Genomic DNA, 101,279 nt, shown 5'->3' with positions numbered 1-101,279 from the left:
ATGCACTTCTGCCCCTGACACTCCTGAACTTTCAGCATACTGCTAGTGTCTTCCACAGTGAAGAATGATGCAGAACACTTACTTCGTTCATCTGCCACTTCCTTGTCCCACATTACTACCTCTTCAGCATCATTTTCCTGAGTTTTGATATCTCCTCTTGCCTGTCTCTTACACTTTATATCTGAAGAAGCTTTTGGTATCTTCTTTAATATTATTGGCTAGGTTATCTTCGTATTCCATCTTTTCCTCCTTTTGACTTTTCTTTAAGTTGCCTTCTGTTGGTTTCTAAAAGCTTCCCAATCCTCTAACTTCCCGCTTTTTTTTGCTCCATTATACGCCCTCTCTTTGGCTTTTATATTGACTTTGACTTCTCGTCAGCCATGGTTGTGTCATCCTGATTTTGGAATACTTTTCGTCTTTGGAATGTATATATCTTTCACCTTCTGAATTGCTCCCAGAAATGCCAGCCATTGCTGCTCTGCCATAATCCCTGCCAATGTCCTTTTCCAGTCAATTCTGGCCACTTCCTCTCTCATGCCTCTGTAATTCCTTTTACTCCACTGTAATACTGATACATCTGATTTTATCTTCACTGATTTCGGGGTGAATTCAATTATATTATGATCACTGGCCCCAAAGGGTTCCTTTACCTTAAGCTCTCTAATCAATTCCAGTTCATTGAACAACACCCAATCCAGAATAATTGATCCCCTAGTAGGTGCAACCATGAGCTGTCTCATAGACATTCTTGAAATTCCACTCTTGGGATCCAGCACCAACCTGATTTTTCCCAATCTACCTGCATATTGAAATCCCTCATGACTATTGTAACATTGACCTTTTGACATGCATTTTCTATCTCCAGTTGTAATTTGTAGACTACATGTTACTACTGTTTGGGGGTCTGTATGCAACTCCCATTATGGTCCTTTTACTCTTGCAGTTCCTTAGCTCTACCCATAACGATTCAACACCATCCGATCCTATGTCACCTCCTTCTAAGGATTCGATTTCATTTTTTACCAACAGAGCCATGCCACCCCCTCTGCCAACTTGTTTGTCCTTTTGATACAATGTGTATCCTTTGATGTTAAGTTCCAAGCTTTCAACCAAGACTCAGCGATGCCCACATCATATATGCCAATCTGTAACTGTGCTACAACTTCATTTACCTTGCTCTATATACTGTGCACATTTAAATATAACACCTTCAGTCCTGTACGAACCGGTTTTGATTTTTACATAGCAACTCATCCTGTTGATTGCAATTCTGCCCTATCACCAGTCTCTCCTTGCTAGCAGTCTCACTACACACTGAATGTGTTTGTAAACCAACTACATCCTCAGCACTATCACTCCAGTTCCCATTCCCCTGCCAAATTAGTTTAAACTCTCCCAAGCAGCTCTAGCAAACCTGCCCGCAAGGACATTGATCCTCCCACTTGGGGTCAGGTGTAACCCAATCCTTTTGAACAGGTCATATCTTCCCTAGAAGAGATCCCAGTGATCCATAAATCTGAACCCCCGCCCCCTGCACCAATTCCTCAGCTACACACTCTTCTGCCACATCATCCTATTCTTATCCTCACTGGTGTGTGGCATGGTTAGCAATCCAGAGATTACTGCCCTGGAGGTCCTGTTTTCAGCTTTCTACCTCGCTCCCCAAAATCTTTCTTCAAGACCTCTTCATCTTTCCTACCTATGTCATTGGTGCCAATATGCACCAAGACTTCTGGTTGCTCACCCTCCTCCTCTAGAATGCCATGGACCTGACCCAAGTCATCCCTGACCTTGATACCCTGGAGGCAACGTTCCATCTGGGTGTCTCTATCACGCCCAGAGGATCTTGACTGTGCTCCTCTGACTATGGGATCTCTTATCACCTCTGCAGTCCTCTTCATTTCTCTTCTGTTCTGAGCCACAGCATCAGACTAAGTGCCAGAGACCCAGTCGCTGTGCCTCCCGCCACCTCCCCCCCCAGCAGGTTGTCCTCCTCAACAGTATCCAAAGTGATATACTTGTTATTGAAGGGAACAGCCAAGGGGTACTTTACCCTGGCTACCCAGTTCTCTTCCTCCTCCTGAGAGTCACCCAGTTACCTGCCTCTGCAACCTAGGGGTGACTACTTCCCTGAGGCTCACGAAAATGATTCTAGGATTGAATGGCTTGTCATATGAAGAGGGTTTGATGGCTCTGGACCTGTAATCACTAGTATTCAGAAGAATGAGGGTGACCTCATTGAAACCTATTGAATGGTGAAAGGCCTTGATAGAGTGGATGTGGAGAGGATGCTTCCTGTGATGGAAGAGTCTAAGATCAGAGAACAGAGCCTCAGAATAGAAGGGCGTCCTTTTAAAACAGATGAGGAGGAATTTTTTTAGCCAGAGAGTGGTGAATAGATTCTTGATTGATCAGGGCATGAAGGGATACGGGGAGAAAACAGGAGATTGGGGCTGAGAGGGAAATTGGATCAGCCGTGATGAAATGGCAGAGCAGACTTGATAGGCCTAATAGCCTAATCTTATGGAATCTGCATTAGTCTTGAATTACTGCATCATTCAAACTGAGTCTGAATGGCATATGGTGCAACAATAAAAGCTGAAATTCAATTCCCTAGATACAGTAAATACTCTTCAGAATTTCAACCTCAGTCTTCAAGAAAGCTAAAACATTTTTTTTTTCTGAAGCTAAAACACCAACAATACAAACTGATACTTAATTTTTGTGGTTGCTGCTCTGTAAGCAGATGAAACAGCCATTTTTTCAATCTCATTGAGATGAGTATCTTATTAATGACAGTTCTGTGACAGACTGTTAATTCTGTTTTATTGATCTTAGTTTAAGGATGAATGTTGGCCAAGTAGCCTAGAGAAGTCATTGGTCTTTGGAAAGTACTGACTTGGGACTTCAAATATCATTTGACAGGTGGTGATGCTGGGTGGCAGTCCAGGTTACATGCTCCAGTCCTACACCTCACAGATTCAGAGCAGGAACGTTTATAGTGGAGTAATTTATGGATAAATTCAATGTCCTACTGTATTCTCCTCACTAGGAAAACTAGCTCAGCGAAAGGATTAATTGAAGCCTTGCTTATGACCCTTCACGTGAAGATTCCTATCAATGAATTGTCACAAAGACCCTAATAATGAGTCATTCCAATCAGTTTGTGCTTGTGCTCCAGCTATTTCTTTCTCTCAAATGAAAAAATTACAATTAGAGTTTGTATAGGTTTAATCCTGTCTAAAATTTCCATCACTGAAGTTAGTGAATTTCCCATTGATGAACATTGTTTTGTTTTTTTTTGGAAACTGAGCTCCCTTTCCACCAGAAAGTATAATCCATTGCTCAATTGTTACAATCACACAAAAATAAATTATTAAAACATCAAAGTTTAATTATTAGAGATCAGCAATTCAGAGGAATGAATAATCTACACAAAAGCAGATGGGATCAGTATGAAGATGTGATTTAGAAAAGTGTTAATATGAGTGTACGGGGTCTTTCTTTTGTTACATTTAAAATGGCAACTTTGTTATGTTAATCTGGGGAATGCGGCTTTGTTGTGCTTTAACGCTGAAGAGAGTTTGCGCTAACAGTTTGTTTTACTTTAAAATGAGATAACAGGTTCTATTAGCCAATGGGTGGTTGTGTATCGTTTTGTTTTCGGATGCCATGCTGTATGATATGACTGTGGACTGAGTTTTGGCGGGGAGTCGGAGGAGAGACGGGGAGGACCGCAGACGTGTGGAGAGGCTCCGGTCGATCACTCAGGGTGGTCCTGAGCCGTGAGTCGACGGAATTCGGGTGGTCGTCTGACGTTGAATTGAGCTCCAATGGTAGCGCGCGAAGAACTTGGACTTTGATAAGTGTTGGCGCCTTTTTTTTCCATTACTTTCCTCTCTGTATCAAATGCATATTAATGTCATAGAATTAGTAATATCTATAAATGTATTTGTTAAAATTTACTGGGTGTGCTGGCTGATGATTGATGTTTGTGATTGATTTGGGCGGCGACTGACCCTGAGGGGAGTGTTGAAGCGGGTGCTGGGCGGGATTTCCCCTTGACATACACGAGCCAATATAACGGAACGTTACATAAGATTGTAAAACCTTAACTAAAAGGACATTGTTTCACTTAACATGTTGAATCTTAAAACCAACAATCACCATACATGCAGTGATGCTGAATTATTTCTGAATAATGAATCAGAAATGTGATTCTGCTAATGAAGGAAGTGTGTGTGTGTGTGTGTGTGTGTGTGTGTGTGTGAAAAAGCTGCACCATTTAAGTAGGTGCACTTGGTTAACCAACATTCTATCAATGCATTATTAGTTGTCATGAAATGTAGGCTCATTGCATTAACATTTGGTTTTCAATTTCTTGAAAGTTATTGTTATTCCATTTTCTCCCTCTGCTAGGTTGACATCCAGAAAGCAATTTCCTAACACACTGCACTAGATATGGAAATATCCCCTTTATAACTCCCTGGTGACATAGTGGGTTGGTAGAACAACATTAATCATTGTGATGTTTTACACCATGAAAGTCTGTGACAAGTTGGGGCCAGGCTCAAGGAGAAATAGAATGCACTGGAGAGGAAAGAGACCTAGTCTGTCAAATCACAATAACTCATTCTGTGATGAGTTTTCATCAACATATATTATATAGTTTCTTTGAGGCAATCTGTCAGGATTGTGGATGACTTTGCTTTCACTCCAGTTTGGTGGAATCTGAGTTGGCTGCTGAGGTCAATGTTGGAACTACAGATTATTCCATAGATTTGGAAGGGGGGTTTCTAACTTTGTGAGGCACTGCGTGACTTCCATTGTTCCCAAAGCATAGCTTTGAGGTTTTAAATACCATCCATTGTTGGTGGAGACAGTCTTGATGAAGGGTCTCAGCCCAAAACATTGACTGTACAATTTTTCATGATAGATATTGCCCTGGCCTGCTGAGTTCCTGCAGCATTTTGTTTGTTTTGGGGAGGAGTATATCAGGATACTTCATTTCTGGTGTAATTGTGATCATTTTCAAGAAAGGACCAAGATCCAGTTGTGGTAACTTCCGAGATGTCTCGCTGCTGTCTGCAACAGGCATTGGGAAAGGTGAGTGTGAAGTTTAGAGACAGCGGCTGGATAGAATAAGGGTGAACACAAAGATCTACCAGAGCTGGACTCTATTAAGTAAAGGAGGTGAGAAGGGGAACCATGAGGAGAGAGGTTGGAACCGGAACCAGAACCAGATTGGGGAGGAGCCAGAGGATGAACCGTGTGTAGTGTGTGAATGGAACCAGGAAAGCAAGGGGAACCAAGATGGGTGATGGGGAAGGTCTGAATGGTGTTTGTGAGTGAAAAAGATACAAATATGGGAGTACTGGATCGGAAGGTGGCAGGAAAGGGGAAAATAATTTCCTCTGAAAGCAGTGAGCTCCAAGACGATGCTTTGCACTGCAGCAAATAAGTGGATGAGCCTTACATTCAACATCGGCAAGAAATGGTCCTTTAGTTCCAAACTCATAGAATACATTAACTCAGAAACACAGCTAGAAACAGATCCTTCCAACCCGCCTTGTCCCAGTTGGCGGCGATGCCTAGCTACATTAATCCTATTTGCCTGCACAAGGCCTGTGTCCCTCTACACTTTTCCAGTACAAGTACCTCCCTTTTAACACAGTAACACTGTGGTTACCATGACACTATTGCAACTTGGGATGTCAGAGTTCAGAGTCCAATCCTGGCGTCCGCTGTAAGGAATTTGTACATCCTCCCCGTGGAATGCATGGCTTTCTCAGGTGCTCGGGTTTCCTCCCACAGCCCAAAGATGTACAGGTTAGTAAATTAATTGGTCATTGTAAATTGTCCCATGATTAGGCCAGTGTTAAATCATGAGTTGCTGGACACTGCAGCTCAAAGGACTGGAAGAACCTATTCTGTGTTGTATCTGTAAATAAAATAAATAAATAATTGTACCTGCTTCTGCCTCCTCTTCCGTCAGTGTGTTACACATAACCACGATCCTGTGTGAAAAAATTACCTCTTCGATCTCCTTTAAATTTCTCCCGTCATGATAAACTGTGCCTTCTAATTCGAGACTGCACTGCCTTGGGAAAAATACTGTGATTATTTATCCTATCAATATTCCTCGTAAATTTATAAACTTCTACAAGGTCAGTCCTCAGTCTCCTCTGTTCCAATCAGAGTAAAATTAATTACTCCAAGCTCTCAATGTAGCTACAGCTCTCCAATCTAGATATCCTGGTGAATCTCTTCTGCACTGGCCATTGCTATCATATCCTTTCTGTAGTTTGGTGACATAAATTGTACACAATACTCCAACTGTGGTTCAACCCATGTATTGTACAAGTCTAAAATGTCATCCCAACTCCATTCTCAGCACTTTAGACCTTGAAGGCAAGCACACCAAATGTCTTCTTCACTACCCTATCCAACTGTGTCACCGCTTTCAGCAGGGTGCAGATTGTGTCCCAAGGTCCCTCTGTACAATAATGCTCCTAAAGTCTCTTTGATTTCTAGAATTTGATGATGAAATTTACCGTTCCTTCAATGCGCCAGCATAGTTAATTGAGGAAAGTGTTTTTGAAGATTGAAACCTTCGACTGGTAACAACTATTTCTTCCATATTCTTCTGTAATCTACAGTAGGCATCTCAAGGCACTGAGAAAAGACCTTCAACAGTCTCTTCACAAACTTTTGTAAATTCAGTGAAAGATGACAAACCAACATTTTGTCCTCTTCTAAGTCAACATCGGCAGCTCCGAGACTCAATTTACATTCAGTGATACTTGCTAGGCAGGACACATATTTTGCATGCCAACATCAGATTCCAAAAGCAGATACTCTACTCCCAAGGTCTGCCATGGGAAGAGATTATTGGGGAGACAAGGATACAGCCAAGGCCTCTTTAAATATATGCTACTTCCCCACCGACTTCTGTGATGTCTGGCTCATTGCTGCACAATGTGAAGGAGTATTGTGAATATCAGGGCCATACATCAGCACATGACACCCTGTGTAAGTAGCAAAAACAGCACACCACTCATCCACTGGTCCCATCAGGCACCTCCTGCCCCATCTGTGGCTCCCATTTCATAACAGAAAAAAAACGGAGTGGAAATAACTCATGCTTGATCTCAAGAAACTGCCTAACTCATCCATGAAAGTAGAGGGTATCCATGGCCTCCTCCACTGCTGCGATGAGGCCACATTCAGGTTGGAGGAACAACACCTTAGATTCCATCTGGGTAGCCCTCAACCTGATGGCATGAACATGGATTTCTCAAACTTCTGGTAATGCTCCTCCCCTCTTTCCTTCACCATTCCCCATCCCCCTTTCCCTCTCTCACCTTATCTCCTTGTCTGTTCATCATCACCTCCTTCTGGTGCTCCTCCCCCCTTTTCTTTCTTCTATGGCCTTTTCCCTTCTCCTATTATTCCCCAGCCCTGTATCTCTTTCATTAATCAACCGCCCAGCTCTTTACTTCATCCCTCCCCCTCCCGGTTTCACCTATCATCTTGTGTTTCTCTTTCCCCTCCCCCCACCTTTAAAATCTACTCTTTTTTTCTCCAGTCCCGTTGAAAGGTTTCTGCCTGAAATGTTGACTGTACTCCTTTCCATAGATGCTGCCTGGCCTGCTGAGTTCCTCCAGCATTTTGTGTGTTTTGCTTGGATTTCCAGCATCTGCAGGTTTTCTCTTGTTTGTGTTCCTGCCTTGCACATTTTAGATGGTGGAGTGGCTTTGAGATGTCAGAACACATGTTACTGACCATGGGTACCTAGCTTTTCTCCTGTTCTTGGAGCCACAGTATTTATGTAGTTGTCCCAGCTGAGCTTCTGGTCAATGTGAAGCCCTAGGATATTGACAGTGGGGGTAGCTCATCACATCATGTAATTTATATAATTTTTGTTTGTTGAAGAATTGAAATGCCTACAAAAAGTGGTGGATACAACCCAGTCCATCCCTCTCCACCACTGAGCACTCACAAAGAGCACTGCCATGAGAGGACAGCATCCATCATCAAGGACCCCCACCATCCAAGCCACACTCTCCTCTCTAACTTCATTGGGCAGGAGGTACAGGAGCCTTGGGTCCCACAGCAACAGGTTCAGGAAGTTATTAACCTTCTGCAATCAGGCTCCTGAACTAGTATGGATAACTTCACTCACCTCAAAACTGAACGGAACTGATTCCACAGCTTATGGGCTCACTTTCAAGGACTCCAAAACTCATGTTCTCAGTATTTTTTTTGCACACAATTTGTCCTCTTTTGCACATCATTTGTCAGACTTTATTTGTGTATAGTTTTTAATTGATTCTATTGTAATTCTTTTTTTTCTATTGTGAATGTCCGCAAGAGAATGAATATTATGGTATTATATGGTGATATATATATATATTTTTAAAATAAATTTACTTTAAAAATTGGCTTTGATTTCAATAAGATGGATGAACTTTCTGTTGCTCTTTTAGCCTGAGTTTTTAAAAATTAAAAACCATTGCTAACTTAATAAGGGGAAAAAGCATTTAAAACATCTTTAAGTCAGCCCAACTGGAAATCCTATCTGTGTTGCATATGGAAACGATTATTGTTTATTTTTCTGTCACAGCTTCTCAAATGCAGGAGAGTGCCTCTGGTGTCACTTGTGAAAGTCACAGTTGTTAATCTCATTCTCAGAATCATCCCTTCCACAATGGCCCTGATTGAACACACTGGTAGTCCGCAGCTCCCATAGGGAACATCAAACCACCTGCAGTCTGCAATCAATTTTGTCTTGAACTTCCATACATATTTGGTAAAGTGCCAAAGTCTAAGATGAGCTGTGGGTCAAATGCTGCCACATCTGACATTGGAATCACTAGCGAGCAGTGACATACTGCACTGAGAAGCCAGCAAATGCAAACCCCATTTATTTGACTCCAGTTGCTGACTCTTTAATAGAGGGTGTTTGGGTTATTTATTTTTAACATTCTTCAAAATTAGATAGCATTGTCTCATACCCTAATTAACTTGAATGTATCAACTTCTGAAGATGGTTAGATTATTTGCGTCTGGTCTATTTTAACCACCTTTGAATGTATCTACTGGATACATTTAAAATAGTTTAATGTCCTTTGACAATGGGGAGCCCAGTGATCTGACACCTTAACACATATTCCAAGTACTGTAACCATTTGTTTATGAAGATTCTCAAGTGTGGACGATTAACATAGCCAATCTTTCTTAAACGTATGGATGGTTGGAAGCCACAGGTAACTACCATTTGCTTGATCCTGAGATCCAGATGGATACTACAGAACTGACACTTTTGCTAAAAGTAATGTTCCTGTTATCCTAGGCAATCTTTTTCTCTTAAACATCACCAAACCATATTCTTCTCTCTGAAAGCTGCTTGTACAAATTTGTCATGCAAAATGACAACAGTCAAGTTAGATAGATAGATATACAGTACTTTATTGATCCCGAGGGAAATTGGGTTTCGTTACAGCCACACCAAGAATAGAGCATAAATATAGCAATACAAAAACCACAAATAATCAAACAACAATATGCAAACTATGCCAGATGGAAATAAGTCCAGGACCAGCCTATTGGCTTAGGGTGTCTGACCCTGCACGGGAGGAGCTGCAAAGTTCGATGGCCACAGGCAGGAACAACCTCCCGTGATGCCCAGTGTTGAATCTCGGTGGAATATGGCCGAAGTCCAACAGCAAAAAGTTCAATATCCGGTCTACAAACATGTTCCTCGATCGTAATATGACCAGGATTGCACCATCCGTTGTTAACCAGAACAGCAAGCCCCCAATTCCTTTACGCTTACTGCTCTCAGTGCACTCGTAATGATTTACAAATCATTATTTGTAAAGACTTTTGAGAAGCCTCTGAGGAGGGGGTGAGATGTTAAGTTTTCATGCCTGAATGAAATAGTATACAGGAAGAGTTTTCAGGAGTGGATGAACCATTATTCTGAAAAATTTACTTCTGAAGCATTCAGGTACAGCAGGTCACTCTATTTATGATTCCACTTAATGAATTTTGACATATTGATTTCAATCCACCTTGTGCTCACAGTGCGTTCTCACAGGTAGAGACTAGAGAAGGAATTAGAGGTAGAAGCAATGAATGATTCTGTCCCCAACCACTACTCTTCAGTCCACTGCTGTTAACAAGTTCTAAACACAAATCTCATGCAGCACCTTGGCTGCTATGAAGATTGAACATAGGTAGTAAAAACAGGAGAACCTCCTTGTACCCAATCTGCCAGCCTTATCAGAACATGGCTGAACATTACATTAATACCAATTTTCTGCCCTAACTCCATATCCCTAGATTCCAATAATATCTACAAATATGCAGTTCCTTCTATAACAAACAATTGCATAATGAATTGTACAAAATTCAGTTCATTACCTGACATACTGTGAAGGAGAACAGCCCAAACATGAATTTACTACATGGGTTCTGTAGCTCAGCAGAAAATCATAGAAAAACATTTTATCTTCAACAACAGACCACAGGTCAGACTAGATTCAGAAAATTTAATAGGCTATGTATGAATTGCACGAGGGTCTCTGTCCAAAACGTCGACTGCTTATTCCCTTCCACAGGTGCTGCCTGACTTCACTGAGTTCCTCCACGCATTTCTGTGTGCTGCTCAAGATTTGCAACATCTCCAGAGTTTCTTATGTTTAAAATTCAAAATTATACTGTTTTTGAATCTTCCCAATCCTGCACGGAGACTGCAATGTTATTGCAGTAACACCTTGAAAATTTGAGGTACTGTATAGCTGTCAGCAGCAGCATGGTTAGAACAGGTTGCATCTTACAACTAATTGATTCAGAAGCAGGAGATGCTGATTCAGAGTTTGGGGATGATCTTATTTAAGTACTCGCGTTCTTAGGTGATTTGAACACAGTGAATTTTAATATACTCATCATTATCACAAACCTTAAGTCCAATAAAAACTGTCATTTAACTACAAAACCATTAGGGTTGCACTTACAGCCTTGAATTAGTTTATACAACCTTGAATACATGTACAGTATGGAATTATCATTTATAGAAGGTTATGACAGAGACTGTGGGATACATTTAGTGGACGTGGGAATCAATGATCATCTTTCTGACAATTCCCAGCATCACTCTATAAAAATGTGTATAATAAAGGAGAACCTTGAACTAGTAAGAATATTCCCAGTGATAATAAGTATCGGGATAACTTGAACTGATTTGATCAGAATCAGGTCTGATGTCTTACATGATGTGAAATCTGTTGTTTTGTATCAGCCAGTCAGTTCATTACAGAATAAATACGCAGTGCAATAAAAAGGAATGACGAGGTAGTTATTCAAAAATATGATGCGGAGGTGATGAGATTGTTCCTGAAGCATTGACTGTGGGTCTTTGGGCTCCTTTACCTCCTCCCTGATAGCAGTAATGAAGAGGTCATGGCCCAGATGCTGAGTTTCCCTGGCGATGGATGCCACCTACTTAAGGCATTGCCTCTTGATGAGGTCCTCGATGGCAGGGAGGGTTGTGCCTGTGATGGAACTGGATGAGTCTACAGCCCTCTGCAGGTTCTTGGAGGTGCCATTGCAGAATGTGATACAACCAGTCAGAATTGCATCAATGTATTGGGCTCAGGTCAGATTCTCTAAGATGCTGACACCCAGTGTTATGTCTTGTAGCATTAGAAGCTAATTGAAAGAAAAACATGGGAGCCAGAAAATAGGTCTATACTTCGTTTTTAATTTAGTGAGGTGCACACATATGACGCGGTGGCGTAATGATGTATGCCATTCACGTACTCTTACACATCACCTGTAATGAATTATGTAAACAAAAAATGCATAATCAAACAATATTATGCAATATTACTAAAATATTAAATACCTGACACTCAACCATGCTTGGTTAAAACTCCAACAAATATATCCACACAGGTGTGTGTGGGGGGGGGGGGGTTGGAGGGAGAGGAGAAAGTGGGGGAATGGGGAGAACCAGGAACAGCAAGGATACTGCACTGAACCCTTAAGCACCCAGGCCTCTGGTAGAGGACCCAAGAGTGAGGGAAAAATACACATATACACAACAATGGCCGATTCTTTGCTAGCAAAGATCAGGTGGGAAGAAAAGTCCGGAGCAACAGCACAATTATTGGTGACTATAGAGGCCAGTACTGGATCTGCAGACTCTGGAGGTGTGGGGACACGGGAACAGCTGGGATGTGGGCACTTGGGTAGTAGGATCCTTCCTGTCTTCTCTTTATCTTCAGCAGTCATTCTTCTGGATTTCTCAAAATTCCTGGATGTTCCATGGATCAGTGTTCTCCAGCAGGTGCTGTCACAAGCCAGCTGCTGCCACTCATTGACCTCCATATTTGCCCAAGAGAGTTGCTGCTTAAGTTGGACTTTGTACTTCTTGCGCAGGGCACGGTGATCTCTCTTGCCCTGAGAGAGCTCTCCATGGACTACTGCTTTCTGTAACCTGAGTCATCGGTGGAACAGTGTACGCTGTTGTGTATAGACATCCAGGGAGGGGTAGACCCTCTGATAAAGGGGCTTGTCGTGTCCATTCTGAAACTACTCACTCACCTTTGGTCCCCACTGGACACTTAGTTCTCATCTGTAGCTCCAATTAGCTGTTGGTATGTGACAGTGCCACACCCTGGTACACCGCTTCAAAAGGCAGGCTAAACCAGGCGAGGATAGCCAGCAGGCCTCATATCCCAGTGAAATAGGGACTTGCCTGTCCTGGCACTAGGAAGGATATACTGGCTTTGGAGGTGGTGCAGAGGAGGTTCACCAGGTTCATTCCAGAGATGAGGGGGTTAGACTATGAGGAGAGATTGAGTCACCTGGGACTGTACTCGCTTGAATTCAGAAGAATGAGAAGCAATCTTACAGAAACATATAAAATTATGAAAGGGATAGATAAGATAGAGGCAGGAAAGTTGTTTCCACTGGTAGGTGAGACTAGGACTAGGGGACATTGCCTCGAGATTTGGGGGAGTAGATTTAGGATAGAGATGAGGAGGAACTGCTTTTCCCAGAGAGTGGTGATCTTTGGAATTCTCTACCCAGTGAAGCACTGGAGGCTACCTCAGTAAGTATGTTTAAGGCGAGTTTTGGATAGATTTAGTAGAGGAGTTAAAGGTTATGAGAAAAAGGCAGGTAGGTGTAGGTGAGTCCAAGGCCAGATCAGCCATGGACTTACTGAATGGCCGAGCAGGCATCAGGGGCCAGATGCCTGCTCCTGCTCCTATTTCTTATGTTCTTATGTTCTCATAGGTTTAACAAGTTAGGACCTATGACCATTAACAAGTCATAGGTCTTAACTTGTTAAAATAGTGAAATCATTTCATTTTCATTCCTGGTGAACACTGATTGCTCTAAGCACCGTGTAGTATCTAACAAACACACAAGTTCATGCAATTGAAACTAGTTAGAAATTGTTCCGCAAAAGTCTCCCGTCCCAATTAAGCAGCATGGTGTGCCAAATAAACAAAGGGAATTGTGGCAAACTTCTTGATTAGTTTCAGTTTGTTAAGAGTTGTCCCAAATTAATGGCTGCCCTGATTAACTGAAATCCACTGTATACGCCACCAGAGGCAAGGATTTCTTAATTTTATATACAGGAACAATTTTTGTCTAGAAATCCTTGTAATAGCAGTTATCTTGTGATTTTGAAAAAAATATTTGATCTTTGTCAAAGACAGCATTTAGATTAAGAAAGAAGCACTGGATATTGGCAAGTTTCAAAAGCAACATCAAGTGGTTCACACATTTCAAATTACTCATTATATGTACAAATTATTAGTCAGAGTTGACTTGAGCTAGATTTTGTCTACCCTAGATTTCAATTCTTTCAGCCACTGCTGAACTTGACGGTTTTGCTTGCCATTCTATTTTTCCTTCCCTTGCTAATAGTTAAGAAAGCTTGCCGCAGAGACGAACCCTTATACCACGTGATGAATTTGTGCAAACAGATCCATAGGGCTATCCTTAGCACTTTCCATCTGGTCACACATCCTTATGTAGAGAGCAAGAGCAAATCATAAGCCTCCCCTGCTGTCAGGGACACTACATTGGAGTCCACATCCCTTAATTGAGTTAACCATAAGGCAAAGAAAGGGCTTCCATTCTTTACCCTGGGTTATCCAACCCCTAGTCATTCTTTCTTCCCAAGTCATGTATTCATCCTCCCGTGGTTTCGATCTTGGTACCATGGGCTGTTATTGGATGGGCCTCTGCTCATACCTCAGTAGTAGAGGTCAATCCTCAGGTCCAGTATCAGAGTAGGATCCCAACCCTCATTAGTGGCCTTACTGTGACTGGATCCTGATCATTCAACAGTTTCCAAATTTCCTGGTGTGCTCTAATTAGCTTACATACAGGGGAGGTTTGCTGGGTTTTAACCTTCCCAGCGAATCATGGACTGACTTAACCAATTCAGTTAAAGTGACATTTTACTGATTCAGTGTTACCACTTCCCCAGTAAAGGTGGTCACTTGTTACTCTGCTATGAGACATGTTCCATTTTCGAGGCGCACAGCAAAACCCACAAGGATATAAGGATATCCTTACTTCCCTTTTGTTTACAAAACCCTGCCTTGTTTGACAGAGTGACTATCTCACCTGCGATGTCACCACCAGTGCCTTCCATCTCCAAAGACATGGGAGAGCATCATCCAGACAATGTGTTGGTCATAACTCCAAAGTCATCAATGTTGTCAGTCTACCCAGGTACCCTAAATTCAGTTCCACTTGCAGGTACATCCTTTCATTTGCAAAACATTGTGCTGACTATACCAATTTTGTAATGAAATATTTTAAAATTCATACCTTTTTGCCTGATTCAGCAGCAAGTAGAACTTGCAAAGTCACTATATGCAAATTAAAGGTTATATAAAAGCTTCTCATTAACTACTTCAATAAAATATGGAACACTTACCAACCAATCTGATACAATGCATGAGGGAACCAGGTTTCCAGTAGCTTCCTCTTTGCCGTGCGTCAGTCTGTCCCTTAGCACTGGCTAACTCCAACCTAGGGTAAGATTTCCCCCTTGCACAAAAGAGTAGAACCCTTTGAAACCTTTGAAAACCTCTACTCTGAGTACTTTTCCATTCCATCATGGTACTCATCCCCCATGATATAGAAACATAGAAAATAGGTGCAGGAGTAGGCTATTCGGCCCTTCGAGCCTGCACCGCCATTCAGTATGATCATGGCTGATCATCCAACTCAGAACCCTGCACCAGCCTTCCCTCCATACTCCCTGATCCCTTTAGCCACAAGGGACATATTTACTGGCCTCAACTGTTTCCTGTGGCAGAGAATTCCACAGATTTACCACTCTCTGTGTGAAGAAGTTTTTCCTAATCTCGGTCCTAAAAGGCTTCCCCTTTATCCTCAAACTGTGACCCCTCGTTCTGGACATCGGGAACAATCTTCCTGCATCCAGCCTGTCCAATCCTTTTAGGATTTTATACGTTTCAATCAGATCCCCCCTCAATCTTCTAAATTCCAACGAGTATAAGCCTAGTTGATCCAGTCTTTCATCATATGAAAGTCCTGCCATCCCAGGAATCAATCTGGTGAACCTTCTTTGTACTCCCTCTATGGCAAGGATGTCTTTCCTCAGATTAGGGGACCAAAACTGCACACAATACTCCAGGTGTGGTCTCACCAAGGCCTTGTACAACTGCAGTAGCACCTCCCTGCTCCTGTACTCGAATCCTCTTGCTATAAATGCCAGCATACCATTCGCCTTTTTCACCGCCTGCTGTACCTGCATGCCCACTTTCAATGACTGGTGTATAATGACACCCAGGTCTCGTCGCACCTCCCCTTTTCCTAATTGGCCACCATTCAGATAATAATCTGTTTTCCTATTTTTGCCACCAAAGTGGATAACTTCACATTTATCCACATTAAATTGCATCTGCCATGACTTTGCCCACTCACCTAACCTATCCAAGTCACCCTGCATCCTCCTCACAGCTAACACTGCCACCCAGCTTCGTGTCATCTGCAAACTTGGAGATGCTGCATTTAATTCCCTCATCCAAGTCATTAATATATATTGTAAACAACTGGGGTCCCAGCACTGAGCCTTGCGGTACCCCACTAGTCACTGCCTGCCATTCTGAAAAGGTCCCGTTTATTCCCACTCTTTGCTTCCTGTCTGCCAACCAATTCTCTATCCACATCAGTACCTTACCCCCAATACCATGTGCTTTAAGGTTGCACACTAATCTCCCATGTGGGACCTTGTCAAAAGCCTTTTGAAAATCCAAATATACCACACCCACTGGTTCTCCCCTATCCACTCTTCTAGTTACATACTCAAAAAATTCTATGAGATTCGTCAGACATGATTTTCCTTTCACAAATCCATGCTGACTTTGTCCGATGATTTCACCGCTTTCCAAATGTGCTGTTATCACATCTTTGGTAACTGACTCCAGCAGTTTCCCCACCACCGATGTTAGGCTAACCAGTCTATAATTCCCTGGCTTCTCTCTCTCTCCTTTTTTAAAAAGTGGAGTTACATTAGCCACCCTTCAATCCTCAGGAACTAGTCCAGAATCTAAAGAGTTTTGAAAAATTATCACTAATGCATCCACTATTTCTTGGGCTACTTCCTTAAGCACTCTGGGATGCAGACCATCTGGCCCTGGGGATTTATCTGCCTTTAATCCCTTCAATTTACCTAACACCACTTCCCTACTAACATGTATTTCCCTCAGTTCCTCCATCTCACTGGACCCTCTGTCCCCTACTATTTTCGGAAGATTATTTATGTCCTCCCTAGTGAAGACAGAACCAAAGTAATTATTCTATTGGTCTGCCATGTCCTTGCTCCCCATAATCAATTCACCTGTTTCTGTCTGTAGGGGACCTACATTTGTCTTAACCAATCTTTTTCTTTTCACATATCTATAAAAGCTTTTACAGTCAGTTTTTATGTTCCCTGCCAGTTTTCTCTCATAATCTTTTTTCCCCTTCCTAATTAAGCCCTTTGTCCTCCTCTGCTGAACTCTGAATTTCTCCCAGTCCTCAGGTGAGCCACTTTTTCTGGTTAATTTGTATGCTTCTTCTTTGGAATTGATACTATCCCTAATTTCCCTTGTCAGCCACGGGTGCACTACCTTCCTTGATTTATTCCTTTGACCTTGGAAGACAACTTAAAACTAGAGACTGATGTAGAGACAGCAAATTTCCCAGAGCATTATCTAATCTCAAGACTATGTACTCCAGTATGTTCTCAAAACATTAGCATAATCCAAACTCACACAATTTTGTCTTAGAGCCACTATATTGTGTTTCACATTTTTGTACATACCAAAGAATCAAACTTGACTTCTGAAAATGTTAATTCTCTCCTTACACACCCTGTCACCAAACTGCTCATATACTTCAATGAATGACTTCACCATGAGTTTGAGTTACCTGTATGTTATTTTAAAGCCCTACCAAAGTAAATATGTAGTCTATTTAATTTAGTAGCAGGAGGTAATTATATGAGCCTATTGATATTGCAGGATAAAACTCACAATCCATCATTTCCAGCTTAATAAATGTTTTTTTTCTAGCTGGCATTCAAGTTTTTGTTGCTTTTCAAAGCACTTTCCCCAATTAACTGAAATGCAAATCATTGATTCTACTTTTACAACATCTTGAAGCTAGCCAACTATTCAAGAGATGGCTTTATTTCCGAACATTTTTATTGCTTCTCTGCACATAGCGTTCAATTTAGTAGCAAGTGACTTAAGAGCAATCAAATTTAAAGTACATTTATTTAAAACGTGTAGTGATGAGAGCAGGGAAATTAAAATCCCAAGAAAATGTAAATTGATGATGCAGAAGGTACATGCAGTGTTATTTTTCTTAGCTGTGATCATGTACACAATCGCCTTGGCTGTGCTTTTTTCAAAAATAATAAGTTAACTATTTTTTTTAGTAGAGAAATTGGATAACTTTTTAACAGTGGAGCAAATAAAAACATAACAGTACCCAGATTCAAGTGCAAAGCTTTTGATAAGTCATCAGCATATAGACTGAATAACTGCCTCTGGTTCTATAATGAGTATCTGAAATTCAAAATCTTGTGACTGAATGCAGTTCTATCAAACAATTATAACTATGCTCCAATTCATATGTAATCTTCATATAGCACATTTATTGCTGGGCTTTAGACCTCATAGTAATAGATTTATAGAAACATAGAAAACCTACAGCACAATACAAGCCTTTCGGCCCACAAAGCTGTGCCGAACATGTCATTACCGTAGAACTTACCTAGGGTTACCCATAGCCCTCTATTTTTCTAAGCTACATGTACTTATCCAGGAGTCTCTTAAAAGACCTTATTGTATCCGCCTCCACCACCGTCACCGGCAACCCATTCCACGCACTCACCGCTCTCTGCGTAAAAAACTTACTCCTGACATCTCCTCTGTAACCACTTCCAAGCACATTAAAACTATGCCTTCTCGTTCTAGCCATTTCAGCACTGGGAAAAAGCCTCTGACTATCCACACGATCAATGCCTCTCATCACCCTGTGCACCTCTATCAGGTCTCCCCTCATCTTCCGTCGCTCCAAGAAGCCCATTTTCAGAAGGCATGCTCCCCAATCCAGGAAACATCCTTGTAAATCTCTTCTGCACCCTTTCTATGGTTTCTACATCCTTCCTGTAGTGAGGTGACCAGAACTGAGCACAGTACTCCAAATGCGGTCTGACCAGGGTCCTATAGAGCTGCAACATTACCTCTCAGCTCTTAAACTCAATCCCACGATTGATGAAGGCCAATGCACCATATGCCTTCTTAACCAGAGTCAACCTGCACAGTAGATTTGAGTGTTCTATGGACTCAGACCCCAAGATCCCTCTGATCCTCCACACTGCCAAGAGTCTTATCATTAATGCAAATTCTGCCATCATATTTAACCTACCAAAATGAACCACCTCACACTTACCTACAAACCCCATTTCCAGAAAAGTTGGGATATTTTCCAAAATGCAATAAAAATAAAAATCTGTGATATGTTAATTCATGTGGACCTTTATTTAACTGACAAAAGTACAAAGAAAAGATTTTCAATAGTTTTACTAACCAACTTAATTGTACTTTGCAAACATACACAAATTTAGAATTTGATGACTGCAACACACTCAACAAAAGTTGGGACAGAGTTAAAATAAGATTGAAAAGTGCACAGAATATTCAAGTAAAACCGGTTTGGAAGACTGCACATTAAGCAGGCTAATTGGTAGCAGGTGGGGTATCATGACTGGGTATAAAAGTAGCGTCCATCAAAGGCTCGGGAGTACTTTGGAAAACTATTGTCACTCAACACAGTCCATCGCTGCATCCAGAAATACAACTTGAAACTGTATTACGCAAGGAGGAAGCCATACATCAACTCTATGCAGAAACGCCAGCAAATTCTCTGGGCCCAAGCTCATCTCAGATGGACCGAAAGACTGTGGAACCATGTGCTGTGGTCAGATGAGTCCACATTTCAGCTAGTTTTCGGAAAAAAACAGGCGTCGAGTTCTCCGTGCCAAAGATGAAAACGACCACCCAGATTGTTATCAGCGAAAGGTGCAAAAGCCAGCATCTGTGATGGTATGGGGGTGCATCAGTGCCCACGGCATGGGTGAGTTGCATGTATGTGAAGGTACCACTGACTCTGAGGCGTATATTAGGATTTTAGAGAGACATTTGTTACCACCAAGGCGACATCTCTTCCTGAGACGTCCATGCTTATTTCAGCAAGACAATGCCAGACCACATTCTGCACAGGCTACAACAACGTGGCTTTGTAGACACAGAGTGTGTGTGCTTGACTGGCCGGCTGCCAGTCCAGATCTATCTCCTATTGAAAATGTATGGCGCATCATGAAGAGCAGAATCAGACAACGGAGACCATGGACTGTTGAGCAGCTGAAGTCTTATATCAAGCAAAAATGGACAAAATTTCCAATTGCAAATCTACTACAATTAGTATCCTCAGTTCCAAAACGATTAAAAAGTGTTATTAAAAGTAAAGGTGATGTAACACAATGGTAAACATGCCTCTGTCCCAACTTTTGTTGTGTTACAGCCATCAAATTCTAAATTTGTGTATGTTTACAAAATGCAATTAAGTTGGTCAGTAAAACTGTTGAAAATCTTTTCTTTGTACTTTTGTCAGTTAAATAAAGGTTTCCGTGAATTAACATATCACAGATTTTTGTTTTTATTGCATTTTGGAAAATATCCCAACTTTTCTGGAAATGGGATTTGTAGTTTGAACTCCATCTGCCACTTCACAGCCCAGTTTTGCATCCTATCAATGTCCCACTGTAACCTGACAGCCCTCCACACTATCCACAACCCCACCCTTTGTGTTGTCAGCAAATTTACTAACCCATCTCTCCACTTCCTCATCCAGGTCATTTATAAAAATCACGAAGAGTAGGGGGCCCAGAAGAGATCCCTGAGGCACACCACTGGTCACCAACCTCCATGCAGAATATGACCCGTCTACAACCACTCTTTGCCTTCTGAAGGCAAGCCAGTTCTGAATCCAGGAAGAAATGTCCCCTTGGATCCCATGCCTCCTTACTTTCTCAATAAGATTCGCATGTAGTACCTTATCAAATGCCTTACTGAAATCCACATATACATCTACTGCTCTACCTTCATCAATGTGTTTAGTCACATCCTCAAAAAATTCAATCAAGCTTGTAAGGCACAACCTGCCTTTTGACAAATCCATGCTGACTATTCTGTCATATTATGCCTTTCCAAATGTTCATAGATCCTGCCTCTCAAGATCCTCTACATCGACTTACCAACCACTGAAGGTAGACTCATTGGTCTATAATTTCCTGAGCTATCTCTGCACCCTTTCTTGAATAAGGGAACGTCCGCGACCCTTCAATCCCCTGGAACCTCTCCTGACCCCACTGATGATGCAAAGATCATCGCCAGAGGCTCAGCAATCTCCTCCCTCGCCTCCCATAGTAGCCTGGGGGTACATCTCGTCCAGTCACGGTGACTTATCCAACTTGATGTTTTCCAAAAGCTCCAGCACATCCTCTTCCTTAATATATACATGCTCAAAATTTGCAGTCCACTGTAAGTCATTCCTACAATCACCAATCCTTTTCCATAGAGAATACTGAAGCAAAGTATTCATTAAGTACCTCTGCTATCTCCTCTGGTTCCATACACACTTCTCCACCGTCATAATTGATTGGTCCTATTTTCTCATGTCTTATCCTCTTGCTCTTCACAAACTTGTAGAATGCCTTGGGGTCTGCCAAGGCCTTCACTTGTCCCCTTCTGGCTTTCCCAATTTCATTCTTAAACTCCTTCCTTCTAGCCTTATAATCTTCTAGATCTCTATCATTACCTAGTTTTTTGAACCTTTTGTAAGCTCTTCTTTTCTTCTTGACTACATTTACAACAGCTTTTGTACACCATGGTTCCCGTACCCTACCATCCTTTCCCTGTCTCACTGAAACGTACCTCTGCAGAACCCCCCACAAATATCTCCTGAACATTTTCCACATTTCTTCTGTACATTTCCCTGAGAACATCTGTTTCCAAGTTCCTGCCTGATTGCCTCATATTTCCCCTTACTCCAATTAAATGCTTTTCTAACTCGTCTGTTCCTATCCCTCTTTAATGCTATGGTAAAGGAGATAGAATCGTGATCACTATCTCCAAAATGCTCTCCCACTGAGATCTGACACCTGACCAGGTTCATTTCCCAATACCACATCAAGTACAGCCTCTCTTCCTGTAGGCTTATCTACATATTGTGTCAAGAAACCTTCCTGAACACAATAACAAACTCTACCCCATCTCAACCTCTCGCTCTAAAATCTCCCACAACAACCCTGCTAATATCACACCTTTCCAGAATCTGTCTCCCCATCTGCTCCTTGATGTCCCTAATACTATTGGGTGGTCTATAAAAAACACCCAGTAGTTATTGACCCATTCCTGTTCCTAACTTCCACCCACAGAGACTCTGTAGACAATCGTTCTGTAACTCCCTCCTTTTCTGCAGCCGTGACACTATCTCTGATCAACAGTGCCAAGTCCCCATCTCTTTTGCCTCCCTCCCTGTCCTTTCTGAAACATCTAAAGCCTGGGAGTTTAAGTAAACATTCCCGCCCCGAGCCATCCAAATCTCAGTAATGGCCACAACATCATAGCTCCAAGTACTGATCCACGCTCTAAGCTCATCCGCTTTGTTCATAATACTCCTTGCATTAAAATACACATCTCAAACCATCGGTCTGAGTGCGGCCCTTCTCTATCACCTGCCTATCCTTTCTCCCTGTGTCTCCAAGCTTTCTCTATTTGTGAGCCAACCGTCTCTTCCTCCATCACTTCAGTTCAGTTCCCACACCCCAGTAATTCTAGTTTAAACTCTCCCAATAGCAATTGTAAACTCCCCACCAGGATATTGGTCCTCTTGGGATTCAAGTATAACCTGTTCTTTTTGTACAGGTCCCACCTGTCCCAATGATCCAGAAATCCGGATCCCTGCTCTCTGCTCCAATCCCTCAGCTACGCATTTATCCTCCACCTCATTCAATTCCTATACTCAGTGTCTCTTCGCACAGGCAGTAATACTGAGACTACCTTTGTGGTCCTGCCTCTCAACTTCCTTCCTAACTCCTTGTAGTTTGTTTTCAGGACCTCCACCCTTTTCCTACCAATGTCGTTGGTACCAATATGTACCAGAACCTCTGGCTGTTCTCCTTCCCACTTCAGGATATCGTGGACGCAACCAGAAACATCTGGTTGCACCTGGGAAGCAAACTACCATCCGTGTTTCTCTCTTGCGTCCACAGAATCACCCATCTGACCCCATAACTATAGAGTCCGCTATCACTGCTGCCATCCTCTTCACTTCCCTACCCTTCTGATCCACAGGGCCAGACTCTGCCAGAGGTGTGGCCACTGTTGCTTCCCCCACGTAGGCCATCTCCCACAACAGTACTCAAACAGGAGTACTTATTGTTAAGGGGGACAACCACAGGGGTACTCTCTAGTATCTGCCTCTTGCCTTTCCCTGTCCTGTTCCCCACTTATCTATCTCGCCAGGCCCCAGTGTGACTACCTGTCTATAGCTCCTATCTATTACCTCCTCACTCTCCCTGACCAGATGAAGGTCATCAAGCTGCATCTCCAGTTCCCTAATGTGGTCCCTAAGGTGCTGCAGCTCAACGCATCTGGCGCAGATATGGCTGTCCAGGAAGCTGGGAGTCTCCCGGACTTCCCACATCTGACACCGAGCACAGAACACTGGCCTCACACACATACTTCTTGTCTGTAATCTACATAGATAACCTACCTCGCCTCGACGCTGTTATTGCCGAAGCCCCGTTGAGCCAAAGCCTTTCTACTGTCTCCCTCTACTCTGTCACCCACTCTAAAAAGCTGCCTTTTAAATTCTTTTCGCTGTTCTCACTAGCTGATGTTCACACGCTTGCGCAGTTCTGCCCCGATCAAACTGCTGAAGAAATAACCATCTCCTTTTAAACTCTTCTTGCTTTTAAATTCTTCTCACATTTAACACTTTCAATACTGACAGCTTTGGCAGATGGAGAGCAGAGACAAACTAATCTTGCGTAGGAAGTCAACCTGGTAAAGTTCTCCTCAGAAACATCAGATGACTGATGTATACATTGGGAAAGCTGCCCCTCATATGACTCAAGCAACAGATGATACAGTCAAACTTACAGAATCACTCCTCTAGACAATATAGATTCCTCCATCACTATCTTAAGTACATCTTGCTCCACAGGCAGGAAGGAATAGCTCATTATGGACTCTATATCCATGAAGTTGCACAGCATCTGGTCAAACGTGTGCAAGAAAATGTCCACCTGATTTTCATAAATTATGTTCACTTTATGTTGAATACTTCAAAAAGCACTGAAAGTAGCAGGGGCACAGAGTGTACTCTGGGTGAGTGGCTTTACTGACATTGCCAGGAAGGTCTGAGAGCATGACAAATGACTGAACACCACGAGACAGATATACCTGCCTAAATAAGTCTGCAATATGCAGCAAGCGAATCAAAATGAGGGTTAAACCTACTTGATCTTGTCCTCAATAACTTATCTTCAGTTTATATATCTATCTACTGAAGTACTAGTAGAAGAGACCACTATACATACCTTGTGCTGACTTCACATAGAGGATATCTTCATTGAGTTCATCTGCTAAAAGAATACAAAGCTCAGCTCCTTAATAAACAACTAAGCTGAGTCAATAGACACTCGCAAAAATTAAGTTTTAGTTGAATGCAGCTGCATTGATCTTTTGAGCTTAGCTTATTATTAATTCTATCCAGAGCTTGATCTGCAGTAGCTTGAAGACAGTGTTGGTTGTATCTCAATAGCTCAAAAAAATAATGAAAAACATTTTTCATTTAGTAAATGTGTTGCATGCATTTTAAAAATAATTCACAAGTGTATTCAGATCTCATTTATTTTAATATATACAAAGACTGAAACTCTTACATTACACTTAAATACAATATAGTAACTGAAAAATCTATCAGAATCAGTTCCAAATTAGTTAGGTTTAAAGTTTATTAGAAACTACTGGAATTTCTACATTAGTATCATTCAAATTTCTTCTGTATGTAGGCACCAGTTCAAGAACCAAGACTTGAAAGTCTTTCAGGTAATAAGACCTTGCAGAATTGAATCAATACACATCAAATTATTGCACCGTGGAAGCAACTTACATATATGCTGTGAGTTCAAAGGAACAAGCATCTTCTATCGCCATTCCCACACTTGCCTTTTTTTTGGGTAACCAGCTGTGAGTTCTTTCTTTTTGGTGGTCTTTCTCTGTCTTTATAGACTGATAGTATTTCATTGCACTTATGTAATAGTTAAGCACACAGCTGTGCTGAAGATTAGGGGCAGGGTGACTGATTGGAGGAGTTATCGTTCCAACTGAGCTCAGACCACTAATGCTCACTGAACAGGATGCTGCTCCTTGCCCTCCATTTGTTTTGGAAACCAATTGAAAGCCGAGGGATATTTTGCTTTTACAAATGAAAACGCTTGATGTAATAGTATATCCCTCACACTTATTGATACATTTTTTGTGAACATTTTAAAAGGGCTTTCTGATAATAAACTGCCAGACTGAACAGCAAAAGATGTTAGGAGGTTCACGAAATGCTGTGATCATTTCTCTCTGTGTCTGAACTATTCGAAATATTAGACAGGTGTTCACGGTCCATTTCTGATTGGTCAAAACTAACATCACTAGCACGCAGAGATGAATGCACATAGGTCTTACTGTCTTGTGTGGGACACAAGTCCTGGTGGTCAGTTTTAATGAGAACTGCCTCTTGGTTCTCAGTTGCACAAGAATTAATTGTGCTGAGGTCCTCTGTTGTTTGAAGATCATCACTGTGTGAAGGCACAGCTTTACTTTCTTCAGAACTTAAACTAGGTTGAGCATGTTCAACGGTACTAGAAGCATTTGGGACATTTGAACCATCACTGCTTAATGTTTCATTCATATTGTTGGAGCTCCGGGCAGAAGTATTCCTTTCTGGAGCTGCAATGCCTTCTGATATGATAGCTGCTGTTTCTGCCACCCAATTCAGATCACCACTTAATGGGGTCACCTCAAGGCTTGCATTCTGCATACGAACAGGCTGAATGCTATCTGCTAGGCTGGGAGCATCGTTTAACTGGGCTGGACCAGGAGTAGATTCAAGAAGATTGCCTGGATCCGTGGGGTTCTGTTGAACACTTTCTGTTGCAGTGTTGTTGTTGAGGTTATCCTGGAGAGTTGTCTGGTTGGCTTGGCCAGCCTGTTGGTTCTGTAGTAACATCTCTTGAATGCGAATCTGCTGAAGGATGGCAGGCAACTCATAGTGATGGAAAAAGTATATCATTGAATGCTGGAAAAGAAAACAGCATCTAATTAAAGACTTGCAACAATGGAAAAGGCAAGTAACAGTTTATTCAAGCCACCCCTTTGTGCAGATCATAATCACAAAACAATTAAAATGCAAAAAAAAGCATATAAATTTTGTAACTTGATCTATGGTTGACAGCAAGCCTTGCTTGGCTTCAAGGAAAGAATTATATCCTGCAAGCGAGCATCAACTGCTTTATCTGTGGCTTTTTAAACAAAGAGTTGTCACAGCATCATGGTAGTGTAGCGGTTATCGTTATGCTATTACAGCTCAGCACATTCTGGAGTTCAGAGATCAATTCTGCTGCTGTCTGTAAGGAGTTTGTACGTTCTCCCAGTGAGTTTCCTCTGGGTGCTCCGGTTTCCTCCCACAGTCCAAAGATGTACTGGCTGGAAGGTTAAGTGGTCGATGTAAATTATCCTGTGATTAGGCTAGTGTTAAATAGGTGCGTTGCTGCGCAGTATGGCTCGTTGGGCCAAAGGATCTGTTCTGCGCTGTATCTTTAAATAAACAAACAAACAGGACTGAGTGTACTGGCTGGTCTACTATTTCTCTCCTTTAGTAGGTTATTCAGCACTGTTAAAAACTTCATACTGAAACAATTCAGCTGTCATTTCTATTTTAAAACAATGCCTACACATTTTCTGCATTTTGTATTTTACTTTATTTTAAATATTTATCTTTTTAAAAAATTTAAATGTGAGGAAAGGTTCATCAGAGAAATAAACATCCTAAAAACTGCCAGAGCTTAACCCAGTGCAAAAGAATACACAAAATTGACAATCACCTAACTTGAACGCCCCAGATTTCCAATGTCCAACAACAAAATAATCTCTTCAGCTTTTGGTTCTAAAACCAAGCTGCATCAACAAGTATGAAATAGACATTAAATTAGCAGAGGTATTAAGATCTGTACTCACAAAAATGACATCAACGGAATTGTTTTTTTTAATTAATCTAATGGAAATTCCTGGAAACCTCCAGTACAAAAAACATAATTGAACTGTCCTGTACAGAAGGCAATGTCTAGTCTAAACTGACAAATCAGCAGCATGTACATAACATGCCATCATCCTCCAAAGTCTTTCCATTTCCACTGAGCTGTGCAGAACTCACGCACCTGATTCTGTCATAGTCAGAGAATTACCAGCCATGGCTTTTCTTCCTTCATCCACAACATTAGCTCTGGTTAACTCCAAGGTTATATCCTTGGACACAAGATTCAATTCATCAGCTCCCAACAGAACAATCTCATCAATCTTATTCCCAGCTCCTTATTTCCCTAACATTGTATTTCCTCAGATATTTCTTTCAAATCAACTTCTTTGACGAACCCTTCTGTAATCTGCTCGGCATTGCCTTATGTGACTTTACATTAAATTTTACATGATGCTGAAGATTTGAGTTGCATCAGAAAATATTATATCAATGACATTACAAAGACAGCTCAATGGAAAATGAATCAAGTTGCCAAATCAGATGGAGCAATTGTAGGAAATGATTTAGTGATCTGGCATTAAATAGGAGGGCTGAGCGCTGTTCAAAAGTGATCACTTTTCAGTAGGTTAGCAGATTCAGCAGCACTGCTTTCCATATTTACAAGGTCCAGGTTCACCAGTGAAGAATGATATATATGACATTGAACTGTATCCAAACAAGAGTCAATATATTTAGAAAGCTAGGAGCAGGGGAATTTAGAAAAATAAAATACTTGCAAAAATACTTGCTTATACCTGTATAAACAGCCAAGACGTTACCAAAGCCAAACTGCTGTACTGGCCATTGAAACGATAATGATATGCATAAAAGGCAAAGTGGTACAGGTAAAAGAATCTGCAAAACACACAAACATTCATTTTTAAATGATTGAAAGGAATACATTAAATATAATTATTACAATGTAAAATGAGGCCATTTGAACTATAAAGTACACAGAAGCTCAGCTGAACAATTCCATCAGTCTAAACCCACCCTCCACACACTGTGTCCTATTTCCATGTAACATTACAATTTATTCTTTGTCACATGTCAAAACATCGACTGTTTGTTCATTTCCATAGATGCTGCCTGGCCTACTGAGATCCTCCAGCATTTTGTGTGTGTTGCTTTGGATTTCCAGCATCTGCAGAATGTTTCGTGTTTATAATTTCCTCTTTTTGATCCTTCTGCAACTTACCTATACTATGGGTAATTTACTGAAGCCAATTAATTGACCAGCTTGTCTTTGGGATATGGGAGTAAACTGGCTCATCTGGAAATCCACACATTCAGGAATAAACATGCATACCAACAGCACCCAGATCAGGAAAGATCCGGGTTTTTGGAGCAGTGTGTTAGCAGCTCTACTTGCTGAGTCACATCCAACCTTCCTTTGGGGCAAAGATTGGGATAAAACTTGAAAGGACATAAGAAATACCAATGAATTTATTTGAATAAAGAATATATGGAAACCTAGTTTACAGGTTCTGAAATATTGCTTTGTGTAGCAATCTGACAAATCATATTAAAAACTTACAGATTTATTATCTAGGGCCCCAGCATGCAGACGTCACTTTTACTGCATCAGGGTTGCCTGCCAATTTACTCTCTTCAGCTTGGCTATGGATGAGGAGATTAACCAATGTTCTTGATTTCATCACTGTCAGAAACATGTCCCAGCGTTTGCATTTGGGGTGAAGCATGGTTTATTGTCTATCACAATTAAACTAATCATGCTTCTATAAAGGAATAGATATATAGAAATACATGAGTTAAGACTACCATTTGATTTTTAATACCCAAGATCTCTTTAAAGAACCGCCATTTCTCTAGCCCAAGTCTCCAACTGTTTCAATGCAGCTTTTCTGGAACATAAGACTACTAGTTTTTCTTTGAACATTTGGGCTAGGTATATAGGGATACAGTGCGGAATAGGCCCTTCCAGCCTTCTGGGGTGTGTTGCCCAGCAATCTCCTATTTTATTCTAGCCTACTAACCAGTACGCCTTTGGACTGTGGGAGTAAACCGAAGCTCCCAGAGAAAACCCAAGCATTCCACAGGAAAGACATACAGAGGACAACAGAATTGAGTTCTGAACTCCAATGCCCCAAGTTGTTGTAGTTGCACTGGCCACTATGTTACTGTGGCAAAATTAATGACAAACGGGATACACAAAAATACAATCAAAATTTTCCTTATAACATGACGAATCTGTACTCATCATTATGGTTGCATTTCCAAATTTATAAACAACACACACACCTGAGCCAATGTCGTTTGCCCGTGTTAGTGTGACAGCAAATTGCATCATACTGGTCTGCCAGCCAGACAATTAAAATAATATAAAATGCTGTGGTTGTGTCATTGAAGAATTCTGACATGATGGCTTCCATCCCTGGAGGAAGAAAAAAAATCAAACATTTAAAAGGATTTCATAAAAATAAAAACAAAAAATAAACCTGCATAAAATTCCACAATTATAAATTGTTTCAAGCAAAATTAGATAGATACGTCATGTGATATAAAAGTATCTCCCCATAATTGCATTTCCTAATTCAGAATCAGGCCATATACATGAGTTCAGTGGCCACTTTATTAGGTACATCTGCTCGTTAATACAAATATCTAATCAGCCACTCAATGCATAAAAGCATACAGACATGATTAAGAGGTTCAGTTGTTGTTCACACCAAACATCAGAATAGGGAAGAAATGCGATCTAAGTGATTTTGACCATGGAATGATTGTTGGTGCCAGATGAGATGGTTTGAGTATCTCAGAAACTGCTGATCTCCTGGGATTTTCATGCACAACAGTCTCCAGAGTTTACAGAGAAAGGTGCAAGAAACAAAAAACATCCAGTGAGAGGCAGTTCTGTGGGTGAAAACACCTTGTTAATGAGAGAGGTCAGAGGAAAATGGCCAGATTTATTCAAGCTGACAGGAGGGCAACAGTAACAGTGGTGTGAAGTAGAGCATCTTTGAATACACAACAGGTCAAACCTTGAAGTGGATGGGCTACAGCAGCAGAAGACCATGAACATACATGCAGTAGTCACTTAATTAGGTACACTCTTTAAGAAAGGAGGGAGGCAGAAGAAAGGAAATTATAGACTAGTTAGCCTGACTTCAGTGGTTGGGAAAGTGTTGGGAGTCTATTACAAAGGATAAGATTTTGGGGTACTTGGGGGCACGTGATAAAATAGGCCAAAGTCAGCATGGTTTCTTTCAGGGGAAATCGGGGAAATCTTGCCTGACAAATCTTTGACACTTTTTGAGGAATTCACAAGCAGGAAAGGCAAAGGAGAGACAGTGGATGTTGCTTACTTCAGAAGGCCTTTGAAAAAGTGCTACACAAAAGGGTACTTAACAAGATGAGCACCCATGGTATTACAGGAAAGACTTGCTGACTGGCAGGACGCAAAGAGTGGGAATAAAGCAGGCCTTTTCTGGTTGGCTGCCAGTGGCTAGTGGTGTTCCACAAGGGTTGATGTTAGGTCCGCTTCTTTTCACGTTATATGCCAGTAATTTGGATAATGGAATTGATGGCTTTGTCCAAGTTTGTAGGCAAACTAGCAGAGATAGGTGGAGAGACAGCTAGCATTGAGGAAATAAAGAGTCTGCAGAATCACTGAGACAGACTGGGAAAATGGAATACAGTGTAAGGAAGTGTATGGTCATGCACTTTGATAGGAGGACAAAGGTGTAGACCATTTTCTAAGTGGGGGAGGACATTAAAAAAAAAATCAGAGGTGCAAAGAGATTTGGGAGTGCAGTATTTCCTAAAGGTCAACTTGCAGGTTGAGTCTGTGATAAGGAAGGCAAATGCAATGTTAGCATTCATTTCAAAAGTACCAGAGTACAAAAGCAAGAATGTAATGCTGAGATTTTATAAGGCATTGGAGTACTGTGAGCAGTTTTGGGCCCCTTACCTAAGAAAAGATATGCTGGCATTGAAGAGAGTTCAGTGAAGGTTCATGAGAATAATTCTGGGAAAGAGTTAATATATGAGGAGTGGTTGATGGCTCTGGGCCTGTACTCACCAGAATTTAGAAGAATGAGGGAGCAATCTCATTAAAACCTATCAAATCTTGAAAGGTGTAGATAAAGTGGATATGGAGAGGTTGTTTCTTATAGTTGGGGTGTCTAGGAATAAATGGCAAGGCTCAGAATAGAGGGACATCCATTTAGAACAGAGATGAAGAGGAATTTCTTTAGCCAGAGGGTGATGAATCTGTGGAATTCATTGCTACAGATGACTGTGGAGGCCAAGTCATTGGATATATTTAAAGCAGAGGTTCTTGATTAGTCAGGGCATCAAAGGTTGTGAGAAGGCAGGAGGATAGAATTGAGAAGGACAATAAATCAGCTATAATGGAATAGCAGAACAGACTTGATGGGCTGAATGGCCTAATTCTGTTCCAATGTCTTATATTCTTATAGGAGGTACCTAATAAAATGGCCACTGAGTATATTTTTTTCCACTGGAGTTTTTGAATTTTCAGAGACTTGCCAAGACACCAGATGTCTTGTTTTATCTTTTGGTACCCGATGTCGTTTCATTGAAAGTTAATGGTCAATAGGAAACCTACAATAAAGAAAAAAATTACAACACACTTTATTTGAGAAGGAAGAATATTGCCCTAAAGCAAAATCATGTAATGAGATAGTGAATAGAATAGAAAATGCAATGAAGTAAAACAGATCTGCTTGGAAACCATGCGGACAGAGAGCAGGTGATCCAAGCAAATGCCAAGCAAGAAACATCTTCCTGTAAATCTTGTAGAAATCTTTCCATTGTTATTAAAGGCATGCAGAAATCATGTAAAAGAACTGTGCTTCCCACACTCTTTTAGGAAGATTTCCAAAGACTCAAGACACACAGAAAAAAAGAACCTTTCCTTCTTAAATGAGGAACTCCAGTATTTTTTAACAGTGAATCTGATTGCTAGATAGTTCCTCACCAGAAGAGGAAGCACTTTCTCGATTTTGTATGTTTCAACAAGTGTCCTCTCACTTTTCTAAGCTCTAGCATAGGGGTCGCCAACCTATCAATCGCGATCCACCGGTCGATCTTTGAGACTTTCCCAGTAGATCCCGAAAAAAATCAAAAATAAATACACAAATACTGTTGTAATGTGAGCATTATAAAAACAAGTAATACTAATTAGGATCATGGTCATATAGCAACATTTTTGCTACAAAGCTGTTTGTAAAGAGAGATTGTTTCTGGGTTGCGGGGTATTAGTTCTGTTCTGCCCAGCGCGCATGTGTATAGCACCCCCACCATGAACTGCGTTTTCACCGTAGCTTGTGCTGCATCAAAGTGACCAATTAAATTAGATACGCCATTGCTGACTGCGTCACCTCTGATCTGGGCCGACATTTATGTGCCAGGCGGCACCTAATTATTTAGCTTGTTTACTTCGGCCTTTTTTCTTAAAGATATGCTGGGTGCGTTCCGGCCACCGCTGTACCGCTGCATTCTTCGCGGCCTGGAGGTTGGGGACCACAAGAGTACAAACTGTCGCAAACATCAATATACAGCACTCGCTCGTGATAGCCTGATAGCATGGCTGAGGCTCCACGAAAGAAGGCGATAACGTACAAATGGGAAGAGGAATTTCTACTTACCTTAGTGAAAGACAAGTGTGTATGTATGTTGTGCCACCAAACACAAGCACTGACTAAAAGAGGGAATCTGGAGTAGCACCACAACACCAACCACCATAAATTTAAAGACACCTACCTCCTAAAGAGTGCAATTTGTGCCAAGAAAGTTGAGGAGCTGAAATCAGGGTTGAAGGCCCAGCAATTGTTTTTCACAAAACATGCTGCTCAAAATAAGGCTGCTATTGAAGCATCATTTCATGTAAGTCACCTTTTGGCTAAACACAGAAGCCTCTTATAGATGGCGATTTAGTCAAGGAATGGCCATTACCGCAGAGACTGTTTTTAATGACTTTAAAAACAAAAACGACACCACAACCGCAATACATAATATACTGCTTGGCCCTGCAACAGTGACAAGGAGGATAGAGTCACCGTCAGAGGACGTGGATATTTTTCACTACAATTCGATGAATCCCTGGATGTAATGCAAACAGCTCAGCTTGTTGTATTTGTCAGAATGGCTTTCCACGATTTTACAACAAAGGAGGACTTCCTCACTCTTTTGCAATTAAAGGACAGAACGAGAGGTGAGGATATTTACAATGAGCTTAAAAAATATGTCCCTGAAAATGACAACCCCATTCATAAACTGGTGGCAATTACTACTGATGGGGCCCCAGCAATGCACAGTGTGCACGCTGGTTTTATAGCACTAAGTCAGTGCCTACTTCGGGTCAACTTATCTATGTGAAATTGCGTTTTCACAGATGAAAAATTATTAAATCTAAGTACAGGAGCTGTCTTACTGACAGGCATCTCACAGACTGTCTCAGACTGGCTGTCTGTAGTTATGAACCAAATTTCAAGGAACCAGCAATAAGTATTCAGTCCCAGTCATCACACTGAGTGCAACAGTCAATTTTTATTCATTTATTTTTCGTGTTGAAATAAAATTAAATAATGAAACTTAGAATTAAAGGTGTGAAGTATTATAATATTCTTAAAGAAAGATATGCTAGTTACAGTGTTTTCTTGTTTGAATTAATTTGAAAGTATGACAAAAGTATTTTGTGTACAGGTGTCCCCCGCTTTTCGAACATTCGCTTTATGAAACCTCACTGTTACGAAAGACCTACATTAGTACCGTTTTCACTTTCAAAAGGTGTTTTCACTGTTACGATAAAAAAGCAGCGTGCGATAAAAAATCAGTGCACAAAAAAATCAGCACGCGATAAAAGGCAGCACGCATCCTGAGCAGTTGCTCTCCCCCCGGATTCGGTACGGCATTCTAGCCAGCATTGCTTAAACACGAGCCTGTGAGTAGCCGTTTGCAAGATGAGTTCTAAGGTATCAGAAAAGCCTGAAAGAGCTCGTAAGGGTGTTACACTTAGCGTAAAACTAGACATAATTAAGCGTTTTGATCGTGCTGAATGAAGTAAGGACAACATGAGTTTGGCTTGTGGAAGCTGACGAACATGATGTTGAAGAGGTTTTGGCATCCCATGACCAAGAACTGACAGATGAAGAGCTGATGCAATTGGAAGAAAAAAGGATAACAATCGAAACCGAATGAGTAATGATAAAGTACGACTTTAATTTTTAAAGGGTACGTCGGTTTAGGAGATACTTACAGGATGGTTTGAGTCCTTACAAAGAACTGTGTGATAGAAAAATGCGCAGGCTCAGCAGTCAAGCAAGCCTTCCACATCAGCCACAGCAGACGACGAACCTCAACCTTTGACATCGACGCGGGCAGTCATAGGAGAAGATCAGCTGCCTGCTCTAATGGAAACAGACGACGAGATGACACCCCAGTGTCCCACCTCCCCAACACCCAGGCCGCGGACAGATACTGTACCGATTCACGGAGAATGCAACGGTTGCCGGGAGGCACACAGCACATCTTTAAGAAAAAAGCTGAAATAAACATGCTAATTAATTAGGTGCCGCCGCCACATAATTGTCAGCCCAGATCAGAGACGACGCAATCGGAAATTGGCACTGATCTGGGCCGACAATTACATGTCGGGCGGCACCTAATTAATTAGCTTGTTTATTTCGTTTTTTTTCTTAAAGATGTGCTGTGTGTCTCCCGGCTACCGCTGCATTCCTGCATGCTTTGCACCAATGTATCGCTCGGCAGCCTGGAGGGTGGGGACCACTAACCACTCCAGCCTGCGACGACTCAGTCTAACACACTATCATCAGTGTGCTCGGCAAGCTATCTTCCCAATTCCCGTAAGTGATACGACACTGTACATACACTATTTCTACTTTATATTGGCTGTGTATTTTTACGTGTTATTTGGTATGATTTGGCAGCTTCACAGCTTAAAGGTTACTGGAGAGAGTGTTCTTGCCAACAGTGCTTGCGTGAGATTTTCTGCCGACAGCGCTTGCGTGAGATTTTCGCTATGGAGAACAGTTCAGTAATGATTGTGGAAAAGTATTTCTACTTTATATAGGCCATGTATTTATCATATCATTCCTGCTTTTACTATATGTTACTGTTATTTTAGGCTTTATGTGTTATTTGGCATAATTTGGTGGGCTATTTTTGGGTCTGCAAATGCTCACAAAATTTTCCCATATAAATAAATGGTAATTGCTTCTTCGCTTTACAATATTTCGGCTTACGAACCGTTTCATAGGAACGCTCTACCTTCGGATGGCGGGGGAAACCTCTAATTCAAATACAATTAGCCCAAATAAAAGGCCTCAAATTGGCAGTACAATCTGAGCTGTTTTTTCTTTAAACGATTTAGTAGGTCGATCTTGCCTTTCACTAAGGTCGAGGTAGGGGATTTTGGGCTTAAAAAGGTTGGTGACCACTACGCTAGCAGAGACAAGCCTAAATGTCCAAACTTTCCTCATAAATCAACACAAAGTTGCCTGGTAAACCGTATCTAAATTGCTTCAAACAATAAAAATCTAAATAAGGAGACTAACACTGTATATAGCATTCAAAGTGTGGCCTCACAAGTGTTCTACAGAATGGAAGTACAAACTCCCTACCTTGTCTTCAACTCTCTTTATAATAAGTTCAAAGTAAACTTATTATCAAAGTTTCTATACCATATACAAGCTTGAGATTCATTTTCTTGCAGGTATCCAGAGAAACGTAAAGAAATACAACAGATTCCATGAAAATCCATACATAACCAAGTCAAGAGTCCCTGACTGGAAGTCTATAAGCTGTGGAATCAGTCCAGCACTAAGGCAAGTGAAGCCATCCAGCCCAGTCTAGGAGCACGATGATTATACAGCAACAAATGTTCCTAAATCTGGCGGTGCAGGACCCAAGACCTCTGCACCTCCTGCCTGATGGTAGTTGTGAGTAGAGATTGAGAGTAGCGATATTATCAGTCTCTGTGATTGATTAAAGCAACACACACAAAAGTTGCTGGTGAACGCAGCAGGCCAGGCAGCATCTCTAGGAAGAGGTACAGTTGACGTTTTGGGCCGAGACCCTTCGTCAGGACTAACTGAAAGAAGAGCTAGTAAGAGATCAAAAATTGATTAAAGCAACTGATTAAATCAAAGATTGATTAAAGCAATCTTGGTTGGCACGGAATAGTGGTGTTGAATACCTGCTTGTTTTCTGCTCTTGGGCCTGAACACTCTAATCTGACCTAAAGTTCACCCCAGTACTTACTAGGAGAACCAGATCCCCTAGCATCTCAGAGATTCATAACATTTCATCATTTCAAAATTATCCTTTCTTAAATAAATTTTCTGCCAAAATGGAATACCCTGTAGTAGCTAAGGTTTTAAAAACTGGACACATTCTACACCAGACATCTAGTAATTCAGAAACAATGAAACAACTTGAAGGGCTATGTGGCCAGTTAACAATTATAAAACTCTATAAGAGTGATCAGGGATAAACCCACGTGCTCACACACTTATCTTTTTGATACATGTCATATGGTAAATATACAGTGGGCAGTACAGAAGCATAGTGGTTAGTGCAATGCTTTCCGGTCCAGACAATCTGGGTTCAATTCCCGCCACGATCTGTAAAGAGTTTGTATGTTCTTCCGGTGATTCTGTGGGTTTCTTCCTTTTGGTAGGTTAATTGGTCACTGTAAATTGTCCTGTGATTAGGCTTGGATTAAATCAGGGGATTGATGGGCCACACAACCTGAAGGGCTGGGAGGGCCTCTTCCGTGCTGTAGTAAAATAAATAAATAAATTTATTAGGTACAGTGAAAATGCCTTGCTACTGAGAGGGGTCAGAGGAGAATGGTCAGACTGGTTCAAGCAGACAGGAAGGCAACAGTGGTGTGTAGAAGAGTACTTCTGAATGTACAACATGTTGTACCTTGAAATAGGTGGGCTGCAACAGCAGAAGACCACACTGGAGTCCATTCCTGTACCTAATAAAGTGGCCACTGAGTGCACATACCAGCTACATATTTGATATGTCAGTTACAGCATCCTAAATATCTAACATCATTTAAAAGTAAGGTCTTCTTCCTCTTTTAATTGTAAAAACTCAGTAAAAATGGTGACCTTGCAAATTACATTATATATTTTGAGATGTTTAAGTTTTATGAGTGACAAAAAAGTATTTATTTATAAAATACCCCTATGGAGAAAATGCCTCCAAAAATCCATCGCTGTTGAGAGCCCCCTGCACCTTAGAAGGGAAGTATTCAAAACTGATAAAAGGTGGTACTCAACTTTTCCAAAATGGTCATTATTGGCAAAGTCACCATTATTTATCCTTAACTGCCTCTGGGAAGGTGAATGAGCCAATTCCTTGAATTCTTTCTGACTGCCTTTGGGCAAGCATTTCTGGAATTTAGACCCAGTGATGACGAAAGAACAATGATTACTTCTTATTTATGAAGGTATGTTATCTGGAGAGGAAGCTGTAGATGGTATTTTCACGTGCTTGCTGCTCTTTATCCTTCCTGGTGCTGGACGTTGTGGATTTGAGTGTCACTGTCAGAATGGCCTAAGTAACAGATGTACTATTTGTGATGGCAATAGTGGGAGCGGCCGTTTAGGATTATAAATGAATTGCTGATCCAGTAGGCTACGCTGTCTTCGATATACCCCTTATGAAGTCTACTAGAGCTACATTTGATCAGGTGAACAGTGAACATTCCATTATATCCCCAACTTGCACCTTATATACCTGAACTATTAGAAACCGTGAACAACAGGAATTCTGCAGATGCTGGAAATTCAAGCAACACACATCAAAGTTGTTGGTGAATGCAGCAGGCCAGGCAGCATCTCTAGGAAGAGGTACAGTCGACGTTTCAGGCCGAGACCCTTCGTCAGGACTAACTGAAGGAAGAGTTAGTAAGAGATTTGAAAGTGGGAGGGGGAGGGGGAGAGATTTGAAAGTGGGAGGGGAGGGGGAGGGGCTCCATCCCTCCCCCTCCTGTCTTCTCCTATCATTTTGAAAAAGCCTCTGGGCCCAACATATTATTCTCCGTAATTTCCGCCACCTCCAACGGGATCCCACCACTAAGCACATCTTTCCCTCCCCCCCCTCTGCTTTCCGCAGGGATCGCTCCCTACGCGACTCCCTTGTCTATTCGTCCCCCCCCCCATCCCTCCCCACTGATCTCCCTCCGGGCACTTATCCTTGTAAGTGGAACAAGTGCTACACATGTCCTTACACTTCCTCCCTTACCACCATTCAGGGCCCTAGACAGTCCTTCCAGGTGAGACGACACTTCACCTGTGAGTCGGCTGGGGTGATATACTGCGTCCGGTGCTCCCGACGTGGCCTTCTATATATTGGTGAGACCCGACGTAGACTGGGAGACCGCTTTGCTGAACACCTACGCTCTGTCCGCCAGGGAAAGCAGGATCTCCCAGTGGCCACACATTTTAATTCCACAACCCATTCTCATTCTGACATGTCTATCCACAGCCTCCTCTACTGTAAAGATGAAGCCACACTCAGGTTGGAGGAACAACACCTTATATTCCGTCTGGGTAGCCTCCAACCTGATGGCATGAACATCGACTTCTCTAACTTCTGCTAATGCCCCACCTCCCCCTCGTACCCCATCCGTTATTTATTTTTATACACATATTCTTTCTCTCACTCTCCTTTTTCTCCCTCTGTTCCTCTGACTATACCCCTTGCCCATCCTCTGGTTCCCCCCCGCCCTTGTCTTTCTCCCCGGACCTCCTGTCCCATGATCCTCTCATATCCCCTTTGCCAATCACCTGTCCAGCTCTTGGCTCCATCCCTCCCCCTCCTGTCTTCTCCTATCATTTTGGATCTCCCTCTCCCCCTCCCACTTTCAAATCTCTTACTAACTCTTCTTTCAGTTAGTCCTGACGAAGGGTCTCGGCCTGAAACGTCGACTGTACCTCTTCCTAGAGATGCTGCTTGGCCTGCTGCGTTCATCAGCAACTTTGATGTGTGTTATTAGAAACCGTGGTGTAGTTGTTATAAAGTCCCAATTTCTGACCTGTTCTTGTAGGCATATTACTTGCAACAGTTTCAGTTGAGCTCAGATGATACTATCATACACAAAAGTAGGTAGTTACATTCTTGCTGTTGCAGTTCACTAACTCGTACTTGTGTATCACAAGGAGTTTCAAATGGAATGAAACATCAGCAAACGTCTTCACTTCCTACTGCGAGGAGGTTATTATTGATAAAGCAGCTATATATATGGAGACATTGACACCACCTTAAGAAACTCTTGCAATGGTTTCTGGGGGACCTCCAACAACCACAATCATCTTCCATATTATGTGGCAAGATTCCAGCCACTGTAGTGTTTTCTCCTTGATGCCAGCACTATTTATTGCTAGTCAGTCAAATACTACCTACATATAAGTGACAAGGACTAACCTTCTGGTCTAACCCAAGGTTAAAATGAAGTTTGTAGCTCAGGAAACTGCAAAATCCAAACTGAACATTTGCATTTCCTAATAATGCATGAGGCCATTCATGAATCCAGCATGGATTTTTTGAAGGGAATGTTCTATTTGACAAACTTATTGTGTACTTTTGAGGATATAATGAGCGCAGTGGATAAAGGGGAACAGGTGGATGTTGTGCACCTGGACTGCAGCATGCTGTTGTGCAGGGGACTCTGGAGTGCTTGTGCATGAATCACAAAAAAACCTGCAGATACAACAGGTTATAAAAAAGGCAAATGGAATGTCGGCCTTCATTGCTAGAGGGACTGAATTAAGAGTTGGGAGGTTATGCTCCAACTGTACTAGGTACTGGTGAGGCTGCTACTGGAGTACTGCATGCAGTTCTCATCTCCTTGAGGAAAAATATACTGGCTTTGGAGGTGGTGCAGAGGAGATTTATCAGGTCGAATCCAGAGAGGGGTTAGCCTATGAGGAGAGATGGATGGAGTTGCCAAGGCCTATACTTGCTGGACTTCAGAAGCATCAGGAGATCTTAAAGAAACATATTAAACTGTGATCTAATCACAAGCAAGGGGAAATCTGCAGATGCTGGAAATTCAAGCAACACACACAAAATGCTGGAAGGAGTCAGCAAGTCAGGCAGTATCGATGACAAAGAGTACAATCGACGTTTCAGGTCTTGCTGAAGGATCTCAGCCCGAAATATCGACTGTATTCTTTTCCATAGATGGTGCCAGGTCTGCTGAGTTCCTCCAGCATTTTGTGTATATTAAACTGTGAAATGGATAGATAAGACAGAGGCATACCTGGTGAGACTGGAACTAAGAGGCATAGCCTCAAGATTCTGCGGAACAGATTTAGGACGGAGATGAAGAAAAACTGATTTTCCCAGACTGTGATAAATCTGTGCAATTCTCTGCACAGAGAAGTAGTAGAGGCCACTTCATTAAATATATTTAAGGTACAGTTAGGTAGATTTTTGCATAGCAGGAGAATTAAGGACTATGTGGAAAAAGAAACTCAGTGGAACTGAGTCCACGGCCTAATCAGCCACGATCTTATTAAATGGCAGAGCAGATCCTAATCTAGGTGCCCAACCCTGACACTCTTTCTTATGTTCTTATTCAGCTCATTAACTATGCTGGTTTAGAGCATATATTTCCCACTAATTTACCCTGTGTCTTTTTCTTCCTGTATTGTTATCAACTCTTCCAAAATTTGACCATTCACCTACACACTAGAAGCGATTTTTACAATGGCCTATTAACCTATCAATTTGTACAACTTTAGAATACGGGAGATGACCATAGCCTCTAAGAGAAATACACATGAATTAGGGAACTTTTGACTTACAAATTCCACACTGCCAGATTTGGAGATCAGGATTGAAATGAGATCATTGGAGGTGTAAAACTACATGATGCTGTCAACTACAATTTCCATTACTTTGCTTTAGACTCAAAGTATATTGACTGGGCAGTAATTAGTTTCATTGAAATTCCTTGATTTTTTATGGACAGGGTGTAGCCTAGACTATTTTCCACATCCCTGGTTTCTATCAGCGTTTTTACTGAAACAGCTTGACTAGGAGTGCAGCTAGTTTTGGAGTGCACTTAGGCTGTTGTTTATTCCCATCCTGCTGTTTCATGATATAATTTGAAATAAATCAAAGAGGATAAAGACCGATTACTGTGATGGTAAAGATTTCAGGAACAAGATAAGCAATCCATGATGTGCTTTAGGTGTGCCTGGCACCAATTCTGACATGTCATACTACACTTATGGACCTAAGTTTCCTGGTTTAAGTGAGACATTTGTTGAGTCAGGAGGTTACACACTGTGGTAGACTACCATTCTGATGCTGATGGCAAACAATGCTTCACGAATGCAGGCTTCTGAGATACTGGATCACTGTTGTGCTTATCCCATTTGGTATGGCAATGCCACACAATTCCAAAGCAGGGGCCTTTGCTGGGTCTTTGTACAATGTCTATACAATGGTCATGCCTACCGATATTGCCATGAAGAGGTGAAACTGCAACAGGTAAGTTGTTGAGGGCAAAGTCAAGCAGGTTTGGCCCTTGTATCTATTCTTTCACTTCCTGTCAGATTCAGCTTAGAAATATTGTCTTTCAGGATTCAACTAATTCAGTCAGCAGTGATGTTACCAAGCAACAACTCTTGGTGATGAACATCTGGTAATCTTTACTGTACCTTTGTTACTTATTTTAGCTGCTGGAGTATTGTTTCATTTGCTAAAGATCAATTGGTAATGAATAGGAAGAGTCTTACTTGTCAGTGTTGATCTGAAACTGCAAGAACTCACGGGGCTTTGAGTCAATGTCAGACTTTCAGGGCCACTCTTTCCCACTTGCATGCCATTATTCTACTACTTCTAGTGGGTCTGCCCAGCCAGTGGTTTAGGATATAAAATACAACTATCTTCCATAGTAACAGAATTGTAATATGGGCTGCAAAATCTGTGAAAGTCTCAATCACTGAAGTTTAAATGTTTCCTTTGAATAAGATGGAGTCAACTGAAATGTAAACGACGTGGCAGCATAACAAGATGCTACAGTGATTCACCCACTTGCAATAGAATTAGTCAGCCACAAACCCTGAAAGTAAAGGGACTACCTTGCTTTATTTCTGAAGGAATCATCAGGTAAAAGGTGTCAACACCCATATATATATATATAATAATTCCTATAATATTTGATGCACGTAGCATACTAAACAGATCCAAAAATACATGAAGAATGTACAGTAAACACAGAAGTGGTGGACAATCTTATTTAGAGTTATATATCACATTAAACTGAATAGAAACAATTATTGCTCAGTACTTCCTCTTTCTTAATTTATTATCCATATTAATGCTACGTATGTTTTTGAATATAGCCATCCTATCAAGAAAACTTTTTTTTTGATGAGGATGAGACTCAAGTTAATGAAAATTGACACTTTTTACATAATGATTCACTATTTCTAATACAATGCATTTTCGGTAACTTTAATGACACAAGTAGAGTAAGGGGCAGGCTGGCATCCAAATCAGAGCACTACTTTTCAGTCTACTGTGGACATTACAGCAACATGGTGTCAACCTCATTTTCCGATTCTAATTCCCTACGTCATAACCAGGTTACCAACCAAACTATTAACCAGCCTTCCTCTTTTCAATAAGCTGCTATGTATTTTCAGCATATTCCATCTTAAATTTATTTTGTTACCTTTGATACTTCAGACATGTTTCTTTTCCACCAACTGTGTACCAGATAACACTGATAATAGTTTCAGGGAATTGTGAAGGATAAGGTGACCTGTACACAGTCATTCTGTACTGCAGCAACTTTCTAAAGATCATTTAATGAACCATTCTATCTACAGCAAACTCATACCCAGTACCAATCAGGTATATTCCATCAAAAATAAATGGTATACAGCTAATATTAAAAAGTGAGACAGCGTGTTTTTTTTCTTGTGGAGTCATAAGGAGTACCCTTATCAAACATTTTAGCCAATCTTTTCTTTTGGAAAGGAAAATGAATGAAAACTTTCACTTGAGCACCAAGATATTTCCTGCTATCAAACATGCTGGTTTCTATGTTTATATCACTTTCTGAAAAGACAGCAATATCAACTAAAAACACAACTAATGACAAAACATTCTTACCAACTAATGCGAGTATCACTGTAAGTAAGGGAGCTGCAGGAAATGCAATGGTCATGTTCATCTCCAGCATCTGCAACAAATCAACTGTAAGAAAAATTACATTAATTGAAAATATGCCAGGAACATCTTTCAGGTTTTAAATTAATCTTCACTGCTCCCTTTAGATAAATTTTCCCTAATTTATAATGTACATCACTCACTACTTTTGGAACTAGATTACATATTGTGGTTAATATAATTTTGAGGTGTATTTTAAGATTCTGCCTATATTCATTATGCTTTCTTTGCAACTTTAATTATACTTCAAAAATGCTTAGTTCTTTGTTGTATAAATACAAGGCTGCCTTCTGACTCTAAAACTGTTAGGGAAAGGATTTATCATATACACCCATGAAAAACATGTAATAAATTTAGAAATAACATGAACTGGCATATAAAAATGCACATTTATGAACAGAAATAATACCAAATCCCCAAATCCCCCAGACATAAAAAATTAGTAGAAATGTGTCCAGTCACATCTAGTACATATTAGTGCCTTAGCAAAAATGAAAATAATTCAATATTTGGGCTTCATCTCATTTCTAGGAACCCTACTTGATTGATAAATTAACGAGTAATGACAATCATTTTTGATATAAGATTTTAGAGCCAAAATTGTCCGTTGTACCGGTCAACTAGTCCTCTTTTGTACTACTTATTTTGTAACTTGTATAGTCATTTTTATATAACAAATTTCATGATGTACAGTACGTCAGTGATAATAAACCTGACTGATTCAACTGTACAATACCACACAATAATGATTATTGTATTACAAAAGATAGAATTAAGACCAAGAGAACTGTGCGGGCTGTTATTGCACATCCTATCAGTCTGTGGAGGGAGATAATGGACATGCAGTGAATATGCAACTCAAAATATACCCAAAAAATTTAGAATCAACAAATAGAACAAAATTTTCTATAAATATTGTAACAGGAAGGGATAAGAGGAGAAAGAACAACAACATTCTTGAAGGAAGAGTGTAAACAAAAACATTGGAAAATGAACTTGGAATACATCTTTGATTTCAATTCAAGGAAGTCACATATTCAAACTTTTCCCAAACGGCAACACATAAGTGCCTGAAATTGCACTGAAGTTGAAGCAGTAATAGCATTCCTGACAATTCTTCCCCCATTATTTAAATAGGAATATATTTTACATTGGTCACTTACCAATAAAGACAAAGATCTGATGATGAGAGTAACGTAACAGCATAGAAACTGACAATGTCTGAAGAAAAAGAAAGAAAAAGTCAAGCCAGCTCCATAAAGTCGAGCTTAATTGAAAATTTCATTTTTTAATTATTTCTATATCCCTCTTCCAGGTCTGTGGCACCCTGAAATGTTACAATGAAGCTCAAAGCAACCTAAAGGAAGAGGCCTCATACTTCAACTAGTCAGACTACAGCCTGCAGAATCAAATTTGAGATAACTTGTTCCTTCTTTCTGTTTGTACAGTAACTGGCCATATTTGTCTACAACCGTTATTCGTTTTACTTCTTTTCTAAGGACTGGCCTGCTGGATATGCCCCAAAAGATCAGACCATACAATATTAGCAAAGTATTACACAGACAAAAAAGTTTAATCTACTACCCTTTTCTGCCACATTATTTCACCCTATTGGACAAGATTCCCTTTGTTCCACCCATTGCCCTGCTCCATATTCACCGCTACACTGACTAACTCATTTCTATCTTACTTCTAAGGAAGGGACTCAGAAACCTAATGAAAAATTAAGTTTCTTTTCTCAGATACTGCCCAACTAGTAAGTTTTTCCAGCATGTGCAATTTCTTTTTAAAATTTAATTCAACCTCTCCTCGTACTAGTCTTGGCATTCCAGAAATCATTCTGCTAAACTATAATTGCACTTGTTCATAGCCAAATCTGCACATGACAATCCAGGTGTGGTCTCAAAACCCTGTATAGTTTAATAAGACATCCTTGCTCCTGTACTCAAAACTTCTTGCAGTAGTCAGCGATTTGCTGAAGCAGCATGTTGGCTTTCAGTGACACGTACAAGGAACAACGGATCTTTTGCAACTCAATATTTCCTTGTATCTCACCAGTTAAATAATGTGCCGCCATTCCGTTTTCACTACCAAACTGGATTAACGACTTATTTAACCACATTATATTGCATCTACATTTACTTAACCAATTGCTCACATAATCTAAATAAGCCTAGAAGCCTCTTTGTATTCTCTTCAAAATCCACAATTCCACTTGTTTTATGTTGTCAGGAAACTCATGGAATTTGTGGGACAAGGTAAATAATAACACTGTTTTTTCCCAATTTGTGTTTCTTGATGGATCCTCAGATGATGTGGTTTTGTATAACAAAATTTGCGATACGAACTATTTTCTAGGAATACAACTCCCATTCTCTGTAACACAGGAGTCACCTTGTAGTTGTTTCCTGCCACACAGGAAAAAAAAGTTTCCTGTCTATCAAATTTAAATCCATGCAGTGTATTATTCAACAATTTTATTGATTTAGCTCTGCGCCCTACCTGAAACGTTTTCTGACGACCTATATACATCATATCCACCAATTTCCTCTCACCAATTCTACCAATTACATCTTTGAAATTCTCCTGCAGGTGTGTCAAACATGACTTTATTTTCACAAATACTTTTCAGAATATAGATAGTCTTTCTATGGGATAGACAGAGTCTTTTTCTCTCCAGGGAAAAGTGTCAAATATTAGAAAATATAACTTTAAGATGGGGAAGGGGGTTGGTTTAAAGGAGATGTGCAAGGCAAGTATATTTTACAAAGAGGGTAGTAGGTGCCTGGAGTACTGGAGTACACTGTCAAAGGGGTTGTTGGAAGCAAATACAACAGGACATTAAGAGGCATTTAGACAGGCACTTGAACTTGCAGGGAATGGAGAGAATGGATCAATGGATCAATGATACAGCGGCTTCTACGATGTCAAGAAAAGGTGTTTTTTTTTCTCAACAATATTTTTATTGTTTTTTTAAATTAAGAGAGCATAGCATAAAGGAGGTTTGTGCAGTGCATAACAAATGTATCAAATGTACAATTCACATCTATGAAAGAGATGCACCCATAGTACAATCATGCTTTGGTTGCCTCCCTGGCCCGCTCCACCCCCCCAATCCCCAACACCAAGCCATCATTGCATTAGCAAAAAGGGTTAAACAGAACCTTTGTCCTGCATTTGAGCTGCATTGGTACAGAGAAGGTGTATTTTCCTAATACATAGACTGTTGTATGTTTACAAGTCTGAGTCTGTAGAATTTTACCAGGAAATGCTGGAGGTCAGGGATTTACGTGCAGAGGAAAGGAAGAAAGGATGGACCTTTAGTGTGGCTGGGAGTTCTGAAAATATTCAAGAAAGGGTCCCCACACCTTTTGGAACTTTATGTCCGAGTTAAGAATTGAATAATGGATCTTCTCAAGGTATAGACTGGTCACGATGTGCCTGAGCCACTGAGCGTGGGTGGACGGGACAGCATCCCTCCACCTAAGCAAGACTGTACGCTTGGCCAAAAGAGAGGCAAAAGACAGCGTGCGACGTTTGGTCGGACCTAGGTGCGTGTCCCCGTCTCCAGAGATGGTGAAAAGTGCAATCAAAGGGTTAGGTTCCAAATTATAATTAAGTATTTGGGATAGAGTTTGGAACACATCTTTCCAATATTTTTCTAAGCTAGGGCATGTCCAGTACATGTGAATAAGGGAAGCCTCGCCCCTTTTGCATTTGTCACAGCAGGGATTAACCTCTGGGTAAATGCGAGATAATTTAGTTTTAGACATATGGGCCCTATGTATGACCTTGAACTGTAATAGGCAGTGACGGACACATAAAGAGGTTGAGTTAACTAACTTAAGAACTGAATCCCATACATCGTCTGACAGTGAGAAATTTAAATCTTACTCCTAGGCAGTTTTAATTTTGTCAAGGGGAGCTCACCTCAGGTCCGCTAGCTTGTCGCAAATAGTAGATATTAGACCTTTGCGCAATGGATTCATGCAGAGAAACATATCAATGATGTTTGTGTCAGGTGCCTCTGGGAAGTCTGATATCAAAGGGCTGATAAAATGTCTAATTTGCAAATATTTGAAAAACTGAATGTTGAGTAGGTTAAACTTTGCAGGCAGTTGTTCAAATGATGCAAAGCAGTTGTCTATAAAAAGATCTTTAAAGCGCCTGATGCCCTTTCTGTACCAATCTTGAAATGTTGGATCATGTATAGAAGGTTGGAAGAGATGATTATATAGAATAGGACTTGAAAGAGAGAAGCCATAGAGACCACTATGCTTTCTGAACTGAGCCCATACTCTCAGGGTGTGCCTGATAACAGGAATAACAATTGGTTTAGGCGTAAGAAAAGGGAGTGGGGATCCAAGAAGTGCGGAGATGGAGAAATTCCTAATAGGGTTCAGCTCCATTGCCACCCATATTGGGCAGTCAGATTGGTTGTAAAAATGATACCAAAAGATGAGATAGCGTGCGTTAGCTGCCCAGTAATATAAGCAGAAATTGGGCCGAGCCATGCCCCCAACACTTTTAGATTTTTGAAGATGTACTTTATTCAGTTGGAGATGCTTGCCCTTCCACAAGTAGGATGATATGACTGAGTCTAGTGAATTAAAGAAGGCTTTAGGAATGAAAGTTGGTATGGTTCAAAAAAGGTATAAGCATTTAGGAAGGATGTTCATTTTAACAACATTAACTCGGCCCATCACGGACACGGACATGGACAGGGGTGACCACTGTACTAGCCTCTGTTTTGTATGATTTAACAAATTAATGAAATTTACTCCAAAAAGACGCTTATGTTTCCTTGTTACTGTGATGCCAAGGTAAGTAAATTGGTTATTTACTACCTCAAAAGGGAGGTTATGGAACTCTGTCGCCTGTGCTTCTCCATTTATTAGAAAAAGTTCGCTCTTGTGTAAATTAAGTTTGTATCCTGAAAACTGGCTAAATTTGTTAAGGAGTGCGGAGATGGGGGGTAAGGAGGTGATCGGGTTTGATATAAAAAGTAAAAGATCGTCAGCATAAAGGGAGACTTTGTGCTCAACTCCCTCCCTCCAAATTCCTGTCAGATCCGCACAACTGTGGAACGCAATCGCCAATGGCTCTGTGGCCAGATCGAAAAGTAAAGGGCTTAAAGGGCACCCCTGGCGGGTTCCACGTTTGAGGTTGAAAGGTTGGGATTGCTGAGAGTTGGTCAAAACAGAGGCGGTGAGGTGCGAATATAACAGTTTAATCCACGTGATAAAATCTGGTCCAAAATCAAATTTTTCTACAACAGCAAAGAGGTACTTCCATTCCACACGGTCGAACGCTTTCTCTGCATCTAAAGAGATGACACATTCAGGGATCCCAACTGAAAGTGAATATAAAATATTTAATAGAAGGCGTATGTTAAAAAAGGGGAGGCAATTTTTGACAAAACCAGTTTGGTCTTCAGAAATAATTGAGGGTAGGATGTTCTCCGGTCTACGGGCCAGAACTTTAGCTAAGATTTTGACATTGATTTTTAACAGAGAGATTGGCCTGTATGAGGAGCACTCTGTTGGATATTTGCCTCTCTTCACTAGAAGAATGAATCATGCCTCATTAAATGATGCTGGCAGTTTACCTTCTTTAAACGAATCAGATAGAACCAAGGTTAGTTGAGGTAAGAGCAGTGACGCAAGTGATTTAAAGAATTCTACAGGGAACCTAGCGGGTCCTGGAGATTTACCAGTCTGCTGTAACGAGATGGCTGAGGATATTTCCTCTAATGATATTGACTCATTCAGTCTCATTTTGAGATCAGGAGAGAGCGTGGGGATACTTAAGCTGTTTAAAAAATTCTCGACCGAAATATTATCATTTGGGGATTCAGAAGCGTAAAGTCAGGAGCAAAAATTCCTGAATGTGTCGTTAATTTCAGAATGATTCGAGGTGAAGCTTCCGTTCTCCATTCGAATTTTTGTGATGTGTTGTTTGGTTCTGAGGCCCCTTAATTGGTTGGCTAAAAATTTACCAGATTTGTTACCATGGATATAGAACTGGCTCTTGCTCTTCAAAAGTTGGTGTTCAATTGGATGAGTGGAAATAAGATCAAATAAGATCAGTGCGTGGAGGAACACCTGGAGAAACTTCTGAAATGCCCACTTTGCTGCCGCTGCTACTGTGCAATCGAGAATCTCCGGAGTGGAAGGCCCCAAATCCTCGGCTTTGCCTATTGCCTGTGGCCGGGGCCGGGGTCGAAGCACTCGGCAGAGATGGTGCTTGGCGCTTGGTGTCGGAGAGCTGGTTGGAGGCTCGGAGTTTTCGGACAGACTCGGAGCTGGACTGTGGTCGGGTGCTTCCAGGATGCTGCATCGGCAAGTTTGCGGCGCTGGAGGTTCATCATCTGCGAGAGATGATGGGACTTTCGAGAGACTTTGAGACTTTTTACAGTGCTCATGGTCTGTTCTTTATCAAATTACGGTATTGCTTTGCACTGTTGTAACTATATGTTGTAATTATGTGGTTTTTGTCAGTGTTTCAATTGGTTTGTCTTGTGTTTCTGTGATATCATTCTGGAGAAACACTGTATCATTTCTTAATGCATGCATTACTAAATGACAATAAAAGAGGACTGCATGTCCTCATAATCTAAATTTAGTTTGGAGTTCCACTCATTTTTATACAGTTCTAGATTTTTAATTTGAGCATATTGTTGGTCTATTTCTTTAATTTGATTGGCCAGATCTAGTTGTTCTTTATGGGTCTTTCTTTTCATATTCGCAGTGTAGGAAATTATTTAACTCTTGAGGTATGCTTTCAAAGTGTCCCAAACAACCAGGCTTGAGGTTTCAGGGGACATATTGGTATTAAGGAAAAAGATAATCTGGTCCTCCATAAATTTTACAAAATCATTATTTGACAGTAAGGTCAAATTAAAACGCCAATGCTTATTATTTGAGGAAGGCCAGGAAGAATTATAGACAGAACAACCGGAGCATGGTCTGATATCACTATGCTCTGATAAACACAGGAACTGACCGATGGAATCAGCTGATTATCAATTAGAAAGTAGTCAATTCTAGAAAAGGTGTGATGGACGTGTGAGAAGAAAGAATATTCTCTCTTATTTGGGTGGAGAAAGCGCCATACATCAGAGATACCATTGTTGGAGAGGAAGGACTGAATTAATGAGGCAGATTTGCTTAGTACTCTGGGAATAGGAGACATCAATCCAGCACTGGATCTAACCAACAGTTGAAGTCTCCACCTAGTATGAAAGAGTATGAACTCAGATCAGGCAGCGCAGAAAAAAAAAGTTCAAAGAAGTCCACATCATCCGAGTTAGGAGCATATGTGTTAGCCAACACTACCAGTGTATTATATAATTTCCCCAAGACAATGACAAAATGGCCGTTTTTATCTGAGCAACAGGAATTCTGCAGATGCTGGAAATTCAAGCAACACACATCAAAGTTGCTGGTGAACACAGCAGGCCAGGCAGCATCTCTAGGAAGAGGTACAGTCGACGTTTCAGGCCGAGACCCTTCGTCAGGACTAACGTTTCAGGTCTGAAACGTCGACTGTACCTCTTCCTAGAGATGCTGCCTGTCCTGCTGCGTTCACCAGCAACTTTGACATTTTTATCTGATATTGTATTGTGCAGCTGAAAGGGAATGTTTTGATTTATGAGAATTGAGAACCCACCACCCACCCGCCCCCCCGCCGCCCGCTTTAGCCTGAAAAATGGAGTGGAAGTGCTGCCCCGCCCATTGTGACATAAGACGGGAATTATCAGAACTGCGAATGTGTGTTTCTTGTAGAAATGCAATTGCTGTATTTAACTGTCTGAGATGTGAGAACACCTTCCTTTTAACAGGGAGATTCAGCCCCTTGACATTCCAGCTCACAAAGTTTAACCATTATCCTTTAAAAGAGATACAGGTTGATAGGCATAAGCGGTGTCAAAATTTTGGGTATCAGCTCTGAGGCAAAAATGTAAAACAAAGAGAAACAGGGCAGAAATAAATCCTGTATAACAAGGACTTCTAAGGGTTCTTAAAACAGTACTGGCATTGGAGTACCCTCCCCCCATCCCCCCAACTCACAAGACAGCTGCCAGAGAGCATAGCAGCAAGCTCTTAAGAACAAAAATCATCCAACAGTACAACTTCCTATCACTCGTAGCGTCATCTTCAACTCCGTTATTGTTATTTAAAGGAAGCATTAAGGATTCAACACTCCTAAACTGACATTGTGCTTAGTGAGAGATAAAACAATTCCCCCAGTTTATTAACCATGGCTCTGAAAAATTAATCATAAAACAGAAATATAAACTGGTATTTGAAAAAAAATAAACAGACTTTACCCAGTGCTCTTCCCACAAAAGTCTGTAGAGTTCACTAAATTGGAGGTAAAAGGAAATACTCTCTCTCGAGACCAGTCTGAGTGAATATTATTCCACCAATCATGGTAATCACTACCTAACCCGGCCATCTTCCTTTGACCTCTCTCATTAACAAAGCGTTTTTGTCCACAAAACTGCTGTTCACTGGATGACTTCCGTTTCTCGCTCCATTCTCTGTAAACTCTAGAGACTGTTATGTATGAAAATCCCTGGAGATCAGCAGTTTCTGAGATACTCAAACCACCCTGCCTGGCACCAACAATCATTCCATGGTCAAAATAACTTGGACCACATTTGTTCCCCATTTTGATGTTTGGTCTGAACATCAACTGAATCTCTTGACCTTGTATGCATGCAAGGTATGTACTGAGCTGCTGCCACATGATTGACTGATTAGATATTTGCATTAATGAGCAGGCATAAAGGTGCAATAAAATGGCCACTGAGTGTATATAGGTAGGTGTTCCATCATTAATCAATCAACAAATCTTATTCTCCTGTACCTTGTCTCAGCCAGACAGATAAAAATAAATTATCTTGAATATTCAACATCACTTCATATGAAATTTCCAAGCCATTATCCATTTTGTCCCCTCCTATGACAGAGGCAACAAATATTTCATAGTCTGGAGAGACTTGTCATGATTTAGTTCCGTTTTTTTTTAAGGAATTCAAATAGGATGCCATTCATTATCTCTGTATATTTTTCTCCATGGATTGTGTGTTAGAACATGATCTACATCTAGCAGCTAAAGCAAATTTTCATAATTTTGTTTGTCTTGCTGATATGATAGTGAAACGATTAATATTTATTAACATACTTACAAATATGACCATGATGACAAAAGCTGCAAGGTAGGAGGTTCTGGCCATCCACATACTGACAAAACGATAGTGTTCTCCTGATACAACATTGCGCAAAAACCCTAGTTTTAAAAAAAAACATTTGAGACATTTAAGATAAGACTGTCAAAATTAAGCAAAATTTTAACATTTTAATTCTGACCATTTTAAAACTTCTGAAATAGATCAATTACAATCATCTATGTCAGATTACTCATTTGGAAGAGGGCACACAAAAGAAGTCGAGCTGACATTTGATCTTTGTATAACATGGAAAACTCAGCAGAAATAGTCTGTGAGTTCTCAAATTCCTGAAAAACTTAAAAGTCAACCTTACACCATTACGCTTCTGCAACTATTGTGAATAACTGGAGTCAATTATCAAAATTATGCTCTAATGATCACAGCACAAATAAAAATAAAAAGAACTGCAAATGATGGAAATAAGGGATTAAAGCAGAAAATGCTAGAAACACTCAGCAGGACAGATAGCGAGGAAAATGAGACAGTATTAACTTTTCAGATCAATAGCTCTTTATCGGAACTAAAAGAGTAAATTAGCCTTAAGTTGCAGAGAAGGTGCTTTGCAAAGTGGTTAGTAAATCTGTTTGGTTTCTACAGTGCAGAAGATACCACATCATGAGCACTGAAAATAATATACTAGATTGGAAGAAGTGCGAGTAATTTGCTACTTCATCTGGAAGGACTACCTTTTGTCTGCGTAATGGGAAGGGAACGGGTAAAAGGTGAGATACTGCACGCTCTCTAGTTGCATGGAAAGTGATTGGTGAAGATGGAAGAGCTGTCAGTGGAATTGTGATGGGAATGACTATTCCTATAGATTTACAATTTCCATTTGCTTTAATCAATAAAATATCTATGTTTATCTATTAAAGCCTGCAATATCTTTCAAAGGCTGTCTATTCTGTTGACTTTTTTGTATGCTTATCTTATGTAATAATTGAGCACCAAGATGTTAAGAAATATATACAGTTCAACTCTGATCATCCACCACCTAATCTATCAGAAATCCCAGCAGTTTGGTATCCCGCTTCTCATACTTCGCTCAACACCACAGGGCCTAGTGTTCCTGTGCTCCCTTTAAGTTTATCAAATTCACTGTAAAATTAATTATTATACTATGTAACATTTTAAAGGAAATAATTAAAAGCGATTTTGTGTATTAATTGGAATAACATAGTCCAGAAAATCTAGCAGTCTGGTACCAAAGTCTGGAGCACGATAATGAAAAGAATTTTACTATAGCTACATCTGGGATGGCATAATGATTGACTGCTTCATTTTTAAGAGATGATTACTGGATTACTACATGTTCAATAGTCTATTCCTGATCACATACTGGTGAAGGTCTAAATTTTCATCTGCATATCAATTATCTACATCTGCCATGTTTTCTGTGATATGGATAACTATGACCCCTTGAAAGGGAATGAAACACAGGGTGTTTTATTTAGTTTTCCAAACCACAGCAGGGCTGAAACTGCCTTTTGCAAAACAACCTTCAATATTTGAATTACTTGAATTCACCTTTATTTTCTTCATTTTCAGCCAATGCTTTCACACTGGACATCAGTATGTCATCATAACCCAAAAATTCATCCAAAAGAAACCGACTAAAACCGTCTCCAAAACAGAGATCTTTTGTTGGATCTGTAAACAAAACAGAATAATATTAAGTTCTTGTAGTACATAAGATGTGCTAACTGGAGATGTGTTATTAGGACAGCACGAAAGAGATTTCCAACTTTTACAAAAATAAATCCTAGATTATTAACGAAGAAATATTATTGATAAATGGTATGTGCACCCAGAGCAGAGCAAAAAAAACTATTTCAAAGATGTAACTGATGGTTAAATTATACAGTAAATTTTAAATTCATTTAAAAAGTATCCAGGTAATCAAAGCACAGCTTTTAAATAATGAAATGTTGCTATACTTTTCTGTTCATTAATGGAATATTTTATCATTCAAATTTCCACAGTAGGGAGTTGTACAATAAATGAATTTTAACCGCATTTCTAACATTATTCACAGAAAGTCACCAGTTTTACAAAGTTGTTAATTTCACAAACCACCAACTTGCAATGAAAAAGGTAAATGAATATAGATTACAAAGCAAGTGAATTTTAATTATAACCTCAAGGATGCAACTATACTCTCCCTCGCAAGCTATGCTCCAACCTCAACTCAACACCAGAGCACTGTTCCTGGCTATGTGTAGTCCATATCATCTCAGGATTGCTATCCGTGCCATATGCTCCTGAGGCCAGAACGAGGAAGAATATACAATTTAATATGTAGCTAAGGAGTTGGTGTAGGAGGGAGGGCATAAGATTTTTGGATCATTGGGCTCTCTTCCAGGGAAGGTGGGACCTGTACAGAAGGGACAATTTACACTTGAACTGGAAGGGAACAGAAATCCTAAAGAGAAGTTTTGTTAATGCTGCATGGTGGGGTTTAAACTATGGGAACCAGAGTGGCAGAACAGTTAGTGGAGAGGTTATGGAGGCAGATGTTGATAAGACCACAGATGAAGTTAGGAATCAAAAGGTTCAGAATGGTGCGACTAGTTTCCTGAACTGCATATATTTTAATGCAAGTGTCGTAGCAAAAGTGGATGATAGTACTGAAGATGGAGGTTGCTGGTTTATAAAAAGAGGCAATGTGTAGAGAGGGTAAAGAGGAAAGGTTGTCAACAGGATGAGTTGCAACGTGATAGGCGAACAAAATCAAAAAAAGTGAATACAATATGTCATCCCTCCCCCCTCCTGTCTTCTCCTATCATTTTGGATCTCCCACTCCCTCTTTCAAATCTCTTACTAGCTCTTCTTTCAGTTAGTCCTGACGAAGGGTCTCGGCCTGAAACGTCAACTGTACCTCTTCCTAGAGATGCTGCCTGGCCTGCTGCGTTCACCAGCAACTTTGATGTGTGTTGCTTGAATTTCCAGCATCTGCAGAATTCCTCATGTTTGTGTTTTTAAATACAATATGTAAGTAGATTGGGAAAAACAGGTTGGTGCTGGATTCCGTGGGGGGTGGTGGGGGGGGAAGAGGCAGATTTCTAGAATGCCTACGAGATGGCTTTTTAGAGTAGCTCATGGTTGAGCCCACGAGGGGATCAGCTATTCTGGATTGGGAGTTGTGCAACAAACCAGAATTGATTAAAGTGCTTAAAGTAAAGGAACTCTTAGGGGCAAGTGATCATAATATGATCGAATTCACCCTGAAATCTGAGGAGAAGCTGAGTCAGATGTATCAGTATTACTGTGGAGTACAGGGAATTACAGAGGATGAGAGAGGAGTTGGCCAGAGTTGACTGGAAAAGAACACTGGCAATGACGGCAGAGCAGCAATGGCTGGAATTTCTGGAAGCAATTCAGAAGGCACAGAGAAAGGAAGAGCAAGAAGTATTCTAAAGGCTAGATGACACAAGTGTGGCTAACATGAGAAGTCAAAGCCAACATAAAAGTTAAAGAGAGGGCATAAAATAGAGCAAAACTTAGTGGGAAGTTAGGGGACTGGGAAGCTTTTTAAAAACCAACAGAAGGCAACTAGAAAAGTCATTAAGAAACCAAAGATGGAATATGAAAGTAAGCTAGCCAATAGCATTAAAGAGGATACCAATAGTTTCTTCAGATACATAAAGCGCGAATGAGAGGTGAGAGTGGATATCGGACCATTGGAAAACTATGCTGGAGAGGTAGTAATGGGGGATAATGAAATGGCGGATGAACTGAATAAAGTACTTTGCATCAGTCTTCAGTGTGGAAGACACTAGCAGAGTAGTGGAAGTTCCAGGTGACAGGATCATGAAGTGTGTTAAGTTACCATTACTAGAGAGAAGGTTCTTGGGAAATAGAAAGGTCTGAAGGTAGTTAAGTCAGCTGGACAGGATGGTGTACACCCCAGCGTTCGAAAAGAGGTGGCTGAAGAGATCTTGAAGGCACTAGTAATGAACTTTAAACAATCACTAGATTCTGGAATGGTTCCGAAAGACAGGAGAATTGCAAATGTCACTTCACTCTCCAAGAATGGAGAGGGGCAGAAAAATGGAAACTATAGGCCAGTTAGTCTGACCTCAGTGATTGAGAAGATGATGGAGCCGATTACTAAGCATGAGATCTCAGGGCTCCTGGAGGCACATGATAAAATAGGCTGTAGTCAGCATGGTTTCCTCAAGGGAAAATCTTGCCTGACAAATTTGTTGGAATTCTTTGAAGAAATAACAAGCAGGATAGACAAAGGAGAATCGGTTGATGTGTTTGTGCTTGGATTTTCAGAAGGCCTTTGACAATGTGCCACAAATGAGGCTGTTTAACAAGCTGTTATTACATGGTACTACAGGAAAGGATTCTAGCATGGATAAAGCAGTGGCTGATTGGCAGGAGGCAAAGAGTGGGAATAAAGGGAGCCTTTTTGAGCTGGCTGCCAGTGATTAGCGGTGTTCCATAGGGGTCTATGTTGGGACTGATTCTTTTTACGTTATATGTCAATGATTTAGATGATGGAATTGATGAATTTGTTGCAAAATTTGCAGACAATATGAAGACAGGTGGAGGGGGAGGTAGTTTGAAGAAGCAGAGAGGCTACAGAAGGACTTAGATTCTGAGAATGGGTAAAGAAGTGTCAGATAGAATACAGGGTCAGGAAGTGTGTGGTCATGCACTTAGCTAGATGTAACGAAAGGCTAGACTATTTTCTAATCTAAATGGAGAGAAAGTACAAAAAACTGAGGACAAAGGATCTTGGGAGTTGTTGTGCAAGATTCCCTAAAGGCTAATTTGTGGGTTGAATCTATGGTGAGGAAGGTAAATGCAATGTTAGCATTCACTTCAAGTGGACTAGAATATAAAAGCAAGGGTGTAAAGTTGAGATTTTATAAAGCACTGGTGAGCCTCACTTCGAATGTTAAGAGCAGCTTTGGGCCCCTTATCTGAGAAAGGATGCACTGAAACTGGAGAGAGTTCAAAGTAGGTTCACGAAAATGATTCCAGAATTAAATGGCTTGCCATATGAACTGCATTTGATGGCTCTGGGCCTGTATTCACTGGAATTCAGAAGAATGAGAGGTGACCTCATTGAAACCTATCGAATGGAAGAGCAACGTCCTGTGGTTCCAAATTAGTTTCATGCTGTTAGATATAGTTCTTAATTCTCCAAATGCCCATCCAGAACATGCAGGGTCTTTTTAAAAGAACAGAAATATATTGCTTAGTGGTTTCTAACAGACCTCTCCTCTCTTTAATTTATAGGTTGAATTTCTCGCACCTTTTATACAACAGAACTTGTTCTATGATACCAATTACTGTTTCTAGAAATGTGGATGTCCACAACCATTGCGATCAAAACATACTGCAGCTCTGGGAACAGAATTGGAAACATCCTGCACAACCATCATCATAACCTATGGAAGAGTCATTTCACACATATTTTTATGAGGTAGGTTGATGCCTCTTACCCAATGTAACTACCATAACTGGGATGTTTAGGCGCTGCCTGGTGCTCTGAGATAGACGGAGGAATCCATATTCCAATGAGTATTCAACTATGTACTCCTCTTGTGGCCAAACTGTAATATTGAAAAACATTGAACATCAGCCATTTCTCTGAAATGACAAAACACATAATTTATCAAGACTTCTTAAACAGAGAAGTTAAGAACAACACAAAAAACCACAACTAGAAATTGCAGTGTCACTATTTTAAAATAGTAAAAATAGTATAATTTCATAATAAATATAGTTTTTAAAAATTGCATAAAAGATGAAATAGGTCTTTTCCTTTAAATGTAATCTCCAATTTTTTTGGTTTCACTTTATCCTCAAAATCTTCCTCTCATGCTTGCTCACTTTACTCCATTAACCTTTCATTCTTTTATTCCTCTACAACTTTCCCTTTCAAATATATTTGTGCTATTTTGTACACTCCACTTGGAAACACATACATGCATTCCAATGTAAATAATTAGAATATCTGTAGAATGATTCAAGTCTTTGATAAAAGAAAGTGTAGATAAGCTATTTTGATGGACAGAAAGAAACAAGAGGACAAAGTTAAGGCAAGTGGAGAAACAACTGAAATGTGGATACATTTTTGTGCAAAAAGTAATGATGTGGTGTCCATTGCCTGGGAAGGGTAATGGAGGTCATTCAGTAACTTTCAGTAGGAAACCAGACACATACTTGGAGGGGGGATTCTTCTAAAAGTCTGAGGAAAGAATGGGAGTGTAAGCTAATTAGATAGTTCTTTCCATTACTTATTTTGTGTAAAGCAAAATTATTAGGTATAGCAAATACAACCAAACTGTTAAAACTTAAAGAAGGTACCTTTACTTTTTCCTTAATCAACTGTCTAATGTTTTCAGTACTAGATTATGCAGAATAGATTTCATTTCATTGATGCTAGTAATTAGAGAAGCATTCATTACTTCTGGCATTATGCTACACATTGTTTACTTTTTAGTCGAGATTTTGTGTGTTCAATATTCTGAAACTGCAGGTCTTTTCACTACAAGATACTGTGTTGAATCCCAAGCCAAATTTATCATAAACTATTATTAGTGAATATTTTCCTCTGTCAGCATCAACCATCCTCAAATCTGTCCCCACAATTTGTACCAGATGCATGGCATTGTCACGTATTAAAGCAACATAATAAACATATTCTTCTCCCTTCAGTATCACTAGTGCTGATGCCACTACAAATTTGCATATCAGAAAAAAAAAGGCAAAGCCCGCTTCTACTAAATCATTCACTCATAAAAGTGGATCATTTCTTTTTTATTATACCATTGAGAAAGTATTCCATGTTTTCACAGTAAATGACAAGATGTTTATGAGTACTAAATGCAATTACTCATGGAATTTCATCAACTGCTTGAGAAATGACTCCTGCTAATGAGCTTGCTTGTCATGAATTTGGTTAGTATCCTTTCAAATGATAACATTAATGGTGAATGGGTAGAGGTATTTTAATTTCCTTACTGAGTTATTTGTTTAAAGCTCTAGTGCTATTATGCACATCAAAAATGATCATGACTAAAAATGAACTTTCACTCAGTTCCCAACAAACATTCCAACTGAAATCGCAGCTTGGATGCTATTTCTTTTCCATCCATTAATTTATTTTTTCACAAATCCGTTCACAGCCTATTTTCTGACAGATTATACTGTGTGTGTGTGTGTGTGTGGGGGGGGGGGGGAAACAAACTCATTTTCAGTACAGAGGCTCTGAAAGCCTGAAAATTTTTTTTCTGTCTTTGTGTTTTTTTTTTCTGGATCTGGGCTTCACTGGTAAACCTGCATTTATTTTTCATCCCTAATTATCCCCAAGATAGTAGGGTACCTTGAATTGCATGAGCAGGTAAGTGCTATGCATTCTGGGTAAAGGTCGGTCGTCAATATTACTAGGAAGGGAATTCCAGCATTTAGACTTATTGGTGAAGAAAAAGAGGCAACACATTTTCAGGGTGGGTTGCCAATTGGAGGTGATTTCCTAATGCATCTTTTACTCTTGTCATTTTTGGTAGTAGAGGTTACGTTTTTGGGAAATGAATAACTGCAGTGCAATTTGTAGATCGTGCCCACTGTAACCGAGTATGCTAGTTTCACACTGACAAGCAATTAATGAACTTTGAACTAGCATTTTTTTTAAAGCAACATTTTCCATAGCATTTTTTAAATTAATAGTTTGTTCACATAGCAATGTGAGGCAGTTTTCTTCTCAGCTCAAAGAACAATACATTATCAGGGGTTACAATACCAAAGTGAAAGCTTTGCTAACAGTTAGATCTATCTCCGATCTCATGCAGTGGGGGCTCTTTGCAAGAGAAGAATTCAAATGAATCTGAAAGCAGGTTGGAAAGAAAAGGGAAAAAAAAACAGCTATGGTTTGAATCACTAAAATTTTACCTGCTCTTGTCAGCATCTCAAACTCAGAGACTGTTTCCTGGAGAGGCTGCATACCTTTACTAGGTGCCTCTGTGAATGAAAGCCCCTGGCTATCATTTTGTACCACCTGTGTCACGACGTCTGCTTTATTTCCAAGTGAAGGCTTTAAAAACACTTTAGGCTCTATGTCCAGCTCAAACTGCGAAAAGGAGTAGAGAATGCAAAAGAAAGTCACCATAAATTTGCTACAAAAAATAATGGAGACATGCATAAATTACACTGCAGGTTGGTAGCACCTGAAAAAGAAAACTAGGTTAAGAATTTGGAGGGATAAGGGAAAGCGTTGGAAATCATCAATTCTGACCCACAAGAAAACTACTTTGGGGAATACGAGATTATTGTTATTTATTGATGACACTGTTTTCAGGTGTCAGCACCATTCTAGTTTGCAAAACACTGAATGATATTGCATTTATTATGGTTATGTGAGTATATTTGAGATTGTGCAAGTATGTTTTTAATTTAGTCCTCCTATACTGCAGCTGGAATTTATCCAATTATATCCATGCCCAAACCTCAGCCACAACAATCCAAACAATCCACAGAAGCCCTTTTCCTGGAGCTCTGCACTCTTCCTTGAAACATTCCTCCTTAACAAATCTCTGCAGCAAAAACAATTGGTGCTTCAACAACATGCTGTTAAAGAAATAGTGCCAAATTCTTCCCTTACCTTATTCCTTTTGACAACATCAAGCTGTCAACCAGTAGCAATACATAGATCCATCACTCCCAACTCTTCTTCAATACAAGCAAATCTCACTGAACCCTAATGCTTTTGCTGTTTGCCCATGTAAAGAAAGAGTTAAATGTGATTCTTCTTTGGTATATGCTAAAATAAAATGGAAGTCTGTAAAACAAAATGGTGTTAGCTTGGAGTGGGATTGTTTTGGGAAAGTACAAGAGAACCAATCCACAGCAATGTTTTAAAGTCAAGGAAGTACAAGTCTACAGCCATAATAGTGCAGAGTGGTGAAAAACATATTTGTCTGAGATGAAGGTTGTAAGAGATAAGGGGTGTAGCTGGTACCACCAAGGGTATAAAAAGGGGCACTTTCTTTGTGTAAGGGGGAAGAACACGACTGGTGCTAGTGCTAAGACAGGGAAGAGTAAATCGAGACAGAGTTAGAGTCGGGAGAGAGAGAGAGAGAAAACAGGCTGCGTGAAAGATTGCTGGATCGGTGGCTCCCCTCCGACATTGCAGAGATCAGCTTGTTTAGTGGATGTTATTTTGATTTCTATATTGCTACTAGTGTAGACATTTGCTTTTCTTTCTGTATTGCATTTGTGCTAGTTCTAATAAAGTGCTTTCTGATGGTTTATCACTGTGAAGTGTCTCCTTTGCATGCAAATGTATATGCAAACACCCAGAGCTCAATAAGAACACACAAAAAAATTGAAGTAATTTTCCTTACAGTCCATTCACTAACTTTGCATCCATGCTCCTGCATATGTTCCTCCTCATACATAATGATTTTTTATTAGAAGTTTTTTAGAAACTCAGAATGATAAGTTCAAAGATGCTACATTACTTCTACATTCTCATTATGTTAATTTAATTATAACAAAAACTTAAATATTCTGCCAAATACTGCCAGGCCCCTTTTTTGAGTATTTTAATAACCCAAACTTAAACACCTGATTAAATTTGCCAAAAATATACTTTTCCCTATGATTAACCATACATAGTGAAGTTATAGACTGTAGGGAAGGAGATGGGCAGAGTGTCAAATGGAATTTAAACCCAAGGTAATAAACTTCAGAGTTGTAATAGAGAGTACTGTATTAATTAAGGGTAATGATATCACAATCAGTACCTGTTGAGAGTTATTTAATTGGAACCAGTATAGAATAATGGGCTGAATGGCTTCCTCTAGCGCTATAACAATTGCATGACCCTACTAAATAAAATATGCAAATAAAGAGAATCTATAATCAGATTGTGCAGGTGTATCCAATTACGTGGCACTTCTATTTGAAGTATATCTTGCCTGTTACTTGTGTTTAGTCCATTCATGAAAGCTGTTCACCTTGTCTTTGTCCTTTCTTAAAATCCTTGAGGCATACTTTAGGATTGAGGCCTAAATTGTTTAAATTTAAAGCAAAGTACATTGCTCCATGCACCTGATCACTATAAAAAAAAGTGGGGAAAGTTAATATTTCTAAAACAATTAAGACTTTACAACAGAAGTTTACACAATGGAAATGTGGAGGCTGTTTACTGAGGGGATATTTACAGGCTTGGCCCACTGAGGTAGAGAAAGGATGGTAGGGTGATGGAACCATGGTTGATCTGAGATGTGGAACATCTAGTCAAGCGGAAGAAAGAAGCTTACTTAAAGTTAGGAAGCAGACAGGTCTCTAGAATTACAAGGTAGCCAGGAACCAGCTTAAGAATATACGTTGCAAAGCTAGGAGGGGGAATGAGAAGGCTTTGTGAGTATAATTAAGGAAAACCTCAAGACATTCTACACGTATCTGAACAGGAGGTTGACTAGTGTAAGGATAGGGCCTATCAGGATAGAAAAGGAAACATCTGCCCAGAGTGTGAGAAGGTAGAGGTCTTTAATGAATACTTTACTTCAGTCTTCACCAGTGACAAGTACCCTGATGTTTCTGAGGACTGTGTAAAACAATCTGGTATGCTAGAACATGTCAAAGAGAATGTGCTAGAACTTTTGAAAAACATTAGGATAGGCAAATTCTTGGGGCCAGATGAGATATATCCCAGCATACTACAAGAATTGAGGGAAGAGATTGCTGCGCCTCTGGCAGTGATCTTTGCATCTTTACTGGCCACAGAAATAGTATCAGATGATCAGAAGGTAGCAAATGTTATTTCCTTTTCCAACAACAAAGTGAGCACAGAAAACACTGGGAATTATAGACCAGTGAGTCTTACTTCAGTGCTAGGCAAACAATTGGAGAAGTTTCTTAGAGACAGGATTCACGAACATTTGGAGAAGCATAGTCTGATGAAGGAGCTTGACTGAATTCTTTGAGAATGTGACAAAACATATTGATAAAGGTAGAGCAGTGGTTGTGACGCTTACAGTATGGATTTTATGAAGGTGTTTGATAAGGTTCCTCACGGTAGGCTCTTTCAGAAAGTTAGGAGGTATAGGATCCAGGAAAATTTGATTGTATGGATTCATAATTAGCTTCCCCATAGAAGGCAGATGGTGGTTGTAGATGGAGTGTATTCTGCCTGTAGTTCCGTGACCAGTGATGTTCCACAAGGATTTATTCTGGGGCACCTGCTCTTAAAGTGATTTTTATAAATGATTTGAATGAAGAAGTGGAAGGGTGGGTTAGTAAGTTTGCAGATGACACAAAGGTTGGTGGTATTGTGGAGAGTGCAGAAGGTCATCAATGGTTACAAGGGAACATTGATAGGATGCAGAGCTGGGCTAATAAGTGGCAGGTGGAGTTCAATCCGGAAACGTGTGAACAGATTCACTTTGAAAAGTAAAATTGGAAGGCACATTACAGGGTAATGGCAGGATTCTTAGCAGTGTGGAGAAAGAGGGATCTTGGGGTCCACATTCATAGATCCCTCAAAGTTGCCACATAACTTGACAGGGTTGTAAGAAAGACATATAGTGTGCTGGCCTTCATTAGTCAAGGGATTGAGTTCAAAAGCCATGAAGTAGTGTTGCAGCTCGATAAAACCCTGGTTAGGTTACCTTATCTTAGAAAGCCATGGAAGCTTTAGAGAGCATGCCTTATGAGGATGGGTTGAGCGAGCTGGGTTTTTCTCTTTGGAGCATAGGAGGATTAGAGGTGACTTGAAAGAGGTGTACAAAATGATGACAGACATTTTCCAAGCCAGAAATGGCTAAAACAAGGGGGCATAATTTTAAGGTCATTTGAAGGAAAGTAGAGGGGAGTATCAGAGACAAGTTCCTTTTTAAGAGAATAAACAAGAGTACTGGGTACATGCTGCCAGGATTGGTGGTAGAGGCAAATACATAAGGGACATTTAAGACTCTTAGATAGGCACATGGACGATAGAAAAGGGCATGCTTTGTGGAAGGTAAGGGTTAGATTGATCATAAGAGTCGGTTTAAAGTTCAGCACAACGCCATGGGCCAAAGGGCCTGTACTGTTCAGTAATGTTCTAACCTCTGAGCTTGCATATCAGTCTTGGCTGCAAAATTTGAATTAAAGATTAGAGTTTTAACTTTTTAACCAATCAGGGACTGGTGTTTTAACTGAAGCAAAAAATTCACTTTGTATTTGTTAAAACTGCAAACAAAATAGATTCTTCTTGGCATAGACCCTATCTTAGGTCACATGTCATCTTGCTCAGGTATCTAAATTCAGTACACTAAATAGAAAAAGATTTTCTATACACAGATTCAAGCCTTTTATCAAGCTGAAGCTACACCAATATCTGGTTTTGGTTCCTGTCCCAGAACCAATGTTATCCTTTAAAAACAGCTTCATTTCTTCAGTCCTGGGCCGAAGTGGCATAAAACCTCTTGGTTTCTTCCCCTTCCACACTGCCTGCTTTTATGAGTGATTACAGGAAAAAAGAGAATGCTTTGCTCCAGTACTGAATAATTAAGAGTTAACTGAATTTCATGCCATGATTACCAAGTGTTGGAGTGAGAACTGGGAATTGAAAAGTAGCCACATAGGCAACAGTAGAAGACTTTGAATGTACAGGTATAATCATTATGGAAATCAAGGGTTAATGCATTTGTCTAAATATATTTTAACAATCAAAGGAAGAAAGCATCTCCAGCTGAATTTAAAAGAAACAATTCACTGTCAAGTATAGTTTTTAAAAGCTATACGTAGAATGATAGCATACAGTTGTCTTTTTGCATTGAGAACCTATTCTGTTTCTAGTAAAGAATACTTAATAGTCACTGCAGCAAAGATAAAATCCCACATTACATTTGCAAAGCATCCGGACGAACATCTGATGTGCTTTTACTTATAAACTCACAAGACAAAAATCTGGTAAATTGGGATTAACCTGAATAACTCTTTTGCAACCAGCAAGGACATGAAGTGTAAATGTCAATCATTCAAAGTATCAATGTTGACCACTCTCATTTATCCTTTGCCTTTCTAACTTATTCATAACAAGACTCTAAGGATTTAAAAGAAATTTATTTGAAGATAAGGAACAGGATTGAATGTTCCAAAGAACTGAAGAAAATTTTAAAGCTAGACAAAAAGGCAATAAATGCAAATATTAATGGAGTTGAAAGTTAGAAGAATGGAGGAAAGTAAATGTAGCTAAGGTGTCACAAGTACTTCAGTAGGTTTGGATTTTAGCCTTCAACTTATCTGTAAAGTTCTTGTTGAGTTGGAAGTTTCTTAAATGAGTTGCTCATGTAAATAATTGAAATTTCTCATGTGTGACAATTACCACATTGCAAAAACACCAAGTTTTTTTAAGAATGCTTTCAGTATGAACATAAACAAGTAATTTACAGCAATTTTGTGTCTTTGCACTACACTGCTGCTGCAAAACAACACACATTACATAAGACAGTGATAATAAACTTGATTCTAATCTGTAGAAGCATATTCAGAGGTTTGTTTGCAATTAACCACACAAACATGACATGAAAAACCAGAGATTTGGAAACAAACTGAAATGTGATGATCTGGGATAAGATGGAAATTTTTGCGTGCAGCTTTTTGCTAAACTCCTTTAAATCAAATTCATAGAATCATACAGTATAAAAAAAGTCCTACCAGAATTTGACCACCCAAAGTGCATTACTTCACATTTGTTGGGATTAAGTTCCTTCTGCCATTGATCCACTCAACTTTCCAGCTTATCAATACTGTGTATCCTTAAACTTTCTTCACTATCTGTGACTGCACTAATTTTCATATCATCTGCAAACTTACCAATCAGATCATCTATGTTCTCATCCAGGTTATTTTTGTATATATTGCAAACAACAAGGGTTCTGGCACTGTTCCCTGTAGTGCACCCTGTTACACAGTTCCAGTTAGAAAAGCACCCGTACATCACTACTGCCTGCCTTCCATTACCAGGACTAATTGATAAACTCAGATGTACATTAAGTACAGAAGTAGGCTAGAAAATTAAGTAATATATTCCTGAAAATTGTGCTTGCATGTTAAAAACAATACCTCAGAGCTATTTACATCCTCCTTCCTACTCACAACCTCAGTTTGGTCTGTATCATCAGTAAGCTTAGAATTATGATATTTCATTCCCACATTAATGGAGATTATGAATAGTCAGGGCCCTGCAGAACCCCCTATCAACTCAATAAATATCTATTTAATCCCTTTCTTTTTGTTTGATAACCCTTCCAGCTACTCTAATTTTGTTGTCCAAACTCCTGTATGGAACCTTATCAAAACGCCAGTGACAATGCAAATTCAGCTCATCCACTGGTTACCTATTCTACGTCCTCAAAGTAGATTAGTCATGATTTTCCTTTCAAAAATTCAAGCTGGATCTGCTCAAACTTGTTCTGCTGTTATGTCCATTATATGACTTTTATTCTTTTTCCTACTACTGATGTTAGGCTAATAGGTCAGCAGTGTCCCATTTTCTTGCTCTTTAAATGTGCTTAGGATAGTAAAGTTATGTTTGTTAGATGACCAGCCATGATCTTGTCAAATGGTGGAACAGTACCAAGGGGCTGTACAGTCTACTGCTCCTATTTCATTCATTCTAACCTAGCAATTATACCAGCGATTCAAATATTGACAATAACCTGCTGATTCAGCATCAGAATAGATTATCTCATAAACCTTGTCCATTCCTCACCCAATGCTAAAACAAAAATTAAGAATTTTAATGGCATTTCAGTTATAATGAAAAACACTTCTGTGCAACTGTATTGTCCTTCCTTATAAGCTACACTGAACAGCTGAATAGAAGTTTCTGATTAGGTTGTATTTAATAGGCTGCTTTTGGCTAATTTTGTCTCCATCTGCACACTTCAGCAGTTTTAGCATGTTTTCCAGGCAACAGGAAATTTCTGAACTAACACTCCTTTATATAATTAGACATTTATTCAAAGATTGAGATTGAGAATATTGTAATGAGGTGAAGCTCCTCTCTTTCTAGAATCCAGCTGAAACTTTTAAGTAACATTAATGGATGGGTTTCCAAGTTTCTTGTCCATACAGTGTATATAATTAATTCTTGAGATTCAAAGATAAACAAATCCATGCCATCAATTTTCACCAACCTTTAGTGCTGACACAAAAATATGTGCTGCTCTCCAATGAGACTGCTGCATAGAAAGGGACGACAGAGAACCTCCAGTTCCAGAAAATTCAAGCAAAGAAATAACTAATAGATGAACAAATGAATTTTATTTAGAGAAATGGGGCCCAAGTTGCCCATCCTCCTTTATTTTCTTCCATGGTCTACTGTCCGCTACTATCAGATTCCTCCTTCTTTAGCCCTTTACTTCTTCCATCTATCACCTCCCTTCTTACTTCATTCCCCATTCCCCCTCACCTGGTTTAACTTATTACCTGCCAGCTTGTACTCCTTCCCTTCCCCTACTTTCTTATTCTGGCTTCTTCCTCCTTCCTTTTCAGTCCTGAAGGGTCATGAGCTGAAACGCTGACTGCTTATTCCTCTCTATAGATGGTGCCTGATCTGCTGAGATCCTCCAGCAGTTTGTGTATGTTACTCAAGATTTCTAGCATCTGCAGAATCTCTTCTATTTACAATGGCATATATAATTCACAACTCCAGCCCAGCAATCTTTCTTTATACCCTTTACTGTACACTTTTCTCCTCAAATTGGGTAGGAGCATTAGCACAGTCCAGCTATGCTGAAAAGATTTTTTTTTTAAGGCTCTCCCCACTTTTTGACTCAAAAATCTTCCCCAAATTCCTAATTATGTATTTGCTGCATGAGCATTTCAAATAACATTCTAATAATAACAGAACTTTAAATTATATTTTTGTGCAAACCAAATCTACCAAAATATTTTTCTCATATTTTATATTTGGATTGCAATGTTCTGAACAATGATCACACCTGTATAGAGCTGTTGTCAAACATTTCTACGGTCAGTTCTTCTTCATCTTCTGCTGGCTCTTTCACCATGCCAGCAAAATTATCTGATTCGTAGAATTGAAGAAAAATGGGAGCACGGGTAGAATTACGTTGGATTTCCACACGGAGGATTCCATCCCGTGGCCACTTCTCGCGGATGTGCTCCAAGCAATTGATTGGAGAACGTGAAAAGGCAATGTGAATGTAAGCCAAAATAAAAAGTACAAAGAGAGCCTGCAAAGGAAAGAGAAAAAAATGAATAGTTCCTTAAAAATTACATAGTGAAAGGAATTTTGTAGAATATATTAAAATCTTACATCTATCCCACAACGTGAGGGCGTAAAAATCTTTGCGTTACGACTCTGTCGCAATGTAAAGACATGTAAATTTAAATTTATTTTGGGAGTGTGTGTGTGTGTTTGTGTATATATACACACAAATATTCACGTATTTTGCGCGTAATGTATATGTAAAACTAACTTATCCACATTACAATGTAACCACAACTGAGAATATGAAGTTTCCTTTATCCAACTCCAGACCAGTCAATGTGGTTGACTCCTAAATACTTTATGAAAACAATATTCAAGGAAGTCTTATGAAGTTGGCCTTGCAAATGATGCCCAGATCCCAAATATAAGAATAAAACAAAATAATGTCCTTATATTAGATTTCAGAATTGGAATTCCTGCATATTTATTTAGAGATACAGCGTGGAACAGGCCCTTCCAGCCCAACGAACTGCACCACCTCGCAACCCGCCTGTTATCACTAGCCCAATCACAGGACAATTTATAATGACCAATTAACCTACTAACAGTCTTTGGACTGTGGGAGGAAACTGGAGCACTCGAGGAAACCCATGTGTATGAATGTACAAACTTCCTTACAGAGGGTGCCGGAATTGAACTGACCAGAAATGGCTGGCTACGTTGGGAAGACTGACGCATTTGATTGCACAATAGTTGACTGGATATTGTTCACTTTGTGAATTGAGTAGTATTTTGAAGTAAATGAAATAAAAGAAATAAGAATTGAGTGCCAGCTTCGTTGAGTGCATTGGATGGAAAAGCATACAGCTTGCTCTCACCAAACCAGCCGAAATGAGCTTTGCTGATATTTTATTTTTATTTCTATTTCATTGAGATACAGCACAGAGGAAGCCTTATCAGCTCTTCGAACCATGCCACCCAGCAGCCTCCAGTTTAACCCTAGCCCAATCACAGAACAATTTACAATGACATCTTTGACTATGGGAGGACACTGAAGCACCTAAAGGAAACCCATGCAGTTACAGGGAGAATGTACAAACTCCTTAGAAGCCTAATTTCAGATGGAGATGGAAGAAGAGTCCAAAGTATTTCTCACCATGAACACTCACGAGGGCTTATTTCTAAAATAGACTTATCTTTGGAGTAGCTTTTGCACCTGCATGCTGGCAGAAAGCTATGAACCAGGTGCTGCAAGGCTGTCCAGCCACTCAGTGTTACCTGGATGATATCATTGTTACCAGTAAGGACAACAAGGAACATCTCCAAAATCTCAAGATAAATGCTAAAAATATTAGAAGATTATGCACTCAGAACATGATGCAACAAGTGTGAATTATTTAAACCTGCTCTGAACTGAGGCTGTGGACGCAATTTTGTGAACTTCAGTTTTGAATGTTATTTGCTTACTTTTATTTTGTGTATTTTTTTTTACTGCAGGTTGCGCATTTGATTGTCTTTTTTTATAATGGTTCTATTGGGTTTCTTTTATTTTGTAGCTGCCTGTAAGGAGACAAATCTCAAGGTTGTATATAGTATACATACTTTGATAATTAATGTACTTTTAACTTTGAACACTTACTGTGGTCACACCATGGACACATAATGATTACACAAATGCGTGTAAAGAAAGTTCAAGCAGTGGTGGATGCCACAAGCCAAAGGATGAGTCACAGTTGCAATCTTTTTTAGGATTTGTCAATTACTCTTACAGGTTCCTGCCAAGCCTGACTACTGTGTTCCACCCCTTAAACATTATGACAAATCAGGAAGAAATGGCAATGGACAAAACAGTGTGAGGTTTCTTCCCAAATGACAAAGGAAATGGTGACACCAGACACTGTACACACATTATGATCCACAATGTCCAGTAAAGCTTGCCTGTATTGCCTTGCTTGCTGGTACAGGTGCAATCATGGCACATATTATGAGTGATGGAAGTGAATGCCCCATAGTCTTTGCATCACTGCAGAGAAAAATTATGCACATTGACAGGGAGGCCTCAAGTCTGATTTGGGGTATAGAACATTTCAACCAGTACTTGTAAGGGAAAGGGTTTTGCCTCATTACTGATCATCAACCACTAGTGTCCATTTTCAATCCACAAAAGGGTGTTCCACTAACAGAAGCAGCATGAATGCAGTGATGTACTCTATATCTTGGAGGACTCAATTACAAGAGGATAACTAATGATGGAAATGCCGATGGATTGTCCTGTTTACCCTGAGAAACGGAAATTCCTGAAAAATTTATGATAGAAGACATTCCACTAGACATACTCACCCTAATGCAAACCGGAAAGTGTCCCTATTACAGCAAAGATTATCTAAAGGGAAAGCAGGAAAGACAGGAAAAATCCCACACTGTCTCAGGTCTACATGGCCACTCAAAATGGCTGGAATGTGCAGCAAAAACTGCAGTTTCCCTATTTTTACCAGCACCGGGATAACCATGCCCTTGGTGGGGTTGCCTTATGTGGGATTGAGAGTGTTATACCGAGAGCTAAAGTGTTGAGTAGCAACATGCTGGTCATCTAGGCATGGTCAAAATGACAGTGTTGGCTGAAAGCTTTGTCTGGTGGCCTGAGATAGATCAGCAAGATCAAGCAGTTTGTATTACACTGTACGGGATGCCAACACGTCCAGAAGATGCCAAGAGCAATGCCTCCCCATCCCTGGAATGGCCTGCATTGCCCTGGCAGAGTGACCCATCCCCTCGTCAGAAAAGACATTATCCCACAAGTGTAAGAAATTTTCCACAATTAAAACTCAGTCTGAATGGGATAATTTTAAATGTATTGTCCTGTGGATATCTGTATAGTATAATCAGAATCAGATTTAATATCACCGACATATATTGTGAAATTTGTTAACTTTACAGTAGCAGTACAAAAAAAATGATAAATAAATACAGAGGAAAAAAAGAGTCACATTAAGTATATTATATATATATATAAAAAAAATAAAATCATTAAGTTAAAACAAGTAGTGCAAAATAGCAGAAATAAAACAGTAGTGATGTAGTATTCAAGGTTCAATGTCCATTCAGAAGTTGCATGGTGGAGGGGAAGAAGCTGTTTCTGAATTGCTGAGTGTGTGCTTTCAGGCTTCTGTACCTCCTTCCCGATGGGACCAGTGTGAGGAGGGCATGACCGAGGTGGTGGGGATTCTTAATAATGGACGCTGCCTTCCTAAGGCACCGCTCCTTGAAGATATCTTGGATACTACGGAGGCTAGTATTCATGACAGCGCTGACAAATTTTACAAGTTTCTGCAACCTATTTCAGTATTTTAATCTTGTACAGTAGCATTCCCGCCCCCCCCCCCCAAGCAGACGGTGATGCAGCCAGTCAGAATGCTTTCCACGGTACATTTGTAGAAGTTTCAGTGTTTTCGATGCAGCTTCATGCACCTCAACAATTCATCTTCTAAGGTCCTATGAAAGTTGTTTTGATCGAGGTATGGTGTACATAAATAGATCTTTCTTGAGAAAAGCAGGCTCTGTCAGTAATATGACTTAATGTGTCTTTTTTTTAAGTAGGGCAACTCACCTCTACAGCCCACACATCCAATCTCATCTCATTGACTGGAACACCTAATTCCAAATAGTTTTGGTAGAAGGCATTACCCCAAAGGTTCACATTCTTTTTTTGAACTTAGACTGTGATTGTTTAAATGCTGTACTCAGTATCGACGAGAAGTAGTACATTTGTTTGTGTGTTATTAGTTTAGGCTGATTGTGCTTATCTATTATTGTGACAGAGATGAAGACCAGACCACATTTTATGAGCAATTAATGCAAATAATCTAGGAAATTGCAAAGGGTTCACAAACTTGTTCTGGTAACTGCATATACTGTAAGTTGAGAAGAATTCTATATTGAGTTGGAGTTCACAGCTAAGCAGGTAGTTGTGTATCTAATATTTGTATAATATTGTAAATACATTGTTTAAGCATTCTATGTTGTTTACATAATGCTCGGCAGATTATACGTAAAAGTACGTGAATGGCATATGTCATCAGACCACTATGACAGAAGTATGTCTCTTGCTTAAATTAAAACGAAACTAAGGCACATTATTCCTAACTGTGCTTTTTTGCTTTCAATTAATTAGCTGTTTTGGAGTTACAAAACATAACACTATCGTCCTGCATCTGGACCATAATCCTTTCATCCATGTACTGTACCTATCTGAATTTCCTCTTAAACGTTGAAATCAACTCCGCATTCACCTTTTGCACTGGCAGCTCATTCCACACTCTCACCATACTCTGAGTGAAGTTGTTCACATCATGTTCCCCTTAAATGTTTCATCTTTCACCATTACTCATGACCTCTAGTTGTAGTCGCCCCCCCAACCTCAATGGAAAAAGCCTGCTTGCATTTACCCTATCTATCCCCATATACTGTAATTTTGTATACCTCTATCCAATCTCTCCTCAATCTTCTACATTGTAGGGAATAATGTGCTAACCTATTCAACCTTTCCCTATAACTCAGGTTTTAACTGAGGTGATTTCATCTCTTTACAGTGAAAATTCAGGTCATCATGTCACATTAGTGAAAATCTTAGCACATGAAATGACTTTATTCTTTTCATTAATGCAAGAGGCAGTATGATTATAGATCTCAAGTGGTGAAGACAAATTTGCTAACAGTACATCTGTAATTCAATTGCAAATGTATCTTGTGAATGAAGTACATGCTAATAACATGCCATCGTATTATACTATATATCTATATATGACAAGCTATCTGGGGAAATAGAGAAAACATAGATTTTAAAACACAATAGGTCATATTTACTGCTTTGTCGTAATACAAATGTAACCCTCTTACCGGGCTTGTATACAAACTTGGCTCATCAGCTAGCTCTGCTAGCAGCCATGTAACTCAGTGGTAAGGGGCCTTTCATAAACAATACATGTCTGGGGTCTATATGATTTGGGGTTAAACTGAACAGGAATATCATGATGTTCCGATTAAAGAAACCTCGAATTGAGCTAATGCTGCCCATGCAGAATTGTCAGTCGGCCAGAAATAACAGATCATATACCACATAAAATTATAAAGAAAGTACATGTACAAATTTCAGCTTTATCAAACAGTTAATACGAAAAAGAAAATAAAAGGGCATATTATTATCAAATATGATGTCAGAATATAGTATTAATGGTAAGACTCTTGGCAGTGTGGAGGATCAGAGGGATCTTGGGGTCCGAGTCCATAGGACACTCAAAGCAGCTGCGAGGAAATCTGCAGATGCTGGAAATTCAAGCAACACACATCAAAGTTGTTGGAGAATGCAGCAGGCCAGGCAGCATCTCTAGGAAGAGGTAGAGTCGACATTTCGGGCCGAGACCCTTCATCAGGACGCGCAGGTTGACTCTGTGGTTAAGAATGATTATGGTGTATTGGCCTTCATCAATCGTGGAATTGAATTTAGGAGCCAAGAGGTAATGTTGCAGCTATACAGGACCCTGGTCAGACCACACTTGGAGTACTGTGTTCCGTTCTGGTCGCCTCACTACAGGAAGGATGTGGAAGCCACAGAAAGGGTGCAGAGGAGATTTACAAGGATGTTGCCTGGATTGGGGAGCTTGCCTTATGAGAATAGGTTGAGTGAACTCGGCCTTTTCTCCTTGGAGCGACGGAGGATGAGAGGTGACCTGATAGAAGTGTATAAGATGATGAGAGGCATTGATCGTGTGGATAGTCAGAGGCTTTTTCCCAGGGCTGAAATGGTTGCCACAAGAGGACACAGGTTTAAGGTGCTGGGGAGTAGGTACAGAGATGTCGGGGTAAGTTTTTTTACTCAGAGAGTGGTGAGTGTGTGGAATGGGCTACCGGCAATGGTGGTGGAGGCGGATACGGTAGGGTCTTTTAAGAGACTTTTAGATAGGTACATGAAGCTTAGTAAAATAGAGGGCTATAGGTAAGCCTAGGTAATTTCTAAGGTAGGGACATGTTCGGCACAACTCTGTGGGTGAAAGGGCCTGTATTGTGCTGCAAGTCTTCTATGTTTCTATTACAGTTAAACCAATCCAATATGCACAAGACTGTTGAAGCTCATACTGGAGTCGTCTTTCACTCAAGCGCTGGACGCACAGTCTGTGTGAAAGCACACACATCTCAAACTTCCCCTGAAACCCTTGAACAAACTATTCAAAATGTTCAAAGGAACATCTAAACAAGCCTGATGCATTTTGGAAACAAGTCCTGTGGACTGATGAAGTTAAAACAGAACTTTTTGGCCGCAATGAGCAAAGGTATGTTTGGAGAAAAAAGGGTGCAGAATCTCATGAAAAGAACACCTCTCCAACTGTTAAGCACGGGGGTGGATCGATCATGCTTTGGGCTTGTGTTGCAGCCAGTGGCACGGGGAACATTTACTGGTAGAGGGAAGAACGAATTCAATTAAATACCAGCAAATTCTGGAAGGAAACATCACACCGTCTGTAAAAAAGCCGAAGATGAAAAGAGGATGGCTTCTACAACAGGATAATGATCCTAAGCACACCTCAAAATCCACAATGATTACCTCAAGAGGCGCAAGCTGAAGGTTTTGCCAGGCCCTCACAGTTCCCAACCTAAGCATCATCGAGAATCTGTGGATAGACCTCAAAAGAGCAGTGCATGCAAGACCGCCCAAGAATCTCACAGAACTAGAAGCCTTTTACAAGGAAAAATAGGCGAAAATCCCTCAAACAAGAACTGAAAGACTCTTAGCTGGCTACAAAAAGCGTTTACAAGCCGTAATACTTGCCAAAGGGGGTGTTACTATGTACTGCCATGCAGGGTGCCCAAACTTTTGCTTCGGGCCCTTTTCCTTTTTTGTTATTTTGAAACTGTAAAAGAAGGAAATAAAAAAGTTTTCTTGCTTAAAATATTAAAGAGATTTGTCATCTTTAACTTTATGCCTTTTGGAAATTAGTTCATATTTTACTCGCTTAGCTATTCACAGAAACAGAAATTTTGACCGGGGTGCCCAAACGTTTGCATGTCACTGTACATCTTCTTCTCATGAATAACAATCAAAAAATAAACTGTTATCAAAGATTTAGATTTAGAAGAACTGCTCCTTACATTGTGGCTTAATGAGTTGCACACTTATTTAAAATAAATATTCTCCCAAAAATGCAGTGTTTCATGATTCCACCCAGTTGTTACCTCCTCAGTGTGAAAGACTGAATGGGAAGAAACAACTTGTTTAATGATGAAGAATTTAATGGATCACAGATACAGACCCATAATCAGCTTTATTCAGAATCTTGTGGAACTATGGATTTAATTCTCACTCCAAACATAGCAGATACCCTACATAAAAACAAAGTGTTTTGGAGATACTCCTACAGATCAGGATACTTTTCTGTCAGACAGAAACAGAGTTAATGTTTCAGTACTCTGATCAAAGGTCATCAGCTTGAAATATTAACTCACTATCTCTCTCCACACATGCAGGTGTACGTTTATTGTAGTACTGTTTTTCATAATCACTCAAGCATGCAGATACAGAATTCAGTCCCATTTTTAAAATACAAATCTTCATTTATTAAAACACCAAGTAGAAGTTTTAAATCTTCTAATACCACTACACGCCACTCCACTGCTATAGTTCAGGTTTGCAACCAATCCTACTGCACACGACAATAATAGATAACTGTTCATGGCAAGTGAAAATCCAAGTGATATCAAGAAAAAATCAGTCAGACAAATTTCTAAGGCTTCTCCAAGTGTCAAAGCCAATGGATTGTGGAAAATAAAAGCAATGTGTATATAAATTACAAGGAAGACAAAGACAAATGATATGGAGACAGCAGCCAGAGAACAGGAAATGAATTCCAATGAATTGATCCAGTTGATCCGAAACAGGAATGCGTAGGCCATGACAGTCAAAGCTCAAACTGGGCACAGCACCTGATGATGATGATGATATAAGTTACACAGCAATTGTTAAAAAAAACTCAAAATAAAGATTAAAATGCAAACTGAAAAGTGAGAGAATTCAAGGCAAATCAGGACACCGCTTAAGAAACCGAAGTAAATTTAAGAAGTACTTAGATGAGGTGCAGCAAGTAATTGCTCTGACTTCAGCTGCTGCACAGCACAATGTTAGGACTATTTCACTTGGATTCAGAAATTAACGTTTGTAAGTGACACAAATCTACAATGAGTGGCATCAAACATTTAGAGAGAAAAGGGTAAGCTAAAGTTAAAGTGGGTTGCTTACAGATGGAAACTGGGAATAATAAAACTGCAGAGAAATTAAACAATTATTTTGCATACTGCTTCATGGAAAGAATAGAAAATAGTCAGCAAATAATGTAAGGCCAGAGGTCTAGAATGAAGGAGGAGCTAAAAGAAATTAATATTATCCATAAAAATTTAGTTTATTTATTTATCTATCACATGTACGTTGAACCATACAGCAAAATGGGTCATTTGCGTTAACAACCAACACAACCAAAGGATGTGCTGAAGGTACCTCAAAAATGTTGCTACACATTCTGGGGCCAACAGCGCACATCCACAATGTTTAGTAGAACAACACAAGCAATAATAACAACACAACAGCAAAACAAACCCTTACTCATGCATTCACACACAGAGACTAGCCTCCAACCGCCAGACGCGAGCCCGGACTTCTTCGACTTCCGGACATGCTGATCCAGGAGCTTTGACCATCAGGCTTTGGTCATCAAATTTGCTGACAATACTGGTGCTGTCCTAGTTCAATGAACTAATCTCTACCTGAAGGCTGAATAACAGCTCTCAGGAACTTCCACATAGTTTCCGCTGTACCATGACCCCACTATCGTATAATCAATACATTGTCTCCCAGTCACTGACCTCATTTACTCAGGAAATGTTCCCTCCACAACCTCACCTAACTCCACAAAGTTTGGTTCTACCTTCTCTTCAAGATTCACAAGCAGGACTGCCCTTAATAGATACACTGTTTCAGTTTGTTCTTGCCCCACAGAAATTAATGCTTGGCTGCTTTCTTCCTTTATTCAATCTGTTTCATTTACACATGTATCACTTCTGACAGTTTCCTAGTCCCTTTACAACAGATGTCTAATCCTTCTAAACTTTTATCACAAAAGTATGGTCTGAAAGCTCTTCACTTTTTTCTACAGGTTCAACCAATCTCCCCACTGAGACAGTTGCTCTTTTAATTTCTCTCATTTTCTCCAAATTAATGGTGTAGCAATGGCAACTTGCACATTCCTGGGATGCAATGAACAGTCTTCATTTTAATGACTGCATTGGTACCTCTTTTTGTATTTTTTACATTTGCTGTCAAGTTTCACCCTGCTCACACTTTCTCATCTCACCCTTCCCTTTCTTGACCTTTCTAGCACTCCATCTCTTCCTAATCTGTGTGCTATGCTTGTTTGTATTAGTTGAAGCTACAGTATTTTGCAGGTCTTAGGCATCCTAGATTTTTTATATAATTTTTGTTCTCGACATTTGTTTTATGTCTTCTGCATCAAGTCAACTCAATCATTTTCTTATCTCATGATCGACTAAAGGATTTGGCGACCAGGTAGACACCTCACATTTAAGACGTCAAAGGTTCATCACCATGGCTGAAAGCATGGTAGGGAGGGGGGTAGGGGGTACTCCAAGCCAGGCTGAAACACAGAGGAATGAGTGCAATTGCTGGAGAACAAAATTGAGGACCTGAGGGCAAGACTTCTGTATTGGATAGAACTAGCTATTTTATCCTTGATTGAAAGGTAGCTTTCTCCAGGCACACCAGATACAGTGATTAAAACCGAGGCTTCTCAATTTACAGAATGGATCGAACTCCTGATTCAGGAAAGGCAAAAGGAGGAGGTGTGTATTTTATGATATACTCTTGTTGGTGTTCTGACGTGGCGGTTTTGTCAAACTCGTGTTCCCCTGACTTGGAATACCTGATGGTCAAACGCCATCCATTCTATTTACCTGGGGAGTTCGCTTCTGTAATCCTGACCAGTTCACATACCACCAGTGGCTGACTATAATCAAGTGCTCGTGATACTACATAATGCCGTCTCCAAAAAAGCAGTTCATCCTGACTCATTTCAAATTATAGTCGGAGACTTCAACCAAACTGGTTTGAAGAAAACCCTAACAACAGGAATTCTGCAGATGCTGGAAATTCAAGCAACACACATAAAAGTTGCTGGTGAACACAGCAGGCCAGGCAGCATCTCTAGGAAGTGGTGCAGTCGACGTTTCAGGCCGAGACCCTTCGTCAGGACTAACTGAAGGAAGAGTGAGTAAGGGATTTGAAAGTTGGAGGGGGAGGGGGAGATCCAAAATGATAGGAGAAGACAGGAGGGGGAGGGATGGAGCCAAGAGCTGGACAGGTGATAGGCAAAAGGGATACGAGAGGATCATGGGACAGGAGGTCTGGGAAGAAAGACGGGGGGGGGAACCTAGAGGATGGGCAAGGGGTATATTCAGAGGGACAGAGGGAGAAAAAGGAGAGTGAGAGAAAGAATGTGTGTATAAAAATAGGTAACAGATGGGGTACGAGGGGGAGGTGGGGCATTAGCGGAAGTTAGAGAAGTCGATGTTCATGCCATCAGGTTGGAGGCTACCCAGACGGAATATAAGGTGTTGTTCCTCCAACCTGAGTGTGGCTTCATCTTTACAGTAGAGGAGGCTGTGGATAGACATGTCAGAATGGGAATGGGATGTGGAATTAAAATGTGTGGCCACTGGGAGATCCTGCTTTCTCTGGCGAACAGAGCGTAGGTGTTCAGCAAAGCGGTCTCCCAGTCTGCGTCGGGTCACGCCAATATATAAAAGGCCACATCGGGAGCACCGGACGCAGTATATCACCCCAGCTGACTCACAGGTTAAGTGTTCCTTCACCTGGAAGGACTGTTTGGGGCCCTGAATGGTGGTAAGGGAGGAAATGTAAGGGCATGTGTAGCACTTGTTCCGCTTACACGGATTAGTGCCAGGAGGGAGATCAGTGGGGAGGGATGGGGGGGACGAATGGACAAGGGAGTTGCGTAGGGAGTGATCCCTGCGGAATGTGGGGGGGGGGAGGGAAAGATGTGCTTAGTGGTGGGATCCCGTTGGAGGTGGCGGAAGTTACGGAGAATAATATGTTGGACCCAGAGGCTGGTGGGGTGGTAGGTGAGGACCAGGGGAACCCTATTCCTAGTGGGGTGGCGGGAGGATGGAGTGAGAGCAGATGTACGTGAAATGGGGGAGATGCGTTTAAGAGCAGAGTTGATAGTGGAGGAAGGGAAGTCCCTTTCTTTAAAAAAGGAAGACATCTCCCTCGTCCTAGAATGAAAAGCCTCATCCTGAGAGCAGATGCGGTGGAGACGAAGCAATTGCGAGAAGGGCATGGCGTTTTTGCAAGAGACAGGGTGAGAAGAGGAATAGTCCAGATAGCTGTGAGAGTCAGTAGGCTTATAGTAGACATCAGTGGATAAGCTGTCTCCAGAGACAGAGACAGAAAGATCTAGAAAGGGGAGGGAGGTGTCGGAAATGGACCAGGTAAACTCGAGGGCAGGGTGAAAGTTGGAGGCAAAGTTAATAAAGTCAACGAGCTCTGCATGCGTGCAGGAAGCAGCGCCAATGCAGTCATTGATGTAGCGAAGGAAAAGTGGGGGTCAGATACCAGAATAGGCACGGAACATAGGTTGTTCCACAAAGCCAACAAAAAGGCAGGCATAGCTAGGACCCATACGGGTGCCCATAGCTGCACCTTTAGTTTGGAGGAAGTGGGAGGAGCCAAAGGAGAACTTATTAAGAGTAAGGACTAATTCCGCTATTAAGAGTAAAGACTAATTCCGCTAATTGAGTAAGGACTAATTCCGCCAATTAAGAGTAAGGACTAATTCCGCTACTGTAAAGATGAAGCCACACTCAGGTTGGAGGAACACCACCTTATATTCCCTCTGGGTAGCCTCCAACCTGATGGCATGAACATTGACTTCTCTAACTTCCGCTAATGCCCCACCTCCCCCTCGTACCCCATCTGTTACTTATTTTTATACACACATTCTTTCTCTCACTCTCCTTTTTCTCCCTCTGTCCCTCTGAATATACCCCTTGCCCATCCTCTAGGTTCCCCCCCCCCCGTCTTTCTTCCCGGACCTCCTGTCCCATGATCCTCTCGTATCCCTTTTGCCAATCACCTGTCCAGCTCTTGGCTCCATCCCTCCCCCTCCTGTCTTCTCCTATCATTTTTGATCTCCCCCTCCCCCTCCAACTTTCAAATCTCTTACTAACTCTTCCTTCAGTTAGTCCTGACGAAGGGTCTCGGCCTGAAACGTCGACTGCACCTCTTCCTAGAGATGCTGCCTGGCCTGCCGCGTTGAAGAAAATCCTGCCCAATTACCAACAGCATATAACCTATAGCAGATACTAAACCACTGTTATACTAAGAGAAGGAAGGCCTACCGTTCCTTGCCCAGACCACATTTTGGTAAATTGGATCACTTGGCTGTACTTCTCCTAACTGCTTACAGGCAGAGGCTAAGATTAGGCTCCAGGGATTAGAACAACAAAGAGGTGGTCGTGGGCAGCAGAAGAGCTTACGGGATTGCTTTGAGTCAGTGGACCGTGTTACGTACCCCATAACTGGGTTGCCAAACCAGCAGAAATGGATCACTCAGTTGGAGTCTGGAGTACTAGAACTAAGAAAGTTTTGTTAAAGAAACAAGCAACACAGTAATCGAAAGGATAATAAATGTAACAGTTCAGCGATGATAAACACACATGTGCACAGAATTAAGATAACAGCATCAATCAAGCTCTATCGTTGTCTAGGGGTAAATGACCAAATTTCAACGTGACTCAAAGTTCAGTTCGCAGTAATCGTTGCCATGGCGATGGACAACGTGGGGGAAGAGAGAGATAGAACAGGAACAACTGATCATTCAGAACGGCTTCACTCACAGACCGGCGAGATTGCTCACAAGCAGCTTTTGGGCGGGTCCTTGGTGATGTCACCTGAGGTCACCGACTGTGACCCCTCCTCCAGATGCGGTCGATCCTCTGCAGTGAACCCGGCACCCAGGCAAGGGCGGACACACACCGGGTTCCCGCTGATCGTACCTTTCCACCCTGGTCGTTGTCTGGTACTTCTCACCCACTCGTGAGAGGCGCACCGCTTCCAGGGTCTCGTTACCTCGGGTGGCGTGTGTGTCGCCTTAGCGAACCTGTCCCTTTTTATCCCCCTGCTGGGGCATCGCCTGTCCATCACTTCAAACAGTTCAAGGTTCAAAGGGGGGAGCCGCTCCAGACAGCTCTCTCTCTCCCCCGTTCCTTCATTACACATCTCCAGACGCTGCTCCACTGTTCCTTATCTCTCCTTCCCCTGAGGGCAGGTGGCAGACCACTTGTTGATGTCACTGATGCTAACCCAGGCCAGCAAACATCTTAATTTTATGTGTATTCTCGTCACAACTGGGCTGCATTCAAGTATTCATCTATTGATCTGAATGAATACACCACGGTTGTAACAGACTTAATTAAAACAGCTGTTGACAAGTGCGTCCCCAGAAAACCATTCAGAGTCTTCCCCAATCAGAAGCCCTGAATGAACCTATCACCTCCTATAAAGTTAAATCAAGCCACATGTGAGACAGCATGGCTTCACTTCTGGATGAGCTCAATGCCTTCTAAGTTTGCTTTGACCGATAAAACATGGAGGATCCATCACAAACTCCCACATCCCTTGATAATCCTATGGTTTCATTCTCTAGAGCAGATGGGTGAGCTGTCTTTGGGTGGGTGAACCCACGAAAAGCATCTGGCCTCAAGGGGATACCCAGACACGTACTAAAGACTGATCAACTGGCTGGTGTGTTCACTGAGATCTTTAACCTCCTGCTTCAGCAGTGCGAGGTACCCACCTGCTTCAAGCAGGCTTCAATAATACCAGTGCCCTAGAAGAGTGCGGTTGCACTTACATCCACAGTGATGAAGTGTTAGTGATGAAACATATCAACTCCTGCCTGAGAGGCAACTTAGATCTGCTCCACTTTGCCTACCAGAGCAACAGGTCCATGGCAGATGCCATCTCACTGGCTCTTCACTCAACCCTTGAACATCTAGATAGCAAAGGTGCTCTTTATCAACTACAGCTCCACATTCAATACCATCATCCCCTCAAAACTAATCAGTAAGTTCCAAGACATTGGCCTCAATAACTCCTTGCTCAATTGGTTTCTGGATTTCCGCACCTGAAGACCCCAGCCTGTTGGGATTGGCAACAGTATTTCCTCCATGATCTCTATCAGTTTCAGGTGCATCACAAGGCTGTGTGCTCAGCTTCCTTCTCTACTTGCTTTACACTATAACTGTGTGGCTAAGCACAGCTCCATTGACTTATTTAAGTTTACTGATGACACCACTGTCATGGGCCAAATCAAAGCTGGTGATGAATCAGCATACAGGTGGCAGACTGAAAATTTGGCTGAGTGATGCCACTACAACAACCACTTACTCAATGTCAGCAAGTCTAAGGAGAGGATTTTAGACTTCAGGAGAAGGAAACCAGAGGTCCATGAGCCAGACCTCATTGGAGGATCAGAGGCAGAGGGGGTAAGCAAATTTAAATTCCCAGGTGTTACATTTCGGATGACCTGTCCTGGACTCAGCACAAAGTAAAATGAAGAAGAAAGCACAGCAGTGCCTCTAGTTCCTAGGAGATTTGGCATGACATTTCTAACTGACAAATTTCTACAGATGTGCTGCAGGGAGTATATTGACTAGATGCATCACAGCCTGGTATGGAAACACCAATACCCTTGAATGGAAAATACTACAAAAAGTAGTGGATGTGGCCCAGTCCATCATGGGTAAAGCCCTCCCAACCATTGAGCACATCTACATGCAACTCTGTTGTAGGAAAGCAGCATCCATCATCAGGAATTCCCACCACCTAGGACACGCTCTCTTCTCATTACTGCCATCAGGAAAAAGGTACAGGAGCCTTAGGACTCACACTACCAGGTTTAGGAAAAGTTACTATCCCTCAACCATCAGGCTCTTCAACAAAAGGGGATAACTCCACTTGCCCCATCATTAAAATGTTCCGACAACCAACGGACTCACTTCCAAGGACACTTCATCTCACGTTTTCGGTATTTATTGCTTATTTATTTATACTTGCATTTGCACAACTTGATGTCCTCTGCACTCTGGCTGAACGCCCTAGTTGGGCAGACTTTCATTGATTCTGTTATAGTTACTATTAAATAAATTTGTGGAGTATGTCCAGAACAAAATGAATCTCAAGGTTGCATATGCTAACATATATGTACTTTGATAATAACATTTACTTTGTATTTCCTGTCAGTACAAAATAGCAAATTTTATATTTCCAAACATCCATTTTCCAAAAAAACTAAATGTTAGAGAATTTTTTTGTATTTCCTTGATGAGAGAATATACTTTTCAAATAAAATCTTGATTACTTTGTAGGCATTCATCCCAGTGCATGATTAAATAAAGATAACAAATGGGTGCTAATGATCAATGACATAATGAGTTGAATGAAATAAACTGATTAACTGAAACAGAAGCCGGTGTAGAAAGAATCAAACTGGTTGAAGGACAATCAAACTAAAAGGTGTGGCAGGTGTGACAGCTTAATCTTCAAATCATCAATTCTTACATCATGGCAAGAGTGAGCACAGCAATAGGACACAAGGTGGTCATCCTCCATCAGCAAGGTCTCTCCCAAGGAGAAATTTCATGGCAGAAAGGAGTTTCAAGATATGCTATCTTAGGTACATTGTCATGCAGTTTTATAAGAAAATCGACTGGTAGAGGAAGCACAAGGAAATAGGCAAGGTTGAGGACCAGAAACACAGTGGTCAGCCATGGAAACTAAGCGCAGCAGACAAGAGATACGTCAAACTGATGTCCCTTCTAAATTGAAAAAAGTCCAGCACTGCTATTAGCTCTGAACTCACGGGAACTACTGGAACCCAAGTACACCCCTGTACTGTCCAGAGAAATCTTATCAGAAGTAGTCTTCATTGAAGAGTTATCTTCAGTGAAAAGAAGAACAAGGAATTCTGCAACAGATGGTTTGACCTCCACAGAGTCCCAATTTCAATATCATCGAAGCTATCTGGGATTACCTGGAGAGACTAAAGTAAGTGAGGTGGTCAAAGTCTGCAGAACTGTGGTAAGTTCTCTAGGATGCCTTGAACCACCTACCAGCAGATTTTCTTATAAAACTGCATTGGGCGAAACTCAGGAGGATGTTGGTGCCTAACAGCAACTCCTTTGCTTGCATCTTCGGAAACAGCTCTATTTCTATGTTTAATATCTCTTTCTTTCCTTTTTAGGGTTATTTTGAAGAACCTGACCTGGAGCTAAATGCTGACTTCAGTTCTTTGTGGAAATGGGACCAGCTCTTGGGGCCCCATGACTGGCCGCTTTTTGATATGCCAAGCATGTGACCTAGAAGACTTGCGCACCTTTAGGGTGCCAGATTTTCGTGGCTCTGGAGGCAAGCGGACTTGAGGTCAGTGCCACCGCTTGGTGCATTGTGGAAGACGGAGATCAAAAGCAGCGAGCTGGCTGCTGGCTATGTTCCCAGAGACCCGAGTTCTTTGGGCACAGAGCTCAGAAAAAGCTGTGCAACAGACTTTTAACACCATAAATCGACGAGTTGTTTGTTATGTCTCCCCTCTCACTGTGAAACGGGGACACCTCTTTTTCCCTTATTAGGGAGACAGCCTGTGGTATGTCCAATTACTGGATGAACGAGTAGTCTTTGGGGTACTGCAAGTCTGTGTCTTTATTGATGTTATGCTTCATGCTTGAGTGCTTGGTGGAGGATGCTGATGCTTTTTTGCTGGTGGGGGAGAGGGGTGGTTATTGCTTTGCTGCTGCTTATGTGTGAGGGGGGACCTGGGGGGGGCTTTGTGGTTCTAACATTTTACTGTCATTCATTCTTTGGGCACTCCTCTGTTTTTGTGAATGTTTGCCAAGAAAAAAAATTGCAGGATGTATATTGCATACATTTCTCTGACATTAAATGTACCTGTTGACAATGTACCTAAGACAATTAGTGCAGTTGATGAATTGAGCCAAAGGATGGTCGCACGAAATATTTCTTTTTTAATTATTGAGATAGAGCTCAGTACAGGCCCTTCCAGCCCTATAAGCTGCACTACCCTGAAATCCCTGATTTAGCCCTAGCCTAATTAGGAGACAATTTGCAATGACCAATTAACCTTCCAGTTTAAGATGGTCTGGTGAAGACCAGTGACCTACTGGTGACAAATAAAACAAAGAATACAGCTAAATACTTTATTAATAAACTTCTTTTTGCAAAATATACGATAGACAATCAGAACAACGGAGTCAAGTTGCGGGTCAGTGTCAAGGTGAGATCGAGACATACTCAAGCTAAGTCTGGGCAAGTGGAGCGGAGGAGAGGCAAATTCAAGGCCTGTCCACCTACGCTGGGCGTGAGATTTAATCGATCTAAGTGCCAGGCCAATTTGCAAAGGTCAGAGTCCAGGTTTACAGCGAATTGATGTGACAGGGCTCAGGTTGTAGTGTGAGAAAAGACCCGATGTTTGGAAGATTTAAATGCTGGGCCAGATGGATTGATAAGGCAGGGCATCAAAACAAAAGGCGAAGGTTGGGCTGCTGAGCTGAGGCAGTGGCCTGCTCCAGACTTCATGTCTATGGACTCACTTTTCTTCTGAATGCTATTTGCTTATTTTTATTGTTTGTACAATTTTTTTTCTCTCTGCACATTGGGTGTTTGACGTTTTATTTAATGGGTTCTTTCAGGTTTCTTTGTTTTGTGGCTGCCTGCAAAGAAACGAATCTCAAGGTTAGATAATTTATACATACTTTGATGATAAATGTACTTTGAACTTCACCAATATTGATTTACTTCTCATTACAGTACTTTTTTGATATTTATTTAGAAACTTATCATTTCATTATTTTTGAAAGCATCTTCACTTCACAATTTTTTTACATGCACACTTTTGCATAGTACTGTATGCACCATCATACTCTGTTTTTATTGGTTCCAAGAAGAACCTATAGGCCAAAACAGATTCGCTATTCCACTGCATTTGCTATGTACTATAATAGAAATAATATTTTACATAATGACTCTAGATCAGCAAGTTCACCAATTTCAAGAGATCTTCACATTATAATACAACACAGTTTTACATCAGTAAAAATCAATGATATTACTAACATGGGATTCCTACAAGGGTAACACAATGAACTCAGATGGACCAGAGGAGAATGGATATTTCCAGTTTTAGGTACTGCCAATATTTTATTACTACTGTTATACTAAATCAAATCTTAGTCAGGGATGTTAAAAATGGTTTTATTGCAATATGAGCCACAAATGGAGTTTAAAAAATGGGAAGAACTTCCTTTCTGAGCTGCAAACTAGTAAGATAGAAAGTACACACGCAAGTTGATTTGCATCTGCTTCAATAGCCTTGGGGAACTCAGGGATGAATAGCGCATAGCCTATAATTAAACAGGATTTCAGACGATTCAAACTAATATTTTTAGAATGGAAGTTTTCCTCAGGAGCCATGTGCTTGAAGGATCCAACCCTAAATAGGAAACAGTTTCAGGTTAAAGAACAATATGGCTACAATTTCACGGAGAAGGATGGAAGTTGAATCAACTGAAAGAAATAAAGGAAATTACAGCTTTTTTAAAAAACTGAGCTCCCTGTCCAGGTTTGATCCCGTTTTCACTTGCACATTCTTCCTTTAACTATTGAGGTTTTCCCAAGGTGCTTTGATTTCCTCCCACTTCCCAAAGATATACAGCTTTGTGGATTAATTGTATATTGTAAATGTTAGAATCTGGGGTGGGGTTGTTAATGGGAATGTAGGGAGAATGAATTATAGGGAAAATAAGCAGGTAAATGGAATTACTCCATAGATTTAATGAGCCAAAATAGTCTGTTTGTCATTAGCAACAAAGTAACGTATGAAGCTGGTTGCAATATCCAGAAAAGCAGTAGGATATTATTTAACTGCAAGCTCCACAGCATTTGAATTGTGTAAAATGCTAAAGTTTCTTTGGTGGGAGGCTGAGATCAAGTGAGCAGAAATTATTTGAATTCCAGGTCAATAACAAATCAATAAGGTCAATGTGAAATAAAACATTAACCAATATGGATACAAATGTTTCCACACAAATATTTATATTTGTTTCCAGACAAAATGAGTCAATGGATAACTACGAATAGGAAAGAACGGTAGGCCAATGTTTCAGTGTAAGCCTTAAGCTGAACAAAGGAATGTGGTTAAAATTTTTGCTAGCTACAGAGAATTGTGGCAGAAGGACTTCCTTGTTTTATTCTAGAATTTAAAGTATTTTTTAAAATTTTGTAAGTTAGAGTACAAAAAGGGTACTTGTCCTGTTCATCATTTTATGAACAGGTTAAATTTTATTTTTCTTGTAGTGACTTCTAATCTTCCTGGAAGCTCTGAGTCATGCTGAAGGTTTGGAGATTGAAAAATACCATCCATTCCCCCAATGATAACTAGATCACCACTGACAAGTGGCCAGAACGATAAGCCCACATATGCCCTTCAAACTGCAGAATATTCTGCAGGTACTTGATTGTGTGTTGCCTTTCAGCCGTTTACTGAAATCTTAGATGGTTTATAGATAACTGCTGTTTCCCATGGATCTGAATACTAATTAATTGTGGTTTGGTGGTATATTTTAATTTTACTGACTTTTTTTTCTGCTTCTTTATTGATTATTTGCATAATTTTTGTATGACTTCGTGAAATCTAAGTGTTAATGAAATAGCCTTGTGTGATCAATTTAATTCAACACTGCGTATTTCTTACATCTCGTTCCCCGATAATACAATCTGCTGTTGCATGTAAATTAACCAAATACAAAATAACAAAATGCTGGATATTGCAGACTGAGTAAATTAGCGGCAATATCAAATTAATGTGTGTTTTGTTTAGGCATTTCTAGAGAATTTTCTATTAGATAAGCAAGAAAGGGAGGGGAGGGGGAGGGAATGGAAATTGTTAACAGAACTGGCAGTCTCCCAACCCACCCATACAATTTAGTAGGAAGCTACTAAACCCAAGGAACCAAAACCAGATTATTTCACTTAACTCATGATTGTCGGGAATATGGTTTCATCACCATATCAAGTATACTTTTTATTTATGGAATGCTTGAGCAATTTGATTAGCAAGCAATTTTTGCCCTCTGAAATGCAGTCAAAACAACATAATCAAGCACCTCAAAATGATACACATGATGAAAGGTTCACCTACTGATATTTTAGGTGGGGTCCTACCAGACTTTGACTCAATTACAAAATAGGAATGCTGAGAAATCTTTAAAGCTACCTATGGATGTCGATATTGTCATGCAACGGCTATGTGACTTCGAAGGAAGCGTCATGCTGGTTCCCATGTTTTTTGAGTAAAGGTCACCAGAGAGCAACTGCACATGAACTCCTATTCCTCAGGTTAGAAAATTCAGAATGCAAAACCTCTGACCTAACCCACAGTACTTATGCGCAGATCCATAAACTAACCTTGTCACCACCTCACCAGGATGTTGAATTCCACAATGGTAGTGCTGTTGCATGTTACGGAAAAGTACTTGAATCTCTCTTACTGGAATTGGTTACTGGCCGGCACTTCTGTGCTGTAAATATTGCTTGCCATTCATTAAGCCAATCACAACCTTGTTTTATTACAAATTGGGAGAGAATACTTCATCATCTGAGAATTCAAGGACAGAATTGCACATGTACCTCTGGCTTCTAGAAGTCCTACTTCAACTCGTGTCCAGTTGGACACAATGACCTCTTGCCCAGACATCTAAATAGCAATCAGACTCTGGATATTTGCTGCTTGTTTTTTGCTTAGTTATTCTGAAAATAATAATCCTTTTATATAATTAAATATTTTGCTCCAACCTTTGCCTGCAATCTACATAAAGAAAACTAGGTGGTTTCATAAACTTTACTGTGCTTCTAACCATATAAAACATTTACAATGAAAATAATACTGAAATATTTAATAGAAACTTAAGCATTAAGCCATAAAAATAGGCTTAATGGAATGCTTGGAGTGTAAATTTTAAAATATATAGTCAGTGAAATTTAATGCAGAGGAAGCATTTGTTTCCGTCTGCAATACTTGTAATTTGAGGTAGTGCTTAATAATTTCATTCTTTTAACGACTACTGCCAGACACTGAAATGAAAAGCTTAAAGCAGGTTATTATATGAATAATAAACTAAGGCAAAAAAAGGTCACAAATTTGAATTGGAGACATTCCACTTTGGCTATGGTGAGAATGCCTTGAGGGAATACATTTGTAGCAAAGGCTTCACTTTGAATATTTGCCTCAGTCAATGACTAGTGTTCTAAGTTGGATACCCTGCCACATCAAAGAGTACCCATGATCACCAAAACATCATGAGCAAATGGCTTGTTCAGTGCTGAACTGTTCTATCCTAAAACACAAAGAAAGAATCTGGGATAAATGAGTAGCTGGCAGTTTGCAGATATTGATCATGTGCACGATAAGATGACCAGACAGGCTTGGACAGGCACCTAGTGTATAGAATAAAAATACATTGAAATGTTGCTAATCATTTGCTGTTTGTGGAAAAAGAAAGAAAAATCAGAAAAAGGCAAAAGGCTGACAGTCACAGCAACAAACAAATTGCTAGAGGAACTCGGTGGGTCAAGCAGCACCTGTGGAGGGAAATGGACTGTTAACCTTTCAGGTCCAGACCACTCATCTGGCCAAATAATGGTAGTGGAGACAAGCAAGCTCTCCAAAATGGAATTTTATTAGGAAGCATGAGTCTGCAGGGAACTCAATAATTAGTTTGGAGACTGATAAAATTCATTTCAGGCAAATTACATACGAAAAGCTGCTTTTCTGTTGGCTAGGTTACATACATCTCTAATCAAGCTTGAAAAGATATGGAGGAGAGGATGAGGAATCCTGTCATTATCATGCACCAACTCAGGATGTGCTGACTGGTCTGTATAATATGGTAGAATCTGGTAAGTACTACAGTCAAGATTTCTAATCACTGATTATGTCTGCCATGTGCAAATTTGCAAAATCATTAACAAATGGGGGGGGATGCGCAGAGGTAAGAAGCAATGTCATGATGGAAAGTCTGCAACAAAATCTTTTAATGGAGTACAAGAGGAAATACAGAAGATGGGAACCAAAGTAATATTAATAATTACTCAAAAGCAATCAAAGAGATCATAATAATATTTATAAATTGTGCATTAGGATCTTCAACTAACATTTGAAAACAAAGATTTTGCTTCCTGATTACTTTTGGGTATATCTTACAGATTTTGAGCTGCTGATCATGAAAATCACCATGGAATTTTCATATCACGCAACAGTTTAAAAAAAAACTACAGTATATTTATTATTTCAATTCACAATTCAAGTTAGAATAACTGATGCCAAGACCAAAGAAGGTATGTTTGGTAGTCTACAAATCAAACAGGTGAATGACAGACCCTTTGAAGAACTTCTAGTAGGATCGGAGAAAATAGCATGGAAGGCATTCAAGGATGTTGATGGAAATTTTCTTGGTAACTATAGAGCACCAAACTACGTGTAGCTGGTTGACAACATGCTTCAAGTGTACAAAACGTCACTAAAGATGCATTTTCTGCATTCTGGTTTAGACTTCCTCCCTGCAAATCTTGGCACCGTCAGTGACAACCATGGTAAAAGGTTTCACCAGGACATTGCACAATGGTCATGGAGAAACGGTATCAGGGCAACTGGCATCTATCAATGCTGGCTAATTATTGTTGAACACTTAAGCGAGAAGCCTCATTCAGTACAAACATAAAGCATAACAAAACATTTTTAGCTTAGTTGAACTACTGCAAAAGTCAGCTCTGTTATGCAATTAAATGAATTATATTCAATAAAAGTTAATTTCTTGTTTCTCTAGATTCCTGTGTGATACAAATGACCTGAAATTATATTCGTGTTCAGCTTCAAGCACTCTATCATGAACAAAAAAAAATTCTGAGGCAGCAACACTTTCAAGAAAATTTGTTGTCCAGTGTAATGGATATATTTAATAATATAAATCTAGAAAGATAAGTAAGAGATATACAACTAAAACACTGGGTCAAAAAAAAAACCAGGTTAGAGAATGTGGCCCCCAACAAGCATTCTTTATAAGGACCATGGATGTTAATTAAACATACCATAATCATTAATGAGACTAAAAAATTCAAATTATAAACTCTACAAAGAAAGGAGCAGAAATAATTCCAGTAATTTAGGGAAAAAAACTACATTAATAATGTCAAGATTTCATGACAGATAAGTTGGCAGTGGAAAATAACAGGTAGAGTTAAGAAATGGAAAAAGATTAACACCATTTTAGAAGCTGTGTACATGTAGCCTAGGAATAGCTGTGTAATGGTGGAATGTATAAGTACAGATTATTAGCCAAGCATGAAGCAAAAGAAGACAGTTTTAACAAAGAATTTTAATTTTCATGTAAATTAAGATAGCTGATGCCTATAGGATTAGGAATATCTTGAACTTGTTCTCTACAGACTTCTACAATAAATTGCTGGAAGGTCAGGTGATATTAAATTTAGTAATGAATACTAAGACATTTTACAGCTCAGTAGTGTATAAGTAAGCACCTAAAAGTTATTATAGTACAATTAAGTTCAATATAGGGATAAAACAGTAACATGATGCAACAATCCTAGATTTGGGTAAGGCTTACCTTGGTGTGATGAAATAGACAACCTAAAGTAGACTAGGTAAACTTATTAATGGGTAAAACAACAGAAACTCACTGGGTAATTTTGAAGAATATACTGCAATACACCGTTTTTCAGTTTGAGCATGATGTATGAAGTTGAGCAATCCCACTGCCTGCAAAAGTGGCAAAAGCTCAATTTGCAAAATCGGGCAACTAAAATTGTATGAGTAAGCAAATCTACAGCAGCACTGAAAATAACAATCTACCAATGGATTCTGGTAATTGGGAGTGATACAAAAAACAAAAAGGAAGCAAATCGCAAAAGTTGAGAAGAAACTTGCAAGGGATTTAAAAATCAACAAATTTTTACCATTGTACTGTGAAATTGAGCATAGTCAGGAGTCCAGATGACACCACAGTGATTGGATTAATTATAAATAACAATGAAACAGCATAGACAGAAGATGCAGAAACTGTCTGAATGGTGCAAGAAACATAACCTTTCACTCAAAAGAAAGCAAAGAAATTATTATTGATTTCAGGAAATCAAAAAAGTATGAACAAACTCCACTACTCAACAATGAAGCAGTGGAGAGGATCTCCAGCTTTTAGTTCTTGGGAGGGAACATTACAGAGGAGTCTCTTCGACCAACACCTCCTTGACAGTAGGAAAGGCTCAGCAGTCTCTGCACTATCTTAGACTAAAGAGAGAAAATCTGCCCCAAAAGCTGCTGGTAAACCTTTGTCAACGTGTAATTGACAGCATATTGACCTACCGCATAACAGTATGGTACACTATCTAAAAGATCGACCATAAAGCACTTCAGCGAGTGGTAAGGACTGCACAGAATTTCACTGGGGTACAACTACCAGATATGGGAATCATCCACAACTCATGATGCCTACAGCAAGCTCACAACATCGTGATGGACTCATCCCATCCCAGTAATCACCTGTTGAATCTCCTACCATTCGGAAGGAGATACAGAAACATTTCTGCACGGACAGCCAGACCAAATAACAGCTTTTTCCCACAGGGCTGTCATGCAACTAAACAATGTTCCATTTTAGAGTTGTTTGTTTTTTAATTCAGTTGTAGCTTAGATGTCACTCTAAATAACTCAGAACTTATTTTAAATTCAGTCATTGTGTTTTCAGTAACTGAATTGCCAGTATGTTGTTTTATACTGAATAAAGTAGCAGGGCAATCTCATTGTCTTATAGCAATGACAATAAAGCCCTAACTAACATATAAATACAATGGCTGCAAGAGCAGGTCGATCTGGGAAGCTTTTACCATCTAATAATAATGGAATATTTGCCACAATATGGACAAAGGCAGGCTCCAACAATACTCAAGCCATTCAAAACCACCCAAAACAAAACAGCTGATTTGAATAGCACCGCATTCGCTATTCCAAACATATACTTCCACACAGTGGCTGCAGCGTGTACCAACTCAAAACAATGCAATTAGTCACACCGTCCTCCGGTAGTGCCCACAAAACCTGCTACTTCTACCACCAATAGGGACCAGGTCTGCAGGTTACACTGTAAATCACACAACTTCATGATTTGCAAATGTACTGCAACAGTGTGGACACTTACATCCTTGCTTGAATAATAGAGCAAGTTTTGAGCATAATCCTCCAGATAGGGACTAACCAATGCTGAAGCATATTCCCCCTATTTACTGTAGTCTATTTGCCTTACAATAAATTATAACATTCTGTGAGTTTTCCTAATTATTTGCCTTGCCTGCACACATTTTTGCCTTACATCTGTTACCTTCAAATCTGTGAGAACTGAACTAGAATCTGCAGAATTTTGGAAAGAAACAACTAATATCTAATTGCCAGCACCTTCAAAACCATAAGATACAAGCCATCAAATTTTGAGAATTAATGTTATAGGATTAATGTTAATATATTTTGTGTTTCTCATTCATTCTACCACTTCCAGAAAATGGTTTATATCTTCTTCTATGAAGGAAGCAGAATAGCTATTTACTTTCTCTGTCATAGTTATTAAAAAACTATGACATTACAAACAAGAGAAAATCTGCAGATTCTGGAAATCCAAGCAACAGACACAAAATGCTGGAGGAACTCAGCATTTCCCTAAAAGCTTCTTAATTCCCATAATTTCATTATTAGACAATATGGTCCAAAATGGACTACCTGCTGTTTTTTATACACTGAATTAGAAAGCCATCTCAGCTACATTCCACACTATCATTGCTCTGGTCTATATTCAGAGAATAGTCCACATGATTCCCCTTGTTATAAGAAGCACAGATTTTCTGATTCCCACTCTGCATCCCACTACTTGGGAGCCTATAAATAAGGGGGCGAACACAGTGCCAGACATTGTATTCTCTGCTTGATCAAAACTGATCCCACTTCTTAATTTTCTGAACTGAGATCTCTCCACTCCACCACTTTCCATTTTTACACCATGTTTCAAATCAGGGCTGTTACTCCTCTCATTTACTTGTATTTTCTAAAAATTAAGTATTCTGAAATATTTAGATCTTAAGCATGATCACTGCAGCCGAATTTACAGGACTGTACCCATTTACCTCTATTTGTCTTATTAATTTACTTGTTACAAACTCATTTTTTAAAAATAGAACATTTTACAATTTATTTACAGTAAGAGTCCATAAAAACTAATTACACCAATGGCCAGTAAATCCATTTTTTTGTGCTAATGTAAGAATATCCTTCAGGAGGGTGAATACATAGAAAACAACAGGACCAGACAATGTACCTGGCTGAGTACTGAAGACCTGCGCTAATAAACTGGCTGGACTGTTTACGAACATCTTTAACCTCCTGCTTTGGCAATCTAAGGAATCCACCTGCTTCAAATATATCAGCGCCCAAGAAGAACGTGGTAATCTAACTTGGATCTGCTCCAATTCGCCTACCGTCACAAAACGTCAATAGCAGATACCATTCCATTGGCTCTTCACTCAGCTTTGGAAGATCTGGACAGTGAAGATGGATACATCAGGATGCTCTTCACTGAGTACAGCTCATCATTCAACATTATCATCCCCTCAGAACTGACCTATAAGCTACAGGACCAAGGTCCCACACCAGGTTCAGGAACAGTTATTACCTTTCAACCATCAGGCTCCTGAACCAGTGTGAATCAACCACTCTCAACAGCTTCTTCCCTTCTGCCATCAGAGCTTTGAACAGACAGTGAACCAGCCCATGAACACCATCTTTCTATTCTTGCTCTCTTTTTCCACTAATTATTTTTAATATATATTTCTTATTATAATTTAGTTTTTTGTACACTGTACTGCAGCTGCAAAACAACAAATTTCACGATGTTTCAGTGATAGTAAACTTGATTCTTACAACAAAAAGACAACTTCATGATTGAAAATTTCATTCAGACAATGAGAAACTGGAATTGCACAGTATCCACACTAAAAGCAATTAATGGCAGAAAATTGACAGACCTTTGAGTAACAGTGTCGCTCAATAAACTGTACTTGAAAGTTGACTATTTGTTAATGAGTCTAGACATTACTCTGTTAAACGTAACCATATATCAAGAGCCAAGAGACCATCAAACTGAAAAACTATAGATAAACGGAGTGCAGAATGCAACACAATAGAGAGTGGAGGACAGCTATTCACCACTGCAGTAAAGTCTGAAAAGCCAACTTCAAAGGTAGAGACAGAATAAGGCACATTAGATTAGAAACAGTCTCACCTATATTTCAAAGTCTCATTGTTACACAGGTATGACAAGAGGTAAGCTACCTGGGATGTAATCGAGGAACAAGTTATTTTATTCTAAGAGTGACTGCAATGTTAAATATTCCACTGTTGAAATTTAAGTACTTTGGGTTCCTCAGTAGTAACATCACAAGCAACTTTTCTGGCTAAGACAGGCAGGATCTATAGCAATACCAGTAGCTGCCATACCAGTATCACTTATCCCTGCACAATAAAAGATACATTTTCCTTTAAGACCACAAATGGATCATTCCCCTCTTTTCCAAGAATCTGCCCAGACTGGATATGCTTAGTTCTAGCACAAAGCAAAAAAAAGACTGGTACTGCAGCAAAGCATTCCAAATGAAGAACAGGCAGAAGAGTACTTCCTAAATGATAAAAAGTCAGTAGCAGTGGATCTTCAAAGATACTTTGCAATCCACATAGATCAATGAAATGTCACAGGCATAAACAGAAAAATAATCATAGGGTGATGCTAGCTATTACATTTAAAATACTAGATCCAAGCTAATTTATAGCAATGTAAAACACTGGTTAGAGCTAGAATATAGACTGGACTACCTCATCTCTGAGGAGTTAATAATAAGCTTCAAGACCACTTCAATACCTCCTTGTGCAATTGGATCCAAGATTTCCTCACTTGCAGATCCCAGTCAATTCAGATTGACAACAACATCTCCATCAGCACAGGTACACCACACGGCTGTGAGCTTAGCCACCTGCTCTACTTGCTTTACACTCATGATTGTGTGGATAAGCACAGCTCCAATGCCACATTCAGGTTTGTTGATGACACTACTAATGAACCAGAATATAGGAGGGAGATTGAAAATCTGACTGTGTGGTGTCTTAATAACAACCTCTTACTCAATGTTAGCAAGACCAAGGAGCTGATTATAGATTTCAGGAGAGGAAAACCAGAGGTCCATGAGCCAGCCCTCATCAGAGGACCAGAGGTGGAGAGGGTTAGCAACTTTAAATTCCTGGGTTTTATTATTTCGGAGGATCGGTCCTGGGCCTAGCACACAAGTGCAATTACGAAGAAAGTAGTGGCTCTACTTCCTTAGGAGTTTGTGGAGATTCAGCATGGCATCAAAAACTTTGACACACTTCTATCAGTGTGTGGTGCAGAGTATAATGACTGGCTGCATCACCAATGCCCTTGAATGGAAAATCCTACAAAAAGTAGTGGATAAGGCCGAGTCCATCTCACGTAAAGCTCTCCCAACCATTGAGCGCAGCTACATGAAATGCTTTCACAGGAAAGCAGCATCCAGGGAACCCCACCACCCAGGACATGCTCTCTTCTTGTTGCTGCCATCAGGAAGAAAATACAGGAGCCTCAGGATTTAAGAACAGCTACTACCCTTCAACCACCAGGCTCTTGAACCAAAGGGAATAACTTGTCAACTTCACTTGCCCCATTATTGAAATGATCCCACAACGAAAGGACTCACTTTCAAGGATGCTTTATCTCAGGTTCTTGCCATTTATTGCTTATTTATTTATTATTGTTTCTTCTTTTTGTATTTGCACAGTTTGTTGTCTTCTGCACTCTGGTTGAGGCCATAGTTGGGCAGCCTTCCATTGATTATGGTCATTATTTAGTGAGTATACTCACAAGAAAATGAATCTCAGGGTTGTATATGGTGACATATATGTACTTTCATAATAAATTTACTTTGCACTTTGGAGTATAGCCTTATCAAAAGGATATCTACAATTCAGGAGTTAAATTGCAAAGAGTAACTAAAGAAACTAGAGGAGCACTGAGGGTTAAAGAGTGATCCAATTTAAGTAGTCAATTACTAAAAGCTTGATAGAAGTACACACAAATAATGATTTCCACGGGTTGAAAGGGACATGGTTCAAAAATGAGAACTAGTCTTTACGGTTTTAAGTTAAACAGTCATTTCCATACTCGCTGTGAAGAAGTTTGTAATGTCCTTCCACAAATGCAAATTGATACCAGGTCACATGTTAATTTTACATCAGAGATCGATAGACGTGTATAAAGTATAAATGAGGCAAAAGAAAACAGGTTAGGTCAGAGACCCTAATGTCCGGATAAGTTCGGGGCAAATGGCCTACTGTACAAAGTGCGCGCATGCGTATAAAGCACAGGCCTCTTCACCCCGACGACCCTACACATTCCCGGGGAGTGGGGGTTACCCACCCCCTTCCCATGTCACCTCAACCTCCGGCAATCACATTGAAATACTAACCTTCAGGAGGACGAAGAACTCAAACATTCTGCGGAAGGATGGGGGAAACACTCTGGCGTATGTCACGGCCATCTTGAAGAAGAGTGCGTGGAAGAGCCGGTCTCGGACATTGATGAGCGGGTTCGGGTTCAGGTTGTTGTTCCTCACCCGGTTCGGGTTATTCGGTTGATTTTCCGACATTTTTCTCAAATTGCCCCGATGATCAGATTTCGTTTTTTCTTGTCTGATCCACAATCAATACTTAATGAGTTACTACTACGATGGTCTAATGCCAGAACAGAAAACAAAACACACTTCTAAACCAATTTGATCTTTACAGTTTCTTTCCCCCCGCCCCTTCCAGCCGCGCTCCACAGTCTCCGGACCTGTCGCATCCCACACTGCAACACGTACACTGTCCCACGCCAACTCCCAAGCGTCGCGCCCCCCGCAGGCTGGGAGGAGTTACTACATGCACAGGGCCCGTCCCCACCGGCCGAAGGACGCGTCGCGTATCAGAAACTACGCCTCCCACCTTCTCGGAGGAGTTACTGCATCGTAGGCATGCATCGCGTATTGAACCTTCCGATGGCTGAGGACTTATCACTCCGCATATAATTGCTTTAGAAGTATTAAATCCAGAATATCTCAGGATATTCTCAAAAAGATGTTATAATTTTGTAACCTTTCTATTAGGAAATAGCTTGGTAAATTATAAGCTAAAACATTAAACAGGAAACAAAATAATTTTTCAGCTTTCGGAAATTGAACAGAGTAATTTCAGACATTATCAAACACCTAAATTTGAGATTAATGTTCACTTTAAAAGAGTTAAAGTATGCAGGAGCTGATGATTCTATAAATTTGCTGACGATACAACCACTGTTGGTAGAATCTCGGGTGGTGACGAGAGGGCGTACAGGAGGGAGATATGCCAACTGGTGGAATGGTGCCGCAGCAACAACCTGGCACTCAACGTCAGTAAGGCAAAAGAGCTGATTGTGGACTTCAGGAAGGGTAAGACAAAGGAACACATACCAATCCTCATAGAGGGATCAGAAGTGGAGAGAGTGAGCAGCTTCAAGTTCCTGGGTGTCAAGATCTCTGAGGATCTAACCTGGTCCCAACATATCGATGTAGTTATAAAGAAAGCTAGACAGCGGCTATACTCTTTTAGGCGTTTGAAGAGATTTGACATGTCGACAAATACACTCAAAAACTTCTATAGTTGTACTGTGGAGAGCATTCTGACAGGCTGCATCACTGTCTGGTATGGAGGGGCTACTGCACAGGACTGAAAGAAGCTGCGGAAGGTTGTAAATCTAGTCAGCTCCATCTTGGGCACTAGCCTACAAAGTACCCAGGACATCTTTAGGGAGAGGTGTCTCAGAAAGGCAGCGTCCATTACTAAGGACCTCCAGCACCCAGGACATGCCCTTTTCTCACTGTTACCATCATGTAGGAGGTACAGAAGCCTGAAAGCACACACTCAGCAATTCAGGAACAGCTTCTTCCTCTCTGCCATCCGATTCCTAAATGGACATTGAAGCTTTTTTCACTTCACTTTTTTAATATATAGTTTTTGCACATTTAGAAAAAATCTATTCAATATACATAATTGATTTACTTGTTTATTTATTATTAGTTTTTATTTTATTTATTATTATTTTTTCTCTCTCTGCTAGATTATGTATTGCATTGAACTGTTGCTGCTAAGTTAACAAATTTCATGTCACATGTCGGTGATAATAAACCTGAATCTGATTCTGATTCTCTTAATGCCTCAGATTCTTCAGCTGTAGTGGCAGCTTATCAAAAGTTTAGCCAGAAAACATGGTTTTAAGTCATATCCCCCCAAAAAATCTTAAATTGCCCTGAAATCCAGATCAATTTTTAATTATGCATCCAGGATAGCAAAATAAGCAACCTTTCCATTTCAACTAAACAAAATAAGTATCTCTGTAGTAACTCTTTCCAATTTTTGATAAGTAACAGATCATCTAATGTCAAATCTTGTTTCAGGTCTAATCTGTTAAACAAATTTATTTAACAAAAGGATAAATAATTTAATAATTTAATATATTTAAAATAGTATGTACTGTATATTTAGAGCAAATTTATGACATAGCTTAATAAAAGGTATAATTTACTAAATTTGTAGGAAATAGTTATACACCTAGTTTGCTTACACAATGTATAATTTGAGAATATGAAATCTCTGGCTTGACACGTCATCTAAAAAGCAACAAGTAAAGATATTCATTATCCCTCATGACCCTTTTTCAAGGTCTGAGTGTTTTATTCAACATATATTTTATGGGACTTTTATATCTCTTCTGTGGCTTTGGCAATCTGCTGCAGGACAATATCAAATTTAAATACAGTAAATAGATTTGAAGATGAGGTTATTTTATTACACTTGTTTACTATTTATGAGATAATCTCATTTTCTATTATTATGTCCTCGAATTTTAGGTAGTGTTGTCCCTCTCAACAATCTCTAGTGATATGATTATGGCGTTCTGAAAGAGGTGGCTGACAAGATTGCAAAGGCATTAGTAATGATCTTTAAAGAATCAATTGATTCTAGCGTGGTTTTGGAGCACTGGAAAATTGCCATTGTCACTCCACTCTTCAAGAAGGGAGAGAAGCAGGAGAAAGGAAATTATAGGCCAGTTAGTCTGACCTCAGTGGTTGGGAAGATGTTGGAGTCGATTGATGAGTATAAGGTTTCGGGGTACCTGGAGGCACATGATAAAATAGGCCCTCGTCAGCATAGTTTCCTTAAGGAAAAATCTTGTCTGACAGATCTGTTGGAATTCTTTGAAGAAATAACAAGGAGGATAGACGAAGAATCGGTGGATATTGTGCACTTGGAATTTCAGAAGGCTTTTGGATAG

The 101,279-nt window shown here is 40.2% G+C and overlaps 1 protein-coding gene across 1 annotated transcript; it reads right to left on the bottom strand.

The window, feature by feature from the left end:
* Nucleotides 1-24,517: 24,517 nt before the first annotated feature.
* On the bottom strand, nt 24,518-98,794 carry tmem259 (transmembrane protein 259). The gene is made up of 11 exons (XM_063032129.1): nt 98,401-98,794; nt 68,374-68,625; nt 60,329-60,506; nt 57,877-57,987; nt 53,945-54,067; nt 52,379-52,479; nt 44,346-44,403; nt 43,126-43,209; nt 29,233-29,365; nt 27,726-27,825; nt 24,518-25,974 (listed from the first exon to the last, which is right to left on the bottom strand). The coding sequence occupies exons 1-11, from the start codon at nt 98,578-98,580 to the stop codon at nt 25,231-25,233; spliced, it is 2,064 nt and encodes a 687-aa protein (XP_062888199.1). The 5' UTR covers nt 98,581-98,794; the 3' UTR covers nt 24,518-25,230.
* Between the last annotated feature and the right edge of the window lie 2,485 nt (nt 98,795-101,279).

Source organism: Mobula hypostoma, chromosome 24 (assembly GCF_963921235.1).
Source record: "Mobula hypostoma chromosome 24, sMobHyp1.1, whole genome shotgun sequence".
Classification (NCBI taxonomy): domain Eukaryota; kingdom Metazoa; phylum Chordata; class Chondrichthyes; order Myliobatiformes; family Myliobatidae; genus Mobula; species Mobula hypostoma.
Note: the sequence above shows the minus strand (reverse complement) of the source record. Positions and strands in the feature narration are given on the sequence as shown.

What these genes read in the sequence shown, in the direction of transcription:
- tmem259 (XM_063032129.1), bottom strand. Translation starts at nt 98,580, where the DNA reads ATGTCGGAAAATCAACCGAATAACCCGAACCGGGTGAGGAACAACAAC. An exon ending in AGTGATACTCGCATTAGTTG is followed by an intron (nt 29,366 to 43,125) that starts GTAAGAATGTTT and finishes TTCTTCCTCCAG; the next exon opens with GGATGGAAGCCATCATGTCA. An exon ending in CGTCTTGGCTGTTTATACAG is followed by an intron (nt 25,975 to 27,725) that starts GTATAAGCAAGT and finishes TTTCTTTTCCAG; the next exon opens with CATTCAATGATATACTTTTT.